General features: G+C 40.3%; 4 protein-coding genes across 4 annotated transcripts; 2 read left to right on the forward strand and 2 right to left on the reverse strand.

The window, feature by feature from the left end:
- Positions 1-3,116: 3,116 nt before the first annotated feature.
- WDR35 (WD repeat domain 35) lies at positions 3,117-44,491 on the forward strand. The gene is made up of 27 exons (XM_066314753.1): positions 3,117-3,172; positions 3,736-3,853; positions 4,672-4,743; positions 6,091-6,183; positions 7,617-7,745; positions 7,961-8,094; positions 9,727-9,892; positions 9,993-10,135; positions 12,254-12,379; positions 14,888-15,073; positions 17,709-17,769; positions 26,320-26,464; positions 27,728-27,797; positions 28,546-28,599; positions 30,382-30,491; positions 32,002-32,212; positions 33,082-33,162; positions 33,287-33,423; positions 34,687-34,890; positions 36,708-36,854; positions 37,944-38,076; positions 38,723-38,833; positions 39,904-40,068; positions 40,932-41,072; positions 41,851-42,007; positions 42,601-42,841; positions 43,761-44,491. The coding sequence occupies exons 1-27, from the start codon at positions 3,149-3,151 to the stop codon at positions 43,909-43,911; spliced, it is 3,510 nt and encodes a 1,169-aa protein (XP_066170850.1). The 5' UTR covers positions 3,117-3,148; the 3' UTR covers positions 43,912-44,491.
- A 997-nt stretch (positions 44,492-45,488) lies between these two features.
- TTC32 (tetratricopeptide repeat domain 32) lies at positions 45,489-47,025 on the forward strand. Its single transcript, XM_066314301.1, has 3 exons — positions 45,489-45,611; positions 45,689-45,849; positions 46,592-47,025. The coding sequence occupies exons 1-3, from the start codon at positions 45,499-45,501 to the stop codon at positions 46,717-46,719; spliced, it is 402 nt and encodes a 133-aa protein (XP_066170398.1). The 5' UTR covers positions 45,489-45,498; the 3' UTR covers positions 46,720-47,025.
- A 4,940-nt stretch (positions 47,026-51,965) lies between these two features.
- Positions 51,966-60,141, reverse strand: LOC136358757 (zona pellucida sperm-binding protein 2-like). Its single transcript, XM_066314754.1, has 13 exons — positions 59,903-60,141; positions 58,858-59,066; positions 57,489-57,606; positions 56,433-56,638; positions 55,705-55,822; positions 55,457-55,623; positions 55,232-55,332; positions 55,018-55,139; positions 54,853-54,903; positions 54,369-54,758; positions 53,189-53,285; positions 52,897-52,998; positions 51,966-52,371 (listed from the first exon to the last, which is right to left on the reverse strand). Exons 1-10 carry the CDS (start codon positions 59,928-59,930, stop codon positions 54,550-54,552), a joined length of 1,329 nt encoding a protein of 442 aa, XP_066170851.1. The 5' UTR covers positions 59,931-60,141; the 3' UTR covers positions 51,966-52,371; positions 52,897-52,998; positions 53,189-53,285; positions 54,369-54,549.
- Positions 60,142-60,785: 644 nt separating this feature from the next.
- On the reverse strand, positions 60,786-68,237 carry LOC136359824 (uncharacterized). The gene is made up of 8 exons (XM_066316761.1): positions 68,180-68,237; positions 67,951-68,043; positions 66,185-66,312; positions 64,676-64,822; positions 63,520-63,591; positions 62,036-62,203; positions 61,847-61,943; positions 60,786-61,036 (listed from the first exon to the last, which is right to left on the reverse strand). Exons 1-8 carry the CDS (start codon positions 68,190-68,192, stop codon positions 60,786-60,788), a joined length of 969 nt encoding a protein of 322 aa, XP_066172858.1. The 5' UTR covers positions 68,193-68,237.
- Between the last annotated feature and the right edge of the window lie 75,942 nt (positions 68,238-144,179).

Genomic DNA, 144,179 nt, shown 5'->3' on the forward strand with positions numbered 1-144,179 from the left:
TTAAAACATGACATATTGTTGTTCAGAAAATTTGGATTTATTATCCAGTGTGCTACAAGCCAATAATTATACACTCAAAAGAGACTTGATTGTTTATGTCAGAGTTGTGCACCCAAGCCTGGGTGCTCAGTGGTGTTCCAAAAATCAAGCATATTGCATATAAAAACTTTTTAAACTTAGTAAAACACAAAAATATAGTAAAATTTCTCCCTGAATACAATAAAATTGCAGTACAGTTTCTATTTTTGTTCATGTGCAGTTCATGAGTTCCAAGTCAGTTTCAGCTTTGGGGGTCCTTCTGTTAAGACTACCACAAAGTTGGAGGAATACCTTGGGTCTGTGTGTAATGAATTAATGAGTCCAGTCCTTTCAATTCCAAGGCTCTGTGTGTGGTTAGCAGTACCTGACAAGCTCCTTTCCACTTCTCAGCTAGTGGAGTATCTTTCCAGGTTTTCAGGTAGATTTAATCTCCATGCTTGAAAGAATATATTGGTGACTTGTTTATGACCAGTGTTCTAAACAGCAAGTACCTGGGTAATAATCTCAGGGGTTATTTAATAAATAATTATTTAAAGACAAGAGTTAATCTGTTAAAGCTTTTTCTCCTATCTCATCATCTGGTCAGTTTTTCCTGTGAGATTCATATTATGTGGTGTACCATGCAGAATTTCAAATTTTTCTGGATTTCTCAGTACAACCTGGCAGACTCCTTCCAAAGTGTCAAATCAATGGTTGGTTCCAAAAACAAACTCGTACATATACAGGGTTTTGGAGTTCCCAAATTCTACCTGCAATTGGACTAAATGCATCACTTCCTTCAGTCTGACTACCAGTACTTTTCTGGTCCCAATTATCACTGCCCTGATTCTCTACCAGAGAAACCAATAATTGTACATCCTATTCCTCACTATCCACGTTCAGATGCCTTTTCCCTATACTACAAGCAGAAGAGCAACAAGGTAATTTCTTTTCCTCTTTCATTATCATTAACGCATTTGAATCAGACACCAATAACCTGCGTTTTTTCTTGTTTTATCACCATGTATCAATGAGAAAAATAAATCTATACACTGGACTTCATCCCACTTATCCAATCTCCTGCAAAATGACAGTTGTAGCATGCTATTGTAATTTAAAGTTCCCATTTCTGGCCACTTTTCCTCATCATCCAATTTATATTTTGGCCCAAACTTGTCTCAGTGATTCAAAATACATCCTAATGGAGAACAAGGAGAAAGTTTAACTGATTGCCCCATTACACATTACTACCCAAAAAGGAATGTCTTTTAACCATGACTTCATGTATGTGTTTTTCAACATGTATGTGTTTTCCAAAATTGTACTACACAATACCAATTTCAAAATATTATATCAACCCCTCTTCTTATTTTATACTGTCTTTGTATGTTGCATCTTTGAGTCTCTTACCTGCTCCTCCATGGGAAGATACTTGCAGAGTCCCCAGCTCAAAGGCCAATAGGTGCTGGAGTTACATAGTGCTACAAGTTACATAGTTTTCTTATTAATTATTCTACCTTCTTTTGGTTAATGATTCTATGCTTCTCATGCTAATTAAGGCTCAGTCTTTCTTTTCTTTTGGGTGTGTGGGTTTCTTGGGTCCAATGATTGCAAGCAGCCCCTGTTGGAATTATCATTTATCCCATCAGAGCTGATTTCCACACGGTTGCCGAGTTGACTTTATTAATTCCTTTCTTATCTTGGGAGTCCTGCCAAATGTGGGCTCTGTGACCCATAAATTCTGCATTCTTTGTGTCCATTATCAGTGTGACATCCTTCTTCCCAAGTTTCATTCACCCTCCCTGAGGTCTGAGATCATCAAAACTTGTCCAGCCATAAATTTTAACATGACAATGTTACTGACAAGTAATATATCTTTCTAATACCTCAACATCACTGAGAGCTTGTTAGTTGCTCTCTGTTTCATGGATTAAGTCTCCTTCCTTTTTGATTAGGAATGCCTTTAAACTGAAAGAGGGCAGCTTTAGGTTATATATTAGGAAGAGTGAGACATTAATTTTGAAGAATTAAGGACTTTAGTTAAACTAGATACTGCTAAGGTAAGATAGATAAACTTCCCTTTGTTAACAGAAGCCGAATTTAAGGAACTGATAAATCATGAGGCCCGTCAACTTCTGTTTGTGTTTTCTAACTAATCAATAGACCCCAAGAATACAATATAATCATAAATCAAAACATCCCTAGAAAAACAAGATTCAGTTGTCATGCAACACTAAAAGGTTAAAAAGTCAAAGCAAGGAAGACCCATCTTCATCATTTTGAGACCCCAACCCCTAAGAAGGACCACCGACCCATTTCAAAGAACAAATTACGCATACTTAATTGCTTTTTGGCTAATTACCATACGAAGCGGGGAATGGGATGTACCAAAGTTATGAATATGTATTTGTGGTTTGGGTATTCAATACCCCTGTACATAAAAAGACCCTGTGACCATCTGTGAAGAACGCGTGTGTATTTGGGGGCTAATCCCGCACGCTGCCCGGCGTCGTAATAAACATACACTTTCTAACTTCAAACTGTTAGAGAGTCTTTGTCCGTCATAGTTGGATATCGGCATTATCGATACCCATATTTTTTAATAATTCAGGAGATTTGTTCCTGTGGGGTGGTGAGGCTCTGGCACAGAGTGCCAGGTGCCCCATCGCTGTAAGCGCTCAGGGCCAGGCTGGATTTCAGCGGCCTGCTCTAGCGGAAGGTGTCCCTGCCCACGGCAAGCGGATGGGATCTAGATGGTCTTTAAAGCCACTTTCAACTCGAACAATTCTACGATCCTATGCTGATGTAAGTTACTCTACAAACAGAGCGCGCAGACAACCTGGGGTTCACAGACTTTGGGATTTTTATTCGTGTCAAAGCAGAGTGACCTTTACTAACGAACTGGCAGTGCTTTCTAACAAGCCGAGCGCTCCCATTCCCGGCCGGGGACCCCCACCCCTCCGGGCCCGTAGCGCCCCTCACGGCCCATCCCCCGGGCTCCCGGCCCGGCGCCGGGGCGCGCACAGCCCTTCATGGCGGCGGCCGCGCCCCCGGAAGCGCCGCCATTTCCGCCGGCGGTTGCCAGGGGAACGCGGGGTGGCCGCGCTGCCCTGAGGCCGGCCCCGCCGGGATGTTCATCTACCTGTGCAAGAAGGTGCTGCTGGGGACGCGCGGGGCGGCGGAGGGCGGGCTGCCCTCGGGAGTTCCGGGGAGCCCGCGGGGGATGAGGGCACCCTCGGCTCTCTGCCGTCGCCTGCGGGCGCTGCCGGGAGGCTGGGCATGGCGCGGCGCCCCCGGAGCGCTGCCCCGCTCTGTGCCCCGCTTCCCTCGGCCTGGCCTGGGGCTGCTTTGGTCTCCCCTTGCTCCAGCAGCTCCGCAGTTTTTCCCCGATAGGCTTTGGACGCGGCTTTTCCGCTGGAGACCGAAGCCCTGTGCGCGGTGTGACCCCCGTCACTGTCTTTATTGCTCAGCACACCTTTGGAGGTGTCCTGTTATTATTATTTACTGCATGAGTTCAATTGCTTGTGCGTGTCACAGTTTCACTAGCGCTTATAGTTCTGTCTTCTCTCTTTTTTTTTGCACGTACAGGCATGTTAATAGAAATAAATTTATCTCTTGTGCTATTGCGGGTGTCTTTGAGGTGTTCAAATAGACTATGTAAAATAAAATGTGGTTATTGTAGCAGCTGTCTAGAGATACAAAATACTTATTTTTCAGATTGCGATTCCGGGTAATATTCGATTAAAATGTATTTCCTGGAATAAGAACCAAGGTTTCATAGCCTGTGGTGGAGAGGATGGATTATTGAAAGTACTGAAATTAGAAACACAAACAGGTAAAAGGGGGGAAGTGTTGGTTGTGGTTTTGTTTGAATGTTTGTTTGTTTGGTGTTTTTGAATTTTATTGTAAGTACAAACCCCACCACACTTAGGAAAGCATAACTTCTTCCCCAAGTTAGTTGACGATATTTCCTATGCTTTAAATCTGTACATAGCTAGTTATGTATTTCTCTAACATAAAATTTTTTTTCATCACTGTCTTATGAATACAGTTTTTCTCCAGCTGGTCTTATTTGGCACACAAGTAATTTTTTTTTCTACCCATTATATCTGTTGAAGTTTTCTTCAGTGCAGCTTCCTTTTTTTTTTTTTTTCCAGGGCATATAATTCATCCTTTTTGTGTAGGCTTCTTCTTTATTTTGGAACTTACTTTGTTATTTCTTGATTTTGTTTGACTGTTTTCTACCATCTTAATTATTTTAGTGAGAAAGCTGTGTATTTTCTTTTAAATAAATATGTTCCGGGAAAAGTGAAATCTATTTTCAAAAATTTTTAAACTTTTTTTTTTTGAATGTGACAAAACGTGATAACTATAGCTACTATTGTGGGGTTTGGGGTTTTTTGTTTTTTAAAAATTTTGTTGGCTTTTTTTCCAGAAAAACTGCTAGACCTTAAGGCCCATATCAATTTGGATGACAGATGTAAATAGCAAACACATGGAACTGAGGGGTGGACATTTCATCCTGCAGTTACTATGTACTTCCTTTTAAGTGGTTTAGTTTATCTTTGTAAATGGTGATTTGAGCTTCAGTATTCACAGAAACATGTATGCTTTGTTAGGCTTATTTTCATAGTGAATTTTATTGTTTTTTAGATGAAGCAAAGATAAAGGGACTAGCAGCTTCTAACAACATTTCTGTGACTCAAACTCTTGAAGGTCACAGTGGTAAGTGTATTTGGGCATTGGGTCTACTTTTAGTTGGAATAGAAATACAAGATTTTGTGAAGCTGATAGAGTAATTTTGGTATAATTTTGTATTGTTGATCTGAAATAAAGGTTATGAGTGTTCTGCATGGTATGTAACAGCTTGGCTGTGTATTTTTACCATGTTATATTGGATTAGGCTGTTTGGGTTTTCTTTTTAGTAATGTGTGTGAGATTTGCTTACATGTTACAGTTGCTTTCTGTTTTCTTCTGAAGAAATGAAAATTGGTTCAGTAAACCTGATTTCTGTGTTAAATATATCATATTTTTTCCTTTTATTGACAAATTACAGAATGTGTATATGCATAGACTGCAGTGTACAGACAAAGTTTAGAGAGGCTAGAAAGCAGGCTGGAGAAGGATAATGTGTGAAAGTAAAAATTTAATGCAGCAAAATTAGGGAGGACATAAATTCTCACATGAGAAATGTTGAACGTCCATCACTTGTGGGCAGTGTGATGTGAAGAAGATGCTGAAATCCTTGCATTATTTGACGAAGTGTACTACTTTATGAGGACTTGTAGTTGAAATCTGCCAAGAGTCAGGTTATTTTAAGGGCTTCATTAAATAGGATTGGAACAAATGAATTGTGAGGAATTGATTTAGTGGATACTTTGAATGGATGTTTTCAATTCTGAAATAGATAACTATTACCTTAAAAATTCCTGACATTCAGAATACCTTTGATTGCATCTGTTGAAAAAGTTCATGACTGAAACACTAAAAATGGAAATGATTCAGAGAAAATGGGGTACCCAGCAGCAAGGGCAGGAAAAAGTATGATACAAGTTGATCTATAGTATGGAACTGATAAAAGTTCAAAGATTTTTCAAATATCTGTGAGTAGGATCACATATGAAGCTTGAGAGTCTGAAGGGTTTGTGTATAGAGTGCTCTTTTGGGTAATTGTCAGGGAGATTATGTTTAAAAAGTGCAACAGTAGTGAGGATCAGACTACTAAGAGGAAGAAAAACCCCAAGTTTCCTACAGCAGTAAAGTTTTGTCAGTGTCCCAGAGTGTCAGGGGTGGTCAGAAACTGCAGAACCATGATTTGGGTTTTGGGTAGGGGTCAACACTGGGCAGGATTTAGAGAGAATGTTGAGTTACTCCAGTGGGTGAGTACAGAAGCAAAAGGAGTTCTTGAGCAGAATTTTGAAAGAGGCAATAAGTGACCCAGAAAGAGGCCTACAACTAAATCTAAGTCAGCAATGCAAATTTCTGAAAAGCTCCAGGTTGATTAAGTTGGGTGCTGTATTTTTTATTAACTACTTAAATAATGGAAATAAAAAGCTTTTTATTACCTTCTAGGTTTTGTGCAGGTGGTGACATGGAATGAACAGTATCAAAAATTGACTACCAGCGATCAAAATGGCCTCATCATTGTGTGGATGCTGTACAGAGGTATTCTGCAGGATAAACTTGAGATGGGATTATAGTCTGTTGTCACTGTAGGACACGAAAGAAAGGCTCCAAATATTTCAGAAGTCAAAGAGCATAGAAAAATAAGACTTTTATTCTCTAATTCTTACTACCTTTTATAAGGTGTTCCAGTACAGACTTAACATGGTTGGTGAATAGGAATGACACCTCTCTAATCCTTTTGGTTAACTAGAGAAACAGCAAAACACCACCTGCAGAAAGATTGTTTTGAGAAAGGATAGTTGTTTGCCAAGATTGTTTTGAGAAGAAACTTTCTTGAGAAATTTTTCCTTGGGAAAAAGTTAGCAGCTGCTAGCAGGCTAAAATCTCTCAGACCCAGAGATATCAGGCCCACAGTCTGTGTCATGAGAAAGTTTTTTTTTCCTCACCTGAAGTTTTTACAGTTCTTTTTCTGAGTTTTTATTTACAATTTAGCAGATTGTATAGCTCAAAATAGTTTAATTTTTTTTTCAGGTTTTATGGTAATACTTGTCTGTTGTTTTTACAGTGTAGTCACATGTGACAAAGCATTTGTCCTGCAGAGGTACCATAGAAGATACCAGTACTGAGCCATGTGCTTGACAAACTGCTCTAAATTTTTTATCTTTGTTGCTTGGAACACAATATGAAAAATACATTGTGCAGTGAGCACAAGCATGTTAATAGACTCGAAGAACTTATTAACACTGCATAAAGCATCAATTAAATACTCTCAATAAAAACTATCTTTAGAAATGTTTAAGGTAGTGAACCAATATGACTAACCAGTGTATGACTATAATTAACTCTTATTGTTCTTGACCCTTTCACACACACATATACTGTGGTTCACTGGAATTCATTTGAAACCCAGCAAGCCTCAGTCAAGGTAACTACTTTCCAACACATGTGGGAAAGAAAAAGAAAGTAAAGGGATTTCCTGTTTTCTTGGGAATTTCAGTTTAATGAAAAATGAAAACAAAGAAAATCTTAGCTCTTCTTCTCATTTCAGGAGTAAAGAATAAAAAGCTTTCTGGCTGATATATGGTGGCTACTCTCACATAAATAATTTCTCCATTTTGGAAAATAATCAGTAAATTACTTATTACCTATTCCTAGCAAAGACAGTTGTTCCCTCTGTTTATGTTTCCTGTTGTATTTTCAGTTCTAAAATTAAGCACAGAACTCTTTCTGTAGGGCCCCTTGTGGACTTTGGCTCCCCTTTCTGAGTTCTCATTTGTCACTGTTCACTTTGGAAATGAGCAGCTCTCATGGGAACCCCAGGTTTTAACATAACTCTCTCTGTGTCTTGTGGGGACACTGTCCTGTAGTCTGGCTAAGCTTTTACTGAAAGGGTAGTTCAGTGATTACCATGTACCTTGAGTCCTCTAGAGGTTTATCAAACTGTAACTCAGTTTTTCTTTCACTTCCAATAGGTTCTTGGTACGAAGAGATGATTAACAACAGAAATAAGTCAGTGGTTCGAAGTATGAGCTGGAATGCTGATGGACAGAAGATTTGTATTGTATATGAAGATGGAGCTGTGATTGTTGGATCAGTGGATGGTAAGATTTTTGAGCCCTGGTAATTGTTGGGCTATTACACAAATTTTTTGTAGTAATATATACACAGTGGCTCTGTTTCTCTAGGTAAAAGCAACTAATAGTTACTTACTAATCATTGCTTTGCCTTTAGCTTTTTTAGTTTTTACACTGGTAACTTGCATCCTGTTTTTAATTTTGTGGTACATTTATTAAGTGCAGTCAATGTTTTGTTCCAGGCAATCGCATTTGGGGAAAAGACTTGAAAGGCACCCACTTGTGCCATGTGGCCTGGTCCTCTGATAGCAAAATTCTACTCTTTGGCATGGCAAATGGAGAGATTCACATCTATGACAATCAGGGAAATTTTATTGTAAGTTCATCGTGGTATAATTAAGGGCTATAATCATAATATCAGGATATAATAAATATTTGTAAAGACTATAATTGACTTCAACAGGCATAAAATCTCATTTCCTCTTAATTTATTTCATGTTTGTTTAATTGGTGAACTTCAATACTGAGAACTGGACAATCTTCTACACAGAACTTTTATTCAAGAGTTCTGCAGTTTTTTATTGTAATTATTTATTTTTTGGTAGCTAAATGATTATCACATCAACTAATGCCTTTCAGCCTTGTAATAGTTACTGAAAATGTAAAAGTAGGAATGGTCAGACTGGTGAAAATAAGTGAAACTCTTTAGGACATCTGAAAATATTTACTTCCAAGGATGTTTGTGATGATAGGTCAGATTTAATTTTTTTTAGCTGTTGTTTTTTCCCTCCTTTCATTATTTGGAGGAGCTAATGCTGGCTTAAAGGATATTGACTTCTTACAGCTTCTGCTTCTTAAAGTATTAGCATGCTTTTAGAAAAAGCAATAGTTTATTTTCCTATTGCTCCTAGTATTCTTTAGATAAAACCTGGTATAGAGTGGAAAAATGAAAAGAAATAGTTATATTATATTGCTGGAGTCCTGCAACCTAGATTTATTTTTTTTGTTTATTTTAATGTACTTACTTAAACTATGGGAATATGACTATAACAAAATGCTAAGTAAAACACTGCCTTTAAAGCCAGTATATTTGGGACCAAATTCTTAACTTTTAAGTGTGTAATATGGTGAATTTCCTTCTCCTTTCCATTGCTTTCCTAAGAAAGTATCTGCTGCCCTTCCCATTGTCTTTTCTTTATCCTCCCACTGTATCTGTCTTTCTTCCCACTGTGTGAGTCATGGTATTTCCAACTGCTACAAATTACTGAAATTCTTTAAATAATTTGCTGTCATTTCCCCCACCATATCAACAATATATATGGTTGTGCTCTTTCTCCCTCTTCCCTTCTCTCCCTTAACTTAACTGGCAGTCCTCTTTGAATTGACCCAGGAATACTCTTATCTTTCATACAAACCCTTACTTGTGCTACCAGGTACTCCAGGCTAGTTATTGCAAAAGTTATCTTAATTGGTGTTCGAATTTGGACACTAGTTTTTCCAATTATTTTAATATGTTATTCAACAAACTTAAGAAAAAGCAAACAGGATTTTTTATTATTGTTGGTTATTGTTGTTGAGTTATTTTGTTGTGTTTTTTTTTTTTTTTTTTTTTTTTTTTTTTTTAATGTTGTGCCCAGGCATGGTTTGAAATAAAAATTATTTTTTGCAATGTTCCAGGAGGTTTCTTTTACCTATGCACATATGTGAGTGGTGGCCTTTTTATGTCGTTGGCTTTCTTTGTTTTAAGTTACTTTTCAAAGAATGAACATGCCAACATTAGGGGCACTTCTTTGTAGTTAAAAAAATACATGTTTTCATATGTCTAATCTGGTTTTGATTATATAAGGAAGTTTTTCAAACCCATAAAATTCTGAGAACTGGAAAATTTTTCCCAGGACAGGAAAACAATTTTGCTTAGACATCTTGTCTTTTGCAAGGGTCAGTCGAGATACAGTTTTTTCTGTAAATAACTTGTTGTATGTGACTTTAATTAACCATTCTTTTGCAGGTGAAAATGAAGCTGAGTTGTTTGGTGAACTTAACTGGAGCCTTCAGCATTGCTGGGATACACTGGTACCACGGTACCCAAGGCTACATTGAGCCCAACTGCCCTTGCCTTGCTGTCTGTTATGACAATGGCAGATGCCAGATAATGAGAGATGAGAATGACTACAGTAGGTGCAAAGTGTGGGGTGCAAGTTACTGACTGAGCTTCGCTTGACCCAAAATATCTACTTATGTTGATATTCTTCATGTTTATTCCTTAAAAACCAGATCCTGTTTTGATTGATGCTGGTATTAATGTGGTGTGTATTCAGTGGAACCCCAATGGAAGTGTCCTGGCAGTGGCAGGCTCCCTCAAAGCTTCTCAAGATAAAGATGTCAATGTTGTGCAGTTCTACACCCCCTTTGGTGAGGTAAAAATACTTGATATATAGTGTAAATGTTTGGGGTTTTCTTTCTTTCTGAATTTTCTTATGTTTTGCTACAAGATTATTACTGGTGGAATTTGGATGCCAGTAGTGTCTGAATTATCCATCTGGGATGTCCACATAGATCTGGAGCAGGACCACATACCCTTTTAGAACAGTGGCATAATGACCAGCATAAAAATCCAAGTACCTCTCAAAACACCAATGATAGGATAAGTTTGGTGTCTAACTGTGAACACCAGATCCCTGACATGAGACTATAGTGGATAAGCAGTTTGGAGCTTAGGCAGCAGTCAAGATGTCAACATCTGTGTATCAGATCCAGAGGTACTTGTCTTTCTACACTGGCTCTGTAAGAGACCTGGACATCTCTAGATTAGAAGCTGAAAACACAGCAGGGAATGAGTATTTGTATTAAATACCAAGTATTAATGGCTCTTGGCTCTTTTTTGTGGAATCAGTAAAACTGGCAAAAAGGCATTCTGTATCAGTAAAAGCAATGGCTCAGAAAAGCTAAATTTTTTCTAAACTTCTTCATTTTGCTGTTGGGGCTGTTGTTTTGTAAATGTTTTTTGTCTATCCTGACTTTTTATAGTAGGTTAAATGTTTGATAGTTGAGAGACAACCAGTCAATATATTTTTGTTGTGCTATTTTTGCCTTGTCAGGTAATATCCCTTTCCCTCTTTAATATACCTGAAAATGAGTAAGTTGGTGTTATGTATCAGAGTGTGATGAAGTTTGTCTCTAGTACAGTACTGGCCCGCTCTGGGCTGTGCTGTGAAAGGGATTAATTAAGGTCCATCAACATTTGTAGGGGTTGCCCTAGTTGAAAGCATTTAAGGAACCAAAGGTATTGGCAATAATGTTGCATCTCTGATTACTGATTTGAATTGACTGAAACTGGTGTTCCAGATTTTGTATTTAGTGTTTAAAAGTAAATTCTTCATGTTTTAGAATTGTTTTGCACTAGTTCTGATCCCCAGGTGCAGACTTAACTTTTTGGAAGATGGTATTTTCCATGAATAGTGTGTGAGCAATATTTTGACTTGGTGTTTGCATCTGATAAAAGGCACGAAATTGGTACTGAACTGTGTAAATTCATTGGTAGCAGTTTCCTTAGGCACAAAGTTATGCCATCAAAATAAAGTTACATCTGACAATAAGTATTAATATGCTACTCAGTGAAATGTATTTTTAAAGGCCTAAGATTATTCAAAAATGTACAGTAAATAGTAGATAAGTTTATCTTTTATTACATATAAATAATCTTGCAAATAATGTTATTTGCAAGATTATTTAATATTAATAGAAATATAATATTATTTGCAAATAATATTATTTGCAACTAAAAAGGTACCCACAAACAAGTGCTCTTGTGGGAATAAGGTTACAGCTTTTGAAAACATTATTTTTTTTTCAGTCATTTCCTTCATTCAATTCAAAATTCTTCAGCAAAATAAAGATGTTTAAAAAAGATGGAAAGTGTACTGACTGCGTTTCTTAGATTCTTTTGGAAAGGGGATAGAGAAGAGGAAAACATCCATTGCCTCACTGAAAATTGTTTACCTCTGCAGCTGATTAAGTGCATGATCTTAACATAAAGTGGGGATATGTTTTTATTTGTTTAAGCTATCAGCTGTAGTTAAGGGTGTTATACATGAACTGACTAATACACTTCTAGTGTCAGAGAAACTTCTGAGGCATGTCAGGATCAGTACTACTGCTGGGTTTTGTGACTGGAATCATAAAGGTGATTCAAATGACTAGCCAAAGGGAATAATGTTTATACTGCCATTCTCCATCTACTGTTGATCTCTTCAAGCTTGAGCTATCACTGGGTTCTGTTGTTTTTTTCTCTCTGGAGAAATAAAACACCAAAGAAAAAACAGCAAACCAAACCTGAGGTGAAGGAACACAATGTGGTGTACACCTTAAATATCTCCCTTTCTTTGTATATGTATTGTAATTTGAGAATTGTTATGGAGTACTGCAAAGAATATCTATAGGAGTTTTTTCATCAACTGTTAAAAATGTCATTGGTGTATTTTAGAGTGGCTTTCCTGAGATAAGTTCAAATCTTTCTCTTCCTTGTTCTAACCAAGCACTTACGTACACTGAAAGTTCCTGGCAAACAGATATCCTCCTTGTCCTGGGAGGGCGGTGGACTGAAAATTGCACTGGCTGTTGATCATTACATATATTTTGCAAACATTCGTCCACATTACAAGGTATGTAGTGATGTGAAACTTAATTGTATTAATGAGTTTCCTGTTACTTACTCTTTTTCTGATCAGGTTGAAAAAGTAGCTTGCTTTCATATACATACAATGGTGGGTGTATACATGTATATATGAAATTAGTGCCTAACTTTTGGTTGCAGCATGATCAGCACTACTCACCTGAAGTTTTAGTGGAGTGTAAGACTCTGTCTTGGTGATGCAGTGACTTAGCCATTGCCTTTACAATGCGTTTGGAATTTCATTTGCACAATAAGGAAACAGACCTGGGCACGAATCTAAATTTGGTAGGAATTGAGGATGTCATTAGTTAAGGCTCCTGTGTTTTCTTTGCTGTTTGGTTAACTAGGTTGGGCTGAGTGGTAAAATGGAAATTGTTTGAGCCTTACTTTACTGTCATTTTTTTTTTTAGTGGTGAATTACTCATTTGAGCCAGGGAAGTTAAGAATAGGCACCTGAACAATAGGAATGAATGCAACCTAATAGATATACTTCCTGCTTACATTTCAGTTCCCAATATACTTCTTGCAAGTGTGTATTCATCTAATTCTAAATAATGTTTGATCTTGTCCACCACCTGAGTTTTTCATTTGGTGGGTTTTTTTTAGGAATTAGAACTGTTTCACTGAAATTAACAGTTTAACAAATAATAGCAATTACTGTCCAGTATAGAGTATTGTATACTTTTTTTCATAGCACAGGGTATGTTCTTTAATTATCAATGTGTAGCCAGTGTAATTAAAGAGAGAGAGAGAGTACAATGTGAGGAACATTCTGCAGCTATATTGAAATGTATTCTTCCACTTGGTTGTAAAAAACCATTGGTCAGGGAGTTGTAAACACAAATCTGCTAGGAAGCAATTTCAAATAGTTTGTTGTAAATCTTCTGGAAGAGACTTTGGAAATCTGAGCTGGAAATTAGTCCTGCAGGAAATGCTACCTAATGTTTATTCTGGCAAATGTGCAACAGCTGGAACACAGGCCTGTTGCTTTTTCTTAAATTCATCAGTATCTAGGAGACCAGGTGTATTTCAGGTGTATCTGGCACAATTTTCAAATTATTAATACTTTGAAACTTTAGTTTCAGAAACTGCACGTGTAAGAATTTTTTTTTTAATTTTGCGTAGTTGAAAAGGAAAGAGATATGTTCAAGTTACATTTATTTCTGCAGCAAATAAACTCTTTATCTGTTGGTAATGTAGTCTAGTGCAATGTTAAATATTTTTATGGTGAATGATACATGTTTTCCTTCAATGAATACTTCTGCTATGTTTTGATGATACAAGTAACTCCCTTCCAGGAACTACGTATTCTAAAAGGTGACAGTCATTAAATGTGAGTGATTTAGAGCTGTAATTATCTTAGACTGGATTGGAATTAATGACCTGGAGATGAAGAGTTAATATCATATTACTGATCTACCGAATAATCTATTTTATTCTATATTTCAGTAAACCATAATAAGAGAAAGGTGGTTTTAAATTTACGTGACAGTAAACACTATGAATTGAGCTGATTTTTTTTAAGCTATTCATAGTTTGCATGGAATTTTAACACTAATTTAGAGTCTGCAGGTCTATTCTAGAAGTTCTTCTGTTGATGCTGTAGTTTTATCATCTTGGTTTCATTTCCTGAGGAGTGTGGGAACCTCTCTTGCCAACAGTAATAACCTTTCTCTTCTCTCTCTCTAGTAGATGCTGATGCAGAGAATTCTGTTAGTTTTTCTACAATTGCATCATCATCTTTAAGCGTTTTGTTTATGTCTCAGTTATTTAACAGCTTCACCTCCTTTCTGAGATATTTTCTGATTCTGCTATATGATAAAGGATTTTCATTATTAAATTCTGTACTTTAAATCAGTTGGATGCAATAAAATGCATCTTCATATGTATATTCCATTTCTTTTGCCTTTTTGCCCTTTCTCCTACTTGTTACAGGAATTATTATATTCTTCTGGGAGGCAGGGGGTTTCTCATGGTACTAATATGGAAGGGTGGTGTGAGTTATTACAGTGCTCCTATAGAATTGCTTATTTTTGTCTGCTTCTGGAATTGCACTGTTTAAGATATTTTTTATATTTCCTTTGGGAAATCAAACCTTTGGGTTTCCAAATCAGTTGTCACAAAACAGGCATTTTCATGCCAAAAGCCATCATCACAGCAGGTATTTCTGAATACCTGTTGAACTGTATAAATATACCTGTATACCTACTGATCAAGGAAGGAACAAGGCAGAGTGAGCTCTTGTCCCATTTCAAGGTTGATCCTTCAGTTCTGAGTTACATTGGGATATAAAAGCTTCTTTTGCCAGTGCAATATTATTCCAATGTTACTGCATGAGCTGTGTTCTCATAATAAATCACTTTGTCACTTGACAGGTAAGAAATATTGAATACTAATTGTGTAAATGAAATGAACTCTTTCTTTCATGGCTGGAGCAATTCACTATTGAATTCTTGTAGTTTCTGATGGGTTTTATCCATGTTGTCTTTCTTGGCAGTGGGGTTACTGCTCCAATACCGTTGTTTACGCCTACACCCGAGCGGATCGCCCGGAGTGCTGTGTAGTCTTCTGGGACACAAAAAACAACGAGAAATACGTGAAATATGTCAGGAGCCTCATTTCCATAACTACTTATGGGGACTTCTGTGTTTTAGCAACTAAAGCAGATGAAAATCAGCCTCAGGTAAAATCTGTCTTAATTTTCACTTGAAATGCTCTGTTCCACGTCAGTTCTTTATAGCCGGAATAAGATGAAATGTAGAAGTCTGAATCTGCCTTAGAGTTGTGTCACTTGTCATTTGACAGAATGGCATGAATGGGCTCAGTGTTTAAAAACAGAATCCCAACAAACAGTGAAGTAGCTGATTAACTGCATCTACAGATCAACTCCTTGTAGCCATTAGTAACCTGAAAAAAACTGCAGCCTTCCAGATTAATGTTTCTTTAGAAATATTTGGAACAGTTCCCCAGAGACAAGGTAAAAGCATCAGAATGCTAACGAATATTTCATCAGAGATGGAAAAAAAAGGGGCAGTGGTTTAGGTGATATAAATTACATTTTACTGCAAACTGCTTTGTTTATTAATTTAATTTATATGGAATCACAATTTATAAATGTATCCTTTGGTTAATGAATGTTCAGTTAGTGTGATACTGTTAATGATTTTTCTTTTGTAATCACTTCAGAATTATTTTCTGTATCACTTATATATTGCTTACAAAGGAGGAGCATGAGACAGAGTCATTTGGTGGCATGGTAAAAAAACCCAAACATGCTTTAATGCTGCTTTGCTTCATTGTGCTATAAATTGTGTACTGTCACATGGACTGAAAACATAGGATATGTGGCCATAAACATTTGGTGAAGTTGAGTGCAATAAAATATTTTTTTTCTGAATTGTAATTTTAAAGGAGGAAACAAACAGTAGAGAGTTATTGTAACTCTATTGAGCATAAATAAGAGATTTAATTTTAGCACCTGAAAATTACAGATAGTTAGGACCTTTCATTTGTTTTGAAATGGCTCCAGTGTAATTATTAGCACTGTGAATTGCCAGGTTTTAGGAAATGAAGTTCATAGGCTTGTGGGTAGCAGTTCATTAGAGTTGTCTGAAAAACTGATTTGGTTTACAAGAGATTTTGGTTGTTAGAATTGTGTTTTCAAAGTGGCAGAATTTACAGCAATAGTTAATGGGGAAAAAAGACTTAATTTCAGCAGGAGCTGTTTAAAGACATTCCAAGTAGATGTGTCAGTAAATCAAGAAGGACTGTTGATATCCTTAACAAGGCTGGATGTATCAGACAATGGAATCTCCCTGCCCTAGCAGCAGCACCCTACGTGGGTCATACAGCCTGTCTTGAATTCTGTTACTCCATTATTCCTTTACAGGCTCTGATCTGCTGACTTGGAGTCTCAGAAATGACTAGAAAGGGCACAAAAGAGAAATTTATTGTAGACTGAATGTGGGGATAATTTACCAGACAAGAATTAATGTAAACATGATGGAAATAAAAAACAGAGAGCTAAAAAGGCCATGTGTGTGTTCCTACAAAGGCAGAGGCACTTTTTTTTTTTTTTTTTTTTTTTAATAGAAATTTGAGGATGCTGGCAGAAAGTTTAACTTATGAACAAAGAAATTATAATGCTATTTTGTACTTATTGGTGGCCAAACCAGAAAAGAAAAATAAAAGAAATCCATGTTCAGCTCTTTTTCTTTGAAAGAATGAAGTTCATATGGTAGATGAAAAGCTAAATTGAGCTTCTCCAGTGAATAAGATGTCAATCTATCAGTTTAAAAGGGTAGCTGTAGAGTTACTGCTGTCTGCTACCACAATTACATTGGTTGTTCAGTAGGTGAAAGAGCCATGAAAAACTAATCGTCTTTCATTTCCTGGAGAGTCAGGGTAACAGCTCTTGGGTAATTCACGTATTGGTAGCCCTGTATATTTTATTTATTTTATTTTAAGTTTAAATACTGGACACTAGAAGTTCCTCCTTAATTTCCACACTTCTCATTCAAGGCATTTCCTTATGCAATAATCATTAAGATACTTAATCCTTGATTTAGATCTCGAGAAATAAATACATAAACTACAGCATTGAAGCATTGGTGTCTAGTGAATTGTTATATATTTGCATCTCCCTGAATTTACCAGCCCAATTGCTCTGCTATTAAAGCCTTCCTGAGTGAGATTGCAAGGGCAAATCTTAAAAAAACCTCCTCATCACTTCTGTAGTACCTATGATACTGCTAGGCATAGGCAGAGGGAGAGCCTTATTGACAATTCTCCTTACACTGTTACCCTCTTGGAGGTTCAAGGAGACAGAGATCTGTAAAGGATAGAACAAAGATCCTAACTGCTGGGAGTTTGACATTATCTTTTGCATGAGCAGCTGATGAGAGTGGTGTGTGGTGAGTCAGTGGTGTGTCATGCCTGTAAATGCTCACAGTGCAGCGCGTGCCTCATACAGCAGTAGCAGGGAGGCTGCCTGTCTTGCCCATGTGCTGTCTGTGGACATGCTGGTGGTACCTCCTAGCTGTTGGATTTTGTCTTGGTAGATTTGCTGCCGTGCATAAAACAGCTGGTTACTTGCCTATTTTGTGCTTGTTCTTAATTTATGGTGCTGATTGGCAAATGAGTCTCAAGCTTATGCTACTTTATCTTTGCTGCAGTCATGGTCTCTGTGTTTTCTGTTGCTGGTGAGCATTAGAATGTGTGGTGTGGGTGATGAGATGCACCTTTACAGAAAACCATGTACAGCTTACTGGTCTGCAACGAGTGTGGTAGTAATGACACTTGCTTTTATTTCCATACAGTATGTGCTGGTTCTCTGCAATTCTATTGGCACACCCTTGGACCCAAAATATATTGATATTGGTAAGCAATTTGTAATAGTCTTACTCGGTAATTTGTGTTGGAGTTGACCTGTTAGTTATCTGTTAATAAAGATAATGGCTTATCAAACCAGTAACATTCCTTATCAAATTAAAACTGATTCTAAACTTAAACTGATTCTTCCAGTTAATGCAGACTATGGATAATAGAAGTTTTAAAAATTGCAACTTTTCTTTATTTTTTTTTAATGGATAACTTTTGGCTGTTCAGATTTTCCTTCACAACAGTGATAATTCAAATTCTTTTTAAGAAAATGTACTTTGAAAAGGGTCCAGTTGTATCAGAGCAAGTGAAATGATTTGATTTGGACTTTCATTTAAAAATAACTTGTTGCTGCTTCCCAAGTAACTTAAACATCAATTTCTTGTGTTTCGGTGTTGATATTTTCCTTATCTTCCTCAATTGTTTTATCTAAGTAGTTTCAGATTATAAATGAAAATTAAATTTTAAAGAAGCAGTGGATTATAACACAAGTATGAAAACATTCCCAAATCCTAACTAGTGCTGAATTCCAGGCTTTCCCTACTGCTTGTTTGCTGCAGGTGTGGTACAGAACATTGCCAAGTAATTGCAAGCCACTGTTTTCTGTAATTTTTGCTTGAGAATAAAGATCATTGATTATTTTTCCTTGAAACAGATGAGGGAATTGTAGACAAACTGACAAATTAATCAGTTTTTTTGGCTAATGAATCCACTTTTTTTTGTTCTGGTTTTTGCTTTATTTTTAGTTTGTTACCCAAAGAGATCTGAATTTGGATTCAGAGTAGACACTGTGAACCCTGTTTGCAGCTTTCTTTTCGAACCTTGATTCTTTGATTAACCCTCCTGTTTTGTTGATAGGCTAAGTAACTTATTTAAATTTATAAAAATATTTATTTGCTTTTGAATGAGATGGAAGACTCTAATATGACAAAAAAACTCATGAAGTTTTTTTCTATGCAAATTGCCTTCTAGAACCATTGTTTTATCCTCTCTACAAAAAGAAACTTTTTTGGCTAAAGTAGCTTCAGTAGAGAAGTTAATTTTAAGCCATTGTGCTAATACTTCGTGTTAATATTGAACAACAAAAAGTCATTCTCTCTGATAAAATTGATGGTTAAAGTGTCTAGCAAAGTTTTGTAAGGTAGAAATGATGAGGAAAGTAAGGTGAAAAACTACTGAAGAAGGAGTATAGGTGGGAAAAACATCAACCAAAGACTAGAAATAATCGAGGTCATAGAATATTATTTTCTTCAACCAGTGCTTCTAAACAGTTTTATTCTTTATTCTCTATTAACTAAGTTGGAAGTATACTTTTCTAACGTTCAGTTTTTCAGTGATAGCAGGAGGAAATCAGCTGTGAGTCATACATGTATTTTGAAATTCATGCCCTATATTGTAGATCATAATTAAAATGAGGAGTATGCTCTGATGAAAGAGTTTGACTTCTTTGTCCTATAGAAAGTTTATGAAATATTGTGGTTTAGTCTTGTGATTTCTGTTTCTGTCCCTTTGATATCCTCTTGCCACCTTTTACAATAGGGGGCCATATTAAAATCTTAAGGAATGACATGTCCAGGAGGTTCAATACCAAAACTGTTACCCAGACTGGAAGATAAAACATAAACAAAACAACCAAACAATGTCTCCCTGCCAAAAAACCAGCCTAAACCAAAAAAACCTAACCCCCAAACAGAAATCCCATGAAATGAGATGATGTAATGGGTGATAGTGGTGTGAGTTGGGTGCCTGTTCTGTTGCTGTCCCATCTCTGCTCCTGGTCAGATGTCTACACTGTATGTGCCCACTACATTCCTGGACTTAATAGGCAGGTGGGATTAGGGTGGTGGGAGGAGGGTTCAGAGACTTAGAGGGAGTAGTTCTTCTCATTTCTGCAGCTGACATTTAAAATTAGTTGAGTGAATCATTCCTGAAGGGGGTCTTTTTGCTCTCCAGTGGGTATGAAGAAGCCCAGGGCAGCCAGCTCATCTCTGTCAGAGATGTCTAAAATTAGGTGAGATGAATCCCACTCACTGTTAAAATTAGCTTTGCATGTACACCTCTAACTCTGCATTTAAACTCTTTGCTTTGCATTTTTCTAGTGTTCTGTTTATGTGAACTTTCTGAATCTGTGAGAGTTTTATTTACGTTATAAACAAAGGTTTCTTTATGATTCTGCCAGTATGACCCATCTCCTACAGCTGTCTGTACACAAGAAAAGAATCCTTTTCAGTAACTGGGAACACTTAAAAAGAAAGGCTATTTAATTGAAAAATGCTGTTGTTATTCCAACTGTACTTGAATTGTGCTGAAGAGATCGAACAATTTCTTCCTTTAGCATAACAAAGCTTTCTGCAGTCTGCTGTTGTTCCCTCCAGTACTGGAGGACCAATTTAGTGTATAGATTTGTAATGCTCTTTCCTAGAGTGGGTTCACTTGTGAAAATGCTGGGCCTTATAGCTTTCAGCCTCAGAGATGGACAAATACCTGAGGTTAGGAATATTTACAGTTTTGAGTCCTGAAAAATTTGTGTAGCCCCAGTAGTTAAAACATTACAAGTGAGTCTTTCATTGCTGTATGGTAAACACAACCAAAGATTCAACCTTTTTTTTTTTTTTAATATATGCATCCTGTAAGACTCCTTTAAAGTTTGCTCTCCAAACTTGCAGAAGGGATTGATGGTAGAAGTAAAAAGTAAATGCCTATAAATGCAACTCTTTTTGGGACACATTGTGTGGTTTCATCATAGTTACTTTCCTCTTTTTGTAACATTTGAAAATGGAACTTTATAGAACAACTAGAAATATTTACAACAGAAGGTCAATTGGTGTGAGAGGTTGACAGCTGTACATAGTCAAGGTCCTATTGTACAGTATATCATGCTGTTTATCACAGTTGGAGCTTCTTGGCAGTAGGAACTGTAATTGTTCCAGTTTGACAACATGCTGAACTTAAGCAGCTGTCTGGCCTTGCAGAAGTCAATAGAGAGAGAAGACCTTGTAAAACCTTAAGGGCAGAAGACCTCTCTGAAAGTTCTTCTAAGATACATGATTTCTAGCAAAACCATTGTCCTTTTGTTCTGTTTATAAATTAGGAAAATGAGCATTGAATCAATTATCTGGTGAGAGTCATTATTAATAGTTGAAGAAATAAGCAGTTAAAAATAAAATTAACTTATCTCTTACTCAAGATAATTGGACAGGTGTTACTGACTTATGAAAAATGCTATTATCTATTTGTAAAATTCTTTTTCCCCCTCTTCTTTCTATTAATACCAAATTTCAGTTTATTTTCTTTTAGTAAACTAATAAATTGTTGCATAAAGTTCTGTCCATAAAAAGTTAGGTAATATTTGTTTTGAACTCTTGTACTTGTTTCAGACTTCCTTGAAAGTGCCATCTTTCAGAGTAGCTTAAATACACTTAGATTGTTACTTTATTTGATTTTCATAAATGCTGGTGAGAAATGATTTCTTATGTTGTAGAATGTCCTCAACAGACCACTTGGTGTCTGTGTGCTCCTGCCTTTTCTTGAGTGTGTGCTCTTCACTACCATAACTCTAAATGATATTTTTTGACTGGCTGTAATTACTGCAAGTTGGACAGGCACTGTCTGTGGTTTCTAGCAGACTGCCCGTTGTTGAAATAAGAATCATCTGGAGCTCTAGTGAACATGAAGGTTTACTCCTCCTTGAGACTTGGGTGCCTTGCAGGCCTCTTGAGCAAAGCCTCTTGGACTTTGTCCTGGTAGGAGGTGAATAGTGGAGAGAAAAAAAGACTGCACATGTAGGGATGCTAAGTAGCTGACAGGGCATTTAAATAATGCATTTGAGAATGTGTGTTAAGACACAATTTGTCTGAATTGTCAATTTATAATATTTTATAATAGTTTCAATAAAGTGCTATTATCTCCTAATGACAAAGTAATTGTGACATTATGCAATGTTTGATTCACCCTCAGGAGATGTAAATCTTATGTTGTTGGGCTCTAAGCCTGTAGCTCAAGTAAGGCTCAAAAAAAGAAGTGCTTATTTCCTTTATTCTGTTGAAGTTTTAATTATGTCATTAGCTTTCTAATGCTTGTCATGTTAATGATGGCAATAAAGGATTAATCAGTCATTATCTGATGATGGGCCATCACTTCAGCTTCTTTAGACATTGATGGATGGTTACACTTTCAGCTGTTCCTCATACTGCTTTTTATTTTGTCCAAAGGCATTTTGCTTCTCCTGCTTCCTGTGCCTTGTGTTTGAGGTCCTTCACGGTAGCTTGTGTTTGCTAGCCCATAAATTACTCTTTTCTTCATTGTCCAACATCACTGCATTCCATCCTACTCTGGTACAAAAATTAACCAACACAGTGTCTTCTGTGCTTGTTTTACAGGCTCACAGGCTTTCTGTCAAAGTCCTTTGATGAATAACTAAATATAAACTACAGAAGGTTAAATATCTTGTTATATAATATCTTTTTAATGGAAACACAACAGATGGTATCTGCTAAGAAAAGGTCACTCAGGCTGGATTATATCATCTTCTTACATGTACTTAGGAGTACTGACATAGTGAAGTGTTGAGTTATCTTTCAAGTGTGTGTTAACACCCGGTGAAATTCATACTGACCAACATACAGGTGGATTAAAGGCAGAGCTGGAGTCATGCCCAGGTGGATTGCCTCTCTCCTGGATGCCTTAACAGGGATGACTGAACTACATGTGAAAAACACTTGAATTGCTGTTACTTAGTAGATCCTTTTAATGTAAATTGTAGTGGATTTTGAATATTTATGTTCTGTAAACTGTAGTTGTTCATGAGTTGTCCCATATGTCCCAACATGTTCAGTTGTCCCTGCTGTTGCCTGACATTTTTTTCCATTTGTGAGCCAACACTTGTAGAAATATTTGAACCAAGCTCTAAAATTAGGTAGATTTATTGATTAGGCTAAGTTTATTCCAGTTTCGTAGGAACAGCCTGTAACAGACTTGTATGAAAACAACAGTTTAGTATTGTGTCTGTCAGTGTGCTTCCTTTCCATCAGATTTAGGTGGGATTACTTGTCTTTCTTGTTTGTGTATTCTCTCACAGACTAGAAGGTGTCTCAGCCTTTTCATGTGGTGAAGTAATGTAGTCAGGCATTAAGTTTGATTTCTGTCTATGTTTTTACAAGAAGATTAGACACTGAAGCAGGTGTTTTCTAACAGCTTTGAAGTGAGATGGAGTGTGTGTGGATGAAATGCAGACATTGTAGAAGGTTATTCAAGATTCCTGGGTATACAGGAAAGAAAGTTTCTTTCCTTCAGGGAGGAGGCTTTATGAAGGAATACTGAAGAGAAATGAGGTGAGAAGAGAAAGGAGGGTCAGAAAAAATGTAAAGGGCAGTTGTTTCACATGTTGGAGTTGTTTTGATGGGGATGGTTTGTTTAGTCCTTTTCAGTATTTGGTCAGCACCTGAAAAGTAAAGCACCTGTTTAAATGTTTTCCCCACATATTTTCAGTGTCTGAAAATTAAATATTTAAGACATTAATACTGAAGTTGGGTATCTGCAAAATCAGCAGGAAGAACTCAACAGTCTAAGAAGTTTACATGTTGAGCATGAAAAGCTGCTGTGCAGTGGAAATGCCAAGCAGAGAAATGTCCAAATCTTTTCCTTCCTTCAGCCTTTACGTGCTTGAATTTCTGTCTGCTTAATGGTCAGGGCACAAGTTCTGTGTGATGATGCTCTGATGCATCAGGTGAGCAGCACCTGCTGGTAAATCAATCAATGCTGCTGTGTAAGATGGTATTTCCCTACACTAAAGGAAACTTAAGTAGTTAAACCAGCTGCCTAGAAAGGGATTCTAGATCTTCTTCAGCCTGAAGGGATTGAAATGAGAATATTGTCTTTCCTAGGAAATGGCAAATTCCATTCTTTCCTTCTCTGCCCAGCAACAGTCCAAACTTGGAGTGGCCTGGATATCCTTCTCTCATGTTGAATTTATGTTATTATGCAGTCAAGAATGAAAAAAATTTAGGAGCAGAGCATGTGTGGAAGATTCTGAGGTGAGAAGGTGGAATGGAATACTTTCAGGTGGAGGGGATTGACAAGCATCAGCCAGTCCAGGATCACTCCAGGGCTGACCAAAAGCACGTTGCTAAATGCATTGTCCAAATGCCTCTTAAACACTGACAGGCTTGGGGCACTGACCACCTCTCCAGGAAGGTGTCCAATGTGTGACTACCCCCTCTGTAAAGAAATGTTTCATAGTGTCCAGTCAAGACTTGAAGACTTGGATTTGAGTTTCTTTTTCCACAGATTTTTCTGCTTGTGATTTCTTCTTCAATGACTGACCAATACAAAATGCTAAAGCAATTCTAGAAAAAATGCCACATGGTCTACTTTTATACAATTGTTGAAGTTATACAGGCAATTCTGTAAAAGCATCAGTTTCCACATCGAGATGCTGCTCTTCCAGATGTGGCTTTGCATGGATCTGATCCTCATGATTGCGTCTGTGTGCTGTGCCTTGCAATTTCACATTTGGCTTAAATCCAGTCATTTCTGAGCCTGCTGTTGCAAAGAAGGGCCCTGCCCTCCATGCTGGCTGCTCATTCCTGCCTGCTCCAGCATTTGTGATTTTCTCTTTAATCCAACTTAATGTAATCTTTTATTTATTTAATTTTGAGGTCAGTTAGATGAATGAACTGATCCAACTTACTCTGTTGTCCAGCTGCTGCTAGAGCGGATATGAAAGAAGTGGCAGGAAGATGTGTCAGGGGTTGGTGTGTATGTGCTTTTTGGCAGTAACAATCACTTTAGGCTTAGGCATGTTCATGAAGTGCCTAATTGATTGTATTCCCCTGGATAAAGCATGAATGCTTTGCCATCTTGCTTCTGGATCACAACAGACCTTATGTGAACAACTTTTTTTTTCCAGACTAGGGTATTTCAAGGTGTGCACAAATGAGTAAGTTTAGGCTCCATGGAAGCTGTAAGTCAAAGGGGGAGTCGCCTTGTGAGTGTGAGGAATGCCCATGGCTTCAGATGTTGGCATGGCACTGTGGTTGAACATTGTCTTGGACCACAAGTACTCAAATGTTGACTAAGTTGAGTCCAAATATGAGGCTTAGTACAAAAATACTGTGATTTGAGGAAACCCTTATTCCTTCACAGGTCAGGAGATTCTCATGTTTCATTTTTAAAGGATAAAAGTATTGGTTGTTACGGCACATACAGCTGGAAGTTAATAGAAAACCAGAGTAAATACACAGAGTTTATTAATGTTTTTCATTAAACAGGAGACAGTGTCCTTCAGTTTGGATGTGACTAACTATTGAAATGAATGTCTTACATGTACGTGAAATACACAGAGTTGCCTATAATGTAAACAACTGTGCAGCTCGTGTTAAGCATCGTCACTAAGCCTTCTTGCCCAGTATTGACATTTTTACTAAAAAGTATTCTGCAGCCACTGGGTAGCTTATATAATCCTCTTGGTTTCAAAGAAATGAAATCTGTTCAACCAATCTTCTCCCATCTGTCTCTTGTAGCACTGCTCTTCTATGTGGCAGGCTTATAGCTCCCTCCGGAGTTCTGTTCTGTGCTAAAATACAGAGGGGAAAAAAATAAGAGAGATTCACTGTAAAAGAATTGTATTTTCTGCTTACATCATGTTATCTGCATGACTCAGCCTGCAAACCAGGCTGGTTTGCACAATTCTTTTGAATTTATCCTGGGGTTTTTTTTGGTATCATAATGATTTACTTGTAGAACTTAAAGACATTGGCTGGTTGCATACTAGGTTTCTTCCTTTTTCTATGCCTTCACTGTTTTAGTTTTGGTTGTTTTTTTATGTTTTGGGTTTTTTTTTCTTTACTGAGCATGGGTAGCAGGAATGAGATACTCAATTTGTGCATATATTCTAAGTGGGCTTAGGGCTGAAGTATAGAAAATATCCTCCATTACTACACTGTGATTTTTTGGTATAATAAAGTAAGATTAAGTGTACAGTCTGCTAAATACTTAATTTGTTGCCATTCAGATAAAGAATTGATATTTGTCCCAACTATTAACTAAGGTACAAACAGCATTTCTACGTCTTGTCTAACTTAAAATGTATTAATATGAATTGTTTTTAAGAAAAAGAATCTCTTCTAGATTGTCAACTTTTGAATAGTCTCAAGTGTGTCAGATACGGAAGTATTTAATACATCTTGTTAAGGAGATTTGAGATGCTCCTGAACTGGTCATTAACCTGAAAGCTTTTCTATATGTATTTGATGTTTTCTGCATCAGCACATGAAGATTTGCTGAAATAGTGGGGAGGAAAATGTTCATGGTAAAATCAGAACTTGTAAAGAATTTCTGTGTTCCTCTGGACAAGGCCACAGGCCCCTGTGAAATTTGTTAGCAGCTAAAGAAAACTGCTGTTAGGTTGTGTGTAGGTGGATTTTTTGGTTGTTGTTTTCTGGTTTTAATGCATGGGTGTACGTTTTCATCCATCTTGGAAAAAATGTACAAATCAGCATCTATTCCAATGCTTGCTGCTCTAATTTTGCAACTCTTTGGGTTTTGTGACAGAGCCCTTGTTTGTCACCATGACCAAAACGCATGTGATCGCGGCCTCCAGAGAAGCCTTTTATGTCTGGCAGTATCGAGTGGCCAAGAAGCTCACAGCCATGGAAATCAATCAGCTGGCACGGACCAGGAAAGAAGGCAGGGAAAGGTTTGTCTTCAGGCTGTGTAGTTTTTCTTCCTCTGCTCTGATGTCATTGACAAGGTGGATTCTGCCCTGTCTAAAATGCAGACCCCTGTCTTCTTGTTTTTCCAATCAGGTTTGTTGATTTGTAGGCCTGCAAGATGAAATACTGGTTTTGTACAACAGCTGTGTGTTTGTTATCCAGATCCCTAAGATATTTTTGGATTAGTTCCTGTTTTGTGTCTCCATTTGCTTGCTGCATGTTTGCATGTTTTCCTTACGGAGCTGTGTGTCTTGATGCCTTTTTACCCCTCTCCTGTTTCTCCTCCATGCTCTTAGTTTCCAGGCAGCTCTATTCCTTCTGAAAACTGCTTCTCGTCTGTCATTGCCTGTAAGAACATAGTCTGTCCAGCTGGCTCTTCTCTAATACACTTGTGTCTGGTTGTGGCTTTGACAACTAATCCTGTATGGACTTTTATCCTCTCAAACTAAACAAGCCAAAGTCAACATTGTTTTGCTTCCAAAGTATTTCCTTCCCAGGTGCTCATTTGTGGCATTAACTTTTCTGTCACCTCCACAAAGCTTGCAACTTTGTTATGGTTTTCTTTTTAGTTATTTTGCATGTTCTTTCATATAATCTCTACACTATATCATCTTTCTGTAAATCTACCATCTCTTGTCACCATATATCCCTAATAATGAGTAATTATTTATACATGCTGTAATAACTTACATTGTTGTAGGACCTGGATGTTGTAGCCTTGGACAAGATTAAAAATCGAAAAAATACCGAAAAATGTAAATAGCTGTAATTCTGTATTAGTGATGATTTTATCATTCTAAAATTTTTCCTAATGCTACTTTTTAAGGCAAAAGAGAAGTTACAAGCGTTAAATAATACAGTAATACATAAGGTTTTGTGGATGTGAAGGTGAAGCTCTTCATAATGATGGAGAAGAGCTTGGATTGGGGAATTATGGAAGTGCATGTTTGAAAAGGACAACAGTGATTGATGGTTTTCAGCAGGAACTTACTGTTACAGGATGAAAGTTTACAGATCATAGGGGAATAAACCATCAGCTGTGAAAGTGAAAGCAACTGCCATATCTTGATATTGATGCAAAGCAGGTTTATCAAAGGGGATGCTTTCAAGTATAAGAACAGGTATAGCTTTTATTCTCTTCTCCAATTCCAATGATTTCTTCTCCAAGGGTCGAACATACTGATGTTACTACCAAAGATGATCCTTTCTTTGGACTCACTTTTTCTTCTAACCTTCCTTCTCTACAGGATCTATCATATTGATGACACCTCTTCAGGGTCTGGAGAAGGACACCTTGATTACAGCAGAGCTTTTGAAGTGAGTGATGTTTTCAGCTAGTTTATTGTAGTGTCACTGGTAGCTTGAAAGAGCAGTAATTAGTGTTGATTTATTTATTTTATAGATTTTCATTAGTAGAAGTGGTTGCACTTAAAATTTCTTTTATTTCTGCCTTTTTGTACATAAGTGTAATGTTTCTTCCCTCTGTTTGATGCTGTGACTGTATCATTATGTATTACTGGAAATATACAGCAAACTGTAGGGAACATGGAAAAAGTATATTCTGGGGGTGTACAGTATGTAGACACCTGCTGTCTTCCTGGTCCGAAGCAGCTCCCGTTCCTTCAACAAAATGTAACTTTGTTGAAACTCAGTGACCTTTGTGATCTTTTCTAATATTTTTGGCCATTTTTACTTCATGTGTGTGTGCAAGTGCTGGTTGTCCTTATTGATATACATGATATTAATTAGCAGGCCTCACAAGTCAGGAATTGTTGCTTTCTTGTGTTCTGTGTTTCTTGTAACACCTGTTAAATTTTGTGTTTCTTGTTTTTCTGAGGAGAGGGGCAGGACAAGAAAGGAAGCTGTTAATATTATTGTCGTGATTCCAATAGCAAAGGCTACTGATACCATGAACTATCCACAGACTGTATGCTGACAGAGTTTGATAGCCACTTTTCATGTGGATACTTAGCAACACTCTTGTTTATTTAAATAACCTTGTTTCTTCAGCAGGGCATTCTTACCTTTGCAGTAAAACATACTGATATCACTTGTTTACTTTCAGGCAACAAGAGATCCAATTTGTGCAATAACAGCATCTGATAAGATACTGCTTGTGGTAAGCTACATGATTAACACAACTCCTTATTACCTTTTATGCTTGTAGGCATAAGATCCTTCTCTGTGTTCATAAGCAGTCATAATTTCAAAGCATTTCTGAATTTAGAATTTACACAGACAAAATCTCTTTCTGAACTTCCTCGAAGATAACTTTAACAGTTTCTTCTGTTAACCTGGATTCTGTCTTTAGGAGGGCTAATTCACTAAGTACTTACAACTTAATTACAGACTAGTTGACTGAGTTAATACTTACACACAGGATTTTATAAAGTCTAGGTCAGGACTTAATTCTATAATCTCAGTCCTGAGAAGTCTCTTTGAGACAGTATGTTCTGGACACAAAGATTTACAAAGTTTGTCTGTTCACATATTAATGGTATAATGCATGGTACTGTACTATATACAGATAAATACACTTATGGATTATGCAGATGTGTGAGATATTGAATCATGCCAAAGAGCTGGTGCATTTTTTTGTTTCAAGCTGGAAGGTGACCTCATTAGATGAACAAACTTATGTGTGGGCTTTAAAGCAAACTAACTGAACAGAATGAAGAGAGAGAAAAAACAGTGTTTCTTCATGTTATCCACCTTCCAGGAAAGATCTTGGTGGTTTCTCATGTTCTGATTCTAGTGTGGACTCTTTTTTTTTTTTTTTTTTTTTTTGTTTTTTGGTTATACCCTTTGACTGGATTTTACAAAATCAGAGGGTCATGGGAGAGAGCATGAACAAAAGAAATGTGATCGTTAATAGGTGACTATGGGATTGTTGCTGCTTGAAGAATAAGAAAATGAACTTCTGACAATAATTAATCTGTGACTTTTGTTAAAAGGAAACAAATGAGAGGAAATGCCTTTGAGACCAGATCTGAAAAAATGTGTTGAAGCTGAATGCATGTGATAGTGGTTCAATTTCCTAACACTTCTGAACTAATCTGCTTTTTAGTCTATAGGGTATATATATGTGAAAAAGTCAAAAGTGGTGATTTATGCTGAGGATCTTAGAGATGGCTTTGGGGGAAGAAAAAAGAAAAAGAAGGAATGAAGTTTTCAGTCCTTTGAAATTTAATGTTGACTCATTTCCAACACAAGAGTTGAACAGTAGGCAAACCAAGCTGGATATGTTGTTCACTTTACAGAAACACCACGAGAACATAGTGGCAGTGACCATTTCAGTTCAGAGATGTCACTCCTTTTACCCTGATGGCCTGATGATATCTTGACATAAGTTGGATGTTTCATTCAGCAAAATAAAGATAAACCACACTGGTACTTAGATATGTTTCCTGTTACTCAAGCCTGTGGATAACGATTGTATTTTATAGCATTTCCTTTTAAATCTAGCTCTGGTCTTGCAGTAACTGATGAGACTTGTTGGTATGCAGACAGCCCCACATGAGCAGAGCTGTCCTGCTTTCAGACCTGGGCTGGTGCTGCCATATGGAACTCTTTGAGGGAATTTAGTGCGGGACAAGGATCTTTTCACACTTCTCCTTTTTTATTATGTAGACCATGTCTGGAGGTTCATGGCTCCTGAAATTCTGTGGACTGTAACTGTTTAACATCCCTGATTTAAGCAGATCTGTCAGTTGTAGCATCTTAGAGTATCTTGTTTAAATACCAGAATTCAGAACTTTTAGGGTGATGATTTCCTCTTTTCACTCATGCTCTGTCACTTATCTGAAAGCTCTTTTGTCTAAACCAGCATATAAATAATACCATTTTAAAGGGTTTCCTAATGGACAGATTCTCTCACTAAGGCAGCATTGCTTTCTTCTAGGGAAGAGAATCTGGTACTATTCAGAGGTACAGCCTCCCTAGTGTGGCTGTGGTGCAGAGCTATACCCTGGACTGTCGTGCCTATCAGCTATCTTTGAACTGCAACTCCAGGTGAGTTACAGATCTGCTTCTAATACAAATGTCCAGTTTCAAAATGAAGCACTAAAATTTGTGAAAATACTAATTCTGTAAAATCTATAATTCTATAATAACTTTGTACTAATTTTAATTTAGTATAAACAGTTTATTGATTTCAGTTATTAATGGTTAACCATTAATCATTTATTTATTACTAATTATTTCCATCTGGACAGTCATTGCTCTGAGAGACTGTTAGTAAAGGTCTCCTATGTTTTACACACTGTGTCCATGAACATAATTTTGTTTTATTAGATGAACCAAACATAACCTGCCTTTGATCATGACATGAATTGATAAAATTGTCATAACCTGAAATTTTATATCTATGACTTCTTTTGGTTTCTGTGTCCTTCTAAAACCTGGAAACTTTGTTCATCCGATTTAATTTTCCATTGTTACAGGCTGTAACTAGTGGTGATGTTTTTAGCAAGCCTGATTCTCCTGAGTTTCATCTGTGCCAATACTGAAATTGCTTTCTATTTAACAGCTATTTTTTTTTGCTAGAGAGTGCATGAGAGTGTTGGCAGAAAAGGCAAAAATATACAAGAATTTGCAAGGCAATTTTAATTACTTCAAAATAACTTTATAATTTTAAACAAGATTCATAATGCATCTGTAGATCTCTTGCCTTTGCTTAAAAGGCAGTGTGATCCAGTCAGATCCATATTAATTTTGTTTTGAACCCAAGCTATTTTCTTCCTAAATGAATTTGTTCTAGGGAAATGAACTCAGAGCCATAAGCATTTTGAGGTTCATTTTCCAACTTGCATTTGAAATTTTAATAGAGATTAAGGCTGTCAACCTATCAATATTTAGAAATGCTTTTAAAATGGCCTTGTAGTAAATGCATGTTACTATGATTCACTGAAGACCTATGCAATTGTAAATTTTCAAATGTAACCTCATAGAAATTTTACTTTTCCCGTATTTTAAACGACTTAAGAGCTCAATTGGATTATACTTAGTATTGCCTTGCAAAAAAGTGAAGAATACCCTTTGTAGAAATGTAAGAAATTCCATTTTAGGAACTAACAGTCTGCATCTAATTGCTTTTTTACCACACTGACTTTTTAATTTAATCATCTGCTTCATTGCCTCCTAGTAAACAAAGAAAACCCATTCTGTTCAGTTGTTAATTTGAGTCTTTGTCAAGAAACGTTTGGCAAGGGACAGACCCGTAATTCATTCAACTTGGTATCTGATGTATCTTCAAAATGCTGGACATAAATACGGGCATATTTCAGAACCTTTGCAGGGCCAGATCCTGTGTGAGCAGATGAAGAACATCTCTCCATGTGTCTGGTCTCTGCTGTGCAGATAAATGAAAATCATACGGCTCTGTGCTGGTTCTGGCACACGACAGCATCTCATGGAATCTATAGAAATACACTGTGCCGGGTTAGAGAACTCTTTCAGATTTACAGCCTTGAGTAGTGTCATTTAGCTGCCTTATTTTTTTTCTGTGCTGGTTTTTCTGCAGCCGCCTCGCCATCATCGACCTTTCGGGGGTCCTGACTTTCCTGGAGCTGGAGGCGCGGGCTGCGGACAGCGCGGGACAGCGCGAGGCGGGCGAGCCGCTGCGGCTGGAGCGCAAGGATGTCTGGGATATGAAATGGGCCAAGGACAACCCTGACTTGTTTGCCATGATGGAGAAAACAAGGATGTACGTCTTCAGAAACTTGGACCCGGAGGTAAATATCAGCATGTATAAACTACTCTTTTTAAAAAATTCACTCTCAAGTTAATGGCTCTTCCTTGAATAGTATCATTCTTGTGCTTACCATTCAGTTCTGCAAGTCTGTGTTTATATAAACTTGCTTCAGGAAACCTCAAAATCCTCTCAACATGGGAATGTTGTTTTGGACCAAATAGGTAAAATGAATGGAATGGTCAGCCCTAAAAACATAAAAATGGTATCATATTGTTGCCTTGATTTTTCAGCCTTCTGATGTTTTTTTTGTACTAGAGTTCTCACACATTGTAGCACAAACAAAAAGTAATGTTTTGAAAACTGCATTCCTTCCTGGAGGAAGGACAAATTAATAAAATTCTAGGTTGACCAATGGGGTCAGAGAGGTGTCAATCTCATTGCCCAATTGCTGGTCAAACTCCAAAAAATATCTAAGTCAAAATCCGAAATAAACTTCCTTCTTTTTCGCTCTGACACTGACTGTGTGAGTGTCCTTTTCGTGGCCTCTATTGACATCATATTTTTCTTAAATACATGAGATTTTCAGGAGCATATTTTTCTATATGCTTTGGAGTATAAAAATACAGTTTTAGCAGAAATACTTGTCAAACAGTTCCATTGAATCTAAATATTGGCTGGTGTTATTCTATTTCTCAAAATTTAGTTGCAGAAAATATGAGGATTTTTAATGATGTCCATGCCTACAGAATGGTCAATAATGTTAATGATTGTTGTATTTGTTTCTTGTTGGAAGTGCAAGTATATCCTGGTATGGAGAAGAATGTATCTATATATATACTTAACAGATTTGATTAGGATTTAGTCAGACAGAATACAAGTTAATTCCTTTATAACTTATTTAACTTTAAGGAACCTATACAAACATCTGGATATATTTGCAACTTTGAAGATTTAGAAATCAAGTCCGTTCTTCTGGATGAAATATTAAAGGTCAGTATAATTAATTTAATTTTGTAGGAACAGTTGGTGTCTGTCTTAATGATAGATATCTGTTTTGTTGGGTGAAAATAAAGTCACCAGGAATAAAAATATGTTTCTTTATCCATTATGTTAGAATCCTGAACATCCTAACAAAGATTACATCATCAATTTTGAGATTCGGTCATTACGAGACAGTCGAGCATTGATTGAAAAAGTTGGCATTGAGGAATCTTCCCAGTTCATAGAAGACAATCCACATCCCAGACTTTGGTAAAATCTATAAGCCAAATTTGTTTAAATTTGTCTTCTTTTCTATTCTTTTCCTGTTCAGGCAGATCTAGTATGAAAATAAAATCCCTCAAATTAAAACCAGCCAAAGCAGTATACATTTTACACACAATCGTTTAAGATTTAATGAATGTTGGAGTACCTAGAATGTCAGGCAGCATGTGCTGTATCATGATAGTGGGTATAGGGTGTAGGCTCAGGACACCTTTTTGCTCTGTGCTATATGGACCCCAAAACACAGTGTTCTTTGTGTTTTGGAGGGAATTTAAAGGAAATGAAAAGCTGACAAAAAGATAACAAAGTTGGTTAAATTAAAATTAAAATTTATGTATTTGGTATTGAACATTAAAGAACTTAAAATCCAGTAAAGGGAACACATCAGGCTGATAGTAGGATAAGAGTAGTTTGAGTAGCATTTGGACAGGCCATGAAGGACAGAAACGGGAAGGACTGGGTATGCTGTGTTCCCATGCAGCATCTCAGAAGTAATCTGAGAAATGGAGATAGTGGCATGCTTAAACTAAACATGGCTCAGCTATTAAACTAAAGTTGAAAAGCCTGCAGAGCAGACGTGAGAGTAAACCTGTGAAAACAGGAGTGCTGGAAATCTGTTTAATATCCCAACTTGGAAGGGCTGGAAGAGTAAAGGCCTCAGTAGATAATTTAGTGAAAAGTCAGTGCAGAACCTAAAACTTCAAATTCCTTGATGGAGAGCAATTCTTTAACTCTCTGGAGGCTGTTTACTTATCTGTACCTTTCTTTAGTAATTTTGCCTCTGTTTTGAAGTTAAATGGTCTCTTGCAGCATTGGATGCTTAGCTTGCATCAAGGGAGTTGGAGAGTTCACTGTAAATTATGATGGTTCAGAGGTGAATTTAGAGTTGCTGAAAGACTGGACAAGACACCTTGCTTTAAAACTTTGCCCCCAAAAAACATTCCTTTCTATATACTTGTGCCTTTGTCTCCAGAATGTTCATTTTGAAGAACAGAATTTGCTAGTTACATATTGAAAGTTTCTGTAATACTGTAATTTTATTAGCTTGAGTGTGTAGGGTAAAATTTTAGTGTTTTGAGTCACAGAATGTGTTAGGAAAAAACACATGACTGTATTAAGATTAGCTAGTAAAAAATAAATTGCAACAACTTGTATGTCTTCTTTAAATAATAATTACTAGTTAAATTTAGTATCCTCATTTAATTTATTCTATAGCTGCTTTTCCATCTGCTGTGTTTGTTTTTCACCCAGGCGGCTCCTGGCTGAAGCTGCTCTTCAGAAGCTGGATCTGCAGACGGCTGAACAAGCCTTTGTGCGGTGCAAAGATTATCAAGGCATTAAGTTTGTGAAGCGCCTGGGCAATCTGCAGAGTGAGTCCATGAAGCAAGCTGAAGTAGCAGCCTATTTTAGCAGATTTGAAGAAGCTGAAAGAATGTATCTGGATATGGACAGAAGGTAATTGCATGTAAACATCCCAGCAGTAAATAAAGGAAAAAATGTCTGGAGAAAAAAACCCAAATCCTTAATCAGGAATGGCTGTTTTCTCTGGAGAGTCTTTACCAGTTTCTGCAAAAACATAAAAGCATCAGATGGAGAGAATTTTGGTTTATCCATAGATAACTAGTTCTGTATGTAAACAAGTGCATTCCAGACTGTTTACGAAACCTTGGCTGCTCTAGGTAGTGCTGTGTTTTATAGATTTTTTTTCACAAGTATTTTGTTGGTATTTCAACAGGGATTCCAAAAATACAAACAGTCTTAAATAATGTTTAATTTATGTGGTGTTGCTCTGCTCTGGTAGCCAAGTACGCATTCTTCTCAATTACATATACAAACACCAGAGTTTTTAATGAACTGTAATCTTTGGAGAGACAGAAGGACTCTGGATGAAACTGTGAAACATTGAAACCCATCAATGTAATTTTGCTTAGGAATGAAAACAAACAAAGCAAAATTTTAGTAATGCTGGGAATATAAATTAACACTAAGTAATTAGCTAGAGCACTGTCTCTACTGAAAAAGGATAATGAAAAATCAGCAGCAATTGTGCAGTATAGCCTGTAGATGGTGGTCAAACATGGAGAAACATGAATCACTTATGCACATGGAAAATTTTTAAGCTTTGATTAATAGAGCCATGAAAAACACTAGGGAATGATGGAGAAAAAAAAAGTAGTTATTATTTCATGCTGTAAGAATGAAAGTAAGGGGAGGACAAGGTGGCAGGGCAGAGAGAGAGGAGCTGGGGAGAGATGCGCAATTGAACTTGGCAGCAAAAACTTCCTTGCATGTTGTTAATTAATTGATGGCAGTTTGATGGTTTGGGGGTGTGGGCTGTCTTCTAAGCACTTCAGTCACACTGCAACCCCCGGTTTTAGATATGGCATATTCCTTTTCACATGGCTGAAGAGAAATGTGGACATGGAATTGCAGAAGTCAAAAACTTACTTTTTTGTTTACTGGTTTCAACTTTAACATCTAGGAAAATCCTGACAAGGATCTACCATAAATCACAATGAAATAAACCTATTTTTCAAATAAAATTTTAATGTTTTTAGATAGATGGTCTTACTTAGCTGACTGCATTGACTTTCTAGTGCCTTCCTTAATTTACTTGTAAATTGAGGGCATTTTTACAAGAAGGGCATAGTTTTCTCCCATTTATATTCTATGCACCTGCAGAATTACTTTTATATGAGGTAATATAGAATTCTGTTTGGTGAAAAAAACATGCCAGACAGACACACAGTGAGTCATATGTATGCATGAATAATAAAAAGGAAAAACTACTGCTGAGTCCTTTCTCCTTTATCCAAAATCACCCCAAGTCTGGAAGAGAAGTCTCTGAAATCCATTTTATTACATCTCAGCTTTAGCCATCATTATTCACATTTGTTGCTTCTTGGTCTTTCCCTTCACCTTCCTTCTGCTTTTCACCTTTTGCAGCTGCTGCCATCTCTTGTAGTGGTCAGCAGTGAAAGATTCAGAACAGTATAAGAGGAAACCTGAAGTAACATCAGCCCAACCATCTCACTCATTTAACTCCTCACACAGGATTGTGGCTGATAAGGAAGTGCATACCTGGGCTATAACCTGTGAGCTCTCTTGAGCATTTGCTTTAATGGCATAGTATTTAAATTGTAACCAAGTTCTCTGGGATCACTGATACCTGCATTGCAGGTTAAGAACATGCCAATACTTTGGGATGCTTTTCTCAAGATTTTTGTGACCCCTTTTGTTGTGTTTGACTCTTCCCTGCTGTTGCTGTTCAGAGATCTTGCCATTGGGCTGCGGATCAAACTGGGCGATTGGTTCCGGGTGCTGCAGCTGCTGAGGACGGGCTCGGGGCACTCGGACGACGCGCTCCTGGAGCAGGCACACAACGCCATCGGAGACTACTTCGCTGACAGGCAGAAATGGTACGGGCTGTGGAGCAACCAGGAGTGAGGAAATTACAAAGGAAGTTATTAAACTGATGACAAGACCTAATTCATGAGGAGAGACAGATATCAGGAAAGTGGGGATGCAGCACATTGGAAAATTTTCTGAAATTTAGCTCACACCTTTATGGTTCCATGATATGATAAACAGAGGGCAGGGTGAAGGTGATGTAAATCTCTGCTTTGCCAGAAGTCTGTCTGCTTCAAAGGAAGGGAAGGAAAGAGAAATACCTATACAGTTATATTAGGCTGGATATAGGAAATATTAAAAAAACCAAAAGGGATTAAAAGTAGTACAGAATTACTAACCATCAGTGAATTTTCTAAAATGCTTCAAACCACAAATATTTGAGATGGTCCAGAGTTCTCTGACCTGGATCTGCCTCCAGTTGTTGCCCAAACTGGGCACCCTAGGAAGATTTTAAGGGCAGTGCATACCTGTAATGGTATTTCTCCAGAACACATTTTGCAGGTGCTTATTGAGCGAGAAGTAATGTCTTCATAGCGAATAACTTGGAGGGAATTCTTTTCATGAATGTTTCTTGTTGCCTTCTAAGCCCATGTCTTAGAGTTCCACAGCTCCACTATGTATTGCCATTATCCAAGCTGTATTGCCACAATGCAGCTGAAAACTTGTGATTAGATTTTGCAAGTTGAGTTTTAGCTGCTTTAGGTAACTTTGGAGAATGGTCTTGGAGGTCTCAGTGTTTGTGTGTCAGGATACGGAAGCACAAGAAAGCCCTTTTCTGAAGTTTAGGTATAAGTTTTCCATTGCCTGCCCTCATCTCTACAGATGTGAGAATATAACTTTAAGAATACCTTGACTTCCTAATCTTACACTACTCAGAGAATCAATATTGCTACACTTTTAATATAATTATATGTGAAAATTAACATTTTTAGTGCATTTTTGAGAAACAGTGAAATTCTAGCTATGAAAATTTTCAAGCAAAGTTATCTATTTAAAATAATGTGATTTTAAATTTACAGATGCAGAAGGCTTACAGAATTTAAAAACTTCTCTTGTGCTTATACATCAGAAGCCACCACATTTTTTTGTCCTATTAGGTTGAATGCTGTACAGTACTATGTCCAAGGACAAAACCAGGAACGTTTAGCTGAATGTTACTATATGCTAGAAGACTACCAAGGACTGGAGAATTTGGCCAACTCGCTTCCAGAGAATCATAAATTGCTCCCTGTAAGTAAAAAGCCCCTTTATTGTTCATTGTCTTATACTCAACTGTTTATTTAAAATTTCCCATCTTGGGGGGCTTAAGAGCAAGAAAAAGGATGCAGTGTATGACCTACTCAAGTGCAGTGGTGTTACTGTGGTACTGATCTCTAGTATTACTCTTATTTTCATACTCCATCACTCTTCCTTTCCCTTACTGCCTCAGTTCCCCAGAAAGACCTGACTGACAATACTCTAAAAGGAGGGGAGTAGGTGGGATAGGGTGTTAGGATATATAGATGTACCGCATATAAGGTGTGTATATGTAGCAGGAAATTACTTTTTAATAATAGCTAATTTGAAACTATGCTGTGATTGACTTAATTCAAAATGCTTGAAAAATGCAAAACATGCTCTTTTAATGCCTTTTCTAGTAAACCAATACATAGCATTTCCTTTAAACCTCATTGTAATAGCTTTCTTGAATTTAGAAACAGCGTATGAGATGTTCTAAAGATTTACAACAATGCCTGGTGCCTTCACAGGATCCATGAAACAAACAACCCATTCTCCACCCTCTCAGACTTTAATTAATCAACCAAGAGTACTGTTGCTGCTGCACAATGTACAAAATGCAGAAGTGAATTTAACACAGTGCTGATGCTTTTTGCAGGATATAGCTTATATGTTTGTGAGAGTGGGGATGTGTGAACAAGCTGTGTCAGCCTTTCTGAAATGCAGTCGACCAAAGGATGCTGTGGATACATGTGTGCATCTCAACCAGGTAAAACAGCAGATCATCTGTAATCATACCTGTTTAACAGTGAGATTGCTATCCTAATGCCCAGTGGAATAAAAATCCTTGTTAAGTGTTATATGATTTGTCATAGTTCCTGGAAAATTCATACTTTGGTGCTTAAGCCAGCTCTCTGAGATTGAGATTAGACTACTGGAGGGGCAGTGCAAAGCTACATGCAGGGTGTGTGGGCAGCATGCTCAGCATACAGACATTTATAGCCTCTGTGGAACTAGGCTGTGCTGCCTCCTGATGGCATGGGAGAAGTGGATAAGAGATAAATCCCCCTCCTTTGTATAGAGGCAAATGGATTTTTGACTGCATGTGGATGTAGTTGGAAAAAGCTCAGCTGGAAACTGGTCTGCGTGTTTATAACTAGAGCTCTTTCCTGGTATGACCTAACCTGTGCAAATGTCTGTGTCAACACAAATAAGGGAAAAACTGAGGGTGGCTGAGGAACCCAATGGATTGGAATAGCAGGACTGACTAGGGCTGGCTTTATGTGAACAATTTCTGAGTTTATGGATCTGAAGAGCTATTAGGTGTGAGATTCAGTTAAGACCTCAGTCCTGCCAAACTTTTCATCTGGGGCAAACACAGTAGCCAAACCACTGAAGATCAGGAAAATTCAAAGACAAAATGAGGTGTATAGAAGGATAAGTGTTACTGTGTGCTTTAAGCTTCTGGTCTGAGGTCCTCTTTGAGACATGCTTTTGAGAGTCTAGTTTAAGTAATATCAGAAGTGTTGAAATCCACATGTCCAGCTATGAGCTGCAGTGAAATAATCTTGCGCAGTTTTTACGAAAGTAGAAGGAACTGTTTTATCTGTGGTTTTGGACAGAGGTCCAGGATTTTTTTCAGTACTGCTGCATCACATGATCTGCAATCATGTAAGCATTTGTATTCCCTTGCTTTTAATGTTAATTTTATAGTAGTCTAGTTCAAAATGGTGATGAACTATTGCACATAAACGTTGAAGTCTGTTCATGGATAACTGGTTTGTTCTGAGAGTGTATTTGAAAAAAATGAGATTAATAATTGTCTCCTTTAATTTCTAGTGGAATAAAGCTGTGGAGCTGGCTAAAAATCACAATATGAAAGAGATTGGATCCTTGTTAGCCAGATATGCAAGTCATTTACTGGAAAAGAATAAAATCCTTGATGCTATAGAACTCTATCGTAAAGCCAATTATTTCTTTGAAGCTGCTAAGCTCATGTTCAAGGTATCACAGGTTTTATTTTTATGTCAAATAACTGGGGTTTTTGGACTAGCTCTTACTATTTCCATGCTACTTTTATTCTCTTGGGGTTATTTTCATTTTAACAATGTGTAGGCAATAAGAGGATGTCACACAAGCCACCTATTTATTTATTTCGAGACTTTCACTTCAATAAGAGATGAACTGCACTTCAAAAAATGTCCTGATGCCCTCCATTGCATAGTAAAAGTATGGTAGACTGGCCTGGGGTGCAATGTCCACATTATTTTAGATATGAAGGCAGTTAGTTTTGTCTCCTTCTTAAAAAATAAAAAGAAAAGCAATGTCAATAACTAGAAGTAAAATTCTGGTATTTCTTTGATTAGTTCCTTCAATTAGAAACGGCTGTGGTGTGCTTTTAAGATAAAGATGTTGCTTAGATTTGGTTTGGCTGCAGAGATTTCTCTACATAACTTAAAGTCTTGTAGGAGTGATACATAATTTTTACAGCAAGTATTTATAGTATATATATATAATATATGTAACTATCAAAAGCTATTCTTCTTTTCTGGGAAAATCACCAGACCTTATTGAAAGCTATGTATGTGTTTAAAAATTGCTATTTTTTAGTTTATTTTTATTCAGGATCACTAGACTTATACATGGTTACACTGATTTATCCTTCCTGAGAATCTGGCTTTATATATATGTTAGCTAAATAAATACAGAATAATGTGCATACTTCACTTTGACATTTTCATTTATAGTTCTGTTTGCAGTCTAAATTATTACATTTAAAGGCAGAATCATTTTTTGGCATGATTTCCTAGGTCTGTACAAGCATACAGTTGTCCAAGAGAATTAAATCCCTTTGTTATTTTTTTAAGATTGCAGATGAAGAGTCAAAGAAAAGGACGAAGCCTTTGCGAGTTAAAAAGCTTTATGTGCTAGCAGCCTTACTTATGGAACAGTGTCATGAACAAATGCAAAATGCACAAAGGGGAAAAGTTAAAGAGAAAAGTTCAGAGGTAGTGTCTTTTGTTTTTTTTTTCCTTTCATAATTCTGGTATCTGCTAGCTAATCAGAATAAAGCAAGCTCTCTACATGCGAGTCTATAATGCTTTTTTAATAACACTTTTCTCTGCTAAGAACAAAGCTTTCCTTAATGCAAGTCCCCCCTGAAAATACATTGTTTTAAGTATTATTTTAAAACATTTAAATTGTATGTATTAATATTTTTCTTCCTAAGTTGAACATGTTTTTCTTAATGTTTTCACTATAACAATGAAAACCATACTAGGAAACTTCAGACTTTTTTCTTCCTGCAAGACTCTTGTGTCATTTAGGAGTAAATATTAATCCCAAAAGGTGATCTGTGATTAGATTAAGCTATGTTGCCTGTAATTTAGCAGGGAGATGGCTCCAGATACAGGGGAAACAAAAGGAAATTTTTTTTCTCTGCTCACACGTTCATCTTCATATGCACAAATGAAATAGTTTAAACACATTTTTAAGAGCTTTGGTGTTGAAATGCAGTATTAATCCAAACTATGAACCAGTGCAGATGTGCACAAAATATATTTGTATCCACATGTATATGATATTTATCTTTGAAAATCTGCACCATATGTTGTGCCTGTGCTCTGTACAGAACGCCTGACAATGCTCACTGTAGGTCCATTTGTATTTTTCCTACTTAACACAGACAGTGGTTTAATCACCAAGTACAGAAAAGCTTTTTTCATATATCCTCATTTCCTGCTATATCTGTTTTATATAAAAATTACTTGTGATACTGCTTTTCAGAGTGCTTCAGCTTTGGCTGGATTGCTGGAAGAAGATGTTCTTTCTTCAACAAATCGCTTTGCAGACAATGCTTGGCGAGGAGCTGAGGCTTACCACTTTTTCATACTTGCACAAAAACAGCTTTATAAAGGTTCTGCAGATGCAGCACTTAAAACAGGTAAAAATTCATTTTCCTGTAAATGCAGCACATAACTTCACTTATAGCTGCCACATTTCTTAATAAGTCCATGGAATTTAAACCAAAACCATATAATGAACCTAATACAGCTGCAGTCACAATATCTGGAAAGAACTTTGCTGAAGAAAATGCAAATTTTTCCAAATATTACCTGGTAAATCGTTCAAACTCTGTAGATGTTCTGACTGTTCTGTTTCTTTCCTTAAATTATAAACATATCTGAATTTGCATCAGACCTCCTTGTAAAGCTTCACAAAAAATCTGTGGGAATTAGAGAAAAAAATTGCACTTCTTACTTTGTCCAAGTAACGAAGATTTCAAATCCTTCTAATGTTTTTAAAATGAACCAACCAACCAACTAAAATAAGGTGTTTAAGAAGACACCAATTTCCAAGTGAAATCTAAATTTTTTTAGAGCAATGCTTTATAGTCATATCAATAAAAAGACTGTGGTTCATTTTGTCCAATTTTTAGAATTAATACTGTTGTCTAGTAGCAACTATTTCATACAGGTGCTTTCACTTCTCAGAAGATCTGTAATGATTTCCTTAGACTTTTTATCTTTTTTTTAGCTCTTCATTTGCGAGATTATGAAGACATTATCCCTGCAGTTGAAATCTATTCCCTTTTGGCACTCTGTGCATGTGCAAACAGAGCATTTTATACTTGTTCAAAAGCCTTTGTTAAATTAGAATCCTTGGAAACTCTTAAACCAGAGCAGAGGCAACAGTATGAAGACCTTGCTCTAGAGATATTCACAAGATATAGTCCAAAGTATAAAAAAGACCCTGATCTGGATGATGTCCTTGAGAGGTGGGTCTACTTTTTATATGATACTATAATAACACTATCACTTTTTTCTGCTGTTTGCTGAATTTTAGCAGATTTTGTGTGTGACCAAATTAATTAAGTGCTTTGCTGCTTAAACCAAATATTGGGCATGAATGATGCAGGAGTGAGCCAGTTTGGAGGAAGGCAATACAGCACTATGTTGTTTGGGAAAATAGACACTGACTGCATTTGAGGAACTGGGCAGAGAGATGTAGCTTTATCTTAAATTGAAATGCCGGTAGACAAAGCACAGGAGTTTTTGGACCTTTGAGACTGTGTCATGTGACATTAAAGTAAGAATGTTACTCTTTGTATCCCCATGGCGAGGTGATGAAAGTATCAACAAGGACTGTTTAACCATATTAAATGACAGGTCTCCAGCAGTGTTTTGTGAATTACCTAAATCTAGTTGGTTTGAAAAGAGCAACATGTGTAGTTAAAATGAGTGTGAAGTGCACATTTCAGGGGTAAGTCCTTGGAGTAGCTGTACCCACAAGAGTGTGTACATGTTTCCTGCTAAGAGGATGGAACTTGTAAATATGGAAATCGATTGTGAATGAGTTTTCTTTTAGCAAACAGGATTTTAACCTGTCTTGAGTGATCCTACTATGCAGAATCTCAGTAGTAGCTGTCAAGTTGACCCTTCAGAGGAAGGAGTATAATAGCAATGCAGGTGTCTAATCAGGCCTTACCTTTATACGGCCTTCACTGCTTTTTTTTCACCCCATCTTTTGGATCTGCTTGTCCTGATTCGTTGAGTGTACAGTTCTAGGGGTGGGCATTCTCTGGTGTGAAGATTTATATAGTCGGTTATGTGAACAGGAAGTGTTACATGAGCTAATAACTTCTGTCACACCACACTTTTGTTCTTTCAGCTTTACTCTTTTTTTCTTTTTTATAGTGGAGATGGTAAACTTCCTGTATGTGTTGCAACAGGAGCCCCTATCCTGGAATATCGATTCTGGATGTGCAGTGTGTGTAAGCATTGTATGAAAGCCAAAGAAGCAGGCCACTATAACGCCTGTCCTCTCTGCCACAGCCCAGTAAGCTGAGGATAAAGACTTTGTAGCCACATTTATGACTGCTAAAAACAGCCTCTAAAATGTTACTATCTTTTGAAATACAACTCAGGTACTGTATTGTAGCAGTTAGTGCTGCTATTAGAGAAATATTAAAAAAGCCTCCAAAACCAAAATAGAAAATCCACATTAGAAACCTTTACTGCTTCTGTTTATCTGAAGAAATTGCCATGTAAATAGATTCCATTTTTTCTACACTTTAAAAAAGAGTTTTAAGGTAAAAGCATTCTTTTTGAATTGTAGCTGGAGCCTGATTTCAAAACCATTTGAGTTGAATGTAGTCTCACATCAATACGTTCTACTCTGAGCAGGCTCCACTTTTGTCTCTCTAATTCCATAGGAAATTACTGGATTTTCTCAGAATTCACAGTTTTTTGAAGGAAGTGATTCCTGAGTTGAAATAATATCACAATAATTTGGATAATATTACCATATATGTTTTTGTACTACTGTTTAGTTACTAGAGTGATGATATCAGTATCAGCATATGTTAGTGCTGGTTTCTTTTGCAAGTGTATTTAAAGCCACCACAGCAATAAAGGGCTTGAAAACACGCAGCAGTCAGTGTGTGTCAGTTGGGTTCCTGAGCTTGGGTGATGTCATCTTCAACAGGTTAAGGAAGCCTCCATGAACTTGCAACCTGGACCCTGGCATTTTTCATGTAGCTTGAGAGATCAGCCTGCATCTGTTGAACAGGTTTCCGGAGCTGAAGTGTCACCTTTGTTACACACAGAGGTCCAAGGAATGATGTCTAACTCTCCTGCCTTACTGCCTTAGTCTGTGCTGACAGTGCTGCAAGGCCAGGATGAGCTGTCCCAGGAGCAGCCAGCACTTGGCTGCCTGACAAGAGCTGTGAGCTGTGATGTTAGAGCAGTCTGGGTTGGAAGGGACCTTAAAGACCATCTTGTTTTAAGCCCTCTGCCATGGGCTGTGACACCTTCCATTAGACCAACCACTAGCACAAAGCCCATCCAACCTTGAGTATTTCCAGGGCTGGGTTATCCACAGCTTCTCTGGGCAACCTCTTCCAGTGTCTCACCACCCTCACTGTAAAGAGATAAATAAATAAATAAATAAATTTCTTCCTTATGTTTAACCTAAACCTTCCCTCCTTCAGCTTAAAGCCGTTCTCCGTTGTCCTATCCCTCTATGCCCTTGTAAACAGTCCCTTTTCAGCTCTCTTAGACCCCTTTTAGGTACTGGAAGGTGCTCTACGGTCTCCACAAAGCCCTCTCCCGCCTGTCTCCCGAGGAGAAGTCCTCCAGCTCTCTGATCATCTCGGTCTCGTCTGCCCCCTCTCCACCAGGTCCACGTTGTGCGTGTGCTGCGGGCCCAGCTCTGGGCGCTGTGTTGCAGGTGGGGGTCTCACAGAACGGAGCAGAGGGGCAGACAGGTCCGTGGCCCTGCCGGTTCTCACAGAGCACAGTCCGGTATTCCCGCGTTCCCGCGTTCCGTGTCCCGCTGGCCGCGCCTCTCCCCTCCCCGCCTCACGTGGCCGCGCGCCTCCCGCGCCGGCGTGCCCGTGACGTCACGCCGCGCCCGCCCCGTGACGTCAGCGCGATGGCGGGGGAGGCGGCGGAGCTGCTGGCGGCGGCGCGGGCGGAGCTGCGGGCGCGGCGGCTCTCGGCGGCCGAGGAGCTCTTCAGCCGCTTCATCGCCCGCAGCCCCGCGGGGTAACGCCGGGCCCGGGGAGCGGGGCAGCGGGAACGCCGGGCGGGCCCCGTTAACGCCGCTCCCTCTGTCCCCGCAGTGCCCGCAGCGACCTCGCCACGGCGCTCAACGACCGCGGCCAGGTGCGGTACCTGCGCGTGGAGTTCGCCGCCGCCGTGCGGGACTTCACGGCCGCCATCGAGTGCCAGCCCGGCTTCGAGGTGCCCTACTACAACCGCGGGCTGGTGCGCTACCGCCTGGGTACGAGCCGGGGCGGGGCGGGGGCGCCACACGTTCTGAACCAGCAGTGACTGTCCCTTTAGCTGCTGCCTGCCCCGCGTAGGCACCTACAACCCTCATTCCGAGCTGTGCTGCAGTCATTCGAAACGATGCTGGTCCGTGGAGAGTAGGAGGAAAGGCGTAGTTAACCTGTGGAAAAATTTGCACTGGGGTAAAACAAGCCGGTTCCAAACACTACCATTAAATCTGAGACAAAGCATCTCCCAAGCAGCTGTAGCTGCAGTGAGCACAACCTTCTCGACTTCCAGTGGGCTGCAGCCACGTCTGGTGAATTTCCTGCCCGGTTTTTGATGATGCCATCACAAAATGACAGCCCTGTGCCTTTTGTTAGGGCTTGGCTGTGTGAGAGGTCGAGGGACTGGAGAATGGAGCCGGGCCATGGGCCAGCTGGATGCTCTGTGCCTGTGTGCCAGCTTTAAGGCACCCTCATTGTTGGTGTGGGCCTTTTGTCTCCTTCTCTTAGGAATAAACTGGCTGAACTGAGCCTTAGGTCCATTTGAGGTTCAAAAATACACGTTTTGGTTCTTGCTGTGAAACTCTTTGACTCCCAGTTGTGTCTGTGGAGAATCCAGATGTAGTGGATCCACAAAGCAGCTGGCTACTTTGTGGGTGTATTAGGAGGTGTTCTTGAGTTGTGCGAGGTTTGTGAGCATGAGCACTTAAAAATAACTTCATTTCTCCTTTTTTTCTTTTTTTGGGACAGGAGACTTTGATGAGGCCATGAAAGATTTCAGGAAAGTATTAGAGTTAAACCCCCAGTTTGAAGATGCTGCATTGAGTCTAAAACAGGCTGTTCTTGATAAAGAGGAAAAACAGAAGCGGGGTTATTGAAAATTCAGGTAGTGATGTGATGTGAAAATATTCCCCTAAACGTGGTTTTTGTCATCGATGGGTGGAACAACATCATTTACATCTGTTATGACCTGTTGTAGAACTTCATTCTTAGGTAAATAAGTTAAAAAATTATTATGATTGCAAAATGATCTGGATTTGGGATTTTTATTCTTGAGAGAAAGTGTAATGTTGATCTCTGTGAGACACATGTACAGATTTTGTACAGAAATACTTTGTGACTCTGTAATAAATGTATTGGCCAGATTAACTGAAAATAAAAATGAACATGTACTTTTTATCTCATGATTGTCTGCAGAGTTTACTGTAGAAATATTCATAGGAGGAATTGTGCCTTTCTCTATCTTAATAAAGAGATCAATTCCCTGAAAAGTACAGTGTGAAATCCATCTGATGGAACTGGCTGTGAGCACCCAGGCAGCTTCATTTCTCACATGGGTTGGAGGGACTGTTACTGAAACCTGTAAATCATCAGCAAGAAACACCCTTACAAGTTCTAATAAAAGAAATACTCTCTGATAGCTCACCTGAGCATTAGGATTTTGTTTTTTAAATAAAATTATGACTGTGATATTTCTGCTTCTTATGGTGAGTTCCTCTGTGGATGTTCCTGGAGAATGCACAAGGCTCTCTGGAGATGCTGGGGCCCTTGGGGTGAGTCCTGAGAGCAGACTGGAGCCTCTGGATATCCTTCCCAGCAGCCTCACCGAGATCGCTTTCAGTGTGGGGATGAAACTGCAACAGCCCCAATGAGCAAATTTGAAACAGGGCTGAGAAAATCCTGCTTTTGTCCCTCATCCTCTTGACACTTTACTGCAGCCATCTGAAGTTACAGAAATATGATGTAATACCAGGATGTGACCATTTACAGTTGGAGACCATTTTTTTCCCCTCAGAAGTTTTATTTTGGACTTTTCTTGATGTACTAAGCACATGCTTTGCTAACATTTGTCTTTGTGTTCTGTCTCTAAAACAACACAGGTAATTCAATGACTTGACACACTTCATGCCTCCTCAGTCTTAACTGAGAAATTCTACCAACTCTTGACTGGTGGTGAGAAGGTGAGCTAGAACTAAACACGTTCATGAGTGACAGTGCTGAGACAATTAAAAAAGCAGTAATGAACAGCTGAATGTGACTTAGGAAGTTTTACTGTGAGAAGAGAGATCGCAGATGTGGTTCTACACAGAACACTTAAAATGACAGGATATAGATCAAAATATTAATTGAATAATGAAGTGAATATTTTAGAAAACAAAGATGCTAGAGATAATATTCCAGCTTGTGTTGTTTGTTGAATGTTGCTTAATTACTTCTCATTCAATAATTGGCACAGAAATACTGCACAGGGCTGGGAGCAGTCGCTAGTTCTCCACAGTATTTCCTTGTCTCTCCTGTGAAAGGATGAACTGTCATCACACATGTCAGCATAATCTGGAATTCTTTCAAGGTAATTTTGGCCAGTAGGATTTTCACATTTTCCGCTTTCACATGCACATGAGTCACTTAGTTCTCTGGCTTTCAGGTTTTCACCCTGAAATTACTAAATAGCCCTGCTGGTTTCAGTTGGGATAGAGTTAGTTTCCTTCACAGTGGCTGGTATGGGGCTGTGTTTTGGATTTGTGCTGAACACAATGTTGATAATGTGGAAATGTTTTTGTTATTGCTGAGCAAGGCTTGCACAGAGCCAAGGCCTTTTCTGATTTTTGTACTGCCATGCTGGGGAGGAAGTCGAGGATGCCTGAGATGGTGGGAGGAGACACAGCTGGGACAGGTGACCCAAAGTGACCAAAGGGATAATCCAGACCACAGGGCATAATGCTCAGTATATAAATATATAATAAACCCCCAAAACTTGAAGAGGAGGGTGTATTTAGTAACTCCCTTTGTCCTGCGAAGTTTCCTGTTATAAAAGTTTAAGAATTAAAAGCCTAGTGGAGAGTAGTAAAATTCTTTTATATAATGTTTTGTGAAATTCAGGCAACTTCTCAGCCTGTAAAAGGAGCAGGGTTGTGTGCTTTGGATGCTTTGCAATGTGAGGTGATGTAGCTTTATACCTTCACTGGGCTTTAGGGGTTGTCTCTGTATGAGAATTCCATAACCGTGGAGCTCCTGGGTCACTCCTGCCTCTTCCACTGCCATTGTCAAAGTCATGGGGTTGCACCACTAAGTCAAACAGATGGTTGCTGCTAATGCACTGTGACTCTCTTTACTCTAGCCAGAAATATTTCAGACGTGAATAATTCTCAGCTGCTTTTCTCAAGGTTTCCTACCTATAAACCTGCTGTCCCAAACCCTTGACTTTCCTTCCACAGCCATCACTGCAGCCTCTCTGGCTTGTTCCCTGTAGCCAGGGTTAATTTGGCAATGAGTTAACTCCTCTCACCTGATGATTTACTCCTAAACTTACAAAAACCCTGTGAATTCCATAATGCATTACAGCATATCAAAGAATAACATCACTGCCTTACAGAACACAGTAAAGAGTAACATCACCCTGTGCTTTTCCCTAGGACTCTATTTGTCCTGCTGAAACATGGGAGGAGGTGTTGTCTCACACAACTATCCATGTTGCAAGGCCTCTCCCTTGCTTTTGGAAAAGCTGTCAGAATGCCAGTGTTAGCAGGACACTGAGCAGTGTGAGAAGGGTTTAATGCATGCTCAGTGTGAGTGCAGCATGGGGAACAAGGAGAGCCTTTCCAAATGGAAAGCTGCAGCACACTGGGGCCAAAGAGTTTGGTTGTGAAGTAGACAGAATATGTCCCCTCCACTGCAAGGGAGATTTAGTCAGCACAAAAAGCCTGAAACTCTTGGGCTGTTCCAAGTGAGGGCTGCACTATGCACTTCTTGTCTAGGTAGGTAACCTTGTTAAAAAGTGACTGAGGAGGGAAAGGTGCCCTATTCCAGCTTTGTGGGGATTGAACACCTCTGTCTCAGTCAAGCCCAGCTATGCAGGTTATGTTCTCTGTTGCCTGTCAGGAGGGGAAGGATTCAGAAAAGCAAAAACAATGTTCAAAACTGAAGATTGCTAGTGGGAGGATAATATCCAATATTCTTTTATGTCAGAAGATGACTGTTCACCTCCCTCATCCTTTTAATAGAGGGAGGGGATGGATCAGTGAAACCCATTCGACCCCAGCCACTGGCCTTCATGCAGAATGGAAGGTCTGGTTGCTTTTTGTGAAAACAGTTTGCTGAGAGATCTGGTCAAGTTGGAGGCCCCACTTCCAGCATGTTGTGACCATTTGAGCTGACCATTGGTCAATTTACTAAGATTATTTCCAAGATTTTCCTTCTAGGATGCCTTTAGTGCATGAGCAGGGAGGGATTGGATGCAGCCCAGGGCATTGCTTCCTACATCTCATGGTGATCAGTTCTTTTATCACTTGTGTTTGTACAAGGAGCATGTGAAATGGGCCTGAAGGATACTCTTGTCTCCTAGCAAGGAACAGCTGGTCCAGCTGTGTCCCAGGCATCACAATAGATTTCAGCCTAACTCCTGTTGCTATGGAAAAGGCTGATCAGTGCTTTCCAGGCTGGGGACTCCCCAGCACAGGGACTCTGGTGTGCCTCTATCTGTGCTTTAAAAATAAATTGCTGAATAGTGGAGGCTTGTTCAGCTATAGTGATATGACCAGAGTGGTTCCTGAAAGCTAATCGAAGGAAGCATTTAAGCCCATAAGCCTGAAAACTGCAGTCTGGGACAGAAGTTAGGTGCTGAAATTGCATCTGCAACACCTGAGAGGTAGGAATAAACCCAGGAGAATATAGATGCAGGGCAGTACACCCATGCAATAGGGTGGCTGAATCATACTTTGGGAAACAGACCCCCAAAGACAAACAGAGAATGCCTAACTCTAACACACTGTGAGATTCGTGTGAAAATCATCTACGCCATGAACATCAACTAAGGTGGGAGAAAGAGACCAAGGATGTGGAATTGCTCTGGCTTGTCTGGGAAGGGAGAAACCTGAAATCCCTGTTGAAATGGGAATGCCAGTCTGTCTCCCCTTTTCCATCTCCCTTCCAGTGTATGTGGAAGAGAAAAATCTCATCTGTCAGGTGATAGATGAAGGGTATGGAATGCTGCTTGACCCCTTCCTGGTTTTCCAGGGAAAAAAGGGAGGATCTGGGGTATCCCACTTACTGCAGATGAGTTATCTAGATATACTCTGCAAGGCTGCAAAACAAGTGAACCTTAGTGACACCAGACCAGACCTGATGCTCACCTGTGTGGCCTGAGAGTGCTGAGAAGAGATAGCATTTGGTCATTATTATTTTCCCTTCATCCCACTCTACAAATTTCTAGAGGATTTCTTTTTAGATTAACAGAAAGTTAAGCTAAACTAATGAGTTTGCTGCTGTTAAAAACAGGGAGTGTGTCACCTGGCAAATGCATGGGAGCAGTAACTTGCTGGGCTCTGCAGTGTGGGCTGTGGACAGCGGAGTGCACTGCTTGTGCAGCAGAGGAAGGCAGTACCCAGGCAGCTGCTGAGGGCCCTGGGGTCCCAGCACCCTCTCATTCCTTTTTACAGATCTTACTCCTTCAGCAGGTACAGCTTTAGGAGACCATTTATTCAGCAATCATCTCAGGCAGGACTGCAGCTTTTGGAAAGCGAGCCACATGTGGGCACTGACCAGCCAGCCTGGGAAGGCAGGGCCTGTAGGAGCTGGGAAACCCTCTGGAGACTGCACACGAGTGTACCCTCAGCACGAGTGTACCCTCAACACAGGTGTATCCTCAGCACGAGTGTGCCATCTGCCCTCCCTGCACTGTTGTTGAACTTGTACATGTGCTGCAGCCACACCTGCAGTTATCATGTAGGCACATCCTGAGAGTGATTACAGGTGGTCGTGTGTCAGGTTTGTACTTTATCTCTAAAAAATAATAAGAATTAAAAAAAAAGCTTTCTGTATACATAGAAACAAAAAATAACAGGTGTCATTTTTGCTCATACTAGAGTATCCATTAACTCACATTTTACGGAGTTAAATCTTTGCCTTTTCCATACAGGGGCAGGTGGGAGGAAAATGAAGAACTAACAAGTTTCCAAGCATGGCAGGTTGATGTAATGATTTAGACAAAACTCTGCATTAGTGGGAAGAAGCATGTGCCCTAGTGTTGCCTGCTGGAGGGGTGCTGGCAGTGATTGCTGGGCTCTTTGAGGCCAGTGTTGGTACAACAATAGCTGCTGTTGCACATTAACAAGGAGATGCTCTGTGCTTACATTGCTCTGGTGTATTTTTATTTGACTTTTCAGATTTGCACTTTAGATTCAGATGGGAGGATTGGCAGTCACTTTATGAAGTATTAGAAGAAGTAGCCATAATCAGGGCTGGAATAATTTTAGTGATCTGCAAATCCATATGTGAGCAGCTGGAAGAAACACAAAGTGTTATTTTGCAGCTTTGGGTCATTTTCTGGTAAGTTTTCTTCTGTAGCCACTTCAGAGAGGCAACAGGTTGCAAGATTTACTGATCCTGTTAGCAGACTCAAGAACTTTCCAGTGCTGTCTCACCATCTGGTCTTTAAACTTCATGTGAATACTTCCCATGGTTCCTGCAAGAAGTAGCTCCTGTGTCCAGTGGCACCATTTGGAAAGCAGCCAGCACAGCAGAACCTTCGGGTGCTGTTGGAGACACACATGGAGGCTGAAGTGAGGAGTGATGTTGGAGCAGAGACCTCAGCAGCTCTGGTTGTCCAAGGGTGGATGGAGATATTGGAGAAACCCTACTCTTTGGAGAATTTGAGCCATTCAAAAGCATTTGGAATACGGCAGTATGCCTTATTGCTTTAGCATTTGTCTCTAAAATTTTGGATCTGTTTTCTCTCAGGCTGGGGGCAGTCCTGTTGAAAACCTGTTGAAATAATACCTGGCTCCAAAACTGCCTGCTATGGCCCAACTCCAGCATGCCCTGCTCTGCTGCTGGCATCTGCTCCAGGGCCACTCCACCTGTGTTTGGCTTGGCAGGGACCTCTCCTTCTTCCCTCTCTCATGGGCTCAGGCTGAGACCATGGGACTGCAAACCATGTCCATTCACTGTTCTTGTCCCAGAACTTTTATTTTTGAGGTCCTCAAGGACAGGCTCTGCATCACTTGTGTCATAAAGAATGGTGACCCTCAGGGTGAGTACACAGGGCCTGGTGTTCTTACCAAATTCAGTTTACGTGTGTCATCTTAGATGTGGAGCAACAATCCATACTGGTCCAGCAAGTACATAGCCCTGGAGGCTGTCAGAAGGGTGACCTGGAAAGCCTGAGAACAATACACAGTGTGTTTTGTGTAGTTTCTAAGGAATACCCACATGCTGCATGTTAAAGGTGACATCAATGTTCACAGTGCGTGCTCAAGGCATTTCAGATGCCCAAGTCAGAGCTTCTAAATCTCTGAGAAACATCAGGTCAGGGGTGCATTGCAGTGGTTCTTTTTCTCCTCCACAACCTACCCTTCCTCTCCCTGCTTGAGCTGCACTGTCCTCTGCAGGTGCTGCCAGGTTGTGTGTTGGTAGAAGAGCATGCTGCCACCAAACAATGCACATACACCTGAGGACAAGAAAATGTGCCACTTGGTCTTTATCAAATCCCACTTTGCAGAGCATTATCTTGTCTTTCCCTTTTGCAGAAACTACATCTGATTAAATTTAGGCGGCTTTGAACACTTCCATGTGGCACCTTCTAGCTGAACCTGCCTTGAATTTAAAGTTGGTGTCAAGGAATCCCTCAGGCAGTTTGGTAACTGAGAGGCTGAGACAGGACAAGTTAAAGCCTCACGTGCTGCAGTGTATCAAAGCTAGACAGAAACTCAATGTAGTGCCTGCTGTAGCTGCATGCTTAGGAAGCAGCACAAGCCAGAATTGCATCATGTTCATTTCTAGCAAGTTCAAGAGTTGAGGTGCCTGTGAAAGGCTGAGTAAATAATGATGAAGTTACTTGAGCTGCCCAGGCAGGGTGGACACACCACGGCTGGTATCAGTGCATGTCAGCACAGGCAGTTCACTCAGCTGGGTGCACAGGGAGCAAAGCACTCTCAGGTGACTGTCCTGGGGTTTTCTTTGCTCTCTTTAGTCCTTAGAGGAGAACAGGACCTTAAACTTTAAGACAAAATCCACATGCCTCTGCTTCTCTCCCCATTGGGCTGACACCCAACAAGATGGATGACTGGCTAGGACAGATGGGGGAGAACAGAGCTGAACTTCATGTGGATATTGTGACATTGATTTTTCTGCTCTAGACATTTTGAGCTGCAGTGATATGAACTTGATCCTACACAAAGCCAGAACCACCATATAAAAATCATATTTACATGTTACATTCTTTTGTTTACTCCAGCCAGTCCAATCTCAAGTTAAGTTGGTGTCAGAGGAGATTTACGAAGAGAACTGAATCAAAGCTGTGCACCAGTCAGAGTAGTTGAGTTGAATGCTGGCTGGGGTTTAAGTCTGTGAGGTGCCTAAATCTATTTCTCAAAGTATAGAGTCAGAGAATACCTCAGGTTAGAAGGGACCCATATGGATCATCAAGTCCTACTTCCTCCTCCTTGCAGGACTACCTCCATGACTAAGAGCATCATCCAGACTTCCAGGACAGGGTCTTTGAGTGGGAGGGGAGCCTCTCACTCAATCCTACCTGTTCCAGTTGCTGTGCCAGGGTCCTTATTGCCAGCCTTTTAAAGTGAGAAGGGTGTCTCACCCTGGGACTAACAGGTACTGGGCAGAATTCTGCAGTGAACTCACTGCCATTAATCTCACACCTGTTTGAGAGGAAAGATCAACAGATCTAAGTAGAAATTAGGGCTTTGCTGATGAGTTCATTGGACATTTAATACTACTTGCCCATCCACAGTTATATTCCATCTTGGGGTGGTGTTGAAGTCTGGAGATCCAGCTACCCAGCAGTTTTCCAGGTATAACTCAACACTGGGGCTGTTGTCTTTCAGCTCCACCTCAAGAAACATAGGCTCCATGGGTTGTTTGAGTATTGTCATGCTGGGCCCATAGAACTCCATGAAGGATTCATCTCGAGAAAATGTCAGGGGATTTTGTTGTTGTTTAATATTATTTAAACTAAAACATACTTGGAAATTCTCTGATTTCCATTGGAGGAGATTTACCTTTGGACACTCTTGAAACTACATTCAGAGCTTGTCTTACCCTTCTGTAAGCTGCAGAGAAAGAAATATTAGTGAGGTTTTTTGGTTGTAAGGCATATCTTAGCAAGGGAATTTAAGACTGAAACAGTCTGAGAGACTCACAAATGGAGGAAGAGAACTGCACACCTGCAGTGTTTGAACGTGGAGACATGATCCCGGAGCCAAAGGGACGGGATGTGGCTGGGTCACTGGAGAAGGCACCGAGCACCAAGGTTTCTTTTGCTTGGTAGTAGCACAAGACTGTTAGTCTAGAATAGAAGAAACAGCAATTCTTTTTGTTCACATCTATTTCCCAGCAGCTGTGCAAAAGTGAGCAGTGTCAGCAAGCAGCAGCTCCTACCTGTAGTCTGGGTCTCTTGTGATTATTGGTATGCTCTGTCCTGGAAGAGTGTCTTTCTCATAAGAGATTTCATTCTCATAAATAATGTGGTCACCTTCAAACTGTGCATATGGGAAGCTCATTATAAATTCACTCATCTCAGGAGCTGGGCCGGGGGACCAAAAGAGAAAATGCAGGAGAGGCAGAGACTTCCAGCAGGTATATCTGCTCTGGCCATGGACTTACCCTTACTGAAGTGCCACAGGTAGTAACATGGAACTTGAAGAAGGCATGGGCTTCATTATATTCTTTAGGCTTGCAGGAGCTGTCCCTTAGCTTGGTTTTACTCATGTCAATGGCAGGAACTGTCTTCATTTGGGCAGATACCATTATAGTACCATCTGGGTGGCATACTGAGAAAGTCAGAGAGTTGATTATGAGCTCAAGAAAAAAATCACACATCTTTTTATTGATTGATCAGTTGCATAACTTACTTATAAATGCTGAAGAATTAAAACTGCAGCTAATGGAGAACATCTGTAAGGTCTCCATAGTTCTCACTTTCCTTAAGGCAACATCAAACCTTGCTTTAATTTTCTGAAAAGACACTTCCTGTGAAGGAGGAGATGGGAGAGATCTCATGTTATAGTACATCATCCATGTGTACAAAGTTCTGCTCCTTAGCTTGTGCCACTTGAATACTAACAAGTCACAAGAGTTAAGTCAGTGTGAAGACTCGAGCCTGAAGCAACATGGGGGTAGAAAGACAAGTTTTCTTGTATGGATTTATCAGTCACTGTCATGGAGATAAATTTAGGGTGATTATTGTAGAATAGTGCAGATTAATACAGCATCAATTTTCTCCTGCCATGTCTTAATATTTCTACAAAAAAATCCTTTAAAAGAGCTTCTTTCATAAGAGCTATATTGAAATATTTTTTCTGGCTCAGTGCACATGGGACATTTTGCCTCATCTTACTAAAAACACTGAGGAGTTTGTTTTTGAAGACAAGTGGGGACTGCAGATTGCATAATACATGGCATTACCAGAAGGGTCCATGTCCGATACCTCTTATCCTACTTGCTCTGGCTCAGAGTCCTTCCTTCTGGAGGTTTTCCAATATGTGGAATACCACAGCACTACAGACAGTGACTGTAGAACTCTGTGAGAGCAAACAGTCCTATGTGCTTTTAAAAAGGCATTGCCAAACAGCTCCTGTACCTCATAGATGAGTCCCCCGGCAAACAGAGGTATTTGCAAGATCAGGTGTGTGGAGTTGGAAGCTGCAAAGTATCCATTGCTGAGGGCAACGTGATGGGTCAGGAGCTTGTTACCAAGGTACAGGTCCCAGTACTGGTGCAAGCCAAAAGTGGGCAGGGTTAGGTACAGGTTTTCTTCATCACAGGAACCGACTGCTTCTGGTACTTCTGTGGGAAGAAGGTGGGATGAAGGGTTAGCAGTGCAGGAAGGTTTGAGTGGTGAGGTTTGGCCCAGGCAGAGATTTCTGTCACAGGTAGGAAATCCCAGCAGCCTGTGCATGCTGGCATTGTCTGCAGGGCTTGGCTGTGTTGCAGCCAGTCTACCAGCTCACATCTGATGGGATGGGGAGTCCTGCCTCAGCAGTGGCCTGCCAGCTTGCTTCCGGGACAATTCCCTGTTTCAGTAAGGCAAGCTGAGCTATGTATGTAAATACATTATTTGATCAGCCTTCTTTAAGCTGAACCAAGAGCTATTTCAAATGTAAAATAGGACAGTGAGGGGACTGTCATCTTTGTGGCATGCAAAAAGCTAATAAATTTGAGAAAATATCAAACAGACCTCCGGACTGTTTTCAGTAACCTGCTAAGTACAGCACTTAGTGGATGATTTCTCCTTACAGAAATGCTGTCTTTGGAGATTAGAGCATTTTTTTGAGTCAGTTAAGTTCTGCCCTAGATGAGGAGGCAGAACTGTGTTTGAGGACAAACTGAAACTTGTAGCAATGTCTGAAAGCTTTGCCAGTAGATGTATGTTCATGTTCTGAGGCATCTTGTTCACTGGGTTTGCAAGCCAACTTCTTCTACACACTTGTTTTATTGCTCTCAGTGTCTCGAGGGCAGGCTGTCTTGCCAGTATGCAGAAGAGCTGCCATCAATGGAGCAGCAACTTGGCTGTTACCAGCAGTGAGCTATGGAGGGGTGGGGTTTTCCCCAAAGCTCTCACCCTCTGATGCTCCCACTGAACTCAAAGACAGCCACGCTGTTGATGCAAGCCAGTTAATATCAGGGGAAAGCTTACCAATGTCAGCAATCACACACTCCACCTCTGATGAATGGTAGTAGAGTGTCATCTCCAGACCCACGCTAAGGGTGTAGTTGACTAGGAGGGTGTATTTTGTTTCATTTCTATTCACATACTGAAAGAGATAGAAGGGTAAGACTGCAGCAGCTTTCAGAATAGGCAGGCATTTATATTCTGAACAACACTAAATAATTATTCCAACACCCTCCTCTCCCCTGCAAATAGCTCAGGCTCCAAAAGCATCGCTTCAACTGGCCTAAAGCTATTCAAAAATCTGGCCTGGATTCAACAGCTCTTTCAGCCAAACATAAATATGGAGAATGTTGTGCTTTTTCAAAAAATGAACACAGAAGTGGATGCAGTGGTGGTTCCTCTGTAGCCCAGTGAAAGAGCTCATAGAGGGAGATCCAGGTCCAAATCCTAATTCTTCTTTACTGAGAGTGTGGGCTGAACCCAGGGGAGTAAGTAATCTGATGAATAAAAGGTGTGAGGGGATGCTTTGAGAGATCCCTTTCAAAATCCTCTTTTACTTCATTGAAAGTGCTCTGAAAGCAAAATCTGGTGTTCAACCTGAAAGAAATACTTCTGGATTTTTTTTTCTTGGTTTGATCCTTAATGCAATTTGACTGTGGTTTGACTGCAGCCTGAAAACTATTTGCACAAATCCTGTTCGTTCACAATGTTGTTCCTTGTAACAGCATCACAGCTCTGTGTGGTTTGGTTTAAAGGGTGATAGAGGACTTGAAGTTATGCATCCTCCCACTGAAATGAGAGGTTGAAATCCCTCTGTGAGTATATACCTTTTACAAATATTTCGATTACAAATGGTCTGGAGCTTGACAAAATTACATTTAGAGTACCCTGAGCCTACCTGTGGCATGCTCACATGGGGCATGGCCTGTGCCACCAGGCAAACAGTGGGTTCAGGAGTTACTGGATTTTTGAAACTGGTGTTTGCTAGCATTGCAATAATTGATTTAATTGATTTATTTTTCATATATTTGATTTATTTTTCAAGAATGGATTTATTTTTCCAGGACACTCCTGTTTCAAAGGGCAGTATCTAATACAGACTTGACAAGCCTCTTCCTGTTGGGTGTGCACTCAGACATTAGCCATGCTTACGGGCCCTAAAGGAGGTAACATTTCATCCTGTCTAATTACACTTGATACTGACCTCCTAGAGATAAATGGAGAGCAAGGTGGGGACATAAGAGCCTCTAATCTTAACTCAGATGATCTCAGACTCATTGACACCTTTATGATCAAGGAACTGTTGTTGGTTGATAAAAGCTGGATCATGTTCTGCAAAGGGACTTGCCCCACCTCCTCCACTCTGCTCCTGAAGTGACCAGCTGTATCCTACCTCTTTCAGAACATATGGATCATCAAAAGAGACTTCCAGGATAAAGGCTTTTGTTCCATTAGAAAAGGGAGTTTCATAAATCTTGAAGCTGTGGTGCTGTGCTTCCCTCAGGGAAAATGGCATATTTCCTACTGTGATTGCCACCAGAGAGACATCAGGAAGAAAGTGTCCAAGTGCAACATTAAATCGCCGTTCCTCTGGCACAGTATCTGCAGGGAGAGAACATCAAATTACTGCTGATGTGGATCAAATAACGAAGACAGTTGGGGTGGCCTCACATACAAATTCCAGGAAACTTAGCCAACAGCCATCTCTTTAATGGCTCTGATTAATGAGTGTTTGTGTTCTAGTCAGATCTGAAATACTCTAAGTACATGAGAATTGCTTCAAGCTCCAGGAGATTAACAACAAATACATAGAACTTTATAGAAAGTGGGTTCAGTGACTTTCTAGAGGTGCACTATGATGTGCAATACTTTTAAAGAAATCTAGAATCTAGTTCAGCCACATAAAATTTGAAAAAAATTATCATAATGTATAGTAAGAGGCTCCTTTTTCTTTCTATATCACTTATCCAGGCAGCTTCAAGTATGGTTAGTGCCTTAATGCATTGGGAAATAAAATTTAAACACCATGACTGCAGCACTGGGTGGCACAATGATTTCAGTATGCTCCCAAGGTATCAAATGCAGGCAGTTTGGGGCAGAAAATACCATCAATCAATGCTGTCCTCAGACACTTCTTGTTCCCAGTGTGATAGCTGCACATCACAACAGCTTTACTCCAGTGCTCACTGGAAAAATCCAGATATTAACATGAAAGGAATGTTTACCATTTTATCAGCAACTTATAAGTTAAGGCTAAAGAGTTTTTGTTGGTTTATTTTTTTGTTTGTTTGCTTCTTTTAATATAATACTCGAATCTTGACTTTGCCTAGAAAATTGTAACTGGGAGTTGAGGACATTCTGGTGAATGCAGATGCGTGGCACAGGTTAGGTATAGCACAGCAAAAGATTGGTAAGAGTCAATGACGGGAATGACTTACTGTTGATAACAGTTGGTATTTGTGGCATGAAAGGTGTGGTGATGGATTTGATGACTGTATACTTCGTGGTTTGCCCACCTGCATCCGTCCACGTGTGCTCCAGAAACAGGTCAATACAGTAAATAACTCCATATGCATCTCCAGATATGGAGCTCTAGGAGGTAAATGTGTGATTAAGTCTTAATTCTCAATTATGCTTAATAAAAGGATGATTGAATATGGTTAAAATTCTTACACTGGGAAGAGCAAATGGCATTCTAGTACAGATTGGCATGGATTTTGCTAGAGGATTTTGCTTGTTTGTTAGGTAGCTTGGCCGGTTTGTCTGGACAATGTGTGGCTCAGATACTGCTGAGATCCTTAATAAGGAAGTATCAGGTCTTCAAGGGTGTCCTCATTAAGTTGAGCACATCACCACATTTGGGCTTTTTTTGTTTTTACCATCCCTGGATTACCAGTCATGTCTCTTGTTCTGTCTTTTACACAAATAGGGAACTCCTGAAGGGGATAAGTCAAAATCACACCAATGTCATCTTGTAGGAACATTTCCAACTCCTTTCTAGGTATTCAAGTTGGATGAAGTTTTGAGCAACCTGATCTAGTGAAAGATGTTTCTGCCTTAGACAACATAGACAATTAAGTTCCAGTATCCAGAAATCCCTTCACTCTTAATGTATTAATATGTCTTATAGATTAACAAAAGGAAACCTCTTGCTTCGACCATGTTTTGTCATTATAAATTCCTACTTTCTGAGAAAATGCTTTCAAAACACAGAGAAGAAGTATCTAGTGCTTCAAATATTTATTGTATCTACAGATTTTAAGCAGCAATCAATCAGTATTTGGAATTATCATGATTTGGAAACATCTGTAGTATGGGCCTTCAAGTGTATTTGTGTGACAGGTTTGCACTAACCTCTAGCTTGCCTCCTTCTGCTCCAATAGGGATGGTTATTCTGATGTGTGTCTCATTGTGCTCCAGTAAGTAGTTCATCTCCTCTGGATTCACTATGACTTGATCATCCACTCCCATTGCAATGCTTTTCGATAGAAAGGTAGATTCCTGGACCACTAGTGTGGGGATAACTCTTGGCACAGTCCATGTTACCGTGGTATCAGTGAAGCTGATGCCATCTGTGGTGTTAGACAATTCCAGAGAAGGGGGATTGGAGTTACCCCTCAGTCCTGTCTCTGCCTTTCCCTGATTTCATTTCACCAGGGTATCTTTACAGCTTTCACTTGTAGGATATTAGCCAAATGATGGCTATTTTGTCACAGAAGCCCTGGCACTTGAAGCAGACCTGAATCATCAGTTTCAGGTGAATCATTAATTTATTCAGAAGAACTGGTAGCTGTGCTTCCAGCTACCTGCTCTGTTGTCCCAGTACTTGCTGGCAGAAGGAAGAGGGCACAGAGTAACTGTTTGGTCTATTTGGACCTTCTCGAAATATTGGCTTTGAGCTCTCTACAAGTTAAAATCTTGTGCTTCCTCATCACTTGTTCACATTAATACTTTTCTGTGAGAGCCAGGTGCAGCCACCCCTTCTCTGCAAAAAGCCAGGCTAGTCCTGCCTTTCCAGAGAAAAGGATTATGTGAGTTTCAAGGATGCAGAGCTGCATGCCTTGCATGGAACTGTATGAAAAAGAAGAGCCAAAGCTGTGGGATCCCTGGCTCTTCTATAGCTGTTTCGTATGTTTCCAGTTCCCTGCATCTAATGTGGGGATTTGAGAAACCAGAGACAAGGAATGACACTGCACTGGGAACACAAGTAACGTAGTGTCACAGCAGGGACTGTGTTCGTCCAGGACTAAAGCCACAATCTCTTAGCTCATGTTGCTCTGAGGGAAGCTTGTAAGCCTCTTCTCTTAGTGAGAATGGGAAGGCTGTGTTTTCTACTGCCTCCTTCAGTGGTTGTTTTTAGGGAAGAAGGAAGAGATCCTTACCAACAGGGCAGGAGACAGTTGTGTCAATCAGCAAAAGCAGCCACCGCTGCCTGTACATGGAAGTGGAAGTGATCATGCTCATATTTACACCACTGACCTGTTTGGGCCCAGGCAGAAAAAGAGAGCTGATGTTCTGGAGAGGCAGTGGGAAGAGCAGAGCTTTGTGTCTGGCTGGGATTGACAACTCACCAGGCTGATGTCAGACTCGTTGCTGTGGTAGGGCGCTCTCAGGAACACTCGGGACAGGGTGTTATTGAAGCTGTAGCCCAATTTTACTGCATCACTTACTGTTATTCTCTTTCTCCCTGAGGGAGAAACAAACATCAGTTGCCATTGCTGGTATGCAACATTTTGAGTCTGCAAGAGAGAGATGAGCTACATCAGTTCTATGTCTACCAAAGTCTGTTAAAAGCTATGATATTGCAGTGCCTATTTTCCTATTAGAAGTGGGAGTAACTGGAATGATACTACTAGCTCATCTCAGCCAAGAAACATCCTTGAGACTAGAGCTTTTTAAGGCATCTTCAGAGATAGTCTTCTAGCAGCCCTGGAAGAATGGTAGACAGGTGGCCTTGAACAAATCCACTGTGGACAAAATACCTGTGCTTTTAAGAAACTGATTGTCTTCATGTCTGTTGATTGCTGGAGCAGTCCAGAGGCCAAATGACAGACTACCTTTTATAGTGTGTAGCAGCACTATGCCAAAGATAAGAAGAGAGCAATGCCTGTGCTGACCTAGAACAGAGTTCCCTGCAGTGGTGGCCAAGTGGGAGCACAGTCAAAAGGAAAATGAGCATCAGGAGCAAGTAAGACATGAGAAACATGGGACAAGCATATATATTTGACAGAATCACAGAATGGTTAAGGTTGGAAGGAACCACTGGAGGCATCTAGTGCAACCTCCCTGCTTGAACAGGGTCCCCATCAAAATGGTACTTGGGATTGTGTCCAGGCAGCTTTTGAATTTCTTCAGATGAGACTCCACACCTTCTCTGGGCAATCTGTTCCATTCTTCCTCATGTTCACATGGAACTTAGAGTGGATCAGTTTCTGTCTGCTCTCTTGTCCTATGGCTGGGCACCACTGAGGAGAACCTGGCTCCATCCTCTTGACGCCCTTCCTTCAGATACTTGTGTACATTGGTAAGATACTCTCCCAGTCTTCCCTAGACTAAACAGGCCCAACTCCTTCAGCTTTTCCTCATAAGAGAGATGCTGCTGTCATAATTTCCCACTCATTCTTTCCAGACTCAAATATTTTTCATCTCAGTGACTCCTGAGCTATCTGTACCTTCTTTGTATTTTGAATGTGTTATTGGATTTCCCTTCAGTCAACTTTTCCAGACTCTTCTTGGGATCAAGAAAGTTTTAGCAGCCACAACATCTTTTGGTGATGAGTTTGACAGTTTCACTACCCATTGTGTGAAGAACTACCTACCTTTGTTTGTGTTGAACTGAGTTTCCACTAATGGAACAAGCCTATTGCTCTGTTCTCCCACCTAAATATCTTTTTGCAGTCTAGAGGTCTAAAAATACTTGAGAGGTTTTCAGTACTTGATGGCAAATTTGTCATCTCTCTTTTTTTTGTTAGAGATGGAGCTATGCCCCAAGAATGACTCATAAGAGTAGAGAAGAGGCAGGCCAGGAACTGTTAGGAAAAACTCCTCTTCATACCTCTGGCAGTGCTGACATCCATGCTACGGTGTAGTCATTTGAAACTGCTGGGACATCAGTCTTCACTGACACCTAGGGACAGAGGAGATTCTTTGAGAGCCATGGGAGAAAACAGACCTTCAGTATTATTACAGGCATGGGGAGCAGTGTTTATCAGTTTACATTCACTGGAGGTAATTAAAGTGTTTCTGTGGAGGTTCTTGATGGAAGAAATTTTTGTGGCTGTGAAATGAAAATCAGAACCATGGCATTTGTAGTGGTGGGAATACTCTGTGTATAACCAGGTAAAGCTAATATGCTTCATATGTGGTAAGCTGTCAACTAGATTCAGCTCTGGAGACCTTCAGGGTTGTCTGGGTCTCTCCACTGGAGGTGTAGGAAAACAGGTTATTTGCATTAACAGGACTGGTTCTCTCTTCCCATGCAGGCTGAACACCTAAAAATGCAGGATCCTCAGTACCTAAGGTGTGAATCTTGCCCCGTGTGCTGCAGAGTGAGGCAAGGAAAGAGGATAGTCAGAAAACACCTGTACCATGGTTTAATCTTTTTGCAACACCCAGATGTGACTGCACAGCCTTAAGTTCTAACAGGAGAAGTGTGCTTTCTTTTTCCTGCCTATTGCAGGCATGCACAGAAAGCAATGAAATTTGGTTTGTTCGCTGTCTCATTTCTACACTGGTGTGTATGTGATGGCAGCAGGCCAAGCAGGCCAATTGCACCACCTGACAGGAGGTATCTCCTGTCTCACAGTCATGTCCTGTGAGTTGTGTGATTCAGTAGAGATGCAGCTCTGCAAACTCTAGGTTTTATTATTTCTGACATGAGGATGACATTCTCACAAATGCTGCGGCACTTCATGACCAAAAGGGACTCTCATGATCTTAGGAGCTTGGCCTTAAGCCTCTCTGCTGATTTGCTTGCAGAGGCTTGCCTTACTTCATCTGTACAGTTAACTGAGTTTCACTGCATACAAAATATCTATGGCATGGAAATGTGTAACTAATCAGATCTACACTTACACACTCTGGTAAATATCAGCAGGTAGCTATTATGCCTGGTACATAGGAGGCAATCAATTTCTGACAGAAATTTGTGGAGGTGCTGTGCCTGGCAGGGAGCTTGGATCTAGCCTTGCCTTCAGTGGGAAGGTTTTTACCTCCATGTAGTTTTCTTCACACACAATTTCTCTTGAAGCCCAGGATGCATAGGAGCAGTACATAGGGTAGGTGTAGGTGACAGCTGCCCTCATGCTCGAGAACGAGGAGACCTTGATGTTCACCGTCATTGAAAACAGCTCATCTGCCTGGGAGGAAAAACGGGCAATTCAGCAGTTGGTGTGGAAGGTTCCAGGAGTGGTTGCACAGGACCATGCAGCCCAGTGTTCTGTTTCTGAGAACAGTGTTTATAATGATGAGAACAGGTTGAGAACTGCGGTGACAGCTCCGACAACATACCACCCTGTCTGCAATGGTTTGTATGCAGGCTCTAACTGAGCCAGGGGCATTGCCTCAGCACTCACAGCCTTTGCCTCAGACCCCATCTCAGCACTGTTCTCACCACACTATAAAGGAGCAGCAGGTTGAGGGCAGATCTGACCTACCTTACTGTGAGATTCATGTTTCTCTTCTTTGTGACTGTGCGTGTCTCCACACGGAGAGAAAGTACTGGAACTTTTATTTTGATCTGAGTAGTTCAGATATAATCTACAAATTCTGTTTAGCGTTTAACACTAGACTAAGTCCAGTAAAAAAATCCTTATGGTTCTTCAGCTCCTCAGAAGCCACACACAAAGCCATGTACTGTCCTATCTGACATAGATGTGTATTCTTCTACAGAAGAAGGCAAAACCTTTACAGAGAAATTCTCAGCCTGGAAATCCAGGTCATTGCCCAGCACACTGTACACCCCTGTTCGTGTTAGTTAACCTCTGCCTATAAAGTTTTACCATATTTTTTCTGTGGGGCTTCCAGGACCAACCAGACTAAACATGGACAAGCAATGAAGTTTCTGCTCAGATTTGTTCTGGTTTTGGGTACATTTCATCTCAACTAACATTTAGAAATTAGAAATCCAGGCTACACTTTTACACATATTTTTGGAAGGGGTGAATCACCTTCTGGAGATGCCTGCTTCTCTCCATTGACTATTGTGGAAGAGTAAACGACTAGTTTAGACTAGACATTATCTTTTAGATGGCTAAAGTTACGTGAGGCAAATCTGGGTCTAATAGATGTGTGTGATCTACGTCCTTAGGCATGTGTTAACAGGCACATTACCACACAAATTAAGCCAGGAAATGATCTGCCAGAATCACACTGCAAACATTGCTTTTTCAAGCAGATGCCTACTTCTTTCCAGAGAGGCTTTCAAGAAACTCTCTGGCAAATCAGCAGCTACAAGGATATGCTTGAGAACTGGCAGCTACTCAGCAGCATTAGGATAAGTGTCATTCCATGGAGAGAGGAAATCCCATGTCAGTCACACTGAACAAACCTCGCAGCAGAGAGCCATTGCCTATTCCTTCCTACACTACACTCCCAATGCTAGTTCCTTGAGTTCGGTATTCTCAAAACATGCCATTAGAATGCCATATACTATCTAAATCTTGTATTTTTGGAGGAGATGTACTGCCTGAGCTGCTTCCAAGCCCATGTCTGGGCCTTACCTCGTTGGCCACATGACAGCCGAGCACCGACGCGCGGAAGACGGGATTGCCCCACACGTCCTCTGACAGGACATAGCCACAGCGAGATGCCAATTTCTCATCCAGCAGAACTGGGCCAGAATAAGGATCTGCAGAAAAAGGGAAAGATACGTGGGATGTAAAGCTCCAGGCAAGTCCTGGGGTGCAGTGGTGCTTAGGCCCTCTCACGCAGCTCCTCTCCATGTGGGTTGGGTGCTCTCCAGTGACATGCACTGTTGAGGAGCTGGTGACACTGTGCTGGCATGTGTAGGAGTGCATGAGGCAGTTTGGCATGACTCAAGCTCACACATATAATGTACACTTCAATGCCTGTTTCCTTGCTTCCAGAAGCTTGTGTCATTGCCACTTTGAAGTGCTATTATGGAGAGTTTCTCTGAAGTATCACCTACAATTCTTCCTCCCCAATTTCATTCTCTAGAAAAGAGAATGAAAAGCTATTAAGCCCATCTGTTTCTAAAAATCGTCAGGTTAGGATAATCTGCTGCTCATCTGCTGGAAGGATATGGTCACAGACCTGTTTTGGATGGGCACTTTTATGTATTGATCAGGTTTGCTGCTTCTGTCTGTGTGCTGTGAAACCTATAGGGGAGCCAAATAGGAGACATGACAGGGACTGGCTGGGCTCAGCCCTTGATGATGGTAGAATTCATAACATCAGTTTTTGTTAATTTTCTGCTCTCTGATGAAGGAACTATTTTAATCTTGGATTAGACACAAGAATCTGTACAAATATATAGGGTTTAACTAGCTGCCACTGCAATTTCTAGATTTGTCTGTCATGCCTATGTGTTGGACAGTTCTAGAACTGCTGTTTCAGTAAATGTACGCCTGCAGCCATGTTAGGCTCAGGAGATAAGTGAGAATAATTTTGGAAGAAGAAGGAATAGCTTTTATGAGACCAGCTGATAGAGCTGGAAGAAACAAACAGCATTTTGTGCCTGAAGGCTGGTCTGTTTTTTCCAGCAGTATCAGTTTCTCTCGTAAATGCTATCCCTTCTGCCCACACCCTTTCCATACTTGATTTTTTCAGTTCTGCCTGCAAATCAAATGAAAGAAAAAACATAATCCAGAAAAAAGTGCACTGATCTCAAGAGAAATTAATTAGATTTGGGGTGAAATCACATACTTTTTACAATCTGATGTGAACATTTTCTGGTTTTCATTTTCGTTCCAAAAATTTTTGTTTTCTGCAGAAAATGGAACCCCTTAGGCCAATTGGAATTATGGTACCTAAATGCCATTGTGGTGTTAAATAAAAAAAAGATAAAAATACCCTCCAAAGTCCTTTGATTGCTGCAGCACTAACTCAGCCCTCACTGAGTGTGTTTTCTGGGTATTATCCAGCCTATGCTGCTGTTGCCATTATGCTGTTCAGGACATATCCAATCTGCAATGTCACCTTTGTTTTCCTTGCTAGACGTGTTTAAGGGCTCAGCAGAGGAAAAGTGAAAGCCCAATGTCAGTCTTTCCTCCTCAGACCATCCTTTTGCCTTTCCCAGCACCGTGGTTGCACAGGGCAGAGGGGGCTGTGGCTGTAGTTACCAGCTTTACTCCTCTGTGGGGTTAGTGGGAGAGGCTGGCTGAGGGTGAAAAGGACGTGGTGCAGGTTCCTTGGGGTCAGTTATCAATTATAGATAGATGGCAGCAGCATCCAGATCCGAGACCCTGTGATCACTTAGGTCATTCCCCAGCCTTCATGTTATTCGGGGCTGCCACTTTAAACTCACCATAGATTTCCAGCTGGAAGAACTTTCCCTGGAGCAATAGTTTATTCAGTTTCATCCAAAAAATTCTGGAGCGGCAACTGCTCTCTACAAAACCTAGTGGGAGCACATATAGAGCTGATGAGTCAGTGGGACTGGAGGGCAGAGAAGAGGCACATCATGTTAAGAGCAAAATAATCGAGTTCTCATCCTTGCCTCTCTCCCCACTCTGCTTTTATCATATTTCACCAACCTGGGGGAGCCATCCGCCTCCCTTGTCCCAGCCAGAACAGTAAGAAAAACAGCCAGATCCTGCAGTATAAGCACATGAACTAATAATAGGGAGAACAGAGAGAAAAAAATACGAGCTCAAAATGGAAAATTAGGTAGGTGGAAACCAAAGTCTTGTTACCTGTGTAGCAAGTGACCCACAGCCTCCATCTGTCCCCAGAGACTTGTGCATGGGCAGCAAAGTCCTCCCTGTGAAGCAAAGTGAACCCAGGTGTGCAGATGGAACTTGGTCAGACCCAGGAGGAGGGGTACAGGTTACCTTTCACAGATTGTGCTGTCTTCTCCAAACCTTGTGTGTGGACCAGGAGAGGCCAGTGGCTTCTGCCGTGGAAGGACAGACACCTGGGTGGAATCCTGCAGTGCCCTCCAACGTTATCAGGGCTTGCTCCCGGCAGGGGGAGGCAGCTCCCTCTGTCTGGGAGGGCACAGCACCCTCCTGACAGATATATGCAAGGTCAGAGGCTGCTGCTGAGCCTAATTGTAATGAATACAACAGAGGGTGCTTGGTGCTTTCCATCAGTCCCTGGGAAGTATTCTGATTCACTACAAGCCAGTTGGGTAGCTCTATCTTCAGGTCTTTAGAGCAACATGAAACATTTCCTCAGAGGTATTTTAACTGGGTCTACACAGGAAATACTTTTTTTCCTGTGAAATGTGACCCAGCCATGCCAGAGATAACAGCAGTACTTTGGCAGCTGCACGTTTTGCTTTTGTGGATCCAGCTAGGTTGCCCTTTGATTTGTTTGATTATCAGAGTGTTTTGGTGAAAACATCTTGTTTTCAGAAGTGCTGCAATATCTCTCTATCAATCAGATACAGAGATGGGCAGGTCTGTAAATGGCCAAGCATATTTCCTGGGAAAGTCTTTGCTCATAATGGTGTTGTTTCTCTGGGACTGCAAGTGACCCAGGAAAGAAAGGCTGAGAGTCTTGGAGAACTAAAAATACAGTTTGTGTGGAATGGATGGGCCACGGTGGGGTGAGGAGTACAGGAGACTTAGATTGACATTTTAGCCATTTCAACCCAGGACTCAATTTCCTTTTAGTCCCCATTTTGAGCCATTGACCAAGTGTTCTTACCTTACTTTGGTTCACAGGCATGAGCAGAGCTGTGCTATAGAACAGATTGTTTTTTCAGTGCACTTCATACCACTGTGGGATAAAAAAAGCCAGTGGGCACGTCCCCTACCAGGACATAGTGCAGTCAGTGTGATTTCTTCCTGTCTCAGAGGACCTGTGCAGTAACAGCAGAACCCTCACCAGTCCCCTGCCAGACACACTCACTTTGCACATCAGGGAACAGTGGCACACATCTTGTGTGAGTGCTCTGGAGCAGAGCCCCGATGCTTTAGCAATCTCCTAATTAATGTCCTTTGGCCACAAGACGCTTTCTCATTCAGAGGGAGCTGAAGTCCAGCTTCTGCCACAACCTCTCATGAGCCCACGCAGGACTCGCTGCATGATCCTGGCCCCTGTTAACTTGCATCCGAGTGACTCTTCATTGAATCCAGCTGGGGCTGGAATTCTGCTGGAAATGGCCGTACTCAGATACCACAGTGATGAGTGTGGTATAACAACGAGATTTTGAATTTTGAGTGAAAACTTCAGTATATTTGGATAGCAAACAGTTCCAATTTTGATAAGCCACTTCCAAGAGACGTGTAGCATCTCCCCGAAGATAGTGAGTCAGGGTCTGAGGGAGCCATGTTTGAGAGAGCGTGATTGCAATTTATTAATTAACAGTCAACTGTCAGGGCAGGTAAACAACTACAATTAGCTACCACAAGCATTGAAACAAATTTCCGCATCTTTGGACAACTCAAACCATCGTGATTACTGTGTTTCTGGCATTAATTGTGGATCTGAGAGTGACAGAAGTGACTTTGGATGCGACATAGAAATTGTGGTCAGTGTGTGATAGCCAGCTCTTGGCCTCACTGTCAACCAAGCAAAGCAAAGCTTGTCCAGGTCAAATGCTTTTGGCTTCCACGGATCACTTAAGTGCTGTGGAAAGCATTGTTAGCACTGGACGTCTGGAAGCGTCAGCTGCTTGTGGTCCCTAATGTTCCTCTGGTCCTCATTATAAAGGTAGGGAGGATAAGCCTGTGTGTTCCAGGTTATTATATTTGTCTACTCGGTTTTCCTCGCTGTTTTGGCTGCAAAAGAGCACCCATCTTAGTGTTCTTGCAGGGTAATAAACAGCTGCTGCATTTCAGCTTTGAGGTGATGGTGTTCTGCAGTGGATAAAATGATTCATGGCTTGGGTTCTTTAGAGCTGAAAGGTAGCATTTAAACATAATGTTTTGGTTTCTCTTTTTTTTCCCTGCAGGGGTCTGGGCCTGGGCTTTGTATTATATAATGTGTTTGAAGGTTTAAAACCAGCCACTTGGAGCAGCACCTCTCCCAGTGAGGCTTACTTTCAGTGGTGGATAAAGGCTCCAGCCCTTTGAGTCATGGTGTTTGTGTCTGTTGTTCTGTGGCGCTGAAATCCCCAGGTTACATGAATACTACAGAAAAAGACTTTTATATTTTTCTGTCCAGGTCTTTTCATGATAACTTTATTTCTGCAATTGGTTAAAATGCAAGGAGGTTGTTTTTGGTGTTTGGTTTTTCTTTTCTTTTCTTTTTTTTTTTTTTTTTTTTTTTTTTTTCACTAAGTTCTCTGTGTTGATCTGAAGTAAGCCTCATAGTTCAGTACTTAGTCTGAGTGTGGGATTTAGTAAAGTGGCACCCATTATTGGACAAAAAATAAATAGCCAGCAATGGGAGAGGGAATGGGGCAAAGTCTTGTGTATCTTTTAGTGTATCAAAAGCAGATTCATAGAATCATAAAATCACAAAATGGTTTGAGTAGGAAGGAACATTAAAAACCATCCAATTCCAACCCCTCTGCCATGGACAGGGACACTGTCCCCTGGATCAGTTTTCTCAGGGCACCATCCAACTTGGCCTTGAACAATTCCAGGGATGGGGCATTCACAACTTCTCTGAGCAACAGTCTTTGCTTATGTAGAATCTTTGTAGAATACTTATGCATCTTCAAGGAGATGCTAGTAGAGATGCTTTTCCATGGGAAAAGATGTGCCTTGGGGTAAGATGAGAATTAGATAACTGTGTTGTGGGTTCAGAAGGTGAGAAATGGGAATAGTGCAAAGCTTTATCTCTGAGAAGTGTTTTCTCAGGGTGTCGGTGAGACAGAGAGATGCAAGTGGCCTCCACCTGCAGGGTAGTGTTGTTGTTCTGGAACAAAGTTGGTCACCTTGGCAGGAATGTGAGCCTGAGCTCTGCTCTCACCCTCGTGCACCAGGAGCTTGTAAATGCATTCAAGGTTCAATACCTTGAATTCCCAGGGTAAAAGAGCATAAAAAGATGTCGGAGATCTGGTTGAATTTAAGTTCTGGTTAAATTTTATACCATGGCACAAGATAACTTCACCAACGTCACTGCTCTGTCTGTCTTCATATGCACATGTTGTGTCTCAGAGGGTTCAGACTTTACTGTTCTGAGCAGATGGTGCAGGGGATAATACACCTGTAACTAACAACTATGGAATAATTAGCAGAAAGAGGCAGTTTCTTCCTATCCTCATGAGCAAGTAGTTGGCTTATGCCCTTGACTGTGAGAGTTTACATTCCTCATCTGTTATTATTATTATTAAAGTATTATAATTATTATTATTGTGTGTATAACGTGTTTAGAAATTGTCCTTCTGTTTATGCCATTTTTATCTTTAAAACATACCACACTCAAATGCATATGAATTCCAAAAAGCAGCAGTTGCTATCATTGCACACCACTGAATTGTTAAAATGGCGGAAAAAGCACAAATAAGCAGACCTGTACCTTGATGGGCTTTTAATTTTTTTAACATACAATTGGTGTTAATTTCTCTGTGTCTGTAATGTTTGTGTTCACTATAGCTGAACAATAGAACTTTGTTTTTGTTCTTTGTGTAAATTAAAAACATCTGTTCTCTTTATATGAAAAGTTGTTTTTTAAAAGAAGCTGGTCTGATCTAACTAAATACCAATGCTGTGTCCACAATGAGTTACTATTAATATTTGGGAAAGGCAACCATCCAAAGCAAGTGTAATGTCAAATCACTGGCGGGAGTGCATATTTATTGCCCGAAGTGACAGATAAAAATGCAGAGGTTACAAAAACAAAATTCTTGCAGATGACTAATGATGCATATATATGCCCCCAGTGCCCCATCACCACATTTGCAATTGGCAGGGTGTTCACCACTGCCTCCTGCTCTCCAGGATTAATCATCAAGAGACTGGTAGCTTGGCACCCTCCCTGGAGCAGCGAGGCTGCTCTCACCTTCCCTCCGGCAGACCCTGCATGGAGTGACCTTTGGGGCGTGCTGGAATTTGAATCTGACTTTCCCCCCACCTCACTCTGGTATTTGACTGCATGGGCTTATTTTCTCCTGAAGGCATATGATTTTTTCTGCACAGGTGGAGGAGGTGGACCATGCACTGCATGTTTCTGCAGTGCCTGTGACACCAGCATGGTGGTGGTCTTCAGAACTGTCTGTTAAGTTCTGGTATGAAGGAGTTGGAACCCCAAGACTGGGCTGTCATCTTACTCATGAGGAGTAGTCCTGCATTTAGCAGGACTGGAGTAGCTATTTAGGAGGTTATTTAAGAGAAGAAAACCTCGACAGTATTTGTTGTGATCTACAGTAGCCGAACTGGGATCTGAGAGGTTCAGCATCCTCACTGCCCAGGTGACTGTGGAGCTTTGTTACTATTGTGTTTGAGCATCTCAGAGATGGTGAAATTGTCCTCACAGGCAGACATCTTCAGAAGGAAATAAATCTAATTACCATTTCTTGATGAAGGGCCCAATTAAAGAAAACATGTCTGTTGAATGCAGCAGTTCAGCCCTTGCTTAAATTTATTGTATTGCTGTAAGAGTTAAATGCAGGTAAACCTTTCCCAGACCCTGGGCATACCAGGCTCAGACCTGTATCTCCCTTCACTGCTGCCTCTGGTGTCCTGTGCTAAGGGTGACATGCCTTTCACTGGCAGGAACCAAGAAACACAGCTTGACTGTGTGAAAGAGTTAGATATTTTATTGATATGCTTATTGCAGTCAGCTCCACAATAGGTATCGACCTATTATCGGCATAATTTCCTGGCTCCCTCTCAGGGGGACATATGTTAGTATGTCCTTCCCGTCTCCTGTTCTCCTGTAGAGGAGCTCTGTGCTCCTTTCTTTCTCTTACCCTTTTCCCTGACTACCCCTAATACCTGTATTATTCATCTCCATGTCTGCTCTCTCTGCCATGCACTGTGGCAACCCCCATCCTGCTCCCCACAGGTACCTGCACCATTGAGCAGCCACCTCCCAAGGAGCTGTCATCATCCTTTGGTGGTATTTCACCTCCATCTCAGACACCCCTGGCTTCCTCCAGGATCCAGCTGAGCACAGAACTTGCTGAGTCACATTTTCACCACCAAAACACTCATGAGTTTCCCCAGAGTCACACAGTTATAGGCACAGCTTGGCCAGAGAGGAGCAGACAGCTTTCACACTGAAGTGCATCCAGGAATGCTGGCAAGAAGTAGCTTTTATTTCCTATCTCGGGTTACCACAATGGGTTTTAGAGCTACAAAAACTTGAAATGCCTGGCAAGCCAATCAGTACATCTGTCTAAGATGATGGCCAGAGTGGACAGCCATGGGCTTCAGCCCATGACCAGTGTGGAGCGCTTTGTTCCTTGCTGAGCAGCTGTCATTAACAGTGATCTGTGAGGTTTCTTCTCGATTTCACTCGGTGGTTGCATGGCTGCTCTCTTCTCTGTGAGCTCCCCACGCTTGCCTGTGTGGCTGTGGAGGTGATCTACTGCCCGGCCTCACTGGCTAATTCCTCTCATCATGGTGCTGTCAGGGGGATGGATGCTGTTTCCATCAGCCTGATGAGCTGCAGCCCCTCTCACTCCCTTGGGGATGTAAAGCCTGTAAAATGGGAACAGTACTTGCTCCCAGGGACTCTTGCAAAGGATTAGTAGGGAATGTTTGCTGGGTAACTCGAGAATATCTATAACTCACCAGGCTCAGCCTCCCTGTGAGTGGAGGTCTGTTTGGGAAGATGATCTACAGAGTCACTGCCTCATATCGCTGATACCTTATGTGCTCTTTCCACCATCAGAAATCAGTGAATTTCATTAGTGCTGCACTACAGGAATTGAGCCTTTGCGTTCCGTGAGACCTGTGAGAATTCCCACCCCAGCAGGATCTGGTGCTCATGGCCCTCAGTGAAGGGGGAGAGCAAAGTGCAGCGTCCTTTTGTTCTCTTGATGGAAACAATTTTGATGCCGATTGTCCCCAGCTATCCAGGCTGATCTAGTTAGTGCACGATGCTGCTGTCACCTGCAGGAGTGATTTTTTTTGGTGTAGGGGTGGAACACCAGCCTAGCCGGGTGGATATCTTTCCAAAAGAGAGTTCAGAGTGGCAGTTCCCAACCCGCCTGCAGCCGGCCCGGTTCCCATTAGGTGTCTCCCTTTCCCTCGGCGTGGAGAGCGCGGTCCGTGCCGCCGTCCGCTTCTGCCTCAGGGCGCCCTGATGGATGTTGTGCCGGGATTTTTGCTCAGGAAATTTCCTTGGCAAGAGAAGGGGAGCTGGATCCTGGTGCCGGCACGGCTGTCAGGGCAGTGTGAGCCCTTTTCCAGCCTCTCAGGGGCCGCAGAGTGATCCTCGAAGCTCCTTGGTGTTCTTCGTGTCTGCTCGGGGCAGACAGCATCCCTGCTCGGGACAGGCGTGTCAGCAGGCAGGGACAAACAGCCCCGAGTGTGACAGACTCACAGAATGGCTTGGGTTAAAAGGGACCTTAAAGAACATCTTGTTCCACCCCCCGCCATGGGCTGGGACACCTTCCACTAGACCAGGTTGCTCAAAGCCCTGTAAAACCTTAAACACCTCTGGGGATGGGGCATCCACAGCTTCTCTGGGCAATCTGTTGGAGTGCCTTGCCACTCTCAAGGTAAAGAATTTCTTCCTAGTATCTAATCTAAGCCTCTACTCTTTTACTTTAAAGCCAATCTGCCTTGCCCTATCACTGTCTGCCAGTGAAAAATTTGCTTTCCCTCTAATAGTTTAAGTAGTTAAATTTCCCCTTTAAGTACTGGAAGGCTACTAGGATGTTTCTGTTTGGAGACCTCCCTGCTTAGAGATCTCACCCGAGCCTTCTCTGCTCCTCGTCTCTCAGCCTGTCTTGATAAGAGAGGTGCTCTAGCTCTCTCATCACCTATGTGGCCCCCTCTGGCTCCTCTCTAATACATCCATATCCTTCTTGTGCTGGATGCAGCATTGCAGTTGAGGTCTCATGAGACCAGAATCGTGGGGCAGAATTTCCTCCCTCGACCTGAAGCCCACGATGCTTTGGATGTAGCCCAGGACATGACTGACTCTCTGGGCAGCAAGGGCACTCTCATGTCATATCCAGAACTCCCACTGATACAGAGCTGTACCTATGTTGTGTCCAAACAACTTACTTTGTACCTCCATTTACACACCTACATGGAGTTTCATGCTGAACCCAGATTTCCTGGTGTCAGAAAAGCAGGCCAGTAAGGTGGAAGGAGGCTTAGAGAGGGTTGTTGCCCAGTCCCAGGTACAATGTGCTGTTCCTGTTTGGGACCTAGGACGTTCCCCTGTGTTACTAAAGTGTGAGGAAAACACGTACAAAGAAGGATGCATGATAGCAAGCCATGCTAAATATTCCTGTCCCTCTCCCTGAATCCTAATATGCAATCATGACAATGATGTTCCAGAGACTTTATGTGGTAAAGAAAAAGACCCTTTTTGGCAATGGGGTGGCTGGGAAGCTTTTGCCTCTTTCTCTCTTTTGTTTTCTGCAGGTGATTTCTGATCCTACCTCTCTCCTAATCAGTTTGTGTAGTACTTGTGACATCCCATGGAGCTGTCTAAAATTATTCAAGTTTTGTGCATCTTGACACTGGACATGAATTTCTGCTAATCCAATATTATTTGATATTCAAAATCCAGCAGGTTGTGAAATCAATAGCGATACAGCACCCTGAATGCTGCAAACTTGACAGAGATCATCCAGTCACTACCATGGCTTGCTCCTCATCTAAAATCCCCTTACAAAGGGATTTTTGTAGCACTGAAAGTTTTATAGCTGATTGCATATTTTATTCTTTATTCACATGCAACACTGAAGTGCCATCACTGGCACTTCTGCAGCATATGAGTTTAGGTTGTCTTGTCACCATTTTGTAGAGAGGAGGACTTAAGCCTGAGCCTAAAATATTATGCTAAGATTTAAATGCCAGAGCAGAATAACTTTACAGAAGTATTTTTTTAAATTTTATTTTGGTTTTAATGTACTTATTAATTCTGGGCACGAGCTCCTGTTGTTGGCAGTGATGTTAGTTCAGCTGTCTCACAAACAGAGTTTTGCCCCAGATGCAGCTGCATCTACAATCTGTGGCATAGGCTGACTTATTTAAACAACATGTAGCATCTGGTCTCTGCGGCTTGGGCCACTTACTGAAGGTCACAGAGCAGAGACTGGGAAACAACCCAGCTCTCCTGCCTCTGATCTCTGAACTCGAATTTTTGCAATGCTTCCTCAACCACAGAACAGCACTAATGTCCATAGGCAAGAGAGGTGCTGTAGCCAAACTTGGGAGATGTGGAACACAAGGTGGCTGAAAATCTGTCTGGGCTTGGAGGTGAGTGGTTAAAGAGCTGGAGTCTGGCTGGTGGTCAGTGCTGAGTGGCAGCTCTCAGCTGTGTTATTGGGATGGATGGTGTCAAACACCTTCACCACTGCCCTGGTGACAGCCTGGCAGGCACCTCTGTGGATAATACCAACTGAGGGGAGCACTGACTGTGCTGGAGGTTTCACTGCTATCCAGAGAGATTTGACAAGCTGGGGAAACAGGCCTACAGGAGCCTCAGAAAGCTCAACAAAAAGGAATGTGAGGTCCTGAACCTGGGACGGAGCAAACCCATGCACCAGTGCTGGCTGGGGAGTGATTGAGTGCTGGCAAGGAGTTTCGCCACAAAGGACGTAGGTAGGGGTCCTGGTGGTCACCAAATGGGACAGAAGTCCCCAGTGGGCCCCTGTGCCAGCAAGGCTACTGTTCCCTAGGTTGTATCAGCCAAAGCATAGCCAGCAGGCTGAGGGAAATGGTGATTCCTTCCTGACTGTTGTGTGTGGGGTGCTGTGTTCAGCGTGGCCCCTTGGTACAAAAGTGACATGGACATCTTCAAATGAGTTCAACCAAGGCCACTGAGCTGTCTGGGGGCTGCAGCACATGATAAAATAGGAGGAGAGGCCAAGAGAGCTGGGTTCTCTCAGCATGAGGAGCATCTACTCACTGTTGTGTCCAGCTGCCTAAAGGAGGGTTGCAGAGAAGATAGAACTGAACTCTTCTCAGATGTTCATAACAAAAAACCAGAAGGCAATAGTCACAATCTGCAGCAAGGGAAACCCTGACTGAGTACAAGGGAAAACCATTCACAATCAGTGGTTAACCACTGGCATTATCGCCCAGAGAGGCTGTGCAGTCTCCAACCCTGAAGATTTTCATAACATGACTGAACAAAGCCCAGAGCAATCTGATCTAATTTTGAAGTTCTGAGTACAAGTTTTGACCAAATGAGTTCCAGAGGTCTCTTCCAACCTAATTTATTCCATGAATTTACAATAGCTGGACATCTTTAGTATAATCCCTGCTGTATTCCTGGGTGAACTGAATAGAACGCTTTGTCAGTATTGTTTTCACAGGCACACCTTTCATAACCACCACATATATCACAAAAGAGAAAAAAGAAGTTCAACACTGAGAGGAAAAATTGAAGCAAAACAATGTTCAAGAGCTACACAAAACCTCCAGTGTCTCAAAGCTGCTGGTTGCTGCTAGTGTTGGCATGAGAGGAAGTATAAAGTGGATTAAGTGCAAGGACAAACAATCTGAGGCATTCTGCTAGGAGATTCTCCTGTCATCCTCCTGCCTCCCAACATGATGGTGGTCCAAGCTGTGCAGAGTCTTGGATGAGGCTCCAAGGGCTGAGTCACTTTGACTGCCCTCCCTCCCGTGCAGTGATCACAGAGAAAACAGACATGATTGAGAGAGGCTCGGGCCCAGTTTATAAAGGAAAGTTACTTTTCAGCACAGCTCCTGTGAAACAGTATTGTTAGTTTTTGTCACTTAATACCTCAATGGCCTGAGAGGAGCATACTTGTCAAGCTGAGTTTCCTTCCTCAGGCTAGAGGAAGGTGGGTTTAGAAAGCTCTTATTGCTGCAAGAGTAGCCTTGAGATGGGATCTGTCCCTTGATGGCCTTCCTCCCCCAGCGCTCCAGTCATATTTAATGAAGGAGATGCAATGAAGTGACAAACATGTCTTCGTGCTGCCAGAAAAATTCATTGATAATATCATTTGGTATTTTGTATTTGAAGAACATTAAGTGAAACTTAATTGAGGTAACAGTAATGAAAAGTATAAAGTGAAACTCCCATTGATGTAACAGTAACTCTATCCTCTCATTATTACGAATGAGGACATGGGGTCCTGTGTACATGGGAAATGGACTCCAGGCTCGATCAGCCAGGTAACACAGCAAATGGTTAGTGAATTGGATGAAGAGTCTTTGGGCACATCTATGTTAATATCTTAAACCCTCTGGATATCTAGAGCATGGGTACAGGTCACTTGCACACTTCTGTCGTGGGCAAACTTGTGCAGTACAGTCTGAGTTAGCACAGGCAGGCAGGAGATCTGCAGAGACAAGAGTGCTTGATGAGATGAATACAATCAGAGAAAGTCTAAGTTTACAGGTGTAAATGTATTTCTGTGCTTGGATCCTAGTGCTACTCATCCCTGAGCCTTAGACCTCATTCTTAGAGTTGGTCACATCTTCCTTGACCTGTGCCTTCTCACCAGCTTGTTTCACCCTTGCCTGCTCCTTTTCCACAGCATATTCCTCCCCAGTCATTGATCTCACTCCCCCTTATCCCTGGCATTTCCTCATCCTGTCTTTTGAAAGTGGTTTAATCATCTCCTTGACTTATGGGCTTTCCTTGTATTCTGCAGTTATGGTCTTTGTTGCTCTTCTGTTTCCTGACCTCATTTTGCCTTCATTTTTACCACTGACTTCAGACTGACCAAACTAGTAGGCAGATCCACGTTGTTACAGTAAAGGTGTTTTCCTTGGGCTACAATTCAGAGAAACACTTTGGTGTGTCATTAAGGCAACCCTTGGTGTGCTGAAATGTGTTCTATTGCCTTGAGCAAGGAGTGTGACTGCTGATGAGTGAGGTGGGTTTGGGCTCCTGAGCTGTGTGTTCAGATCCTGTGCAGCACTGATGTTAAAGCTCAGATGAAAACAGGAATTTGCCAGCAGTGTTCTTCATGTTGCTGTTGTGGTCCAGACAGTTGTGCTGCTGAAAGGCCAAAAGTGACATATGAAGAATGAAAGACCAATAAATAGAGGTCAAGGGGACTATTCAGTGTTCTGTAATTTAAGCAGTAAAAACTGGGACAAAAGGGTGCAGGCTTTACTGGGATGAGCACTGGAAATCAGTGATGTGACACAACATGGGAAAAACATGTGGAAGCAGCCATGCCTAAAGCTGGAATTAACACTTGCTCAGTCAAAGTTATCCTCACTTGGACTTAGTATCATACTGAATCTGAGATCTGCATCAAAACTGTTTCAGCTGTGTTGACCAGACTAGAACTTGATAATCTTGTTTTCTGCTTTGCACCTCTGGAATTCACCTTTTGTTGTTTGAGATGTTTTTTCTTTACATTTGAACAGTTTGAAATAAAATGAAAGAAACTCCAACAAAAGCCATCATAACCCAAAATTTCAGAGCAATTTTATGAAGAGTTTGAGAATATAATCTCTTCTGATGTGAGCTCAAGTGAAGCTGTAGTAGTTCAGTTCCCTTGGCAAGAGAGAAATCACTGTAATGACTGGCCATGTTCCCCCCTGTTCCTTGAATTTGGATAGTTTCAGGCGATGGCAGGCAGTTAGCAGCTTCCAGGGTAGCAAGAACAGTTTCAAGAAGTAATTACAGTCATTTGTCTCTCCTCTCACCATGAGGAACTGAACTGCTGCTGCTCCTCCCTCCCTGTTTTCAAAGCCTTTGGCCTTTGCTTGAGCATCACCATTTTGAAGTCCTGCTCATTGCACACATGCCAAATAATGCCACTTTAAAAAGCCAAGTCCATTGACTTCAGAAGGACTGCTCGTGTACTTCAACTTCTGTGTGTTTATAAACCAAGGTTTTACCTTGGGTTACCACCACAGAGATTGATGGGAAATCTGCTCAGAGGGTAAAAAAAAATAATGGAGTCTATGTCTAGCAGGATTTCATTCCAGGCTTAAATTATATAAACACTCATACAATAAGCATCTTTGGCAAAATCCATGACCCAGCTGTGCCACTTTTCTTGCAGTACTTCTATTCCTGGATCCATTTTGCTGAGCTGTAGGAAATTTCTTGAAGTGCCTAAGTAAGCATCTCCTCAGGTCACACTCCCAGAGCAGTCAACAGACAGAGGTCAGCTTCTCCAGACATCGTGTCCAGTCTTAGCTCTGCTCTGGAAGTGGAGAGGAAGCCTGGACCATACCGGGAATTTACAGTGACTGGACTCCAAACTAGCTTCAGTTAGATCCCTAAAAGGTGGGGGAAGGAGGGGATACCCTCAGCCCTTGATGTCCAAGAACCACCTGTGAGGTTATTTCTCAAGTCCTTGTACCCAAAACTCCGGCTGACCTTCAGTGGGCTGTTGAAGGTGAGGGAGCTGGGGGTGGCTGCAGCTGTCTGTCCTCTGTGCCCAGAGCTGTGAGATCAGAGTCTGAGCATCCAGAGCTGGTGAAGGGCTTGGAAAACAAGCTGCATGAAGAACGACTGAGGGAGCTGGGGTTGTTTAGCCTGGAGAAAAGGAGACTCAGAGGTGACCTTATCACTCTCTATAACTTCCTGAAGGGTAGTTGTAGTCAGGTGGGGGCTGGTCTCTGTCTCCAAGCAGCAACTGACAGAAGGAGAGGACACAGTCTCAAGCTGCGTCAAGGGAGATATAGGTTGGATATTAGGAAGAAGCTATTCAGGGAAAGAGTGATTAAATACTGGAATAGTCTGCCCGGGGAGGAGGTGGAGTCACCATCCCTGGATGTGTTTAAAAGAAGACTGGATGTGGCACTCGGTGCCATGGTCTAGTTGAGGTGTTAGAGCATGGGTTGGACTCGATGATCTTGAAGGTCTCTTCCAACCCAGTGATTCTGTGGTTCTGTGATTCACATGCGGAGGGTTCTCCACTACACATATGTGTTATTTGAGGTGCAGAATCATGTATTGTGAAGCAAGTTAAAAAAAACAAGAATCTTGCCCTTCAGGAATTAGTTTCTGGCTAAGGAAAATGACAGATAACACGAATCTATTTAAAAAACCCCGCAACAACTCGGTAGAAAATAACCTAAAGAGTTAAATCTGATTAATCTAAAACACTGCACAAACTATAACTCCAGAACTATAACTCAGGATGTTCACTATGTTCATTAAATCTCTCTCACACAGCATTTTAAAAGACCAACATTTTTTGAAGCAATCTTTCCCCAACTATTCTGTATTAATGACTATTTACATAATAAGTTATTTTAAAAGATATATGCATAACATACTTCTTTGAAGATATGCACTGGATAACTTGGAATAAATCCTACCTCATTTAATACAGATTTTCTGAGATGTGTAGAAAAATGAGAGTCTTGAAAAACCTGGAAAGAATTCACATCTGATGAAAAAGAAAATATTATATGTGATTAAATTTTCCAACCAGCTTTAATAAATACACTGATATTTAAACCAGAGCAAAACAGAACAGTGAGGTATGTCAACATTTTTCAAGGCTTCTAATAATTTTTCAGAACATGAATGCTAAAAGTTATATCCAATTATCGTTACTCATTTTTCTTCTAAAAATGGCTGTAAAGTAATTGAGAAGGTAAAACAGTATTGGAACATGCTGCTAAGAGTTACTAGAACACCCAAATCCTCTGAACTACAATTAAAATAAAATGGGGATCACTCTAATGATCAAGATATTTAAATTAAACTGAACACAGTAAAAAAAAGTATTTTTTTATAGCAGGGAAGTGAAAAGCTAAAATATAACATTTTCTATATGAAATTGAGGTTAATTTATAAGACCTGCAATACTTTTGCCTCTTACCCCCATATCACATGTGAAGTACTCTAACATTTCTACTTTTTAAAATCCTTTTTTTCTGTGTGTCTTTCAACATCTGAATGTATCTCCCACACATAAAATTTAGTCTTTCATGGTGAATGATAGTTTTTAAGATGCAAGTTCTGGATATATTCAATACCTGAAATTCTGGAAATATTTCATTATCTATCTCAGAACACTCTTTCTAGCCTGCCACTCATACTTTTAAAATTTAAACAGAGCTGAAATAAGGAAACTAAAGCAAAACAGAAAAGAAACTGTAACCTGAGTCTGTTCAGCTGTAGCACAGCCTGTCTGTGAGAGGAGATCTGGACACTAATCTCATTGTTGATTTACATCAGATTCCTTTAACTTTCGTCCGGGTCTTTTCTGAAGCTGTTCAAATCAGTTTGTAAATGTAGATTGAAGGAGCAATTTATATCATTATCTTGACAGGCAGCTCAATCAGAATAATTCACTGAAAATATCTATTTAGAATTCATCATGGAGACAAAGCTTTTAATGCTTCCCTTTTGCAAAAAAATAAGGGCGATTTGCTAAGGAAATGGGGAACTGAAACTTTTTTTTAAAATTACTTTCTAGAAAACAGATGTACTTAAGCTCTTATTAGCTCTCTTTGCATTGATGTGATAATGCATGATGCTTTCCAAGTCATGAAGGAGCTTTAACTTATAAAAATTACTTGCAAACTGTATAATTCAGGTTTTAATAAATAAATGTTTACCAAGTTATAGTAAGGGAAACAGTGTCCACACTAACAGAAATTTATTACTTTAAAACACAGGTGCCTATTCAGCAAATCACTTTAACATGTATCTAGTAGATGAACAATTCCCTTAAGTTAATCTATAAGGAACTCTGTTATTGGCATGAATTTCAGACATCTAAACCAGGAATCTTTCCAGCAATTAATGAGTAAGGCACTCAATTTCCCACATGCTTCAAATTTAGGATAAGAAGGCAGGTTATCTGAACTGGCTCTTACCTACTGAGGGATAGATTTTTCCTGATGATTTTACTGCTCAGGAGGCCTCATTTGCAATTCTTAGGTGTATCTTCTCACCACTTTGTAACTTCAGGAAGGACTCACAGCCTCTGATAGCACAGCAGGATCCCTGAACTTTGTGCAAACGGACCTTTGCAGGGATCTGGCAGATTTTGCCAGATTTTGAAGCTGCTCTCTGATCAGAATCTGAGGGGTTGGCAGTGAGGTGCAGGAAGGATTCTTATGAAGGATGCTTTTGAGGAGCAGAAAGCTGCTGCAAGGGGGTTCTGTATACTGGTATGGAGGTGAAACCCTGATTGCTTGGGAAACCTTGCCTAAATGAACATAATGCTTCTTTATAGAAGTGCCCAAATATTTTTCAAACAAAAGTCCTATGAAGGAGTTAATATGTTGCAATTTCACTAACAAAACAAAGGCACAGACAATTTCTTCTTAGTATCTGACAGATGCTGACAGAGGCAGCCAGTAGTCGAAAGACTCCTCTCTGGTTCTATATTGCTGCCACTGGGACATATTCTCATTGCTTCTTTTCTTGAGGCGTTATTAACATATTTATGCTTATTAACATATTAACATATTTATTACCATATTAACATATTTATGTTAAAGTAAAGAGATATCTATGTAATATCCAAGTATGCTAGGGAAGAAAATGGGAACAAAACGTATTGATTTGAAACTGCCATTTCAGAAAAAAAAATCTTAGTATTTTTTGGTTTGAATGTAAAAATAGTGAAAAAAATAACAAAAAAATGAAGGCACATAAAAAATAATAGACATTTTATTCGTTATGAGAGCAGACTTTTTTTGTAAATGCATGACAAATGGAGAGATAGAAGAAGCAGTTGGTTTTGGATGGCTCTCTTTGTGTCCAGTGGTACACCTGACTCCAGCAGGTTTGCCTGGGGTACCCAAAATGCCATTAACTCTGAAGGCTTAATCTACTTTTTGAGTAAATTTTAAGCAGATAAAGGGCTGTTGATGCTTTTTAAATTTAAAGGACTGCAATACCGCCCAGAATGAAAATGGTACATTTTCCAAATGGTGAGATACAATTACAAAATTGCACAGCAGCACTGGAGAATAAATACAAGCGTTTCAGGCTGATAAGCATCGGGGTACGAGCTGAGTATGAAGATAATTTATATTTGTTTTTCTTTGGCTGTTATGAACTTTGATGATTTTTATCCTAATTTAATAGCATGATAAATCATTTTCATGAACGTCATGCACTTAAATTGCTTCCTTGTTAAAATGTGAGCTAATTGTCCTTGGTCTCGCAATAAACCTTCAGGGAAAATAAAATACTGTTCTGAACAACCCAAGTCTCTTAAGTTCAACAAAGTTGCATGGAAGTGCAAATGTCAGAACAGCCTGCTGTCATGTTCCTCACTGGAAAAGATAAAATCAGAGTGCACTGCTGTGTGTTTGTCACTGCTGCTGGGTAAATGTCTGTGGCTGAGGGAATTCCAGAGCTAAGTCTTGACCTCCTTGGCTTTTTCAGCCTGTACCAATGGCTAACACTAAAATCCCACTGGCCTGGGCAGGCCTGGACACCTGCACTGGACATGGCAGTGCTACCCCCAGACAGACTTTCTTTAGGGGAAGAGCTTTGCTGCTCAAAAACTCGTATGCCTGCTCCTTGGGAATGACACCAAAGAATACCTTATAAATGAAGTATGCTTCCCATTAGGGATTACAGCATCATTTGATCAAAGTCCACTGGAAATAGCTCTTGGCAGCACAGACATTCTCTGTAACTCTTCACTCACTTGAGTCTGATTGGCAAAGTTGGGAAAAGCAGTACTGACTGGAGGGCTAGAGGAGACAAGGACATGACAGGGGGTTCTATTGTTGTTTTTGTTGTCTTTCTCCTTGGTTAAGGAATGCATGTGTGAAATTGGTTTTATGGATGCAAAGAAAACATTGGCAATGGTTTTATTCTTCTATGGAGCTGATCGTGCCCTACACACTGGCTTAACTTGTAAAAGTAATGCAATACAGGCATCGCTTAAAATTCAACAATTTTTTGGCAACTCTGGTGAAATATATTGTCATCGGCTATAGAGCACTGACACACTTGATAGAGTTAAAGAATGTTTGGAAGTCTTCAAGCTCTCTCTGGTTTGAGTTTAATGAAATCTGGGCAATCAAAATGTCTACCTGGCAGCTCACAAAAGACACTTCATGTTCATTATTTTGTAGTTAAACTATCTATCTGCCCTGATGTGCAAGGATACAATTTGTATACATTTTTAAATCATCTATTTCCATTTTAAATTACCCATAAATTAGATACAGACATATAGGCACCTTGGAGGGTTTTCTTGATTTCTGTTTTGGTACTAGCAATACACGTTGTTGAGTTTTGTAAAACTGCTGGAAAAGTCCTCTCTGGAGAAGATCAGTGTTTGAAGCTGGGAGAAAAATACACTCCTCCTCTGCCTCTTCTTCCCATTCTGTGGGCTATAAATCATAACCCTTAAAAAGATTAAATACTGGTGCAGTGCTCTTTTTTATGGCTTTTGTTTGATGACTGCTGAGCATCTGACTAATGTAAATTGATCCTGACAAAACCTCAGTGAGTTATTATAAAGCTAAACCTGTCCTTCATAGAGATGGCAAAACATAACTAGTATGATTTATAAAAACCTCCATACCCCTAATAGATTGTGAGCATAGTCCTAGTTAAACGTCTTTGAGTCAGTTTTCCTGCTGCACGTAAATCTGCAATCTAAAACAATCAAAAAGCAGAGGTAGATGAAGGACCAGGTCCTTTTTTTCTGCCATATTGTGCCTCAGTGTTTGCACTTCAATGTAAGAAAATTAAGGACTAGTTCACTGTATTCCTTTGACTTTGTCTTGATCCCAGGTGCTGGAACCCAGATCGTTTGGACACTGAGATGAGTACACATTTGCTTTACCTTGTCAATGGAGAAGACAAAGTTCTGCTCCCAGCTTTCTTCCCGTATGTGAAAACTGTGCCGTTGTTAGTGTATGTGCAATTCTATTAAAAAAACAATCAAAAAACCGTGTAAAGATAGGGTTTGTTCAGAGCAAGAGAGAATGGAGGATAGCAGTACTCTCCTGCTAGAACAGGTCCTGGATTCCTCTGAGCGGTCTTCAGGCCTCTCTCAGCCCTTTGCTCTCCAGACACACATGTTCCAGTTCATTTTACTTTTATTTCCTTTTTGTGAGTGTAATGTGCAGATTACGCAGCTGTCTTTTTGGTTATTAAATGGGTTTTTATAGTTAAAATATATCTCATGTCTGTGTATATAACGGTCCCAACATGTTTATGACAGGTTATGTCATTGGTTCCCTTGTTAGTGAAACTAACAAAGCTTCTCCATTAGTTTAAGAGGCCTGGGAATTTTGTGCATCCTGTTCTTGTTGCTGTATGTCAGTGCTGGGCGAGTTGCCATTATACCTCGGTGCACAGCTCACTGGTTAAGAACATGTGAGTGTGTCTCCCTCTAATGTGTGGCTCCAACAACAACCTGCTCATTCCCCAAAGCCAGCAAAGGCAATCTTGCCAAATGTTGAGATTTTATTGTGAGTCCCTTGACATTTGCTGTGTGCCTTAAAAAACACAGCTCCTGGAGTTAAGATGACTACATAAGAAACTCAGCTTTCATTTGAAAAATAGCATAAAATAACGTATTCTGAGCCTTCCTATTGTGGAAGTGTTTCGAAGTAGACCCTAGTGGTTAAAAAAACCCTAGACAGCAAATGCAATCAACCCCAAATGTGTTATTAAAATCATATCTTGCAGTGTAGTTTTTAGCTGAAGACAAGTTCAGGAGTATGGGAACCTGTCTGCAACTTTTGGATGGCTCAAGCTGGCAATGTAAGAGATGCTGTTCCTGTTCAAGTGCTGGGCTTTTGTACTTTGGATGCTAGAATTCCCATGCTTTCTCCCAATGACAAATACAGTGCCGATCTGTTGTGCTGCTCAGGATTTGACTCATCTGCAGCCAGCAGCCTGGGGCCATTTGGAACTTAAACTCAGGTATGTTGCACTTAGTCAAGGACAACTCTGCTTTAGTTCACTCTCCTGGAAGAAAGATCAGACCTGTGCAGGTGCTAAGCAAATTCCTCCCTGGTTACATCTCCATGGTCCCCAGAGCCCTGAGCCCCTTTGTTCTTGGCTCCAGAAACCACAGAGCCATGCTAATATTGCAGTGCTCTCTGCTTTCCAGTGTGGTAGTTCATTTGGTCACCTTGCTATACGGGCACAGAGATACAACTCCCAGAGAGGAGCAGCTTGGAATTTGGGGTGAATACATTGGCCTGTTCCCACCACTGTAAGGAGAGTTATGTTAACAGTGCTTGGGGAATCACTTGCCAATGGTCAATGGCTGAAAAGAGACCCTGTGCCACCAAAGCTGTGCTTTCCAGCACTTGTGCCCACAGGCGTTTGACAACTCTTGTGTTCATATGTGTGTGAAAATGGAGCATCCCAAGATGGATTTACATTTTATATGTTGGGCTTTTAAACATCTGCCCATGCATGTATCTAAAAACACCCTCTTCATTGGACTGGACTTTCTAAAGATCACAATCCTTGCATCAGAAATTGGCTTGTAGCAATTTCAGCATTGGCTTGATGACACCATTTGAGATATTGATACTCTTCATCTTGCTGCCTTTTCCCATCCATTTCCTTCTTGGGTTGAGCCAACACCTGTGATCCCGTATAGGCAAATTTGGCAGGTGCAAGGGATGGATAACAAGCTCTGGAATATATTTTTTCAAGTGTGTCATCTGGCTTGTAGGAGAACCCTGGCTTAGCTGTACTGCCAGTACTGGAATGACTCTGGAGCTGTCTCCCAGTCAAATGGTTGTAGAGCTGGCTGGCTTGCTTTGTTTTCCTGGACAGCATAGTGTCTCCCTTAAAAAAAAAAATATATATATATATATATATATATATATATATATATATATATATATATATATATATATATATTCCCTTTTCACTGTGAGAAATATGGTCCATATGAAACATCTGACATTAAACCCCTGTTTTAAATTCCTTCTGCAATCTGTGTGCTAGGTCCATTAAGATAAAGGGAAGTATTTTTCCAGTGTCTATATGTGTTTGTGTTGAAGCTGGGAGAGGAATTATAGGAACTACCTGTGTCTCTGCTTCTAAAATCCAAATTTCAGCTCTAAGAATGAATGCAGAATTCTTGCTTGCAAAGCCACAGCTGTGGTTAATATTAATTAACCATATTAATGGAGATGAAACAGCACAATTTCTTGCAAACATTAATAACTGCTGTGCACATTGTCCACATTTTGCAACCACATTTTCAGACCACGGCATGTTTTTCAGAGGACAGCTACTTGAGAAAAACCTTTCTTGCTACCAAATGCTGGCACTGGGTTGCAAAGGTCTGCTCTCGATTTAAAGAGTACAAATACAACAAGACTGGTGGCCCAGCACTGGAAAAACAAACAACCAAATAAATCTGCTAGGTATTATTGATCTTCATTTCCCCAAATGGTATCAGAATTCAGCATTCCTCAGGCTGAAGGGAATGAGGAGTTCATTTTTGAGTACTTGCCATAGTGCATATGTCAGTACTTGCCACTGAGTTTCCCCCATCACAGCCATCTGCAGCCCTCCTGAACAAAATCATGTGCAGCATTGTGTTTAATGTTCCTGAAAGAAAAGGGAACATGTAATAATTATTTTAAAATAAACACCAAAGGGACAAGTACTGTGTTCTTTGGCTTAATTCATACACAGATGAAATCATTTCTCTAAGCAGTCCTGCCAATGTCTTGTTTCAAAGTCTGAGCCTTGGAGGACGGCTGCAATCACTGAATGAAGTGCTGGCCATCCCTCCCTCCTCCTGCCCTGCTCCCGGCTCCACGGCAGCCCAGCGAGTTCAGCCACTGCAGCACCATTTCCAGGGAGAGGAGGCATGGAATGCCTGCTCAGGACAAGAATATAGCACCATTTCCAGGGAGAGGAGGCATGGAATGCCTGCTCAGGTTAAGAATATAGCACGAGCAGGGAGCAAGAGCCCAGGTGGCCTGTGGCAGCCAGTTCAGGTTTCCTGGCACTGGCTACCCACTTGCCCTCCACCTCAGCATGCAGCAGACACAAGTCCTAATGAAACTGTCCATTGTGGGCTCAATGCCTCCAAGAACTTGGGATCAGCCTGATCCCCATGGTGGCCCTGGGGATGTGTTCCCCTGTGAGTGCCACGTATGCTGCTCTCCCTCCTGGAACTGAAATGCTGTTGCTGTGGCACTGGGGCTGTGCTGCAGGGAGGTGCAGCCACTGCTGTGTCCAGCCACTGCTGTGTCCAGCCACTGCTGTGTCCAGCTCCAGTACGTGGGTTCGAGCTCCTGGTGTGGGCAACATTAGACAGCTGTGCAGGCTTAAAATTTGTTGTGTCTGTATTAGATATGAGAGCTTGTTCTCTCTCTCATACTCCTTCCTCCCAGTCTGTCACCTCTCATTTGCAACATTTAGTGGCAATGGTACAGAGAAGGGGTCCAAGTTCAACTTGTGTCTTAGCCCATGCTGAAAATCCCACTGCTCTGCCTGGCTCTCAGCCCACAAGAGAAGGGGCTATTGGCTGAATGTATGAAGATGCTGGGATACCCATTGGTTATTCATGGTGACCTAAAGTCAGGTGTGGTGAAGTCCAGAGTAATGTCTAGCTCACATGTATTTCAAATGTATTTTTGTTCTTTTTTATAGCTGATGAGCACAGAAAGCATTGGCACTTGTGTGATGGTGCAGAGCCACAGAATTTGGGGCACGATGACCTCTGCAGTGTCATGGCCAGGGCTGTGCTCATCTGCTACCAACATGCCAGGACAGAGGATCAGGGACTTGGCAAGGGCATTTACCACCTTTTGGCAACCACTGTCCAGTTTAATATTTAATTATCCTCGAGGACAATCTCAAGATATTACCAATGCCCTCAGAGGGAGTTGCATCAGTCTGTGTTCAGAAATCACTGTGAAAACTCAAACTTTGTTTTGGCATTTGTTCTGAGGAACATTTAAAAACTTTAATATAATTGAGATGAGACCCCGTAACTGACCTGTTTTTTGTTTTTAATTTCCAAATCATTATTTGATTTCTCTGAGATGGTGGCTATCTTGTCAAACAGAACACAATATTGACATTGTTTATTTATGGTTTTTACAAAAACCTGCAAAACCTTCTTCCACCCAGGACTCCATAATTTCCACTTAGCAACAATTGAAAGAAGTGGGCTTCATCATGTCTGCACGAGGCTGGCTTTTCTACATCAGCATCATTGTTTTTGCTCTGAACCAGGACCAGGATAATTCACACTAATGAATGCTGTGCCAGCACGAGGGACGTTTACAGACAAACTATCCCTCACTAGTAGACAGCGCAAAGTGAGAACATAAATGCTTCAAAGGCTTGCAGCCATCTCAGTGTGAAGATGCTGATCCAGTGAGCAACATCCTGAACAGATGTCTGCTCTGTAATTGCTTGTGTGCATGTTAACACTAGCAGGTGATGATCTGACCACCATGGGTGTGCATGGGTGTGTGTGGATGTGCAGGGGGGTCAGTGTGTGTTAAAGAGGACAATTTTCTGGATGCTGACATCTTGATGTACAGTAGCGTTTGATGAAATGCATCGTTTACCCTAAAGAGGGGCCTGATCAATCACAACAGGTTGAGCTCTATCTGCCTAGTCTTAGCCATGTGAGTTGGTGGCTAGGGAGGAAATTGTTACTCTCCAGCTCAAGTGAAATGACTCATGAAGAAGCAGAGATCCTGTGTGAGTTTGATACAATGTTCACTATGTCTTGGAAGAGCTATTTTAAGAAGAATTTGGCCAGAATCCTCGACTTTTGATTATTCTTCTTTCCTTCTCCTTGCATTTTACTGTTTCCCTGTAGCATGTTCTAAACGTTGTGTCTTGATTTATATCTGTAAATAAATCTCCTTATTTATGAGGATGTAATGTCCCTGGGGTGCAGGAGGCCCCAGCCATTCCATGTAGCTGAAAGAGACGTTACCTAAGTGGACCATGAATCAGAAGTGGGGCAGACAAGGAGAACTATTTTTACCAACCTGCTTGACTTGTGAGGGGGTCTGCCCAAAAGGCAAGTGGGGGCAGATGCTGGGGGGGGACTGGGAAGGTGTTAGGAATGATACCCTGGAGTATAATTTCTGAGCGTTACAAGGTGCTGTGCTGAATTATGGAACAGTGGAAGGAAGCAGGAGAGACTGTGGGAAAGCTGTTCATATGCTATCTAAGCAAAAGCCAGGGCATTCTTGACAGAGGAAGAAAGGTAGAAATTGGTGGTAGCTGCTAAAATGAATAAGTTACTTTCTGCTGTTCGCTTGCCAGAAGCAACCTGATAGAAAATGTGTAGCAGCTGGAGTTGGGTAGGTCACAGTATGATGGAGCTTTTCTTCCAGCCTCGTAGGCTTTACTTCCATTCCTGCACTACCCCTCTGATGACATGAAATAAAGCCAAGTGTTAGCAGTGCCATTTCTGGCCAGTGTCCACAGAGGGGCTACATTTCCATTCTATATGTTTGAGTGCAAAGCTTACAGGAGGTTTCTGCTTCTTTTGGGATATGAAGTCCTTCCATCTTTTTCTGAACAGGTTCTGGTTGGAGAGATGTGGTGTTACGCACAGCAAATTCATGTTGTGAGGAGTGCCAGTATCTGTCACCTGACTTTTTTGTGTTTATGGCCTTTTTTGGTAGGGTAGAAACCTTGTCCTAACACAAATATAATTTCCATTGCCTTCACTGAGAGATTTCACAGACTAGGGATCAAAAGTCTTTCCTTGATTTTTTTTTTTTTAAATTGGTCTTTATTTTTCAGGATTTTTTTAGTCCATTTATCTTGGTAATAACACTCTGATTGCTCATCTCGGTGAACTGGAGATGAAGAATGGCTCTATGTACTTTTACAGATAGTTTTATTGTTGCTGGTAGGGTCCTGGTCTATGATTAGAAAAATAACTGTCTTGGAAATGCTGTCTTCTCACTCACAATAGATGTTCTGGCCTGACTTTGAGTCTAGGCTTTTACTGTGAGTGATTACTGAAGATAATCTGTTTATTTTAATAAATTAACAAATGTTCTACTAGCACATCATGTTTAAAAACCTTTTCCTTGAATCTTTCCTTAAAAGGCTCTAATTTCATGGGAAGATTGAGCTTTTTGCAAGAAACCCAAAAGATTTGAGTCAAACTAAGAAATATTTCAGGTGAAAAATATCATTAGAAAGTTCTGTGTCAGGCCATCTTCATGTCCACACTTTCTCATATGGGCTGACCACATCTCTTCCTGTAGTCACAGAATTGCCACCTTGCGCTGCTTCCCTTTGCTGTATGAGGACATCATAGTGCACTGGGACACGCAGTTCTACCGACTATCTTCATGAAACAAGAAGTATAGCATTTAAAGATTAAAATATTGGTTTATATTTCCCCCCTCCCTCCACCCCCCCTAAAAACCCCAAACAACCAAGATTTCTGCAAAAAGAGGGAAAAGTGCGGACATAGGCAGGAGACTGATTGAATTCCTCTACATGTCTCTTCAACACACTTATTGGCTTAGAAATGATGACAATGTCCTCTTGTTAGTAGTGAGGTAAGTGGCAGAAAGCAGCCAGTACTCTTTATCAACTCCCTTGAGGAGTTTGGGGAGTGACAAAGAAGAAAAATCATCTTTTGTCTTGCACATAGACCAACTATGATATGTGATCACAGAAAAAAAGAGCACACAACTAGCCAGCCTTTGTCAGCCTTTGTCAGCTGTCTAATTATAGCTACAGCCAACTAAATAGCCGGCAACAGGCAGTCCTCATTAAATCTGCCGTGAGCAGAAATTGCTGTTAGGGTCTAGAGAAGATGGGATAGTGAGAAGCTGCGCAGAAGTCATGCAGAGAAAAAGGATTTGAGGAGAAGAACAGCTCTGTGGTCCCCCAACTTTGGAGACTGAGGAACTGAAGAACTAATATTAGGAGGACATGACTTTTTTTTAGAAATTCAGTGTGTGAGTCACCCAGAGATGTGGAAGAGGATTATTCAGCTGTTCTCTGTGATACTTTTGAAGAACTTTTTGCTGAAAACTTCCCTTCCAACCTTTTAATGACTGGGTTTTCCTTTACTTAACTTCATTTATGTTGTTTTGACACTGGTAGGGGATGAGGTTGCCACTCTTGTCAAAACACAGAAACAAAAATACTAATAAATAAACAACCTTTCTCTGCTTCTGTTATAATAGAATGCAGGTTGTGTGTGGGCAGCTGTGATCAGAGTAACAGCACCGAAAACATAAGATAAACACATGATACAGCTGGCTAAAATGTCTGGGAGGTGTCTAGGTGGCAATATTAATAGGAGGACTCAGACACTCTTTGAAAAACCTCAAAATCTAATTTACAGAACATATTGATAGCTATTTTTAAAACATAAACTGTACATTTGCTTTTCCTTCTTTCCATGTGTCCCTTCTCTCTTAGGATTCTCCTGTGGACAAAATCCCTTCCTGAACTCTTGCTACCATCATCTGTGGTCTGCTTCATTTCTGATCAAGTGCACACTAGACCCTCAGGCTGTATTAATGGTTTGATTCAGTAGCTGAATGATAGGGGAATAGAGAAGATCTGCTCTTTCCACCTGAAGCAGTTCTCTAGGGAATCATAAGTTCAAAAAGGAATGAGATCTTCCGCGTAAAAAAGGCACCAAACACTGCATGGTCTTGGGGATATTTGAATGCAACCTGGAAAATCCCCATAGTTTTTCTACCAGGAGCAGCAAGGTATGTGCAGCCAGTGCCCGCTGGGAGCAGTGCAGCCAGAGCTGGTGGCACTAGGAAGATGCTGTCAAGTGAAGAAGGGAAATGAGCTTGTCTCTGCTCCCTCCTCCCTCACCTCCGTCTCCCTCCTGGCTCTGCCAGGTCAACAGCAAGGAGTGAAGGGAAGGGATCCATCTGGTGCCATCTTTTCTTTTTCACTGGGAGCCTGTGGCAACCATTGCTTCTAGACCAAAACGCTTTCAGCTTTAGACTGTGGGATTCTGACCCCCTCAATACACACCTCTGAGCAGAGGGGTGGTATTTACCAGCCCATCACTCACAGCTAAATGGCATCCACAGTAGCATTTAGGCCTAGAAAGGCACAGATGCACAAAAGGACATGTTACTGATGATTTGCTTTTATTTATTCTCAAAGACCAGTGTAAAGGAGTTTAAGGTCTGAATTCATTCTTAGCCATGCACTGAAGTTGACAGAGTTAGATCAGGACTGTGTTTGGCATGATTTCCATATCCTGCAATTCAACATGTAATATGTAATCATCTGACAGAAGGTTCAGTATGTTTAGTTGTATAACTGTTAGAAGAGATAAAGGAGCAGCCAGGCAAACAGTGAAATATGAAAACGGTTCTCGTAAAAACATCCCAGCCTTGGGGCATGCATCTGCCAAAACTACTCCGTGGTGACATGAATGGACATAGCGTTTAACTACTCTCCAAGAGGAGAGAGTATTACAAGGAGGTGGGGAAAGCAGAAGAAGCCAGAGCAAGCCTGCCAACAATAGCAGGTTGCAATACTTAATCTCAGTGCTTGTGCCAATGCGCTTCGAAGCTGCTGTTGTTTTTATGAGGAAAAATGCAGAAAAGACTAATCTGTGTATTTATGTCTGTCTGGAAATGTTATAAGTGCCGTGTGGTCATTTTGATTCCAGAACCAATGGGGTCAGTATTCCCAGTATGGGGAGACGTGGACAAGGTGCCAGAACTCATCCACTACATGTGGGACTGAAAGAAGAGAGAATGAGTAAATGGAGGGATTCAGCAAAGTGGAAAACAAACCACAAACTCTACCCACACTCCCAAATAACTAATTTTTCTAGGGCTGTTTCAGCTCAGGGCTATGGCTTGTAAGCCCTTGAGAAGTTCTAGAACATTGTCTTCAGTCCTCTCAAGTAACAAAGTCACTTAATTTACTCATTTGCTTCCTTCTATGAATATAACTATTGTTTTGTGGGTGTTTATGCTAGTGAAGTGAGCTAGAGTGAGCATCCTGCGTGCTGCAAGCTTCGAGGAACACAGACAAGTGCAATAGAGGGGCAGAGCAGGTACAGGGCAGGCTTAACATGACAGCAATCTGTGTCCTTTGTGGTAACCACTGTGGTTACCATAGGCTGCTTGGTGACTTTGGGTCAGGTTTTGTTACTGGCCACAGTGCAAGGAGGAAGCAGGTTTTCCATGGGTTGTTTGAAAGATCTGCAGAAATAGATTTGGATGCACTGGGCATTCCCTGAGGAGGGTGGAGGAACAACAGATGATTTGCTGCTACTTCATACTACTCTTTGGTTACACAAAAGCATAATACACTGATCTGTCTTTCCTATCTGATCCTGCCATGGTAGTCTCCATGCTGTCTAAGGGTTTGTTTGATAATGTGTCTCTGGGGGTTTGTGCAGTTTTGCTTTAATCCAGCTAAAGCTTAGCTCTGTTTGACTGGTAAAAGACAGTGACACATAGGAGCAGAGCTTCTTTGGCTTTCTTTGTTGGGTAGGACAGATACTTGGCAGCTGAGTTTCCCAGGGACCTAGGGATTAAAGTGAACCTTGCATTTCTTTCTTACTTGAAAGTCTCCATCACTCCAAATTTAACATTTTTATTCTATATAGGCTGTAAACTACTGCAGGGAAGAAACATTTTCCAGATGACACTGTTCCATAAATGGTGTTGTAGGATGTCAATTAACTGTGATGGGAGTTGCACATCTCTAGAGTACTCATGAGATTTCTTTTGACAATGAAGTGTCATTTTGGAGAGAAATGATACATGTGTGGACAGGTAAGAAGTTGAAAATTAACATAATCCTTGTCTAAAATTGATTTACATGAGCTTCAAGAAAGATTTCTTGGCAAACTGGGCTAAACTTAGGCTTGCCTGAGCCTAAAAGGGTTTGGTGCTTCTGTAAAAACTTTCGTCTTTCAATGTCTCTATATCTGTTAATGTTCTTTTAGTTTTAGGCTTTTTTTAAGAAATGGAAAGAGAATTTCCACCACAATGGTGTCATATTTTGATGTTAACTCAAGATTGTGACCTTCCAGATCCAAATTTGAATGTCTAACCTGATAGTCTTACACAGTATAAATGAGATTTCTGAAGTTGCTGTGCAAATGGGAGTTTCAGCTGGGGTGGAAGACTGAACCATTTCCTTTGGAAAAGGAGGAGATAACAAGGAAAATGTATGTTCAGCAATGTGGGTATACTTCAAATACAAATTCCCATCTGGCTTGCTGTCATTTGTCTTGATAGTTCTGTGGAAATCAATTTTCCCTCCTGTTATCCTGGATCAGATCTCTCAAAAATAGGAGATGCAGTTAAGGAGAAACCGTCCTTCAGACTGAAAAAAAAGAACCACCAGATCAAGCAGTGAATAAATAAATTTTGTGTAGTCAGACACTGTTGCTGCATACCTAAAGCTGTAATATCATATGAGGTTTATCAGAGGGTTTGGATTGTTTACAGCAGCATTTTTGCCAAATTTCTCCTGGGCGAATTGTTATCCGTCTTCCTAAATCCTTTTGGCAGTTTCTGCTGGAGAAAAAAAAGGGTTTGCCATGTGCTGAGGCCCTGGACTGCACTTAGGTCGGGGCTCATGCCCTGTTCCTGTGCATGGTCCGATCTGGAAAGGGTAACATTGACATTTGCTGCAGGTCTGTTGCCCACCAGGATGATAACTTGGGATGGGAGATCAGGGAATGAAATCCAGAGAGGCTTGGAGCCTCTTTGGTGAGGTGGACCTTAGCAGAGGAGTTTTCTCCTCAGCCCCTGCTCCAGACACCTGTGTGCTGCTTCTGTAACAGCTCCAAGCCACACTCCCTTTGATCCATAGAGACAATTGCCTTTCCCTGGCATTGTGGGTGTGTGAACTGACTCCTTCAAGCACGTAGCACAAATGAGCTGTATGAGTGCCATAGTACACGGCAGAAATGTGAGTCATAAATCATCGTTAACATCTGCTGGAAAACATACTTGTGCCCCAACACAGTACCCATGATTGGTGTTATTTGGTATGTTTGGGACACAAATCCATAAAGGTTGAGAGTAATGGCTGCTTCAACAGGCGTGTCAGTTTGGGCTAAATGAATTTGTTAATATCAATCAGCTTTCTCCCCCCAAACAATGGTGTTGGTAACTCACCAGCTGTTATTCTTGGAGCCCCACTCTAACAAAAGCCAGCCTCTCTGTCTGAATGTTGCTGCTTTCATATTTTATTGCAGAAATTACACAAAAATATTTGGCTTGTCTAATGAGGGCTTGACAATATAGTATATATTGCTGAAAATGTGTCATCACATTATTCCTACAAAAACAAACTTTGGTGTTTTTTTTTCCTTGTCCATTGGCAGTTTGCTAGTTCAAACTGGGGAATACGGGATGTCTGTGTAACTTGTCTAATAATATAAAACAAATGATACGGGTGTAATGCTGGTATTATCGTGGCTACATGGATTGTCCCTTTGCACTTACACTTGTTTTCCTCCTTCTTTAGATCTACAGGTTTAGACTGCTCTTGGCATCTGTAATTTCAAAGGCTTTAGGAACATGCGGTTTGTCCTCCCTGAATGTCCTTATTAATCCATGTTCTTATGTGCTAGATCATGCAATTTGTTTTGCAGGAGGCCTTTAGGGCCAGGAAAGCTTATTGTGGTTATCTAATCTGACCTATTTCATTACAGAGGTCACTGAATAACCCCCTCAGGATTTCCTGCAGCTGGGAGAGAGAGTACTTGAAGAAAGTTTTCCATTGTAATCAGAGATGGCTGAAGGCTTTTTGGCAGTGTAGGCAAAAATTTCTTTTCAGGGCAGCAGTAGGACGGGTTGTGAGAGAAGAAGGGCTGGAAGGGGCCAGGGGATTTCAGGAGATGGGGATGAGAATGCTGGGATCAGTCAGGAGGACTCCAGTAGGCAAATGTGAGATTAGCAAGGTTTTGAAGACCATGAGTGTCAAACAAGCTTAGGAAATATCACAGACAACTACAGAGAAGATATGGAGGTGGTTAAGTTTATTTTTTGGAAGGTGTGTGCTTCAGGAGGAGGTCACAGGCCAGGCAGTTTAAAATTGAAGCTTTACAGGCTGGAGATGGAGAAGAAAAGTCACGGATTCTAGAGAGGGAATGGAAGTGATGAAACTTTTGAGAGAGATCTGAGTGGAGGGCAGGAGGGGTTTGAGAGACATGGGTTGTTTGAGGGAACTGTCACTGGAAGTAGGGATCCTCACCTGATCAAATCTTTTCCCCTCTGGGTTTACAGCTCCTATACTTCAGAGAAGAGTGAATCTCACAGCCTGAGTCCCAGCTGACTCCTGAGGCAAGAAACAACCCCTGATTTGTGCTGCTCCTTTTTGTCCTACTAGTCCCCTCTACTGCCAGTGGACTAACACAAATGGATGGGAAGGGGGCTACAGGCAGGGGGACAACACCTGGAGAACAGTCCTTTCTGCTGCCAGGAGTAGCAGGATGCACCATAAACTACTTCCCACTCCAGCTGTGCCCTACCACTACTCCCAATCCTTCCCTTGGGGCAGGATCAGGGCATTACCCTGGCATCCAGATGTGCTATGCTTTGGCTCAGAGGAGTCCTCCACTTCTTTCCTGGCACTGCACAAGAAGGCAACTTGTGGATGTCCCTTCCCACTGCTCTGGGCTCATCCACTCTCACCTGCTACTGTGATTTGGCTCTGATCTTATAGAAAAGCCAAAGTGGTGGAAAGTCTATCAAGGCTCTTGGTAAGTCATTTCAGTGAGTGATGCAAAACCCATACACCTCTTTACTGGTTTGAATCTATTTACCATCAGAAGCATGGGAGAAAAAGAAACAGAGCAGAAGAGAAGTGCAAATTTTGCAAGGCTGGTCAACAGTTTGAAAAAAAGGATAGCAAAGACATCTTTTTTCTAGGTTCAAAGTTAGAAACACAGGGCAGAAAGAAAGAGAAGAAGCTGATATGAATTGGATTAGGCAGCTAATGAAGGATTGAAGCAATACATTATATTGCTACTGTGGAGGAAAACAAATACCTTCCTCCCAGAGATGAGAGATGAGGAAAGAAGTGGATATTTGTTCAGTGCAGAGTGCAAAATCTGGTGGTTGTTGAGTCAGAATACAGTATCATTGGCTCTGTGAGGAGGAAAGTGTGGAAGAGTTAAGAGTTCCAAACCTGAGCTGAAGATTTATAAATGTTTACTGCAAAATGAAAGCAGAATTTTCCTTTGGTAAATAGAATTTTTCAAGTATCATATCTTTTGTGTCCATTTTCGTATTCTCTCTCTGACAGTGCCCAGACCTGATTTCTCAGAGGAAGACAGTGTGTTTTGTGTAACACACACACACAGGGAGTAGCTCAGTCTTATGGAGGCGAATCAGGCCACACATGGATACCTAAGTCCCATTTTGTTTTCCTGACAACCTCTAATCCAGTCTTGGGCTGTGCAATGTCTCCTTTTTCAGTAGCCACACTACTTAACCTATGACTGGAAAAAAAGTTAATGTACTGAGGACTCTCTGAAAGGCCATTCATTTCATGACATAAAGGAAATCCCACAGAACAGAGGGGGCAAAAAGAGACCATACAACCAGACAATACTGTTCCTTGATGAATGCTGGCCTGAGTGAGCTAGAGAAAAGGGATATAACCTAAGAAGTAGAGCAGAACAAAATAGGATACTCTTTTGTCTGCTTACCTAGTTTATTATCATAGAATTATAGAATGTGTGTTGGAAAGGACCCACAAGAATCATTGAATCAAACTCCTGGCCCTCCACAGGACAACCTCAAGAACCACCATGTGCCTAAAAGGGCTGTCCAAATTCTTCCTGAGCTCTGTCAGGCTGATGCTGTGACCACTTAATGAGGATCCTGTTCCAGTTCCCAATCACCCTATAGCTAAAAACTCTTATTCTAATATCCAGCCTAAACCTCCCCTGTCACAACTTCAGGCCATTCCCTGAGGTCCTGTCACTGTCACTACAGAGAAGAGATCAGTGCCTGCCCCTCCACTTCTCCTCATAAGGAAGCTCTAGATTGTTGTAAGGTCTCTGCTTTTACTCCTCTCTGTTACTAACAGATAAATACAGGCATGTCATTTTCTAAATGGACATAAAAATCAAAACGACTTTTTTGAGAACTGATCCAGATCCTGGTAGAATATTTGCCTAGGTCCATCTCTCAGAAATCTGTTTCTGATGGCAGTGGTTTTACTTCAGTGACTGAAGGAAAGGGGTGTTATGGAGAAATCTGGTCATCCGTGGTGAGGAGTTGGGGTCCAGGCAGCTGTTCCAGGTGTGCCGTGGGGCTAGTACACATCTGGATGCACTAGGTGGCAGGATCTGTCTGCAGCAGTGAGACATGCTGTGGGAATGGTGTTTGCACTGGACAGAGAGCAGGTGGAGAGCATATTTCCTCCGAGATGCCAAAAACGAGTCCAAAAGATCTCTATCTAAAGATAGTATGCAATTCATTACTAAATGCAAAACAGTCTGCTCCAGCATAGCTCACTGATGAGCAAGAGACTTATATTTTTGTTGATTGAAAAGGAGAAAGGGGAGTTTTGCTATCAAAATATCTATAAGCCTTGTCTTCAGGTAGAGAGAGAACACCATGGGAAACAGCTCAGTGTCCTCTTCCTCTACCTGTTTGATATTCAATAAATTTAAAACTGAATTTCTCATTAAACCTTGGGTAGACAGAGATTCATGTCTGCTCTTATATCCTGCTCTTGGCCTGACAGAATCATAATTTGATTCTTGCTTGGAAACTGTACTCAAGAGCAGCAAACAGCAGGTGTGTGAGAAGACCTGAGATGTTCTCCAATAAAAGTCTGACCTTGTTTGAGAAGCCTTGGTCCAGGGGAGGACTTTCTGTGAAGAAAGGTTTATTAGAGGTGCTGGTAGCAGCTGTGGTGGCAGAGATATGAGCAAAAGGAGAAATCATATCCTTGCTTCTTTGGAGGGGGATATTGAGTTGATGTGATCTGGCTGAGACTACATGGAAAGTTAATAACAGGGCCAAGACTGGTGCCAAATGAGCTCCCTGGAGCCCCAAGTTTGGATGTCCCAACCACATCTGGTGTGAAAGCAGGTGTTAGCTGCTTTCTGAGTTAGGGGCCAAAGATGCTGATGTTGTCTGACAAAAAGAAGATAAAGCTTGGGAATAGAAACAAACCTGACCACAATATTGGAATGTTGTCACCCTGAAAGTGTAGTTTGGTGCAAAGACAGGTTTTCCCCACTGTAAAGCATTTGAGTTTCAGCCTCCTCTCTGCAGATTCCAACAGGTCACACATTAGGTATGTGTTTCCTAGATGAGATCTATGGGGTCTCTGCTGGGAAAGATCTTCTAGCCACAAAAACTTGAAAACTGTTAGTGTGGTTGTTGACATCTCCCTTTGTACTTCAGAGGCATAAACATAAAAGACAGGCCCACACCAAAAGGAGAATCTTCATGCTCTGTCCATGTGAGGGATTCTGAAAGGTCTTTTTTTTTTTTTTTCCTGACTAACGGCATGAATACAACCTGGCATTTTTAATTTTAAGCAATGATTAAATGAACTTTAGGTCATACCTTCATATGGAAGTCAGTTGTTTTGGCTCCTCTCTGACAAGCAAATAGTGAAAACCAGGTGGTGGACAAGACTCTGACATACTGTACCTTAATGTGTCCTTCTAAAGAATGCATCAATGATAAGGCAATATAGCTTCTTTGGCCCCCAGATTTGCAGAGTATGCTTTTTATTTTGTGAAGATTGCAGTGCACACTGGGTCACTTTTCCCTATGGCAGATTCTGGTCAATTGGTCCTGTTGCACATAATTAATTGTGACAGTCATCATTTGATCTCTTTTCCCATATCACTTGCTGCTTATACCACTGTAATTACAGCCCTTGCTTAACTTCTTGTGATCTACAAAATGTTGAAAGAAAGTATCGTTTTCCCTTCAAGATCCATCCAGACCAAAACCGATGTTAGATTTGATATACTTGGACTGACAAATAAAACCACAGGTAATAAAAATAAATCTGTGGATTCTTTGCCAGGTAAGAAAATGAGGAAAGTAAAGCTACCCTGTTCCCTGTTTTCCTTTTCTTGTGACTGAAAAGTAAACTGTCAGAGGGAAGCATCTTTTGGCATACAGTCAAAGGGGCAATTTCATTGCCCTGCTGTAGTTGAGGACCATGGAAAGGGATATCTGGTCCCTGGGGTGACGTGGAGCCAGCTGTGATGTTTGCTTTTGATGGGGAATGGAGCAGAGAATGCACTCCTGGTTGTCCTTGGATTGTGCAGCAAGAGCTTGGGGCGGCTGCTTCCTCAGGTCTGACTCCTCATGGAGCATCTCCAGTGAAGGCCAAGGGCTGTCTGCACACAGGGGCCACGCAGGTTCCTCATGTCCCACCCCAAGTGCTTTTAGTACAGAGATTTTACTGCTTTGAGGCCATAGAAATGCCTTAATGAAAGCTGGCATAAAATTTGGGCAACCATGAAAATCCTCCCAAGTTGAAGAGCTGCCTTTCAATTGGGTTTGACCACTTGCGTATTAACTTTACACCTACCTCTGGCTTTTTCACTGCTTCACTAACTCCTCCTTCCATTGGCCATTTTCCCCTCTCTCCTCTCTACCTGCCCCAGTTAGCCATGCCTCCTTTTCTTCTATTGGCTGATTACACTCTCCCCACCTCCTCTTGCCATGTTTTTTCTTCCCATCTTTCCTCTCTGATGCTTTAGCAAGATCCTTTGCCAGTTAGAATGCTCTCTTACATTAGCTAAGCCCAAGACTCATCCTGCCCTCCTTCCAGCAGACAAACCTGGAAGAGGCCAAGGCAAGATCAGGAATGGCAATCCAAAGACACCAGCAAAACACACAAAGCTAGCACAGGTGGGTCAGTGAATATCCCTGTGGGCTCAGGAACAAGAGAGCACTGGTTATCACAGGAGAGTGTTTTTGGCAGTGTAGGGGAATGAGATGTAGTCAGGATGTTCCAGGTGCAGCTTTATTTCCATTTCTGAGAAAAAGACAGTGAGAAGGGAACGTGGATAGCCTAGGATGAAGCATGTCTTTCTGTGGGGCGACAAGCAGGATTTCTAGCCCATGTTTATGATGGCCTATCAAGTTTGACAAGCTGTCTCCAGCCCCAGGAGTAGCCTAAACTGATGTCCAAGTACAGCAGGTGGACTTTCCTCTTGTGAATGCTTTTTTGTTTCCAACAATGGTTCCACCAGACACCAGTCAGCCTTGACCAGGCTGAGTTCACTCAGCAAGTACCTCAACTCAGTCACTTGTTTTTGGTTTGTCGGAGGAAAAAAAAAAAGGAAATGAGAGAAAGAGAAATCCCAAGAAAAGTGAACATTTCTGAGAATGATGGTTGTTTGCTGTTTCGCTTCAATTTTATGTGAACTATTTGGGTTGGCTATAGCAGAGCTGCCAGGTGGCTAAACATGCCGAGTGAGTGTGGTCAGTGCTTGGGACACGTACTGTGCTCGAGGCATCCAAAAAATTACTCTTGACCTTCATTTAGTCTGCCAATCACTGCAGGCTGCCCTTACATCACATTTTCTCACTAGCCAGTAACAAATTCATAGAAATTAGGGATGGAAAAGACCTGCTAGGTCACACAGTCCACTTCCCCCCCTTCCTTCTCTCCACTCCCAAAGGTCAGCCCAGGGCTGCTCCCTACAGTGTATTTTCTAGTGCTTTGTCCAGTCTTATTTGAAATGACTCAGTAGTGGGGTTGCCAGCATTTCCCTCTGGGAGCCTATTCCACAGTCTAATGGGCTTCACTGTTAATTTTTTCCTGATTTCCAGCCTAAAATATCCCTTTGCTGGTTTTGTCTCATTACCCACTTGCACCACCCTCCGCAGTTCCTCTCCTTCCTCCTCATTAGCAGCTCTAACACTCCACGCTGAGAAAGCACCAGTTAGCTGAGAATTCAAAATGTTTTGCTAAAAGTAGGCACTAGTTCTTCCTTTAGAGCCATTTCAAAGAGAAGTTAAGGAGCTGGGAGAGAAAGTGAGCGATGACTAGAACCAGACACAAACCTCACATCTTGTAGCTCATTTCATGGCCTTGGTAGATGAAAGCCTGTTCTCACCTCTCCAGACAAATTTACACACAGAGAATTGAAAATGAGCAGAGAAGAGAAGGTTTTGATATTGATCACAGCAATCCCTTGACACTTCAGTTTTTTGAAGTGGTGACTGGGAAGAAGGTTCAGAGTCTTTTTCTATTCCATCATCTTCTCCCAAAAAGATGTCTTATTGATGTTTGGACTTAGCAATATCCAGAGTTTTTTTGGAATAGCATGAGGCAGGTTGCCAGTGTTTTCTGACTAGATAATGTCTCAACCCAAATTTCTGGATGTAAACAGATACCATAGTAGACTGTCTCCACTCCAAGCTTCACAGCTGGGCCTTGTCTCTAATGATACATTGAACTAAAATCCCAGCCCCAAACAGGCACAGTATCAGATAGCCTCTGTCTGATCAAAGAAGAGATGCTTTCTCATTTACCCTTCATCAAGGGTTTTCAAAACCACTCTGACTTTTTAGATCAGGTCTTATTTCTTGGGAGACCTTTGAAAAGGTGCTTGCTAAACTGTGATAATGTGATCCTGGCTTTATCTTAGTGCTTGTGGATGCTCTTTGGAGCTATCGGACATGGCGAGAGCCCAACCTGTGAGGTCCCTTGAGGACTGGGCCCTCAGAAACCAGAGATGGAAGAGACCTACAGGATTAGCTCATCCTGTTCATTCCCCCGCCAATACAAGCCTGTTCCCCACGGTACATTTTCCAGGGCTGTGTCCAGACGGATCTTATTTTTAAGTGATTCATATGATAGGGTTTCCTCCAGTTCCATTGGTGACTGGATAGTTGCCAGAACATTTCTTTTTTTCCCCCCATTTCTTTGACTTTGGCTCTTTGGATTCATCCAGAATTTTGAGGTCTGCAATTTGTACTGAGCATAAACTGGCAGGGAGTAACTGCAGAGAAAATTTTGACTTTATCCTTGAGGATAACCTTGAGGTTTCTTGAGGCAAACAAGTCTCTGACAGAAGCCAAGGAAAGTGTTGTTTCAGAGAGACTGGGCTGCTGGTGAAAGCTGCTTGTGAAGGATAGATGTGGGTTGGTTTGAAAGCACCTCTCCAAGTGTTCAGGCTGACATCAGTGGTACCACTGAGGTTTCTATCTGAGCTGCCAAACTCTCATGGCTGGTGACTGGGATTGATTTCTTCCCTGAATTTACAATAGCAGTCTGAATTTCAGGGGACTGTGCTGGGCCTATAGGCAGTGTATAAGGAGTGAGGATGGCCAGGTGCATTTCTGCATTTGTGGCTCCTTTTTTCTCCTTCTGTGGCAGAAACACTTCAGTTACTTATTGCCACCCACTGTTTTCCCTCCCATGTCACTTGTTGCTGTCCTCTGCACTGTTTGGAGTTCTTGGATACTGATGTCTGTGTGCTCAGGATCTCATCCTTCATGGAATTTATGAATTGCCACCTGGAAAATCATTTGGGATGAGCAATATGACCAGATTTTCTGCAGTCTTCAGCACTTGCTTGTGGGCAGCTGTGTTCTCCAGAGGACAGAGCCTAGCTCAGGAAAGAGCTGCAACTAGTAGCAAGGCTCTCACTATGAAAAGACTGAGGTTTCACCTCTTGTACTTTTCCCTCCATTTTCTCTCTGCTGCTTCTTCAAAACTTTTTCTTTTCTCTTTCCATCAAATCAGGGATGGATTATTTTGTGGGTGGTATGTGGGGTCTGCCTTCAGAGCATGCTGCCTGTGTCTCTGCAGCTGTGGGTAGCTAGTTCTTAAAGCCAGTGCTGCCAGCAAGAACCTGGTCTGGAATGTCAGTGATCTGTAGGTTGATGGATCATTGCAATGGACAGCTACAAGATAGGAAATAGTTAATGAAAAACTAAAGAAGGAGGGTAAGTAAGAAGAGGACAGAGCTCAGGGCCACCTCTTCACAGAACGTTGTTGCCTCAGAGTCCCTTGGAGCTTGCCTGCCTTCATCCGTCACAGGAGCTATGACCTTCATCAGCAGGATGAAATCACCACTGGAGATAGGTCCTCTACCTCTTCAACTGGACCCCAAAAATCCTTGGCCCAGCCCTGTTTCCTTCTGGACATTTAGAGGTTTCATTTAAATCTCTGGACGACTTGTCACTGAATGACAAATTATGCTCTGGTGTGATTAATCCTAGAAAAGAGCTGGGTGTCCACCAGCCTCCTTATTACTTTTACTTAAAGTAATTAATTAGGCAAAGCCTAATTTCTTCTTCTTTTTTTTTTTCCTTTTTTTCTTTTGTGCCAGCCAACTGCAATAGCCTTCTCTAAGAAGATCTTAAAGCACACTTTATCTTCCTGCATGTGCTCTTAGAGATGTCCACATGTGGTTTTCATCATTTCATCTTGTCATTTTTTCTTGGAGCCTGTAACAATGACTCTTAGACTGCACTGACTTTTGTCGTGCAGGAATGAAACCAGTGGGATCCAGACTAGTTTAGAGGGATAATGGTCAAGTGAGGTCTAACAGGTGACAGTTGTGAGCACTGCACTGTGCTACAGGTCACCTATGTGCTTTTCATTTTTACTTGCAGAGCTAAAATATGTGAACTTAAGGAGATCCTGTCCTGGAAAATTCTTGACACTCGACAGTCAAAAAGCTTTTGTTACTTAGAAGCAAAGGTCATGAGGCAACCTGTATTGTTTAACAGGAGTAAATTATGATTATAAACACTCTGATCTGGAAATGTACTGTACTGTCACCATATTCTGCAGAATAAAAGCATTATTCCTTAGCAATGACTGAAATAAAAGGTGGAACATAGAGGAAATAATACAGATTCTCACACAAATTAACCAAGGCAAGATAACTAGAAACCAAAGTAGGAAACTGAGCTGGAGGAATTTAGTCCAGTTCTTTCCACACTGCAGATGATTGTAGGTGCATTCACCCTGCAGTATATTTCTTAACATCCTGACCCAGTGAATGCATTTGAAGTCCATGGGTGGCACCAAGTTCTGTGGTCATCTCTGTGACATGGGATAGATCAAATCTTTCTGCTCCTCAGGAAACACACTGTTCCATCAATAGTAGTGAGATATGCACACTTAGATTATTTAGCTTTTCCCCACGTAGGAAACAAATCACATTTAGTTTTTTTTATTATAGATTAAGCTAAAATTCAAATATTGATCATCTTGTGGACACACAGGAGATAAAAAGGTGGTTCAGTTTCATAGTTACAGAATACAAACCAGAGATAATATTTATTTTTTTTAAAGCCATTCCACAAAGGTCAAATTTAATAAGTTTCAGGGTAAAGTGAAGGAATCATTTATTTTATCTGGCATGCAACTGATAACAATGAATGTGTTTTTGATCTGTTTATTTAGAGCACCACCAATATTCTAGATATGGTGGGTTGAAAATTTTCCATAAAAATTGTTTTTGGATGAAGGTTTTGCTTTTGACAGAGTAATTTATTTTGGTGAAGAAATAATCACTCTTGGGAAAAAAAATCCCCTGAAAACTAGCATTTTGGCTGAAAATAATTTTTTTTTACTATTATTTTTCATTTTTCCAATGAAAAGTCAGAATTTTCCACGGTGAGAAAAGAAAATTCCAAGTAGCTTCAGCATGAGGTATTTTATAGATAGGCGAGAAATAATCCTGCCTCAAAGGGAATATAAAATAAACTGAGAAAAATCTAAGAAATTTGGATCAGAAATTTTGAAGTTTCAAAAGTTTAAATTCAGCAGCTTTCCATGTGCTTAATAGAACCTCTGCAGTGATGTATTTTTAATGCCTCAATTTGGGATTGTCCATCTGAGAACATCTCATTCCAATCACAAAGTCCTTTTCCATAGTGTTTAAAGTCAGTAGAGACCATGAGATCATCTAGTTTGGCCTCCTTACATATAACTCAGTTAACCCCTTTCTGAGCCCAAAAGTCACATCTGGCTGAATCACAGATAGAACAGCAAAGCTCCAACACTTTCCTTTCAAGAGTGGTTCACCTTCATGTGTTGTTTCTTTTGTTGTTAGATCTATTTGAAATTATTCAAACACTTAACTGGAAATCAGTTTTCTTTTGGCTATTGACAATAATTTTCTGTGTTCATTTGGATAAGTTAACAATCCCCTGTGCAATCCATTACTTTATTTTCGTAAGACTGTTGTATGTGATCATCAAATTACTAAAATTTTAATCATCATAAATAATGTGCTGGTAGTATATGCAGTAGAGTTCTTCAGTCTCTGATCATGCTTGCTGGGTGTGTGAGGAGTGGGGAAAACAATCTTCTTTAAAAAGCTGAAATTTTATTCAGTGTGGTGGCTTTGGCCCTGCCAAAGATACAGGAGGAATTTAATTTTAGATAACAGCACCTAAGCAGGTTTCTCAGGACTTCAACAGTACTTTTTGCTTGATTCTAGGACCTCAGTGTGGCCCATCAGAGCTTTAAAATCCATCTCAGAACTGCTGCTATCCAAAGAACATTCCTGTTTTGTAGGAACAGCCCATTCTTTTTCTCCTTACATGTATGAATTTATGAAAAGCCTTTTGTTTAGTATACACAGGTTACTGGGCACTACAGTTCACTCTGCTTGCCCTCTACCCACTTTTGTCTGCCATTCACTGTTTTTAAATCATCCATAAAAATTTTCAGCTGTAATTTTGAATTTCCTTTCAAATGCTTGAGGATAGTATGGTGTAGTTCTCATATTTATAGCCATCATTTTGTGACCCTCCTAAAAACAATCCTATTTGTTACATTATTTACAAACACTTTGGCTAATATCAGTTAGCTAATTTTTAATATATTTTGTATACAGTTTCTTAGTACTATATACTGCTGATTTTTATATCAGAATATTGTGTGGTACCAAGTCAAACACCCCATAAAATTTTATTACATCTACACAGTTAAATTTATCCAAAAAAAACTTCTTAGAGAATGAACTCAAGTTTGTTTAACACTGTTTTCCATAACCCATTTCATGTTGTCTGGTTTTCATTATATTGTTCTCCTTTATTTTGTTATCAGTTAAACTCCATATGTGCTTTTTTATTCTTTTGTTTGAGGTCGATGTCAGGATATTCAGTAATGTAACTCTGGTAGGTAGTTTGCTCCTCTCAAATGTTTGCACAAGGTGATCATTCATCTTCTGCTTTCAGACTTGTTTGGTATTCTGGTATTTAGTAAAAATAAGCAACAAGTGAGCAATGATTTCTTTAGGCAAGTCATTTATGACTCCTGAGTTCAAGTTATCAAGCTGATGGCTTCAAAATGTACAACCTTATAAGACACTATCTAATTCTCTATTTTGTACCTTTTTTCCTTCTTTGAAATAAAAATTTGACTGATCATGCTTGGGTGATTGAGAACACATCATGGTCAAATAGAAAATATATTTATTTATTTTTTTAAAAAAATTATTTCCATGTAGAATTTTGCCCCTGTCACTGAGAAATCTGCATTCATTTTCTTTGATCTCATATTTAAATTTTTCTTTCAACTAGTTTTGCCAACTATGACATTTTCCTTTAGAATCTTGTGACCATTTTACACATCTTCTTCTGTTTACAAAAGAATGATTTGGTTTGTGTTTGATGTCTCATTTCTTAAATAAAACTTCTGAAATTCCAAGTATTCAGTACATCACTGAACTGAGGCAAACCCTGAGGTACTGCTTTTTCCATTGATCCTGCGTGGCCTGGTCATCTAACAAGTTCTTGAAGAACTCTCCACTGTCTTTCATAATTTTTTTGTCCACATTTTTCCTATTACTACATTTCTCTTGTGTTTTTCCAGTGTCAAAATATAACTGTTTGGAAATACCCAAATATTTTTGCTCTTTGGCCTGTACTGTGTTTGCCTACATGAAATAAATAGAAATTGGTCATGACCTGCAGTTCCTAATCCAGCTCTCTTTCATTGTTCAGAATTCAATTCACCTTTTTCCATATAAAGAGTTACCAATAGTTCATGGATTTGTTTCTCTTTAACAGGCAGCTGCTTCATCATCCCCTTTTTCTGTTGGACATTTGTGGTGGCTCACAACCTTTTGCCCTCTCTCCTCAAAAGTTTCCTTTGGACTTTGCTCTTTGCATTGACCCATGGATGTTCAGGTTCCTACGTTTCTGACATACCAAAACTCAGTCATGAGCTGTCAGGGATATGAGTTAATTTATTAATCTGATTTATCTTACAATTTTATCTGATTTACCTTATAATACTACCCACCATCTCTTCCATTATAAATAACTTTCTTCTGGTGTGGTCAATAGGGACTGCAGCTCCACAGATTGAAAATAGCCATTTATGGCAATGCACTCAGTCAACCAGGGAAAGCTAAATTTAATCTGTAAAGTCTTTTGGGTCTCTCTGATTAACAAAGTACAGAAACCTTAATATTCTATTCTCTGAAGCAGTGAGATTTATGAATTCACCAACAAATGATTCATAGGTTTAGAAAATAAAATAAGCAATAACTTCCTACAATTAATTATTTGAGTACTGAGACTGAATAGCTGGAGCTGAGAAGTTAAGACATTCCAGAGCTCAAATTGTTGTTAGAAATTAACTCTGTTGGTTGTATATATGCTTTTTTCCCCCCTTAGTTTCTCTTTACTGGCAAAGTTTGCTTTCAGCATAACTGTACCTATTAAAGGTGCGTGATATGTAACAGCCAAGTTAGGGGTTTAGTCAAAAAACTCAATTTAAATGCTGATGGGTTAATGAGATTTGAGGCTGAAAGGGACCACTGTCCCAGTGTATCTGTGACAAGTGCCACCTAATTGCAGGCAAAATTTTTGCAGTGTAAGGAACTGGAATTATTTTACATTTAGACAAATGATGCTGTGGTTGTTAACTTGCTGTTGTACTACTAGAACACGTCACTTAAACATCCAATCTGAATTTAAAGGCTCCAAGTGATGATGAATTTACCACTTCCCTGGGTAGTATGTTCCAGTGATTAATTACTCTCTCACTGTAAGGAATTTGTGTCCTATTTTCAGTTTACATTTCTCTACTTTGCACTTTCAGCCAATCGATCTTCTAGGGCCTTGCTCTGATATGGTTCAGGGGTGCCTCATATCATGACTCTCCACTTTAGAAGCTTTCAAAATTCTGTTTTAGAAGGCCTAAACTGATTGAACTCTTTACATTTCTTGATGGAAGATGTGTTTTCTAAAACCTTTCCAACTTTCAGTCTACTTTAAAATGCAAGTTCCACAGCTGGACACATTTCATAAGGTTCTTAACAAATCATGTGTGGAGGCATTATTATTTTTAGCATGCAATTAAAGTGATTTTTCCGTACTTTTTGCTGCTGTATCATGATTCTTGAGCAGATTCCTGTGATCCACACTCCACCTCTGCAGTGTCAATCTTTGTCCCACGCATACCCCCACTGTTAACAAAGGTCGTTTTTGTGGCAAAATCCACTCCATTACAGCAAAAGTAAATAAAGCCTGTCACCACCCTAGCAATGAGTGCAGGTGCTTACCTTGGAGCTGGGCTGGGTGGGTAAATACACTGTGAATGGCCAACTGGATCCCATCCATGGAGTGTGTCAGAAAGGAATCCTGACAGGCCATTGTTTCACTTGTGTTGAGGTCTTTAATGTTCACCCCATGTGAAGAAGAAAAAGCAACTATCAAAGGCAGCTTTTAGGAGTAACTTTACACGTGGGATGCAATTACAGTGTGAAAGAACACTGGCTTAAAAGTGACAGACAATGACTAAGAGATATGATTACCAGGGAACTAGCTGGCAAAATCACATCCAGGAAAAAGGTGTGGGGAGAAAAAAAAGCTTTCAGTCTGGCCTGCATATTTGTCAATCCGCAATTAGTGATAGTGGCAAACTGCTGAGCATGTTGGTTCATCCTCAGATGGACTAGTGCAGCCCTCTTTGTCCCTCAGACACTTGTGTATCCACCTGCACCTCCCCTGTTGGAACCTGGAACATGGCCCTGGTGAGAAGCACAGCCCAGCATTGTCACCTGACTGCCAACTCCGTTGTGCCCATCTTCGGAGCTGCTGAGCTGTGGTGTCACAGCCCTGCTCACCCTGCTCCCAGTGACACTGCAAGGCCAGGGCTCTGCACTTTGCTGCCTGGCAGGGAGGCATCAGGGGCTGGCAGTTTTCTCAGCAGCCCCTGTGCTGCCCTCCAGAGGGGTCTGCTCTAGGCTGGGGTCCTTCCTAGTTAAGATGCTGCAGAGCATCATGCTTAAGTCTGGAGACCTAAATATCAGTTCAAAGCAGTTTAAAGCACTTGCAAAACTGTGCCCACTATCAGCTGGCCTTTGGTATTTATTCCAACAGCTATTTTGCTATGAAAACATAACTCCGACGAATAGAGTCCTCTTTTATCATTTTCCATTTGTAATCTCAGACTGGATTTTTAAATTCTTTTCCCCTGTGGATTCCTTCAGTCTGGCTTTGCTATGAGTGCTGAAGAGTCCAGGATGTCACAGAAAACCAACTGAGGTCACCACCATGCCCTCATGGCTCCAGGTTTGCTCTTGAATCCTAAAACAATTTCAGAGTGGCTCTGTTCTCAGCACATCTTGTAGTCTGACCTCCAGCTACTCTTGGACTTCATGTTCCTTCTCTCTGGCCTCATGTTTTGTTTTGGCCTCTCTGGTCTGCTCTCCTCCTGATTTTGTTCAGTGTTTCCCAGACTTGCTGCCACCATCTCTCTCTTCAAAGAGATCCTGTGCCACAGATTGCTGTGTGTGATGGTGTTTCTTTTGCCATTAGCCTCAGGTGGTGCCATTCCATTTGGTAGTAGCAGCAGTGACCTGGTGGCCTGGGAGGGAGTTGGGAGGATTTTGGGGGGCTGAGGCTACCCAGTTCCTCCTGTGAAACTAACAGCGTGGTCCCTGGCATGTGGGGACTACCTTTTCCAGGCACAGTTTGGTGGGAGAAGCCAAAGCCCTCATTATTTTGGTGTGGATAGAGCTTTGGTCTCAGCACAGCCATGCATCTGCTCTGGGATCATGCCTCTCCATTGGGAACTGCTGGCTCTGCTGATGCTCTCGCTTGTGTCTGCCTTGGCTGACGAACTGCTCACGCAGAGTTGTGGCATCTTTACGCCCTGTTTTAATACTGCTACTTGTCAGTGGATACATGAGTCAGTACATTGCCAGCTGCCTCCTGCTGTGCTCATCTGGGGCCCAGTCTGCAGGCTCTGATCTGTAGGCTGTGCTGAGAGAGACAGCATTCTGTGCTGTTTCCTTTTCCGTGTGCCTGTCCCTGGACAGACACAAGTTTCACTTTGAGACGTGCTTTTTTGCTTTCTGGTGTGAGAGAATGAGCTGGTCAGGCTCAAGCTCATTTGTGGACAGGAGAACTGTCCACTAGGGCAGGCACTGCTGCACCTCCTGGTCTGTCCAGAATGGCACCTGTGTCCCACCTGGAGCTGGGCTTTAACCAGAGCTTTACACTGCCAGGGGTGAGCTCTGAGAGATGTGCCTTAACTCCCTGCATCCCTTGTCCCAGACCAATGACTACATGACTGTGATGAGCAGTGCAGGCTGCTCTGAGAGAAGCACAACCCCACTCTTGCCCCCAAAAAGCAGAAGGCCTAACAACACACAACACTGGATGGGCCAGAAAACCACGCTGTGTTTTTCTTTATCTACCCACACCTAGGGTGACTTAAGGAAAAAGGGTTTGGTTGGAGGATTTTTTAAAATTTTATTTGGGTATGGTGAGTGAAGAACTAGAATAGAAAATCAGATAAAAGCATTTTGTATCTGAGATCTTTTTGTGTACCTTTAACAAGGTAACTGGTCACAGAAATGCCAACAGAAGTGCATAGGTAGGGCAGGATTTCTAGAAATATGTCTCGTGACTTCTTATTTGTCACAAAATTTCTGTTACAGCTTGCAGTATAAATAAGCATTGACAAGTGATTTGGGTAATGTAGCCTTTACTACTACACATTTGTACTGCTTCATGTTCCATCAGCCTTTTTCTTTAGATTATCTGACACTTGCCACTTGGAAACGTGGCAATATTGTAATTTCATAATATCTGCTGTCTTTTGGATGGTGCTGCAGTTTTTTTATTCCTGTTTTCTTTTACAACCAGAGATTGTATCCGGAAAACACACTTCATATTCTGATAATGGAGGAGTGTAATCCTGGTCCAAATGAAGTCAGTGGTAAAACTCCCATTGACTTCATTAGGGATAGAATTTCACCCCATCTTGTGTTGCCTTGCCTAAAAAAGGAGAAGAGACCTGATGTAAAGCCTATTGTAGTCAATGGAGAGATTCCCAGGGATTTTAATGGGCCTGTATTTGGTCCAGCATGAGGTTATTCAGTCACCTTCAAATTTTACAGGAATATAACACTTGTGTTGCATTCTCAAAGGACTAATAAACTTACTCTGAGTTAGATAAATTTCTACACATTTCTTCTCCTGAAGCGTTTGGGTGTGCTAAGAAGTTCTTTCCTTTCCCCCCCCCCCCCCCTCCTTTTCCACAGTTTCTCTTTTCAGACATGTTTTGCCTTATGGTAATTCTAAATCATCACAAAACATATCAACATAAAACAATGAGCAGGATATATAAGTTTGGGTTTATAGATTCCAGTTCCATGAACTTTGTTTTAATAAACTTACCCCTCCTTTTTTTAGCAGAAAGCACAAAACATGGGCGGGCTGGCAAATTTGAAACCTGGTTCTGATTCTGACCTACATTTAAAAGCTAAATTTGAGTCTGATAAAGTTTTAAAAACACTGGTAATATGAAAAAAATGCTTCACTGTTCCCTTTGTATTTTTAACCTTTTTTCCCTATTAAAATTGTAAACAGTTTTATATTATTGCAGTGAATTCTTCTCTAATTTACTCCAGTGTAAATCCAGAGGAATGTTTCTGAGGGCAGGGGAGCTGTTCTGCATTCACACTGGGGTGAGTGATGGGGGCTCTGCCAGGCTGTTTCCCCTTCCTCTTCCTCCTTTCACCATTTGTCTTGGATAATCCTAGACGAAGAATGTCATTAAACGCTGCACTGGTTCCAGTGATGGTTGGTTTTCTCTGCCATTCCCCATCCCTTTGGCTGTGAGTTGTTAAGTGCCTGCAGTATCTAAGAACCAGAAAAGTTCAGGCTAAAAAAAGCCTTTCTGGTGGATTCTGTTTACCTCCTAAAAAAATATGACTATTTATTTTCATTTTTGCATTGGAAGAAAAACAAAACCTCAAACATTTTATGAAAAGTTTTCTGTGGGCTGAAACATCTGGTTTTGCCTCACATGTCAGGGCCTGATTTGAATCTTTTGCATAATATTTGATAAGGCAGATGGACTGTCTCCTCTCTCTCTCTCACACACATATGCAGACATTATCTGCTTTGGATTTCAGAAACTTTCATGTCAATCTTTTCTTTTAATTTGAAGAAATTTTCTAAAAAATGTTTTGTTCCATTTAAGAAATTAGCTTTATGTTAATGTTTGTGAAGAGTCAGCATCAAGAGTATTTTCTTTTTGTTTTCTTTCATAATGAATTTAAGTTCAGCAGAGAATGGACTTCCACTGAATTTCACTACAGAAGTAAAGATGTTCTGTAGAAAATCTTGTATTTTTTCAATTTTTTCCCCTTTCCCATCCACATTTTTTGTTCATAGTTTTCCTCACAATAGTGTATAGAATAAGTGAGCATACAAATGGGTGTTTTTTAGATTTTGAGCTAAATCACAGTTTCTCATTCACTCTGTGTGCAGATGAAAAGCACAGATCTCTTTTCCTTTGGCTGATACATACTTGTGTCCTTTATTGATCTAAGCCTCAGTGCTCATTATTACAGTGGGACTCATCAAGTCCAGCTGCACAGACCTGAGGTTGTATCTGAAAAAGGAAATTTTCCCCTGGAGCTCTCAGAGAATTAAGTATGTCCAGCACTGACTGCTGTGCCTGCTGTAGGATAAATTAAATAGTTTCTTGGAGGTGTCTCCTTCTCTCTTTGACCCTAAAGGGAATGTTCAGACTTAGATACCTAAGTCTTAGACGTGCAAACTGTGGCATGTGAATCCTGCACAAAGTCCTTGGAAATGTTAAATTTCTTCCTAGAAGAATCAGCTCAAGTCTTCCACTTGTTGGAATGATATTGTTTACTTAGTTACTATACAAAATTCTTGCAAACATGAAATTGCAAACTAAAGGTCCTTTGTGTCTTTTGTGGTTTCTTTCAGAGATAAGCCTCTCTATGCATTCTCTATGAGCTAATTTTATACATTGTGGCTGCTTTCTTCCACCTCAGGAAAGGAATCCTTCTGGGAAAAGTTGCAATGTGATCCAAAGTCCAAGTCTCTACATAGACTTCAGTGGCTTTTGTATTATGAACAGAAGTGTTTGGCATTTTTTTCCAGCATAAAACCCCAAAGTGAATTTTTCTGTATCTTATTCAGAAGATACAAGCTGCTGTCAGTGTTAAAGACATTGTGATTTTTAACTGAAAACGAGTGCCATTAATTGTATTGAGAAGGTTGGTTGCTTTTTTATTCAATTCTACCTTCATGTGTCTAGTAGTGGATAATTGTTTATTAATAACAATAAATGCATGTCTGTAGGCAGCAGGATTGCATCAGAAAATGAAAGCATTTTTTTTTCCTTCACAGATTAGATCTTAGTTAGAAACCAATAAACAGAAAATAAAATCCTCTAAGATATTTTCGCGCTTATCTTCTATTACTGCGTAGAAAAAAAACCAAAAAAAGTTGACAGGTTGTTTTCTAAACCAAAATAATTGTTTTCTTCTTTTAAAATCTTTTAAAGGCAAATGTTCCAAAACCTTAGGCTGTATTTACATTTTTTAGCAGCTTTCTGTAGTTAATTTTTGTCATGTTATCAGCACTACCTTCTGTAGTTAATTTGGCGTGCAGAAAGCTGTGATTAATGGGCCTTTGCTGTAGCATTAATTTTCAGCCACAGCCCCTCGTTGCCCTTTGGTGTTTTGTTAATTGCTGGAAAAGAACCATGAAATCACGAATGGTGCAGAGTTGTGCCATTGTGAGGAGCAACAGCCAGGACCCACGGTCTGAGATGCACCTGAACAGCAGGATGTATCTAGTCCAAAAATACCTGATCTGCCCAACAAAACCAAAAATGTGAGGGGTTCTAAGGATTAGGCAGTTCTGGTTTGTTCTGAGCAAGTGCTCCATCTCACCATTTTCCTTTGTCAGTGATAATATTTTTCTAGTTCTGAAGAAAACTACTGGGCACTTCTTTTCAGTCCTTGGGAGGACACTGAAAGCACTTTCTTCAGCAGATTTTCTGCCTGGCCTGACTGCTGTAAAGGCTGTTGGTTCTTGGTCCAAAACCAGCTGGAGCCATTGCAGGGAGTTAAGCTTTACATCTACCCTGTTCTTATAGAGAAGATAGTCCTAAAATGGTCACCCCTGGAGAAGTAATTTGCTGTGTTAAAAATACCTGACATCATTACTTAATAATCCTGTGAGCAAACCGCTCAATTAGCAAACCAAATAATTTAATGATGAGATTATTATTTATTACTAACCAAAATAAATGTGAATATGATAAGCTTTGGTAGAAAAAGGTTTTCTTTAACGTGGAGAAGTATCCTATGAGTCCATTAATTGAAAAAATCCTTCTCATCAGGCTGTTGGCAAAAAAGGGGGAAAGAATGGAAGGTTCTACTTCTCCCTGGTTTTGAAACTGCTCCTAGGGGCAGAAAAAAAGTGCTAAATGCAGCAGAAAAAGACTAAAGAGGGAGGAAGCAGGTGGTGTAACCTGCTGTTCCACGGGCTGTTGCAGTGCTTTGTGCTGAAGCTCACAAGTAGTGGCCAGAGCCTAGAACTCAACTTTTTTCCACACAAATAGCCCTGCTTGCTGGGCTGGAAAGTCAGACTCATCGGTCCCCATGTTGTCCTCAAATGAGGTACTGCCCCTCTGAGGAGTCTGGGTGGTCAGTGAGCTGCAGGATTCGAGGGAGTTGTCGGGTTAGCCTGAGGGGTGATGGCCCCTGGCTGGGCAATGCAGGTACATCAGGGACTTGGCAAGACATTCCTAAGTGACATCAACAACAGGTTCATCTTCCTTGTTCTCATCAGAAGCAGCCTTGTGAGCTGGCAGAAGACAGGTGTCACCTGTAGGCAGGAGAATAAAGCCAAAAAAGTAGGTAGTACATTATAAAATGCTGTGACTTTGTATCTTTTCCAGCTTAGAGTGCTAGACTTGCCTCTCTGAAGCCAAAAAGTATCATTTCAATCTCTCCTTCTGATGACATAAGACTGCTGCATGACACATAGCCTTTATAAAGCATCAAACATCTAGCAATGTGATAGTTGTTTTTATCACAATGCTCCCAACAAACGACACATGCTGTTAATATGAATCTATCTTTCAGCAGCAGATATTTCAGGCACTGTTAGTAACATAATCTCACAATGTTGCCCTAATAGAGTAAGCTGCAGATGTGAATCTCACTGGAGTGTATTCTTTCTTTGGTTATTTCCCTGTAGTTCTTGGCTTCAGTTGGACACATGCCCACATACTTTGAATATGCTCAGCCTTGTTAATCTTTGTCTTGAGTCAGGTCGTTGTTAGCCTAAGTTTGTAGGTGCAGAGATGCTGGAAGGGCACTGCAGGAAGTGGCATGGGCTGGAGGGCACTGTGGAGGAAAGGGGGAGAGCAGGGCTGACCAAGAAACACAACGGGACAATAGCAAGGCTGTGGTGCTGTTATACCCTCCTCAAAAGAGAGTATAACAATTGAGTGGGATTAAGGGCACAGCATGACAAGGGCAGGGGAATCTGCGGGCTCCTGGCACAGCACTCCCAGGGAGCCTTCACTGCTCTTGAGGGGCTACCCATGTCAGTGTTGGCTGTGGGGTACAGCCAAAAGTCACCCATCTCTCTTGGGCAATTACCCACATCCCTTTGTGGTGTCTGTACTGGCACATCAGCAGTGCAAGAGCTCTGGTCTTGGCCCTGAATGCTGGTGTCCTTAAAATGTCAGAGCTGTCCTTGGTATGAGTTTGGCTTGGGCTTACTGGAGGTCTCTTGTACTGTTCCTGGTGCAGAGTTAGCCTGGGTCAGGGACAATCAAAAAGGTGATTTGGATTTGACCTCCCTATTTTAGAGGCCAAGAGAGTTTAATAAATGCATGTGGCCATGTTATGACAGCATGCTTCTGCTCCTAGGGTCAGAGAATGGGGCCTGGAGCTGCCCAGTTTATTGGTAGGGATATAGTCTGAGATTGTGTCTGAGATCTTCCTGCAACTGGAAGGCTCTTGTTTCTTCTACTGTGATGCAAAGAGAACATGAAATAAGAATAAAACTGGCACAGATTACATTTTTTAAAAGATACGTTCTTTAAAAATTGCTTATTTGCTAAGTAGAAAGAAAGGCAGAAAAATTTAGAAGTTAGAAGTGTTCAATGAAAGGTGGATCTTGAATATTAGACAATTTTACACATGCATAAAAATTAAGAAAGCTGCAGAAAATTAGAGACAACAGGAACTCAATGTATAAAAGTCTACATACAAGATAAACTAGATCTGGAAGATCTTGTGGAATTTCTGGTTGGTTTTGCAAATTAATATCTTCTCAATATTGATATGGACAGGTATGAAAGTTAAGCAAATAATTCCTAGTTTTACGACATGTATGTTATCTTCTGTTTGTAACCCCACTAATCTAAATGGAATTGGTCTAATATAAAATTAGTGGGGCAGATTGTTGAGTTGTATACAGAAATGCTTACAAACTACTCCTATGTTTGTTGTCGCAGTCCAGGTAATTGCTAATTCTTTGAATATGAAATGAATAATAATTTAGTATTATAGGTCCATTAAATCCTCTGCATTTTTTAATCTCACATTCTGTGTAATCCTAATTAAGATCTGTTTCCAGTATATGCCTCTATTGTCCAAATCCTAAATGTATATAACATATGGTCTTATACTCAGTTATTTAAAAAACCCCATGAGAATGACTTCACCATTGTGGCCTGGGAAAACAGTGTTCTTGTAGTTGCCTGTAGCTATCAGCCAGAAACATTTATTTTGACCAAAAAATTCAAATAATTGGGTCATTGCTGTATTGCTCCAGTTTTGTTGTAAAACCTGACCATGGTGTTACTCTGACAACATTGAAGGTACAGCCATGATATAATCTGGCTGTTGAGTTTCTCTTTTTTGCAAAGTGAACCACCAGGACTGGAAGACAGGTAAAAATTTTCATGGTTTCTCAGAGTCTGAAACTTTGGATAGTGCTCCTAAGTCATCCTTGCCTTCTCACATCTTAACCTGGACAGTCAAGGAGCCTGCTCCCTGCAGGCTCCAGTTTGGGTTGCCAGACCTTCTTCTTCCCACCAGTATTCCCTAACCATCTGACTGAGTCACATCTCTAATTTTTCTCTTCTTTTGGTGAATTTGAAAACTCATTTGATGGATTCTCTTTGTGTTTGTGGATGACAACATTGTGGCTGTTGAGACAGCAGAAAAGAAAGGGTTGAGAGAACTAATTTGCAGCTATGGAAGAATCACCCTTCTGGGCTTGAGAGATAATACACTGCTCCTGGCCTCCTGAGGGGCTCGGTGACGCTGGTTGGTTTGAGACTTTATGCCAGTGGGCTCTCTGGCACGTGGAGCCACAGAAGAGAAAGGGGCCAGGCTGGGCTGCAGGGGCACATGGATGACACCCAACAGATTCTTCTCCAGTGGAGCTCATCTCCCTCATCTGCACTTTCATCTCACACCAACTGACTTGAAGCAGAGCCAAAAGGAAGCAACAGTGATTTGCTGACCAGAGTTCAGAGCACATCTTTTCCATGACACCCATGAGGCCTCAGTCCCAAGCATTTCAGGGAATGACTGTTTTCCCTTCTGCTTCTGCTCTTCAAATCTGATAATTCAACATTACACTCTGCCACAGACTTGAATGAGAGCAAAAGTTTAATCACTTCCATACTGCCTGTGCTTCAGTCAAGAGTTTAGCCTGAGCCCATTTGCAAATAAAACAATGAAGAGAAGACTATTGTTTTATATACATTTTAGTTGGAGCTGTGTATTATAAAGAAAAAAAGTGAGAAACTACAAAGTCCCTTCAAAGGTAGGCTGGTAAAGCTAGGAAGTGGTTAAATTTTTTTTTTTTTTTTTTTTTTTTTTTGTGCATAAAGAAATAATGCTCAGTCAAACACCTACAGAGTGTAATTGCACATGACAGTCCATGTCAGAGTTCAGAGAGGAAAATTGGAATAAATATTTTTTTTTGTTTTTCAAGCTGGAAATCATGGATCAGCCTAATGAGTAACAGGTTTTGTTTGTTTGTTTGTGTTGTGTTTCTGTTGGTAGGGAGTACATGCTCTTTTGTTCTCACCATTTTGTGCTGGCTTGGGTCCCTAATGCTACCATCATGTTGACTGTGATAGACTCACAGCTGGAAAACCAGACACATTTTAACTAGTGGTGCCTGAATACCAGCTGTGTGATATGATTCACTTTGTGGAGGAGGAAGAGAATTTTTTAAGTCTCTGCCTGGTTTATGCCTGAAGATGCCTGCTACAGAGGAGGTTTCACCTGTTAAATTTACACAACCTTTCTCTTTCTAAAAAAAGTGGTTTTGACAGTTGCCACATACACACATGTGGTGTGTAAATGAACTGACATCTGCATTACACACTTTGCATTATAACCACGTTGTGGTGCTATTAATGATTTTTACTATTCGTTTTCTTGGTAGTTGGATCCTCTATTACAGCCCCAAAAATCCAGAGGCATATCTTTCTGAAGCACAGCTTAGAAAAATATATATTTCTTTCAGAGAAGAGGTGAAAATGCTTTGAACTTTAAAAGGCAGTCTAATTGAGCAGTCAGGGAATGCTAGTTTTAATACTTCAAAACATTCAGATCCTCTAGCATGCAGTTTTGCTAATTTGGTGTGCTGGATGATTGAGGAGGGTAGAAGATGTTAGGAATCAGGTACGGCATCATTTTAGTGAGTGGGGAATGTTTATTCACTGTTTATCATAAAGCAAAACATGAAGAGACTTCTGTGAAAGTTATGGGATGGCAAGTTCAAAATAAACAGCTCATAGTTAAAGTGCGGCACTTATAATCTTGAAAGTTTATGTGAATTTAAGAAAGCAATTAGATGAATTCATGGAAAAAGAGTCTCAAAGGCTAATAACATGAAGAAGTAATCTCTGTCTTAGGAAGTCTTTATGCCTCTGATTATTAGCAGCAGCAGGAAAGGAATGCCAAGAGAGGCATCAAGAATCCTTTCTCCTGTTCTGCAGTTTCTTAGTCATCCTCTATCACTCATAGACCCAGGTCAATCTTTGTGATCTTCTTGCAAAATTAAGACCATAAAAACAGCAGTGAATATAAACTGGCTTTAAATCACCATTGAGTAAACCCTAAACTTGGGGTATTACACTCCCAATTTCATGTTCCATATTTTGAGCATTTACTTCACACAAAATTTGTGATTTAATTTTTTTTCTTTTATATTTCTCCATAATTTTATGCTGATATTAAAATACTCCATATTGTTTTAAGTGAGCTGATTTTTAATATTATTCTGTTGCTAAAATAGGTACCTTGAGAGATTAATCACTTTGGAATTCAGGTAAGATGAAAGATTTTCTCTGTATTTTATGGTATTATAGTAACTGATCACCTAACAAAAAGAACATAATATATGTATGCAATTAGTTTGTTTCTTTTATTCTGATTTTGTAACATAACTTGCAGAAGAAATGGTCTTTTTTGAGCTTAAAGAATAAGCATTATACAATAGTGGATGTTGAATAAATATAAAGCTTTACAATATCTTTACCTTCAGTTGTATTAACCAGGGTACAAAAAGTCTGACTCTCAACTAGTGCCTATAGTAACTGGTCTTATATATCCCTTGCCTTACACACACATACACATGCATGTATATGTTCATGAAATCAAGCTCACAGACATATTTTTTATACTTACACTATGTATTTATGAATGATATAGAAATGACACATAAATTACAAAACCGAAAAGACAATGAAACAATATTTCATATCAAAGGACAGTCGTGCTTTCCTCTCATCACAGAACCAAGTTTTAAAACAAAAGTTATATACTGTTAGACCTATCCTCAATATAATATTACTCTGTTGACTTTTTTCATCATAACAAAAGGCTTATTGAAAAAAGTTGTCCCAGTCTCTTAACTTTGTCACTATTTCTTTTGACAGATTTATTATTACAGTTTCTAGCAGAAAACCCTCATTCTGTGGGTCTATAATGGGAAATGTGTCTGTTAATATGGCAAGTTATAGTTGGAGACAGCATGTGCAACACTAAATGCCAGAACACCAATACGACCCATCTGCCCAGTATGTAAAGTATAATAACGCCATTATGAAGTGATGATATGTTTACATACCCTTGTAACAGGATTAAAGTTTTTTTAATTGTCTCCTGCTTGAACTTAATGTAATGTTTTTGGTGTGTCCTATAGAATAATATTGAAAGAATGAACAAATCAATGGCGGAACCTTCTGAGATTTGCCTAATTACAACTCAAATTGTTCCCATATTGGAAATTACATGCTTATAATGCCTTTTGGGGCACAGAATAGAAGCATGTGAAGGTCAGCCAACAGTATTCTGCAATGAGTTCTGTCTTCATGAACTTTAAAAATGTCTTTTTCATGCAATGAGACACATTAATTTACTAGAAACAGATTTCAGAATTGTTTTATCCCATTTTGGAAGGCTTATTTCTGCAATCTTCATGAACCTGCTGAGGAAAACACAAATTGAAATTGCCCGAAATTTAGTTATATCACCACAAATAAAAATCACTCAGCTAGGTCATGTGTAGTATTAGAATGCTGCTGCTGCTGCATTTCAGATATGTGAGTTAAGGGCTCTCAAGAGGTTTAAAGACCTTCAACCAGATCTTGACCCATGCATCATTCAAAACAATCATTCATAAACAACGTCCCCTGTGACGTGCAGGGGAGTCTTGGGCAGGTCAAGAAGTAACCAGCTGCATCCAGGTGTGTGTTCCTATGACACTGTTGCATGATTATCATAGGTGAACATATGACAGGTTTTTCTTTTCATTCCACTTCAGACTTTTTTTACAGCACAGCTGCTTGTTAACCAACGTGATGACTTCTTGTTGGCCTAGAAGTGCAGCCTCACTGAGCACAACTGCATGTCTGGGAGCAGAGAGATACTTGCAGAATATGACTTAATCCTTGGGGAATGTCTTAAAGATCAGTGAGGTCTTCCTGAGCTATTGATAATGGTTCATGTTTCAGGACTTCATTGACTTCAAGTCAAAAAAATCCCTTGGCAATGTCCTTCAAAAGTGCAGTACAGTTTTCATAGTGGTATTATGCAATAATCCTAGGTATTGGAAATCATGCAAGTCATTAAAATGTTAGCATCTATATATTATATTAAGGAATATTCTAACACCAGTATTCTAGTAAAATTTCATTCAATTCTTAGTGACACTGCAAAGTATCCGAGGACTTTCATATTAGAAACAATCTCAGTACCATCCTGCAACAATAGAATGGAACAACATGCACAAGTGTTGGTTGCCTGGGTTGTTTTAAAATAAAATATAACTGCTCTCAAGATGTCTTACTTCTGCCTGCTTCAGAAGTAAGACATCGCAAAGAAAAGGAGTAGATATACACCATGACGGATTTGGGACACAAAGGGATATGGAAAGGTTGTCCTATTATAGATACAATCTGTCTGGGACATTCTCTTGGGTAATACAGTTCATGTATTGTAGCTTAACATCTTTTACTTTCAAAATAAGTTTTGGCATCAGTTTTGTTCATTGGTTGCCTTTTCCCTTCCAAAATCAGCGCCGAAACCCATTCTAACTGAAAAGAAGGATAAAAAAGTAATTTGACAGTGCTCCATAACCTTGATTTGCTCTTCTTGCAGGGTAAAAATGATAGCTGTGGTGTTTTTTTTTTTTGGTGGTTGGTTTTTTTTTTTTTTTTTTTTTTCCCCCTGAAAATATCACTTAGTTTTTTTCAGTTCATTGGACTCCTTGCATGGGTGAGAAGGGGTATAAAAATGCTACTTTTCAGGGTGAACAGCATATTTGATGTTTTGTGATAGACTTGTACTTGCATATCTTGTGAGCCTCGGGTTTAACACTACATCATTACCTTACAGATGATGGGAGCAACATGAACTGGTCCTAGAGCAGAGTCTCAAACCTGAAGTCTACCAGCACCAAGTATTTGTGCCTCATGTTGTTATACAGAAACAGCAGTCTATACTTAGTCTACACCAAAGATTTGCAGCTTTACAGAGCTTTGGAGCCTTGCAAATATTTAGGTTTTGTCTTGACCTACTCTAGCAGGGATGAGTGAGGAGGCAGTTCGTGCTCCTACCCGCAGCACAAGTGTGGATAGCATTAGGGTTTGGACTCAGTCCCATGACAGGATAACTACAGCCAGACTCCCTGGGGTGCTCTTCATGTTCTGTGCTGGACCTGTAGTGAGTCTGACTCTCCAGCCAGCATATCTGGGCCCATCACATCAGCTTAGCTGGTGCTCACAGACACGGAGAGCTGATGTGGAGGCCCCAGTGTCATTCTTTTCCCAGATTTTGGCTGCACAAGGCAGTCACATGTTCATGACGAGCACCTTCACGTTGCTCCAGTTCGTGGTGGCTGGTTTGGCCCCACTGCTTTCCATCAGCTGAAGCAAGATGACCTCTTGCTGTCTCATCAGTGTCACTAACTTCTGTTTGAAGAGTCTGGGTATGTTGTCTGCAGGGCAGATATAACCATTTCCAACATGGAAAATGTTCATTAGCAATGGTCTTTCTTTCTGGAGATTTTTAATATATAATTTTAGCCTTAGTGAACCTTGTAGCTGCAATGAATGTTGGCAGCCTAGTGAATGTTATCTCAGATAATCAGCTTTATTAGCAAAATCAGGTCTCACAGCTCTCTTTGGCTTGATTCAATGTAAAGGAGCATTAACACTTTAAGTTTAGTCTGAGCTAGTTGCCTACAAGGGGATTGCCAAGTTTATGTGCATGCTTCTGTGTAATTATAATTATGAAAATTGCTCTTCAGCTTGTGAAATGGTGAATTTTTGCAGGCTTTTTTAGATTAAGAGGCTGTCAAATATTTATACTGTTCTAACATACAATTCCACAGCCTTTAAAAAAATAAATTATTTTGAATGCAGGAATCCAAGGCTCTTGCTATACAATTATATTATGATTTACATAATATTCATATGAATTATGGTAATGCCAGCTAAGAAAAACTAAAGAATTTATGATACATTATTTTCATAAATTGAATCTAATTTGATATCATTACTCATTTGCAAAGGAACCCTTTTGTTGTCTATCACCATATTGTTAGAGGATGGAATACTCAGCAAAATGTAGAATTTATGGTTCACACTTAAAATTATGTACAAAAGAGAGACATCTTTTATCTAAACTAGTTACTTTGGGTCTCTAGCTGGACAAATCCATAGCGAAATATTCAGGTATGCTTTTGGCTGATGTAACTTTAAAGAAATAATGCCAAGTTCTCACAACATGATCTCTTGTCTGATCTTTTGTGTCAGAATGGAGATAAAATTGGTGTGAAGAGTTCATTACCAATACCAGGACCATTAGTCCCTTTAAAATATTTCAATCAGGAATTAACTTGATCCAGTAACAAGCAGTGGGGTCCAACATCCTGTGTTATTCCAGGCTGGTGGGAGAACCTTAATAGTCTTTTAAGGGCTCAAAGCCTATGGGTAGAAATAACTCATCTGGAGAAGTAAAATGCACTACAGGCTAATTTTCATATATGTTTTTCATTAATGCAAGAAAGAGCCATCTTCCTTTCTCTCTGAGTAAAACTGTCTGTAGAACAACATGAAAAACACAGGGAAAATGTGTAAATAGTAAAAATGTTGAGCATGGCGAGTTGAAGTTCTGAAAACTGGGAGTCTACAGGGAAACCTGAAATGTAGAGTTATGAATGGCCACGAATCCACGCTAATTAACAAAGGGCAAGACCGTGCACTAATGTAAGTTAGTTACAGCCCACTGAATCCAGCCACAGCAACACCTGTCTTTAATATACAGAAAGAATAATTGTCATGAGGGACTTGAATCCAGGATGCAGTGATGGAAGCTCCACTTCGTGCAGAGGGTAGAGAAGCCTCTAAAAATGATGGATGATAGATGATGGTTTTCTAACACAAAACATACTGGGTTTGACAATGAATAATTTTATGTTGGATCTTGTTCTGACGGATATAAATGAATTAAACACTGTGCAGCAGCCTTTAGTGGCTACGGGTCTGATGATCACAATCTGATTGTAAGTAATATGTAACTTATACATAATATATTAAAAGAGAACCATCCCAACAACTAGCACATTTGTGAAAGTTAGGGAGAAGTGATGAATAAATTTTGTGGGAGTTAGGGAGAAGTGATGAATAAATTTGCCTCCAAGGAAAATTTGAGATATAAAATTCTGAATGAAAGCAGAGAGATCCTCAGCAAGAGTTTATTATTTGGCTGCTAAGTCTTGATTCCACATTCATAGGATATAATTTGCTAAAATAAATTCTGGTGCAGTGGAAAAACAAGGCTATAATCATCCCCAAATATCTGACATGCAGGAAAAAAATAGTGATAGTTGTAAATAATTTGTATAAATTAGAAATTGTGGTAAATGTTAATAGAAATGAAACTTATTACAAAATCCTTGGCTACAGAACAAGGATAAGGATATCAGGATCAGAAGAAATCTTTGGGAGGAGGTAGGCTTGATGCTAGAGAAAGCAGATGATACTGACAGTGATGAAGTAAAAAAGGCAGAAGTAATAAGGATTTCTCATCTCCATTTGGAAATATATACTGTGACATAGTTTATCACCTTCCTAGCTCATCAGTACTGAAAGAAAACAATAGAGATCTGCTAGGGATAAACATTTTTATTTCGTCTGTCTTGGCTAACTTGCACTTAAGAACCCTGAAGGAGTTGGCTGAGGACATCTCTGTTTCACAGATGTTCATTTCCAATAAGTCCTGAAATCTTGGGGAACGTCCAGAACAGAGGAAAAATTGGAATATTGTGCCAGCAAACAAACAGCAGAAATGAGATGATTCAGAGAGCTATAAATGGTCTACCTGGCATCACCTTCCCATCAAATAATGGACAGTCTGGTACAGAATTCTGTTGATATGAATGTAACCAAAGTCTGAACAAATGGTTTAGGTAAATATGAGGTTTACTCTTATAAATGACAAGTTGATTTTGGTGACAGCACACACAGAGCACATTATGAACTGTTTTGATTACACCAAGTGTTTTTCTGACTAAAGGATCAGTGCTGCATGACATTGACAAGGTGAACTTGGAGTCTATTGTGATTCACATGACAAAATCTTTAAAGTCTTGTCAGTGAGTACCTTCACTAAATAGAAATGCTTTCAGAAGAGCTACAGAATGGTGGCTTCTGCCTCCAAAGCTGTGAAATCTTCCCTCAATGCTATGGAAGTAAATGTGCATCTATCCCTGTGGACATTTCTGAAAGACACAAATATTGTCAAAGTGATTTCTTGTGATGATTATACAAGGTAATCCAAATAATTTGGTCCAATAAAAAATGATTTGCTTAACTGAGCCAGAGATATAAAGATATTTTTTCTCTTTGTTCTGTTTTTTTTTTTAGTTCCAGCCCATTGTTCCTGAAAGGAAAGGTGATGAGTTGGAGATTTTGGAAAAAAATCAACAAAAACCCCCAAGCCATAAGAATGCTGAAGAAAAAGACTTTTGGTGATGGAATAAAAGTAAAAGAGCAGGGTTTTTTTATTGCAAAAAAATTAAAATTTTAAGCAGGATAGACACCTTTAACAATACTCTTTTTATTGGAAAAAATCCACCCTGTGGAATCAAAGTTCTATTAATTTTTTCTTTCAACTGATATAATATTTATAATATTATAATTTTAATTAATATTACAACTTATATTTTAAATAATACAATATTTTTATTTGGCTTTTGAAAATATAGATATAATTCTTACTAACATTTTTGAAATCATAAAGGCCACTTTTGTACTTTAAAATGTCTCATTGTTTTTTGAAATGTAAGATAATTCTGGTAATAGGCAGTTTTAAAACCAGAAAATGTTATATTCTTCCCATCTAAGAATCCAAAAATCCAAAGACTATGAAAATTTTGTTGTTCTTGGAATTTTATTGGTGAGCATTTTGAGTAGCTTAGAAAAGAAAGATAGCTGTTTTGGGGAAAAAAATCAGAACAACATTGTTCTATTGTGTAAAAGAGAGATTACTTGATTATAGGATATGAATAATTTCAAAGAGGATTAGAGTAATAGGCGACAAATATGAAAACAAATATTTACATAAGAAAAAGCTGATCTTGTGAACAATGCAGGCATAGAAATTTAACTTACTATTTCTATACTGAGTCAAGTAATTTATAAGATTAAAATTTATCTTCTGGAAAGATAGTTTTGAACCCATGTTTTCAAGATAAAGCATTCCATCATTTTCCTTGGGAGATAATTTCAGTGATCAATGATTCAGACTTCTGGCAAGATGCAGTTCTGCTTTGAAAATCTGTCTCTTGCATCTTACTGTTGACTCTTATGAAATTATTGTGTTAAAGTAGTCCTTTAAAACCTGTTGGTTTTCTTTACAACACAAATTTTTATTTATCATAATCAAGTTTCCCTTTCAACTAACCATGCCATACAGAGGCAATCAAAACTGAAAAGACTTTATGCTAAATCAAAGACCCAAGTCCATGTTTTACCTAAGGAGAAATTTTATTTGAAACCTTGCACCATTCCAGCTGTCAAAAATATGGATCCATAGAAAATAAAGGTATGAGAGACAGACCTCCAAGGGTCATCTTGTACTGTGGCTCAGGGCAGAATCAAATAAACTTGTGTCATTCCTGCCAGATGCTTACCTAACCTGCTCTTAAAATCCTCCAGGGATCCTAGAGGTTCCTTAGGAAATTGATTCCAGTGCTTCATTATCCTTACCATTAGGTAATTTTCCATAATATCTGATGAGAGTCTTCCTCAATGCAGTTAAAGTCCATTACTTTTCACTCTTGAAGACAAGGAGAGCAGATTATTGCTCTCCTCATGCCTCAGACTTTCCACTATCTTCAGTTGTTTATTTCTTGAACCCCTCCTACACAGAACAGAGATAGACTTGGCTTTCCTCAGAGTGCTCCAAAGTAGTGCACTTGATAAAGTCTTGCTAAGGCTGATGGGCTCTTGCTTACATTTGAAATGTATTCCTATTGCTATGTGGCCTTTCAGAAGGTGCTCATTCAGACAGTGATCACTGTTAAACATAAAGAGTATGATCTCTTCAGAATGTTTTTTTTACGCAGTTGGAGTACATTTAAGTTCTTGTATTGCACGTATTACCAGGACTACATGCCCTTAGAGATTTGAGATATCCCAAAATGTAGTTCAGACCTGTCAGCCCAGCTTTCCTTTGTTGTTGAAGTCTGATGTGATAGTAACCTTGTTTTTTTGGAAACATATTTTTTGCATTTGAAAATGTCTGTCACAGTTTGGAGCATCTCGCTAGATTACATCACAGTGGCATGCAACACACAGGAAATCTGAAAAATATGCTGCATTAAACTGCCCGTAAGGAAACTGTGGTATTCAAAATAGAATATGTTTTAAATCTTGCTCGCTTGTTTGTACAACTGGCCTGCGCTACGTAAGCCCTGTTAAAGCTTGGAGGTTGTGGGCAGTAACCAGGTATCCCCTGGTTTTGGGTAAGTTCACTCATAATACCATGCACTCTGTTCTGAGGTAAGCGGACCTGGGGAAGAGGGTGTTTTAACCTGAAATGAATTATTTGCCAAACTGTCTGATTGATAATGGAACTGCATTGGAACTGATGAACAAAAGAATGAGACATTTATCATCTGAACTCAACTCAGTTTAGTGAGACTTTATTGACACCAGAACTTCTCTAAGATCTGCCAACGAATGTTTATCGCTGTGCTATCTATCAAGAGGAAAGGGATAACTCAGTATAGAAAGAGTCCTTTATTAGTGTGCAGATAAATATAAGTGTAGATAAACCCAATATACTTTGTTATATTCATCAGGGACTGCTCCCTTTATGAAATTTTACTTATTGTTGCCAAATGATTGATGTACTTGTTTTAAGTCATTATTTCATCACATATCCTTCTTTACAAGATATTGAGAAGGCACTGTGATTCTCACTTGATTTCAGACTTCAGCTGTATGTGGCTGTCCCCAGTTTGCCACAAGGGGAAAAAATAGGCAACTTTCCCCTGCGTTGCCCTTCTTTACTGTCTCCTCCTCCACTGCTCTCACCTGTACGGTGCTCCATTTTCATAACGGGAATGTGATTAAAAGATGTCTTTGGCTGGACTGGAGTATATCACATTTCTTTAAGGGGACAGCAGCCCTCCTCCCATGACTAGCCTGAAGCCATTCTGGTCTGTTCCAGGGCCCTAAATTATCATAATGTAAATAGCAAAAGTAAAAATAACATACAAACAGCCAAAAAATAGAAAGGTTAGTATTTCGTATTCTTTTCTTTTGAAAGTAGCTCATTGAGTAGGTTGGGTTAGTTTCAATCGTTTTTGTTTCTCATTCTTTAGAAGAGAAGTGGACTGTGGCCAGCTTTTCCTATCACAGCCCATCTGTGTTATGTGCTAGGGAGACAAAAGAAAAGATTAAAGATGTTACTGTGTAAAATGCTTTGTATTTTGGGGGTGGGAAGTGGAGGAGCTAGGGAAGATAGAAAATTATTTCCAGTTGAAGACTGTACTCAAAAATTATCATCTTTTGTTGGTTTCAGTTGTCTGGGGAGTTTGAGATGAATGATGTTACAAATTGCTGATCGGATGTGTCAGAATTAATTTCTTCTTTCCACAGTTTTTTATAAATCTTGCTCTGGTTGAACTTTGGGCTGCTTTCTTCTGGAAATAAATTTAAAAGTGGTTTGACTAGGAAGGTGTAAGTGTGGAAAAATGTTAGCATAGTACTAAATATGTATGTACTACAAAATAAAATTTAACTCATCAAAGGAAAACTTGACCAATGTGTCAATCCATCATTTTCCCAAATTCTCCAGACTCTTTAAATGCAAATTAACTGCCCAAAGATATATTAAAAGATATTATTCAGGTTGTAATGTCAAATACTCAAGTGCTTGGAAATTGCTCTCCCTTACAATGTGAATTAAAATCTTATGTGCATATGAAACTGTCACTAATTGCACGGTCTAACATACTTTGCTTCAGTGAGACCTTTCCACTTTTAAGGGAGGGAGTGGATGTTACTGGATTAGGGAACCATTATTACTTATCATATGGCTGAGTATCTAGTTGAACTATGAAGTCAGAATTATTAATTTCCCCATAGTATTTTCTGTCCTGTGCACGATTTTAAAATCTGGGGCTTTGTATGTCCAAAATTTGTGAGAGTTAATCAACTTCCCTATACCCCTTTGAGGTACAGGGCAGCACTATCATAAGAGCTTTGAGGCACTGAGGTAAAACATTGCATGGCAAAGTTTAAATGCTCAATTTGAGTCACCACGAGTCTGATTAATTGCCAAATTCAGCCATGCATATCACAGTTTATGTTCAAAATACAGATCTTGTGGCCTTTACTGGCAGTTGTGAGTCACCAGCAGACATGAAAATCATTGGGACACTCAAACAGTGAAGGCTAACAGCAAGTAAAGCTGGGAATACATGGCTTTCCTCCTACAGATGACAAAGGCCAAAATGTTCTGCAGGTTTAAAAAAACCAAAAATCTAAGAATGGCAATGCTACTGAGAACAAATGTCATTCAGACCCTACTTTTTTATTTTGGAGTTGTAAGAAAACTAAAATGGCCATGGAGGATGGAGATTTTCAATGTAATTTTATCAAAAGCAAGGCTGATTTTTGATAAGTAAGTTGCAAATTCAGACTGTTGTCTGAATCTTATTTTTGACCATTTTTTCAAGTGGGCAAAATCACACACCTAATATACAGAACTCTCTTTTTTTCTCAGAACTCACTTTTTTGCTGCACTTCAAGTTTCTTAAATGAAAAAAAAAGAATTCTTTGCTTCATTGAAACACAGATTTCAGATACTTTCACCCTTCTTTTTTTGTTGTTTTTCAGAATTGCTACCATATTATTTGAAAATTAAAGTAAGTTTTTGATGGATGCCAATTATGTAGAAGAAGCAGTCTGTTAAACTACAGTTGAGGGCTACTGAACAAGGAATTAAAAATGGGAATTCTGGGGCAATTTTTCTAATAGGCTGTATCACCAGACACTCAACTACTCATAGACTAATCTAGAGCTGATTGTGAAAATACATGTCCCTTAAGTCTGCTTAGTTTTTATTATTCTTTTGGTTTGGAGAAATTCTGTGACTTCCCTCTTGCTGTATAACACGTTTGCTTTATCAGTCATTCTATCACAACATTTTACTTAAATGGAAAAGTATCATCCATGCTTTGCCCTTGAGAATAGTGAGCCACATATGGTCTAGAATGAAACATTGACTGAGTCAAGATGAGAATTTAGAACAGATTCCCCAGTCACCCTTTTTCTTGCATATGTACCTCCTCCAACATCATCAAGTGTGGCAAGGTTTTGCATTCACATCTTCGTTTCAAAATGCCTCACAGGGAATATACATGGCCAAACCTATGGCTTGTGGATTCATTTCTGGCTGCAGGTTGATGGTTGGTTTTGACATATAAAGCACTAAGTTATGTTGGTTTTCCTGACCCAAGACACCACATTTTATGGTGCTACACAGTTGGAGATTAACAGGATATTAAAGAGGTGTTTTCAATAAACCCTGAGGTCCTGAAATGGGTGATCTGAGATCTGTGATATAAAGAACACTGGGTTTGAGGTTTTGAGAATTTAAATAGTCTTTTTGACAGTTCCTGGAATGTTATCTGAAAGGTAGCAGGTAAATTATTTCTTATGAGTTTAACCCTTGATATTGTAACTGGGCCTGCAAGAAAATTTTGCAGGGCATAGAGAAACAAAAGGCTTAATTCAGCCTGAAAAGAGAGGAACTGCAGAGAAAACTGAGAAACTTTACTAGAACTCAGGTATTTAAGCATGTGCTCATGATCAGAATGATTAGAGCTACAGATATCACTGGAACTACTCACAGGTTTAAAGCAAAACTATTGTTTAAATATTTATCCATATAGGGCATTCTGCAGAAGACCAGAAGTTATGGTAAAACAGAAGAAATAAGATTGGACAAGCGACTTAAGGGTGTAAATGGCAGGTGTTACAGAAGGAATGGACTTGTTTTTAAAGGTTTCATTTACCTCCTAAATTAAGTCTATTTTATAATTTTTAAGACTCTTTTCTCAGAAAAATACTTTTAATAGTTTTTCTCTCTTATTCTGTTTATTTTAGTGAGAAAACTCCCCTTATAATTATTTTAATTACATTTCAGTATAAATAATGGGGAGTATTACTATTACTGGCAATATTTCTAGTTAAAGTATCCCAGATTTGATATCAGTTTTCTCTGAAATTCTAGATATTTCAAAAGTAAATACCCTTATTTCCAAACTCCTCCATCTTCCTTTTCAGAATGTTTTTAATGATGACTTTGGAACAGTTGAAAAATTAATTTCCTGGCCCTTGGAAATGCTGAGATGGAAAATCAGTCCTTCCTTTTGGGTTTCAAAGGAAGTTAACCATTGATCTTTAGTATCATTTAAATATGATGGATTCAGTTTTAGTGTTAAAAGCTTGCATACATCAATCTTCTATCTGTGACTGTGGAGCCAGCAGAGCATATCTCAGCTATCCAAGCATGTGAAACTCCTGAGAGGTCAGATCTTGCAGTTAAACAGACAGTTTTTTGATATAAGGAGGAAGAATATACCCTTGAGGTGTTAATATTGCAAATATGCACTTTTCCTGGTTAACCATTTCCAGTGTCCTGAAGCTTTACCTCTTCCTTCAATTGCATCCTGCTCCTCCGTGGCAGCATTGGTGCTGTCCATATTTCCACTCCCAGAAGAGGTTGTCTTTCAATTTCTGCCATGAGCTGGGATAGAAAGAAAGCCAAAACCACTCATTCTCTGCAGCTGTGGGGAATCAGGGTTGGATTGGGTCAGAGAAGGCACAGCCCTTTTGGCTGTATCTACAGGAGCTGCAGAAATGAATCATGGTACATTCTCTGACACTAAGTTCAGCGTGTGTGCATGCACTTCAACTTGCTGACTTCCCCCCAAAACAAAGTGGCTACATCCCAATTGCCTGTGAGGAGTGGTGCTTGGCTATGCTGTTCCCTGAACCATGCTGGCCTGATGTCAGGGGGAATTCTAGCTGACACAGGCCAAAAGTCTGCCAGGAAGTGCTGCCAATGGTTTGCAGGATGAAGAGATGTTTGCCAGTCTGCTGGCCCTGTTGAGTTTTTTGGTGTAAACTGTGTCTCTGGAACTCATCCTGAGAAATCTGGGCACTAAGAACCATCCTCACAAGTCCTAGGGAGGTAATGTTGCCTATCTCTGCCATGCTGCTGATGGAAAGAAATAGCAGCAGAACCCAGCACCCCTCTTCCCTAAGCATGCTCTCAGTCAGGCATGGTTAATTTTTTACATCAGGACAAAAAGATTGTTGTCTAAAGAGGATGAGCACATGCAGCTCCACAGCCTCTACCTGCTCTGGGAATATGTCAGGCCCTGTGGCACCCTACGTTAGTTGCCTGAATTTTAAGCCCATTAGCTACCATGCCCTACTGTGACTGACTTTCTAAAGATGAAGGTTCCTCTAAAGATCTCCTTTAAAGGCTTGTATTTCAAACTGAGCTGATAATAATGCAACTCCACGGATCTCAGAATAGAACTTTGTTCATTTTCCTTATTGAGTGTGGGCTGCTTGCTGGAGGGGAGCACTTTTTGGTGCTGGGTAACCATCCAGAGTGATGGCTTTTATGAATTTTGCTGGTATGTACTGTAATAACATTAATCACGATGAACTCATTTGGCACTAATAGGAATGTCATATGTACTTGTATAAGAATATTCACTGTAGTTCATCATTAATTAACTGGGCCATTATTTTAAAGTGTTACCAGACATGGTATGTAGAAATGGTTTACTTTGTAATCTCCTAGTGTTGAAATCATGTAGGCTCTTTTGCTATGGTTTATGTCAGAGAAAATCACAACAGAAAGAGTGAAGAATCCAAGACTAAGATAATACATTTCAGCTGTATAACCTTTGGAAAGAAGAATGTAGGACTTGCCATTCAGGCAAAGTGCTATGAATGTTGTGGCCTATCTCATCTGGTCTCCTGTTTCTCAACATGTTCTGTGCCAGATATTCCAGGTATAAAAGAGAAAGAACACAAATGGGGAATTATATTCTGAAAACCAGATTTTTAGTACATCCTACCATTAAGCATTTATTAAGTATTTGCTATTAAGTACAAAGTTTACATGGTAGTCTTTTGCAAAGGTCACTCATCCAACTAAACAATATCAGCTGTTTCTTCTTTCCCATTACTTTGTTGTCATGCTTAAGGAGTTCTAGAGAAACCAATTCAGTTTTAGAGGAAAAATAAAGAAATAGGCTTGGAAGGAACTGCTGGCTGTTGGTGCCTTATCCCTTTATAGTCTATCCAACTTTTCTTGAGTGCATCAAAGTTCAACCTCGAATTAGCTTGGTTTCTTGCTACTGTAAGACTGTTGAAGATCTGCAGCCCAGTTACAAACCTTCTACTTGCCAAATGTAATGTTATTTGCTGCTAATTATTTCTTGTGATAACCCCGGCTTTCCGGTTAAATAGTACTTGTTTCTCTCTGTGTTTGCTCTTTTGATATATTTATGGAGCAGGCCATTCTAACTTTATCTACTAGACTAAACACATTATATATTTTAATTATTCTCATGAGAAGGGTTCTTCTTTTCCTCTTAATGTCCTAATGACTCCAGTTTCCTCTATTCTCCTGGTTACTGTCAAGACTTAAAACTGATTTTGGGTCAGTGGGACTATAAACAGTAGAGCAAATGTTGTCTTAATGCTACTTGTGACAATGATGTTTATGTTTCTTCATCCTTGCATGAAATACCTCTCTCTCTTTTCTCTCTACATCCTAAGTCTTGAATATTGCCATTGAAATATTCATCCAGACCTTTTCCATCTCAGTATTCCCAACCAAAGGGCCTACATCTTCGAGCAAGTGATTTAGTTACACGACTGTAACAGTGTTAATCATACTGATGGTGCTAAATTGTTTCTAGAGACAAGAAAATTATCTAGGATCTATGAGATTTTTGTAAAGTGAATGAAGACAAGCTGCAGCCTCAAAAGCTGATTCAGAATCACAAATTAGACGGTTAACCTGATTTAAACAAGAATTTCACCCTCATGAGTATATGACTAAACCTTGTTCCTGCTAACTTTACTCCTTTTTCTGCTACTCCTCAGAATCACCCCGTGAGAAAGTCAGTATTGGTGAAATCCCTAGACTTGTCACCTGCAGCTCTAAGAGCTGCTTTCAGGTGATTAATGACTACTGGAAATAAATCAGTCTCAAGACTTATCCTTGAGGATGCTCAATGGAAGAATAAGACTGACAGCTCTCATTTCTCCCTCTCACTCCCCCAATTATAATCAAGTGCCCACATAAAAGTTAATGCAATCTCTATTTTTTCTGTTATAACTAGCAAGCCAAATCCTCATTGTGACTTTGTTTCTTTTTTTTTCCTTATGTGTGTGAAATCTAAACAGATCATCTCACAAGTTTCCCTTAGCCATAAATTATTTATTTGATAATAAAATAGATGAATTTTGTCTGTTACAGCCTGATTCAGAAACATCTGCATGCATTTCAGTCTGTCCTTCTGCTTCTGTTACATGCCTTCACATTTCTTTTTATTCATGATTAATCTTTGTTGTGATAGAGTTTTAGAAAGGTACAAAAATTGACTGAGAGATAGAATATAATCCATTAATCCATTGATTTAGGGGTTATATTGTTTTACTTTTTTCATAGGTTTACCCAGCTTCAAACCTGCTCTACAAATCTCTCTCATTGATCTCTGCAATTTCCAGGAATACATTGGCACAACTGCTTGCATTAAGCACCAAAGCCTTGAAGATTTATATGATGTTATGAGATGAAAATTCTGCCATGCTGAACTAATGAATTATTCTAATAAAAGAAGCTCTTCTCATAGCATAGGTTTTCAGCATTGTGGATTCTTTAATTGGGAAGAGAATTTCAAGGACAGCCTGATCACATTTACAAAAATCCTTCAGAAGAAAATGGTGTCCAAGGGTAGAGAGACTAAAGGTGTTTTTAATCTTAAATTCCCTGTTTAATTCAGCACTTGTGTTGAAATTTATCATTGTTTTAATTTTATTTTTCATGGATCTAATCGCAACACCAGAAGAGCAGGGTTTAAAGAGTCTTTTTTTGAATTAATAAATTAAAAAGATATATGTAGATGTGTGGAAAATTCCTTTGGAACAGACATTTCCTTTTTTCAATAAGTTTACTGGAATAAAAAAAGAAATAAGGGTAATTTTTTTCTCATTCCACAGTCACTACTGATTTTAAAGTATCAACAAACTTCAACTAAATGTAAAGTTAAAATTGCTTTGTTAGGTTTAACACTGAGTAAAAAGATTGTTTAGCCCTGTGGACCAGGTGGTCTTGATATATACAAACTCCAACAAATGAATATACTGATAAGTGAAGTGAAGCAAGACAATTTAACAGCCAATGAGTAATAACTCAATATGAAGGTGCCTTGTGGTGTATTCCAAAGTTTTTTACAGGTCAGGGGAAGAATAAGTTCCAAACTAGAGTTGCCATAGCTTTCCAAGGGGATCACTTGGGACTCATAGAATGGGCTGGGCTGGAAGAGCCTTTACAGATCATTTAGTTCTAAGCCCTTTCCATGGGCAGAGATTTCACCTACTAGACAAATTACTCAGAATCTCATCCAGCCTGGCCTTGAACACTCTCAAGGATGTGGCACCCCTGACCTCTCTGGCCAACCTGTTGCAATGCCCCACCATCCTCACAGTGAAGAATTTCTTCCTAATCTAAACCTACCCTCTGTCAGTTTTAAGCCTTTCACCCTTGTCCTATCACTCCATGTCCTTACGAAAAGTCATCTCTCTTGCAGCTCTCTCTCCATCTCTCTTGTAGCCCCTTTAGGTACTTGAAGGTGCAATAAGGTCTACTAAGAGCCTTCTCTTCTCCAGGCTGAAAAATTCAACCTGTCTGCACAGGAGAGATGCTTCAACCCTCTGATCATCTTTGTGGCCTTGTGTGGTCTTGCTCCAACAGGTCCACATCCCTCTTGTGCTGTGGGTCCCAGAGCTGGATGCATTGCTCCAGGTGGAATCTCATAAGAGTGGAGGCGAAAAATCATCTCACTTGACCTGCTGGCTGTGTTGTTTTTGATGCAGCCCAGGATATAGTTGGCTTTCTCTGTACAGTACCTTTCGTCTGGTCTGGCCCAAATTAATGAAATTCTCATGGTCCTCTCAAGCCTCAAAAGATTCCCCTGGATGGCATACCTTCCCTCCAGTGTGTTGACTGCACCACATGGCTTTGATGTCATAAACAGCCTTGTTGTGGGTGAATTCAATCCCATTGTCCACGTCACCAACAATGATGTTAAACAGAGCCAGCACCAGCACCAGTTCCTGAGGAACAGCACCTGCCACTGATCTCCACTGGAGCACTGAGCTGTTACTGCAACTGACTGCAACCATCCAGCCGATTCCTTCTCAACAGAGGAGTCCACCTGGCAAATCCATGTCTCCCTAATTCAGAGACAAGGATGTCGTGTGTAGCTGTGCCAAATGCTTTGTGCAAATTGAGGTAGATGACTTTAGTTTCTCTTACCTTATCTCTACCAGCACTCTATCCCCATCATAGAAGGCCACCAAATTCATCAGGCATGATTTGCTCTTAGTGAAGCCATGTTGTCTGTTACCTGGGATCTGAAGGAATAATTTACTAAAGTGACAATCTGAAGGACTTTTCAAGAGGAGAAAATCATACTGGTGTTGGTACATAATGGGAAAGAAACTGTATGTGCATGCAAGAAAGATGACATTACCTACTGCAATATCTGGTAGTGAGAATGGTTGTCTGAACCTAATTTCATACATGCATAAGTCACTTTTCTTGACTCATGCTTTGACCAGTATCTTCACAGGTGTTCCCTGTCTAACTTTTGTTTCTTGTGTGAGAGATGCTAATCTCCTACTTAACCTCCTACTATGTTACAGTGTAGTTTTAATTAGTTGATACTGAAATGATTTACTATAGATAGTGGCACTGTATTATAGCTCTGTCCTAAGGATCCAAACCTCACTATTAATCAGTTCACTGTGGTTCCTAAAGGAGATGGGATGCTTCATAAAAATTGATAAGAAAAGAAAATTCTTTGTGCTTAGTGTTTTCATTTATATCTCTCTGTGGCTTCATCTGCATTGCTATAGTACTGCTACTCAGTACTACTTCCATCTTTCTTTCCATTTTTCTTTCCTCTTCATATCAGTGGGAGAAAAAGAGGCTTGGGAGAGGAGGAAAGTGGATTTTCACTCATTTACGTAAATTATAGCCACAAGGAGCCTTTTTTCTGATCAGATTTAATTAGCCCATAAAATCCCCCCAGGGTGGTCCCATCACTAAGGGCAGAAATCTCCAGCTGACCTTGGAGAATCTGTCTGAGGAAGATATTCAGCCCAGATGTGCCATGTGAGGGCATGGTTTTCTCTGTTAAGATCAGTCAAAGGTGTCTCATTGCATATTGGCACCTCCTTTGGTCTGCATATATCTAGTTACAACCACATGTGCTTTTTAAAGCCTAGAACCTCAATATGTGTTGGTGGCAATGCCAGAAATCTATTACTGAAAGATTATAAGTTCTATATCTAATTGTAACTAAGTAGCATATCTTACTGGTGAATTTTTATCTTTTAATAGATATGGACTTTCTAAACCCCTAGATATTAGAGTTTTTTCCCCACTCTATTTTTTTTAATATTTTCTGCTTCTTTATCTATGCTCTTGTGATGGTCTCACCAGGATTTTATGAACGTTTCTTCCATGTACTCTTGTTTATATCTCAAAAGATCACATTTTTTTCCCCCACTATTTTTTTTTCCCTGTTGTCAGGAAAAATGATACATATCCTATGCCTTAGATGCTTTAATCATATTAAAATAATACAATCTGCAAGATGAAGACCTTCAGCTTGGATTCATTCTGCCTCACTTTAGGCACCAGACCAACTTGCCTCGGGGTTCTTACTCCTCAGCTCCCTATACAGGCAATGAGCGTGTCTGTCTGCATCTGTTGGTTATAGATGAAGAATAGGCTCCAATTTAGATATCTCACTTTAATGTTCAAATGATGTAAGGAGGTGCAGGAGAATAGTCTATAATCCTAGCTTCCATGAAAAAACCCAGCCTCCCGGGCAGGATGTACTAACCTTTCTTAGAAACTCAGCAACATCTCATTTCTTTACCTTCCCTATAAACTAATGTGACCCACTAGTATATTCACATGTCCAAGTGCATTTGGCATGTGAGGAAAGAAGAGAAAATGGATTTTAAAACCTGCTTTTAACAAAAAGCACAAACTCTTTTATAAAGTTAGGACATTTTTTTTGAAGGTCAGCTTGAAACAATAAGGGAGGGTAGGGAGGGGTGATCACTGAGAGGTATTGGAACAGTACAGTACTGCAGGAGCACATCATAGGTTTTGGCTATTTGTACAAAACAAAGTCCAATATCTCACCTAGCAGAATGCTGTAATGTAACTGGTAAATGAAATTTAAAAATAAAAAAAGAAAATGCCAATGTGCTTGTCATTAAATCTCCTTCTGAGCTATAATCCATCCTTGACTTTTCCTTTGTTATATTTTTCCCTTTTGTGGATGCAAGCCAGAAAAAACACAGTTGTGGAGGCTGAAAAGGAAGATAACAAATAGTGCTTGTGTGTTCTTGGGTGAGATGGATGAGAGATGGCAGAACAGGGCTTCATTTGGAAAAAAATCCTGCAGGCAGAGTCGGACTTTCAAATTGTGTGTGCAGGACTTGGTTTCTACAGTGCCATTCTTTTCATGGGAGTTGGCAGAATCTGAAACCAGTTCTGGGCCATTGCCTAAGTTGTACAAAACACTGGAAATACTGGCGTTTTAACATTGGCTTGGAAAACACTTGTGATACCTGCTTCTTTTTAAGTCTCTCTGTGAGACAAAGAAAACGAGAAGTTTGCAGTATGGCTCTGACTTGTGACTTGTCATTTCTGCTTCCACATGTGACGTGCTCTAGGTATGTGACATGGATTAGACTTTTGACTACCTTCAATAGACTTTTGAAGGTAACAGGGTTATTTTAGAGACTCAGCTGGAAGTGGGGTTTGAAGTAAAGTCTCTGAATTCCTGCACATAAAGTTTGGTGTGTTCGTTAGTTTCTTTTCATAAGTGCCATAAAATGAAATTGATGGCACTTCCTTCAGAGAGAACTGAAGAACTCATCTGTACATTCATGCTGGAAATGCATGACAAATTTAAGAATTATGGTTTGGCTACACATATTGCACTCTCACAGGTCAACAATGTGTAGTGCTACACCCATGAAGCATGGTGCTAGGTAAAAATTGATGTTCTTTTATCCTGAGTGCCTCAGAAATGCTTACAGAGGATTTGCCATGAAAGTGCAATGAGTTTTCCTTCTGAAGATCATAAAAGCCCCAGAGAAACTGCACAATTTTCAGTGTGAAATTCAGGATTCTTATGATATTTCATTTCTTAGAATCTGCTGTATCCAGTAAAGTTACGTAAGGTCTTGAGTTTGGGCATTCCTTGGATGTGTCTATACTAGTAAAACAAACTGTGCCAGGAACGTTCCTGAACACAGGAACTTTATCATTTATAGTGTTCCTCAGAGCAGTCTGGGGCAGGCTTCCAGCCCATGCCTACCAGCACTCTCCTGAGCAATGCCCAGGAATGTTGAGATTTAAGACAGAATTATTCCCAGCAGACACTTTGCTTGTAGCCATCCTGATGTGGAGGGCAGATTTGGATAAGATGGATGTGGAGTGGCCCATGCCAGTTGGCTCCTGAGCTAGAACACAGTCCAGGGTACATTTAATGTATAAAATGTTACAGGTGTAGCCTGAAGGTCTGAGATCTTACATGTTGGGCAAGTATCATAAAACATCATTTAAGCTGACAACATATTTTCTGACATACTATTCTATCACTTAACCCTTCAGTTTCTTAAACCCTGTTTAAATGACATCTGTATTTCTCTCTCTCTCTCTCTATATATATATATATATGTTTGTATATGTATATCTATAAATGTAAAAACATAGAATTATAGAATTGGGTTCCAAGGATCATCTGTCCTTGAACTCTTCCAGGGATGGGGCAGCCACAGCTTCTCTGGGCAATCTGTTCCAGTGCCTCATCACTCTTACAGTGTAGAATTTCTTCCTAGTATCTAATCCAAGCCTGCTGTCTTTCAGTTTGAAATCATTCCCCCTTGTCCTATCACCAAGTGCTGTTGTAAAAAGTCCCTCTTTAGCTCCTTTGTAGTCACTTTGTAGACAAA

Source organism: Sylvia atricapilla, chromosome 3, assembly GCF_009819655.1.
Source record: "Sylvia atricapilla isolate bSylAtr1 chromosome 3, bSylAtr1.pri, whole genome shotgun sequence".
NCBI lineage: Eukaryota > Metazoa > Chordata > Aves > Passeriformes > Sylviidae > Sylvia > Sylvia atricapilla.

Excerpts from the sequence above, each read along its gene's own strand:
- WDR35 (XM_066314753.1), top strand. The coding sequence starts at position 3,149 with ATGTTCATCTACCTGTGCAAGAAG. Across the intron at positions 17,770-26,319 it reads CCCAAAATATATTGATATTG|AGCCCTTGTTTGTCACCATG; the intron begins GTAAGCAATTTG and ends GTTTTGTGACAG. Across the intron at positions 26,465-27,727 it reads AGGAAAGAAGGCAGGGAAAG|GATCTATCATATTGATGACA; the intron begins GTTTGTCTTCAG and ends CCTTCTCTACAG.
- TTC32 (XM_066314301.1), top strand. The coding sequence starts at position 45,499 with ATGGCGGGGGAGGCGGCGGAGCTGCTGGCGGCGGCGCGGGCGGAGCTG. Across the intron at positions 45,612-45,688 it reads ATCGCCCGCAGCCCCGCGGG|TGCCCGCAGCGACCTCGCCA; the intron begins GTAACGCCGGGC and ends CTGTCCCCGCAG. Across the intron at positions 45,850-46,591 it reads GCTGGTGCGCTACCGCCTGG|GAGACTTTGATGAGGCCATG; the intron begins GTACGAGCCGGG and ends TTTTTGGGACAG.
- LOC136358757 (XM_066314754.1), bottom strand. The coding sequence starts at position 59,930 with ATGCCACAAATACCAACTGTTATCAACA. Across the intron at positions 54,904-55,017 it reads TCCACGTTCAAACACTGCAG|CTTACAGAAGGGTAAGACAA; the intron begins GTGTGCAGTTCT and ends CTTTCTCTGCAG. Across the intron at positions 54,759-54,852 it reads AGTTTCAAGAGTGTCCAAAG|ATGAATCCTTCATGGAGTTC; the intron begins GTAAATCTCCTC and ends CATTTTCTCGAG.
- LOC136359824 (XM_066316761.1), bottom strand. Across the intron at positions 66,313-67,950 it reads CTTCCAGCTGGAAATCTATG|ATCCTTATTCTGGCCCAGTT; the intron begins GTGAGTTTAAAG and ends CTTTTTCTGCAG. Across the intron at positions 63,592-64,675 it reads GTGAAGAAAACTACATGGAG|GTGTCAGTGAAGACTGATGT; the intron begins GTAAAAACCTTC and ends CTCTGTCCCTAG.